Here is a 144,179-nt window from a genome sequence, read left to right as displayed (position 1 = left end):
CGAATATGAAGATTTGGTCAAACATAATAATTTAGCAGTGATAGAAGGGTTGCAAACGATAAAATACATTAAAATTAGCATTAACGCACTAAATGACAGGCAACACAATTTGATGAAAGTGACATCCGAACTCCGTCTAGAACTTCATTCTCTAAAACTACAATACAAGCGTTTAAATCAGCAACAATATAAAGAAGATCTTGTCATAAACAGTCTTCCTGAAACTGCATCCATAGAAAACCTCAGAGACATAGTTTTAAAATTAGGCCATGCAATTGATATCCCCCTACAACTTAACGACATTCAGACCGTAAATCGGATTCCTAGGAAGAGCAAAAAACAATGCTTGCCACGACCTGCACCAGTCATAGTCCGTTTTACAAACAAGTCCACAAGAGGCAATCTCATAAAAGCCAGCAGACAGAAAAAACCAGTTGGCAAGAACTTAAACTCATTGCAAGACACCAATCTTCCTACCCAAATATTTAACACCATTCAACCAGAATCTGTTGTACCAAGCAAGAAAAGCAAAAGCAGAAAAAAAATTACCAATTTTTGTGGATCAAAGATGCCAAGATATTCTTGAGGAAGTCACAAACTTCCAAGCCGATTCAAATTAAAAGCTCAGAAGACATAGACAGGCTGCCACAGTGAAAAAAAAAAAACAAGTCTCCTAATTAGTTCAAAAAGAAGACCACAATAAAAAAAGAATGTGAACCATCAAGACAGATGCAATAACACCAGAATATACTGGCAACTTCACTTTGATCAGACCTTTCAGATCATTCATTTGACCTCCCAAACATCAGCCTACTTCCAACACAGCGATCAAATCAATCAATAATAATAAAAACATCTAACCAGTGTCATCCTCAGATAACCTCATTAAAAAGGTTCGATGATGCAAAAATTGTAAATTATATATAAATTACTGTTATACTATAAATGCTGTTAAAAAAATGTAATCTTATACAATTGCAAAACTATAAATGACCATCTATAGTAACTATATTAACACATTATACAAAAAATGGAAAACTTTGTATGAAATTCACTGTAAAAAAATTAAAAAAAACTAGAACAACATATTTTGTAAATGCATAATATGCAATCATAACTTTAATTTAAAAAAAAAATAATACTATTATCATATGTATGTAATTTTTAAATTCTGTAATTTCTATAATTTTATAATGTAACTATTATATGTATGCAAGACATAATAATGAAAAAAAAGAAAATTATTTCTTGATCTCCATGAAATCACAAATCACAGGACTCGTTGTAGAAGGTCAGTGCTAGTCAATACAAAGTCTATCATGGCACTCCTTCAATTCATCAACCAGTTACACTTTCACCATCCTCTTAGGATGATGAAAGTGTAATTTGTTCCATGCAAAGATAAATAAATACTACTTATTCTTTTACTCACTAGTTCCTTCTTGGGGGGGGGGGGGGGTGGGGGGGGGGGGGGGTGGGGGGGGGGGGGGGTGGGGGGGGGGGGGGGTGGGGGGGGGGGGGGGTGGGGGGGGGGGGGGGTGGGGGGGGGGGGGGGTGGGGGGGGGGGGGGGTGGGGGGGGGGGGGGGTGGGGGGGGGGGGGGGTGGGGGGGGGGGGGGGTGGGGGGGGGGGGGGGTGGGGGGGGGGGGGGGTGGGGGGGGGGGGGGGTGGGGGGGGGGGGGGGTGGGGGGGGGGGGGGGTGGGGGGGGGGGGGGGTGGGGGGGGGGGGGGGTGGGGGGGGGGGGGGGTGGGGGGGGGGGGGGGTGGGGGGGGGGGGGGGTGGGGGGGGGGGGGGGTGGGGGGGGGGGGGGGTGGGGGGGGGGGGGGGTGGGGGGGGGGGGGGGTGGGGGGGGGGGGGGGTGGGGGGGGGGGGGGGTGGGGGGGGGGGGGGGTGGGGGGGGGGGGGGGTGGGGGGGGGGGGGGGTGGGGGGGGGGGGGGGTGGGGAAACCAAGAATGTAATTTCTAGGCTTAATTTATTGCATAACCAAGTGGGAAAACTTTCAACATCTATCTCTTTTGTATAAGATGCTATTTTACACCAAACCCACTCTTAATGATATACAAATCCAAAATCCACCTATGGTTAGAATGCTGCTCACATGTTTAGAGTGGAGCACCTAAAACCTCTAAGAATTCTTGGCACTGTCCAAAGAAGAGCGATTTGGCACACAAACAATCCCTCTTTTACTGATTCTCTTCATCCTCTATCTCACAGTGTTTCTATCTATTCTACAGGTATTTCAATAGTTGTTACTCCACTGAACTGGCAACCATCATTTCTCCACTTTCTGTTGCATCTGATCATACAGGAGCAACAGTGCACCCTTGTACTGGGCAACTGTAAACACAGTGAATATACTTTTCTTCTTCCTCTTTTATTCCATCTAATTCTGTCCTTTGGAATAGCTTACCACATGAAGAAAAATGTCAACTTTTATTTGACTAATTAGTTGCACCTCAGACATAGCACTGATGTTCTTATTGGTCCTTTGTCCTCTCATGTATGGGATCAATATTTGAAAAAAAAAAAAAACTTTCTAAATCTACAAAGCTTAAATGTAGATCGTTCTTTGTTTAATTGCCACAATTTCTCAACTATTTCTATTAAAGTAGAAATCTTTTCATGCAATATGTACTCATACTACATCCTTCTGGATATTTCAAGAAGTCCGTTAATTTTTGTCATCTTTATGATCTCTGATTGCTTATAAACTAGTTTTCTCTATTTTTAAGCTATGTCAGTATCTTCAGAACATTTTGCCATCTTCATCATATTTATCTTCCATATTGTACTTAATATCTTCTATGACTTTGGCATAGCTACTTTTTATACACGACTTTATTAAATTTCATTTTTAACTGTATTTTCTATGAACACATGCTGACTTCTTGATAAGCACATTTGATACATTCTTCTCTTTCAAAACTTTTTCTTCAATGTCTTGAATTAACCGTGAATTTCTGATCGTTTTTTTTTCTATGAATAAGTCACCATGCACTAACCTAGCTCAGTTGTGTGTGTTTTTTTTTTTTTTCCAAATGTTTCAACTGGGTCTTTAAGGATCTATTCTTGTTTTTGAACTCCTTCATTTCTCCAAATGCTATTTGTATATTGATTCCGTATTTCACGTTGCTGATAACTACTATGAGTTGATTTAACTTTCGCACCTTTTGGTTTTCAATGTGACATCCAGTTTTACCCTGCTGAAAACTCAATAATAAACATTTCCTATATGGACTTCTATCTTTTGCCAATCTGAAGACAAAAACATAATCAATAGAATTTTTCATATGTTGATGTGTTTTTATCCAAGGTCGATTTCTTACCCATTTTCATGTTAGAATAGACTGCAAGTGATGACTAGTCTGTTTTGCTCAGAAAGCCAGCAGATGCTTACCATTATTATTAGACCTGCCATTTTTTTTTCCAAATTTTCCAGAAATATTTTTGTATGCTTGTAATACTTTTCATGTAAGGTGCTTCCACCCATACAAAGATAACAATTTTTCCATTTCTTGGGAATGGATTTAGGATCCTTCAACACACTGATGTAAGATATCAATTTGGTTTACTTTACTTTTAAAATCAAATGGGAGTTTACTTTAACTCCTATTTGATTTTAACTCCTCCGAACCCTGTGTACAGTCTAATAATGCATCCTCAATCAATCCCTTACTACTGCCCATGTGCTATTAATATTCTTCTATTGTAGTTTCTTGAATCATGAATGATACAAAATACAATCATGATGAATGAGCACATGATAAGTAAAATTAAATCAGATTATCAGAAGAAATTAGCTTTGTCAACCAAAAGAAATACTAAAGAGTTTTTTATTTTTGATGGTGTGAAAGTTGCAGAAGCAGAATTTTTTCTGTTTCTATCAGGTAATAGATGAGTTAGTAAGTGATCACTTTTCAAGAATATGTCATGAAGTTGGAGATATTTCCAGATGCTGATGCTCAGCATATTTCAAATATCAGTGTGGATACAGTAATGGGATTGGATAGCATATCAGCCCATGTGTTATAAGAAAGATCAAGAGAACTGACAGAACAAGTGCTTTTAACCAAGTTGTTATTATCCTAAGATCCCATGGAGTTTCTCTAGGTTCCGTTATCATATACTTAGCTCATCATACCTTGCCTTAAACACATTCAAATTCTTTGCAGACACCACACTCTCAGGCAATGCATTCCAATCATTTACAACTCCCCATGCAAAAAAAACCTGCTTCTCACTCCCTTGCTTGTACTCTCTCCTTATACAGCTTCCAGGGATGAACCCTTGTTCTGCTCTGATCTGCCACCATTTTATGAAAAACCTCTTCAATGTTAATCCTACAACAACCCCTTACCAACGTGTATTATGTCATATCACCCCCTCTTCCTCCTATCCACCAGACTCTGTGAATTTTATCTTTTCAGCCTCTCTTCATATTCAACATTCCTGAAATCAGAAACTACCTTAGTCAATAACATTTGGACCCTTTCCAACATCTCTTCATCCTTTTGAAAACCTTTTGCCAGCTTATTTAAATCATCTTGCAAACTCTCAACATCAGCTTGATTTTTTATTGCACTACCCAACTTTGCATCATCAGCAAACAACTGAATATCTTCCTTTAAGTCATTTCCTATATCATTTATGTACAAAATAAAAAACAGAGGCCCAAGCACAGAGCCTTGAGGCACACACACCACTGGTCACCCCCTCATCCTTTACTCTGCTCCTCCATACACCACCTCCTGGTATCTCTCCCTGAGCCATTCTCCTATCCATATCACCAGTTTAGTATCCATCCTCCATCTGCTCCAATTTGCGCAACAGTATTCCATGGGGTATCCTGTCAAAAGCATTAGCAAAATCCAGAAGTACCACTGTGTGGCGATTTCCTTTATCCAACTCAGATATCATTCTATTATAAAAAGTTAATAAATTGCTAAGGCAGGATCGACCTTTAAACAAAACCATGTTGGCCCCTATATATAGAGTATCATATCCTGATCCGCCCGTTCTTGAATTTTGTCTTTAACCAACTTTTCCAATACTTTTACCACCACACCTGAGATGGTGATTGGTCTGTAATTAACTACCACAGTTTGTCTGTATATGGAACTGTCAAATAGTATGTGGAGAAGGTATGGGCTGATTTAGCAGCTGCATCTGCTGCCTCATTTACTATGATTCCAATGTGGCTGGGAATCCAGCAGAACTGAACATCGAAATTAAGGATTTTCATTTTGTGAAGCAGGTGTAGCACTTCATAAAGTACTGGATGTGGGTTATACATATGAGAGGAGATAGCCTATAAAGAGCTCAATGAGTCTGTATAAATTATACACTTTTGGTAGCAGTTTTCTTTTATATGCACAAGTGCATGCCGAATGGCATGTAACTCTGCTGTATAATTACTGCAGTCTGGTGTGATATCTGATTTGAGATAATAATGTCAGAAAGCACAGCCAACAGAGGTGTTAGTTCTTGAACCATCAGTATAGATAGGTAAGAAATCAGCATGAGCTGCTCTGTATGCATTAAACAATTGCAGGTAAATGGATGATGGGGTATAAGATTTCTGTAGCTGACAAAGTGAAAGGTTGCAGGATGGTGTGCAAACCTGCCATGGAGGAATGCTGTTATGTTTAGTGTAGCTAATGTTGTCAACATTTATACTAACAGCTTGCACAGTTTCTTTAATATGCATACCAAAAGGACGTATAGCAGTTTGCTGTGTGTGATATGAAGTTTCCCAATGCAGAGAGAAGATACTATTCCATGTAGGGTGGTCTGGGAGATATTTTATTTTTAGGGCGTAATTAAGAGACAACTGTTTCCGTCGAGGTGATAGAGCCGGTTCATTTGCTTCTACATAGAGACTTGGAGTGGGTGAGGTGCGAAAGGCACCAGTGGCTATCCGTATACCCTGATGATGGATGGAATCTAACCATTGTAGGTTACTCTGTCTTGCCGAACCATAGACTTGGGACTCATAATCAGGCTTTGAACGTATAAGTGCACGATAAAGATGAAGCAATGAAGCTCGATCAGCACCCCACCCAGTAGAGGATAGAGTGCGAAGGAGGTTCAAAGTTCTTTTGCACTTTTCTCTTAGTTCACAAATGTGTGCTAGAAATGCGAGTTTTCTGTCAAAGATGAGTCCCAAGAACTTGGTTTTTGTAGTTACTGGAATAACAGTAGGTCCCATTCTTAGTTCAGGATCTGGGTGATGAGTGCATTTTCGACAGAATTATACACAGACAATTTTTTTTTTTGAAAACCTAAGCCCATTACTAAGAGCCCACAGAGAGACATGATCAATTGCTTGCTGAAGTTGTCTTTCAATTACCCTCATGTTACATGAGTGACAGTAAATTGTGAAGTCATCAACATATAGAGCATTGTCTACAGTGGGAAGAAGGTGTTCAATGGTCGAGTTGATTTTAATAGCAAAAAGGGTTACACTTAAGACCAGGAGAGAGACAGTCAACTAGCAGTGTACTGCAGGACTCAATACTTGGTTCTCTGCTTGTAATTTGTGCATCAGTGATCTAGGAAATGGTTAATGGGGAAATATTCAGTTTTTGCTGATCTTGAAAAGATTGGAAAGAAATCAATGATGATTATATAAAAATCCTCCAGGATGAATTAAATAGACTGGGTACATGCTAAGGTAAATGGCTGCCAATTTTGCATGGCCATGTATAGGGTTTCACTTTGGGTGTTGAAGCTAATAGAGCATATTACAAAAGTGACCAAAACAGTAGACTGTGTGGTTCTGGAAGAACACATATTGACAAATAGGGATAAGGAGGTTACTGTTTCTCTTCATAAGGCTTTAATAAGGCCACTTTTTTTTTTTTTTAATAATATTGATCCCATATGACACAATAGGTCAAAGAACCTATAATAAGCACATTGGTGCTGTGTGTGTGGGGGGGGGGGTGCAGATGAGGACTAAGATAGAAGTGTATTGATGTTTTTTTTTTTTTTTTGAAGAGTTGCTGGTTGTAGTTGTTTAGGAAGAGCAGGTGATTCAGTGTGTTTTGCAATCATGCGGTAAAGGTATGCTGGACAGCTGTTGCTCATGTATTAACAGGTACAGCAAAAAAAGTAAAGGAATGATGGTTGCCAGTTCCATGAAGCACTGTCCATTGAAGTACCTGTAGTTAGATACAATGTTGAAACACTGCATCTGAGATAGGGGTTGAATTGAATCTCTAAGAGAGGACTTATCTATTAGCCTAACTGCTCACCTCTGGACAGCATCATTTTAACTCTAGCTAAGTGCTGAAGCATTTTGCCTGTAGTAATCCTGTACAATCCTTTAAGTAACGTAAATGTTTTTACCATATCCCTTCTTTTTTTGTCTTTCAACTAACTTATACAACCCATAAGCCATCAGAAGCAGCATCCCACTCACTATCTTGTCACTTGCCTCTCCACTACTTCCTCATCACAAAAGTCCAGACCTGCACTCTATAATCTAGATAGAAATGTATCAAGGTCTTAAACAGAAAAATAGTAATTTTTTTTTTTTTTTTTTTTTAAATCTCTACCTTGTTATTGTGTTCTTCTTCAAATAGACAAGTAACCCTGTGTGCCATCTTATCAACCTTAGCAGCATGCCATCTAACCTTCATCTCTCTACCACCATCATCCAAATCACTAGCTTCATCTATTTCTTGGAGTACAGTTTTCTCAGTGAGGTACATAAATTGTAATTTTTGTATCCTAAAATGTGTAACTTTACATTATTCCACATTAAACTGAAAACCATTATCTTTTGCTCATACTGACATCATCGTGCAAGCTCTCCCACATTTATTTATGTTTATTATTATTATGTGATACCTCCAGGGAGTCCAAAGATTCATCGAGGGAGGGCACCTACTCTACAACTCTGTCTCCACCACTCAATCCACCAACTACAATGAACCACAACCACATCAATGCCATCTACTGTCCACCATCACACTAGTATTTCCAGAGACAATCACAAACATCCATGCCCATGGGAGGATTCGAACCCACAGCCTTTTGGCTGGAGAGCGGATATGCTAACTGCTCAGCCAACCTGACCAACCATTGCCTTGATTAACCATCACTCTACCAGATTTGCATCATTCATAAACATTTTGAATATTTCCCTTCAGATTATTTTCTATGGTATATCATTTATGTACAGATTAAACAGAAGTGGTCCTAGCACAGAACCTTGTGGCACACCACTAGTCACCCTCCCCCATCTGGATTCTGTTCCTCATATACCACTTTTTGGTATCTGTCCATCAGCCACCCTCATATGTAACCAGTGTCATATCAATTGCAATTTTCTCTAATTCGCATGACACAGTTCCACGTGGTATTCTGTCAAACGCCCTTACAAAATGCAGCAGAATCATTGTGTAGCCATTTTGTTTATATAATTCAGCTGTTACTTACTCTTATAAAAAGTCAGTAAATTACTTGGGCATAACTGACCCTTCAGAAAGCCATGTTGCACCCTCATACAGTATCATATTCTTATCTACCTATTTTTTAATTCTCTTTTTGACCAATTCTTCCAGTACTACTTTCACCATGCTTGAGATATTGATTGAGTTATAATTTGCTACTGTAGTCTTAAAACCTCCCTATGCAAGGGAATTATTTTGTCCTCTTTCCACTCCCTTGGAATTCTACCAGAGATGAGACTTGAATTAAAGAGACAAGTCAGAAGCATTGCCATTTCCATTACATATTCCTGTAAAATGTGGCTAATATCCAATCTAATCACACGTCCTCATTTACATTGAGATTCTGCGATATCCTAAGAATCTAATAATAAATTTATCCAAGTGTAAGAAAACAAAGCTTGGTCCACCTTTACCACGAGTTGCCAATTTCTCAATCATACCCCTCTTTGTTTTTCCCTCTCACAGAGTCTGCATTCTCTCAGTCTATCCTCATAATCAATACTGTACAGCAGGAGTTGGCAACACAGCACTTGCAGGCACCCAAGTGCCCGCCACTGTGCCAGATATCGAAGCGTCAAACAACCTTCAAACATTTTAGTGTGCATGTGAACCACACATCACTAGTTATGCACTTCTGTCACACTAGGCTGGTAGCCTGAATTCTTTTCTAGAGTGACAAAGTGACAATCAGTTGTTTATTTGATGTGTTTCTAATAATTTTATATATTTATATTATATTTGTTTTTACAACCCATGATGGATAACATAAATAAAAATATTTGTAACTTTAACATAGTGGGAAGAACAATTTGGTTCTATTTATTTTAAGGGAAAATGTGTGTGCTTGTTATGCAATGTAAGAGTCGCAATTCCTAAAAAGTCTAATGTAGACTTTTTAGGAAGAGTCTAATGTGGTGTGCCACAAGGTTCTGTGCTAGGACCACTTCTGTTTAATCTGTACATAAATGATATACCATAGAAAATAATCTGAAGGGAAATATTCAAAATGTTTATGAATGATGCAAATCTGGTAGAGTGATGGTTAATCAAGGCAATGGTTGGTCAGGTTGGCTGAGCAGTTAGCATATCCGCTCTCCAGCCATTTCACCACTGTTCATGAAGATTTTAATAAGAACTTTCTTATAAATTCTATAATTAGAAAAAAGATTTGTGAGCTGAAACTGAACTTAGCTAAACACCAAAGCATTTTTAGCAAGCCAACTTCACAGTCAAAGAAAGCAACACTTGCCTCTTTTAAAATTGTCCATTTGTTAGCAAAGGCCTACTAGGCAAACTACCATCATTCGGCCTGACCCAGGGCTTCTGTAGGTGAATCGCCAGTTTTCTGTCTGGATGCACACTCTGTGTGATGGTGGATGGCTCCCTATCCTCTCACCACTCAATTAATGCTGGGGTCACACAAGGTTCTGTCCTCTCACCAACCCTCTTCCTGCTATATATCAATGACCTACTGAATTTGACCATCAACCCAATACACAGTTTTGCAGATGACAGCACACTACATTCTTTGCTTGCATTTGATAAGCCTTACCCTACACAACTCACCTCCACCTACAGAACATCAACCACCGCGACCCTCAACTCCGATCTCCAAGCCATCCTCCAATGGGGTTCAGATAACCTCATAAATTTCAATGCCAATAAAACCCAGTTCTGTACTATTTCCCATAAAAAAAGAACCATTTTTCCCAATATCCTTTTTAATGATACCCAAATCTCCAGATAGTTTGAGATCTCACTCCTTGGAATCACCCTCACATCAAACCTCTCCTGGCATAAACATATCTCAAACATTGCGTCCTCACCCTCAAAAAAACTAGGATTTCTCTTTCGCTCAAGACATTACTTCACCCCCAAACAGCTATTAACATTACACAAGTCACAAATCTACCCTACTATTTAATACTGCTCTCACATATGGAGTGGGGCCCCAAAAAGCTCTCTCAAAATGCTCAACTCAATACAGAGGAGAGCAATTAGACTTATCAATGATCCATTCCTTACCAACTCCCTCCCCTCCTCTTTCACATAGACGTATGGTCTCTGCAGTATGTATATTCTACAAATATTTCCATGGGAAATGCTCATCGGAAATATCATCAATAATTCCTCCGCTCAGTACTAAACTCATTGGAACACATACGGCTGCTGCACAACAACCCTTCATAGTTCACCTAGAAACTAACAGAACAAGTTTCTTTTCCTCTTCCTTCATCCCTGCAACTGCTGCACTGTGGAACAGTCTCCCACCTGCTGTGTTTCCCATGGAATACAATTTAAAGTCATTCAAATCAAATGTAAACAAATTCGTCCTTTCCCAACCAACCACCCATACACGGTACTAATGTATTATAGGTTAACCAACCAACCTCCTGTGTGTAGGCTCAACATAAAAAAAATACTGCTATACAGTATTGCTAATCATTTTTGTTATCCATCTTCATACCTTCTCCAAGGTTACTTCATCCCTTCCAAATCAGAACTCCAGATCTGAGCACATAAATCGAGATGTGATCTCATCAAAGCATTATACGATGGAACCATCACCCTTTTTATCTCTTGTGGTCAATATCCTTTTCAGCATTGCAGCAATTCTCTATGATGTCTTCATAACCTTTGCAATATGTCCTGTGAACTTCACATTTATATCTACAATCATCCCACGATCCCTTGCTTCCTCTCCTTCTTCCAGTATAATTCCACCAAATGAGAATGAAGCATCCCATCTGTGGTTCCTAAATTTTAAAACCTTACATTTTGTCTCTCTTCCTCATTCATTTGCCCACATTTCCAGCTTATTCAAATCTTCAAAAAGCCAAACATCAGCACTGTTATTAATAAAATTCCCAAGTTTCACATCACATACAAACAACTGAATATCTCCCTTTAGTCCCATGACATTATCATTGACAAAGAATGAATGGTAATTGTCCCATTACTTAAACCTGTGGAACTCCATTTATAACCTTTCTACTACTTGATACTAATCCCTTATAATCAACTCTGTCTTTCAGAAAACCAGTTACCAATCAAATCCAGTAACCCGAATATCCAAACCCATATGCTGCAAACTAAAAACCAATTTGTCAATATGGCACCCTGTCAAATGCCTTTGCAAAATTCAAAAACATGACAGCGTATGCCTTACCCTCATCCACTGCTCCTGTTACTCTATTGTGAAATGTAAACAGATTACTAAAACAATGAGCATCCCAGGTGGACTACATACTCTGTAGAAGAGAACACACGAAGGAAGTAAATGATTGTAAGGTAATACCAGGAGATGCAGTGGCAGAGCAGCACAATCCTCTACCAAGTGGAAATAAAAGGAGTAAAAAACAGAAGTTACTGAACGGGATTATCAAAACAACATGGAGCTGCTGATGTGGTGATTCGCACAAAGTGCGAGCAGGAAGCTAAACAAAGACTGAAAATACTTGCTTGAGGTTCAGTAGAACTAAGTGTATGTCTTGTGGTGAAGCAGTATAACATTACATGACAGAGGCAGTCACATGTGGTTTGATCAAATACCTAGGATAATGTGTTTAAAGTGATGGACACATGGAAATCAACAAGAAAATCCATTCAGAGGGAGGGTAATCTGACAGATGTTTAAGGTATCTTGTGTGATTACAAAAGTGTCTAACAAATTAAACGGAAAGATCTACAGAAACAATAGATAAAAAAAGATAAAAAACACTCACTGATCCAGAGTGGTAACTCAAGTATCTGGAAAGATTAAGGAATCATATACCCTTGTTAGGCCAAGGTGGTTTTGGTCACATTATGTGGCAAATGAATGCTATGTGGGAAGAAGTATGCTGGCATTGAATCCGTCAAGCAAAAGTAGTAAGAGGAAATGTAAACAGTGATGAGAGGACAGCTTTGGAGGGGGATTTCCAATATCCTCGGACTGGAGGAAAACATGGCCTTAGACAAGACTGACTGGAGGCAGTTGAACTGCTGCAGTGATCCCACTTTAGTAGGAAAGAAGTTGAAGAAATCCTACACCAATCCTATTTTAGGATTGGTGTTAGCATAATAATCCTACACCAGTCCGTAAAAGGACTGGTCAGTACACCAGTCCGTAAAAGGACTGGTGTTAGCATTGTCATAATCGTGTATATTTTGTCTACAAATATGGTCATTTCGTCAAGAGCATGTAGGAGATGACAGACCTACATGGTTATTATAAAACTGAGTTTTTTTTTTTTGTGGTAGAGTCATTTCTAGTATGTATAAACCAGTGTGGTCTCACTTTTTTTTCCCACAATACTCTGAGATAGTTGTGACAAATTTCTTTCCTCTGGAATAATTCTGAAACTCATTTGATGGGATAGCCTTGTTATCTAGATACTACTTCCAATTAAATTTCATAGCTTCATAATGAGACTATGAAATAATTTCATTTTTGGAGGTAGTTGTGGCCACTATATGTTAGTATGCATATATAACAGTTATACATAATCAGATCTTTATTTCTATTTGACATTTCCTGTGCCTAATTATTCATCATCAATAATTCACAACATATGGTTAGCTCATTTTTATATTAAAACTAATAAAAACAATATTCCCACAGTTATAGAAGATAGCAATATTATCTAATCAAAGAAGGTTAAAAATTTGTTAACAAATGATCACGATTACACTAAAACATATATCTTGAGAATGTAATTGTTTTATTGTATTCATACCTTTTTAATTTTCTGATAAATTAAAAAGGTATGAATTACAATAAAGGTATGAAAACACAAATCATGAAATGTAATTTTATATGAATTTAAAATTGTTATATATGAAAGAGCATCCTTCATTATATCATTTGAACCTATATTTCTATATTTTCTCACTTCATGGTAGAAAGTTTTTTTGACTTGGTTACAAATTAAATTTACCAAGAAATTTTATTCTTGTTTAATCCTTTATCCAAGTGTAAGCAAAGAAAGTCTGCACATGAAGTATCTTAATAACTAGACTACTTGTATATAAAAAGGCATAACTTCGCATCAACTGCATTATGCATTCACTTGGATAAAGGATTATATAAGAATATAATTGCTTGGCAAGTTTAATTTTTATGTCTGACTGCAGGCTGAAAGTTAAATTATGTGTTGTTTTATGGTGCCAGTCAAGCAAATATAGTGTGCGTGACTGTACGACAGAAGAAATTCAGAAAAAAAAAAAATAGTATTTTGCATCTGATCTAAGTTAGAATGTATTTGAACAAGCCCACACCCTTCTGTAATATAGGTAGTAGACAAACATCATTGCCTAGTGGAACACTATTATTTTCTTATGAAGAAACCTCATCACTAAGATTGGCTTTCCTGCATGCACCTGGCAATGTGCAAGTCTCGAGTGACATCCTTTCTTTGAGCTGCACATGGCATTTTCCAAAATTATCCGTTTGTAGTTTCATTCAGTAGTGTAATGTTGTATAAGAATAATAAAATATTCTGAGTGATTTTCAAAATGAAAATGCAGCAGGTTCTAATAGAAATATTAAAGATCTGATTATATATTGAAGACTGGTTACCTCGTTTTCAATTAAATCGCTAAATACAGATGATTTAAAAAATAAATTAATATTACACACATATATGGAACAATTAATTTAATTTAAAATATTTGCTTTTTACTTAAAAGGAAGTAATTTCCCCTTCTTCGTACACCTTCTCTACAGGTCCTGAGACGTGATAACTTGTTCATTTAGTGTAGCACTGAATTCTGAGTGAGAAGTGTTGGCCTAGTTAACTAAGTGATAGTCCTTTGGTGGTGATATCACTCAGCATGAAACTCACCCTGCTTATTATTGTTCTGGCTCAATGGAGTCACAAGACTCATTGTGGGAGGTCTATATTGACAACAGAATGAAGTTTAACATACCACTCCTTAAGCTCATTTACTGTTTGCGCTCATCACCCTCCCAGACTATGCATTCCATGTGTCTAACACTCACTTTGCAAAACGTTTCTTACAGTCTTACTCTCTACTTCCTCTTGCAACTTTCAGGCAGCAGAAGCCTGAAGTTCCATAATTGGTTTCTAGAGCATGATATTTCGATTATCTAACACTTAGCACACTTATTCTGGTGGTATCTAATATACCATAGGTTAATAACCTTTTGTTGATGGGACTCGCATAAAATAAAGAATTGATGTGATTGTGTTACACCTGATATCTTAGGAATATAGTATTCTCAGCTATCATGGTGTAATATGAAGAATAAATATCATAAATTAAAACCCCTGCATGAAAAAATGAATTATTTAATGGAAAATTTCTTGCATCCAGTAAAATGTATAAAACGTAAGGGTTGTTGTTAAAGTAGCTTATAAAGGAAGGAATGTATTAATATTGTAATATGACTTAAAATAAGGAATTCTAACTAAATAAGCAGCTAACAAAGGAAAGTATAGATTAATATTGTAATACGATTAAAAATGAGAGAGTTAAGTAAATAAGTAGAAAGGGGTGAGTCATAAAATACGTTATGTGAGAGATTAAGTTATTAAGTAGAATTCATAGAAAAAGTTTGAAAGGGGATTAAGTCAAGCTAGCACAAGAAAAGCAAAGCTATCGCTTAGGGCCGATCCCCGGATTGAAACATTGAGAACGGGCTTGCCGATCAAATGACGTTTGGCGGGAAAACGCCACCCTAATTGGTCGATGAAAAAAAAAAAACAAGTAGAAGGAGGAGAAAGGAAGTAAGAAAAGGTGCCGTTAGGGAGGCAGCTATAAAAGGGTTGGTAACCCCCTGGAGTGGAACTCTTTTTGGATAGTCGCTTTTGGCCTTGGAGTTTGGTTTTGGTTCCGGTGGAGTTCACGGGGTTTTCCTGAGTGGCGACAGGGGTGATATCTCCTCGTCACAACAAGGAAACGAAAGTGAGCGGGATTCCGATTCCCGTTTTCCCGAGTAGGAAGCAAAGAAAAAATTGCCATAGAGTCCTAGAAAAGGAGGGATCTTCTTCGTTTCGACGCTAGTGATAACTACACATAGCAGAAAGCTGTAAAGAGATCGATGTCCTCGTTGCTGATAGTAGAGCAAATATATGTGTGTTAAAGTATTCCAGAGTTACGAGAAGTTATACCAGAGGTTCGTTTGGAAAAGAATAAAGGCCCATACGAAAAGCTCAAGAAAGGTACTGTAAATCATAACCTATGTCAGCTAGAAATTTGTCTGTGAAAAGTATCGTGATTCCAATACAGAACTGCTGAAGTTATACTAGGACTTTAGTATATGATAGAATGTGTTATGTGCAGATTGACTAGTGTTAAAGATTTGTGAATGATTAAGAGTCCTAAGGTATTTTTGCATGTCTATTATATTGCACAAGATATTTAAATGACAAAATTGTGTGTTAGTGCATATAACGGAATAGTGTGAATTAAGTAATTACGTATCCTAAGAATTGAATGCCTAATGTAATGTATAAAATAATTGAAATGTCACAAGTATGTGTTAGCAGTGAATGATTTGTTAATCTACTTCAGTATGAATAATCAGATAGTGTGAATTGATCTAATTTGTTCACATCAGGTGAATTTATGAATTAATGTGTATGGCGGCATAATCACAAATAGCCATATTGCTTGTAATAATTTAATGTTAGTCTATAAGTATTTTATTTTAATATTTGAATTGTACCATGTTTAGAAACTTAATAAACCTTTTGTTCAATGATAAAAGAGTTGTCTGATGTTGCTAATCCAATGCACCACTTAAAATCATCGTACCTAATCACGCGGGAAAATTTAATGTTGAGGATAGAGATTAAGAGTCACGAATGCAATAATATTTAAATTCTAAGAGATATATTCGAGATTGACTTTCTCCCTATTTATGACAACATAAATGGTGCTGTTGATAACTACTTGAAAATATTGTACTTAGTCATGCGGAAAATTTAAGTTGAGAATCGAGTTAAGTGTCACAACTGCAATAGTTACACTTTCAGATATATTTGAGTTCTCTCCTTGTTTATGTATGTAATATCCTAAACTAAATATCCCAAAAGGCGCAGTATAAATACAAATATTAGGGGTACTACAGGGAGCAATAACTTAGATATTGGTTTAAGTTTTGGTAAAATCTCGGGCATAGAAGTTAGAAGAATATAGATAAAAGGAATTTGTAAGATTAGAGTAGAAATCGTAAATTGGGACACAACAATTGACAAGAAGGATGGAAGCAATAGTTCTAAAGGAAATGTACAACACAATATTCCTTCTGCATATTTTATTAGACTGTATTTTGTCAAGACTACTACTGTAAATGAACCATGCTACTTGTGCAAGCCCCTGTCATTTGCCATATGTCAAACCATTGCTTCTATGTGTCAGCAGATGTTGTTTCCACATGTCATGTGTATTGAGATTAATGTAATGCAGGTCAAGAGAGCAGAAATGCCATATTCATATTAGGTGGTAGATAATGTTCATTTCCCAGTATCAGATTACCACCCTACTTAGAAGTCTGAAGTGACTAGGAAAAAATTTCCATTTAGTACAGGGTTCCCATATTATTTTAACTCTTATTCCACTCAGGGTGGTAATGCAGTAGGTTAGCAACTTTCATAGGTGAGATTTTCATTAAAAATAGGTAATTTAATTGCATTTATAATATTAAAATCATTGTTCCATATTAGTATTTATTTATTTTTCTCATCTTGTATTTACATGATTATTTGTTTTAAATATTATATTAGATGGTAAATAGTATCTGATTTGTCAAAATTATCACAAGATGATTCCATGAGACATAAACACCATAACAATTTTCATAAAAATATAAACAGAACTTTGAGTGCGTATACATATCAAGATATCGACTATATAAAGCCTGCTATACCATTTTATTAAAAATTTTCATCTTATTTACTTATTTTTTATATACTTTTAAAATAAGTGAATGCTTAATGAACTGTGTGTTATATACTTAATTTGCTGTTCTTATTCCAAAAACATGTGCATTGAGTGGAGTAGACAGAGAACTGTAGAGTAAGTGCCCTCCCTTGATGAGTCTTTTGGCTCTCTGGAGGTGCAAGTAATAATAATAATAATTATTATCATACTGTGAAGTAACAATGTCAGAAAATAATGTTTTCAGTTTTATTTTCCTATCTTTCTAATTTTATATATTTTCTGCTACCTAAAAATGAGTACCAGCACCTATTGTTTTACAAAAAAAAAAAAAAAAAAACAGACAGCCTAGTGAATTACTTAAGCGAGACATTCAATGTCTGATAAATCATGTGTCACAGGATGCATGTCTGTTACTTATGAATACATGGGCTAATACAGCTCTTGTAATTGCTTATGCATGTTTACATTGAACCATCTTCAAATGTACATATACAATGCAGCTACTAATAACAGTAATATTTTATTGTAAAAAAAGTTCAGAGGTCTCAACAACTGTAAAGACAGAGAACAGCTTGGGTGGTTTGGCAATGCAGAGCTGAAGGAAAGAACATTGGAAATAATTCAGCTAATAACTGTAGAAACTTTAGCTATCTATCTAAATTTCCTTAGTTTGATTTTCTTTCTTTCAATTTATTTTTAAATGCATCTCTTTATATAGTTGTATATGTCTTCTAATATGGGCATGTATCTGTTAGAAACTGTATGTTCTGCATTTATCTAGTATGAAGCATAAGATATTTCCATGTAAGTTTTCTAAATAATATATATGTATTTGTATAATCTTATATACACAGTCAAAGTTCTATTCTATTCTGTGAGAAGGTTTATGCATCTCACTGTAAGGTTTGGTTTTTAAGTCTCAAGTCTACATCCTGAGCATCCAAAATATCCAAGTAAAAGCAATAAAAGATAAAAATAAAAAGAAGTTCTCACAATTTGGGATGTTAACCCTGTGATCAACCTGCTCCTGAACAGCACAGTGCCGGAGATCACACTTTGCCTGTCTGATCCTCCACCAAGACTGCCGCTTGTGGATGTTCTCCTCCGATGCAATCCTATATGGAGAAGGGGAGGGAGAACAATTCCAGTTAATCATCTAAACAATATTTCTACAACTTTTGTATTTATGTATTAGGAAACAAACTTGGTCATTTAATGATAGAATGACATTTGATATCAAGAATTCTTAATATACATTGCATTCAACTGAAATGAAATATTATTATTAATAATATCTTGACATCTCAGAAGTCTTATACCTTGCTTCGAAAGGCCCTTGGCCAGCAGTTTGTCACACTATTATGCCCATCACACCTCTCCTTACACCCATTCACTAATGGTATATTCATGACACCCTTTGGCAACTCATTCGCTCATTCTCCAAGTAAAAACTTAGTTCTCACGTCCAAGCCATGCTCAAACTTAAGTTCCAAGGATTAATAATTTTTCTCTTCACTCCTCCCATTATTGAAATTTTGCTTTTAATTAATCCTATAAAGTCTTCATTGTCATGGTCTTAATGGCATGAATGATTCTTCCAAAATATACAAATATTTTTCATTTGTTCACATCATCTTTGATATGTATTAGCAGCTAAAGCTAAACGTTCTAACAAACATTAAATAGAGAATAATTTTCAGCTTGAGAATATTATATACACCACATTTCTTATTATTCAGGTATTATTTATATAAATCTCAATTCGGTTTCACTTATCAGCTTGTATATCTTTTTTTATAAATACTTTCCTTCAAAAATACTGGAAAGTTTCCTAAATAAATATCTAATTACACTTACCAGTAGTCTCGGATGGTAACTTTATCCAAGAAGGTGACTCTCCGGTTCCGTGAGTTGCTGGGAGGTGGTGATGATGCTCTTGCTGGAGCTACTCGATCAGAGAAGGTACCCCATCCGACTGCTCGTCTCTCCCTTCTCCTGGTACCTACAAGAGGAAATCATACTTCTGAGTTTATTTTAATGAGCAATGTTGCAGTAGCTATCAGTATCCTAAATTCATTCACTTACATGGCTCACTGACAGGAAACAAGTATGAGCTGAACATAATCAAATGGATCAGGGTAAAATATAAGACAAATTATATTATTCCTTTTTTGATGGAAAAAAAAAAAAAGAAAAGAAGACATCCTGGAATATTTGAACATATTTTGAAACACCTTAAAATATGCATAATGAAGGAAAAAAAAATTCTAATTTTTTTATATATAGGAGTATGCTCATTTAAGATCAGAATGCAAATGACTAACCATATGAATGGGAAGATTTTTTTTATATAACATGAAACACATTAGCAAAAGTGGAAATTTTAATCGGTTTGGCCATGTCATTCAGAATTTAGGACCTGCTGCTTCTATCCTGATATAAATCTCAAAAAGTTCCCTCTTTAAAAACATTAAGTTTAAAAAAGGGTAATTTCATTTTAACATTTTATAATTTAAAGTTAAATTTAAGTTTATAAATTATTAAAAACATCAGAAAGATCCAACCTGAATCTTCTTTCGGTTATTATTATAATTATTATTGCTCCTTATTCAAGTTAGTTATATAAAGCAAAATGGACTTAGCTTGAGGATCTTTTAAAAAATATAGTTAACTATACAATACCTGACATTCTATTCTTGATGGAAGTCCAGTTCATCTTCGATGACTGATTCTACTCAAAACATTATGACCTTCAAAATTATATACTTGCTGCTAATAATGACAGAGAAAATCATGTTATTATGCAGAAAAGAAAATCTTTGTTATTTTACCTTGAGGATTTTTGCATAATCATATTACAAGAATAAAATACATCAATCAGATGAACAAAAGAACAATATCAAATGAGTCGGAAAACCTCATTGTAACTGTGTATGAACATGAAATTAAGGCAATATTGAGATACTAGTATGTTGATTATTAGAAGAGGGAGGCTAATGAAATGTAAACTGCAGAGTTTAGTGGATAGAGCAGAAAAGAGGTGGTAAGAATATATTTAAAATGTGAAGGGATTTTACCACATTAATATAGATTGAATTATAGAGTAGACCTTGAGGAATTTAAAACATTTCAAATTAATTTAAAATGCTATTTGCATATTATAATTATCACATCAGTCTGCTGACTCCATGGAGGGTGTCATGATAATAATAATAATGCACAGCCTTATGTCAATTAAAGCCATTTAAACATATGGTGAGGAGTACAATAGTCATGACAAAGTCAGTCTCATATGGATGCAATTTCTCTCTCTCCAGTACTTTTTCTCCCTGCATCCACCAGCTAAACAATCAAACCGACCAGAAGAGCATTTGTATTATGCCTAACTTAATTGTGTGTTTAGCTAAATTGGTGGGGGGGGTCCTAGAAAAAAAAACAAAAAAACAGCCACATCGTTATGAGACTATCTTATTCAGTTTCAGTTCAGTTAGCTGGTCTCGATCAGATTTAAACCCACGTCTTTCCTACCAAAGCTAGCATCGCTACCAGTGGAGTTAAAAACTTATTTCAAAATACGTAAACTGATTAAATCCTACTGACGTATGAGTGAACATAAACATGGCATCAATTGTTTCCGGAGTACGAATCCAACCATCCGTCCCACCTTTTTAACATATTTACGTTAATACTGCTTTAATCGTTTGTACAGTAATAGTTCATGTGATTTCGAATGACACGTACAGCAGGTTACATGCGATACATTTTCTAAAATGGAATAATTCGCATGTTTGCTATCATAATTCATTATTATTCCCAAGTTAATATATTATATGTACTATGTTGTTTATCGCTTGTTCTGAAGATCAGTCGGTCTCATGCAGAGGTAGAAGGATTTTTCATCCCGCTAAACAGACAAGGATTGTATTTTCACAGCGATGCTTATTGGTTAGTCAGCGTAAATAAAATAAAAGCTTTATTTTAGATAAAATTAAGAAGATTATGCTTAAAAGTCAATGTTGCGTCGGCACAGCAAGTTTTAAAATAGCCACAGTCTAATCCTCGGCGTTCGATTTTGCATAACGTATTATTTGTTTACATACAGAACAAATAGGCTGCGGCACGGAAAGACCAGAAATACATATTATAGGAAATGCGATTTTTTTTTTTTTTTACCTGAAAACAAGTGACATCAAGAGACTGAATATTATTAATTAGCATAAGTATAAATGTGCTGAAATGGATTTTGGAATTAATTTAAAATGTTGTTATAATGCGTAGCCTTATGTCGTTTATAACTTTTGAAATAAAGACAAACTTCGCATTCCACCGACATCTCCTGAGACTTGAAGAGAATATGTAATAGCAAGGGGGGGAGGGGGGGTATATATATATGCTTTGCTTTAAATTAGCTGAGGCAGCTAAGGCTCCGATTGCGATATTTTATCTGTTTATTGTGTGCGCGCTCTTTTGGTGAGTTGAATTGTTTTCAGGGATGAAAATCCAGTTTTCGATAACTATAGACACTGCGTGTAGTGTCTAAAATTGCCTTTTCCACATATGTTTTATTAGACATGTGTTAAAGTATTTTATTATTTGCACGCCTTTTTTTTTTATTTGAAGAAAAAAAAAGAGAGAGATTGAGAGGGAGAAAACTTATTGTAAACTAATATAAATTTGAGTATCTTCTTTCTTCCCTCGTTTTACAAACTGATAACCATACCATTCGCGAAAACGAAACCACAAGAGGCGCGTAATTTGAAAAACAAATGTCTCAAGAATAGTTTAATTTAAAATTCAACGGCATGGCACAACTATCTACTTTGAATGTTTTGAATGTCAATGACAATAATATATGGTTAGATAATATTCTAATTATATATATAAAAGATAGTAATCATTATCTGAAAAAAAAAAAAAAAGACTGCAAATGTTGATTGAAAAGGAAATGTGGTGTTATTTATAAACGGTCATTGAGTAGAAGACGTTGCATGCGACAACAAAATAAATTTTCTCTCTTTTTATTCCCGAAAAAGAGAGAGAACAGGAAGCTCCTCTGGCCTTTAATGGAAATCGGCTGACCTTAGCCATCAACGATAGCTAAGTTGATTAGCGATGATTTTGAATATATCAGGATTAGAGTACCTCGAATTGTCGGTTTTTCTGAGATGCGAGTTGCAAACTCGAGTTTTGCACAAAAGTGTCACTAACACGGGAACCGACTAAAAAAGTTTCTCTACTCGGTGATAAAGGTCAAAAATATAACGATCTTTCTTCCGGCAATGCAGTATTATGGAATCAGAACCGTTGCCACAAAGCTACGCTTCTGCTTGGAAAATACCACACTGTCACTTAACCTACTCATTGCAATAATTAAGCCTAAATACGCTCTTGAATTTAAAAACAACAAAAGTTTAATATCTATCTAAATATAGCAGTTTATAAATTTACTTACGTTGGCGACAATCCATTCGATTCTTCTTGTACTCTTATTCAGTAAAAGTCAAGTGAAATCAATTAAGTCAGGGCAGCAAAAGTAGCAGTGAATAAAAAGGCACTTTATCAAGCAGTAAAATCAATATATCAGCTTTATATTAGGCAATATAAAAACGCTTTGAGTCTCAAAGTAGAGTGAGTGAGATAATTGGAACATCAACAGGTATTTGAAATATGCAAATGATGTAACAAAGCATTGAATTGTTTATAAAGCAGCGTTTAATTGCTTTCTTTGTTTCCTGTATTAACATCAAATGTTTATTGTTTGAGTCGTGTAGTTTTTAATTTGACTAGACTACTGGTATATTCCTCAAACTACTGAATTTACGAATACTTGATTTCACAAAATTAAAAAATAAAATAAACAGAGAAAGGAATTAAGGAAGAGGAGATATAGGAGTAGCACAGAGACAATATGGAATATGAAGAAAGCCTAAAGTTGGATATCAAAAGCAACAGAAAATATAATCGAAGAACAATTTAAAGTATTAAAAATATCATTAAAAATGAATAAATGGGGATTACATGAAATGGAAAATAAGCAGAGGAATAATACAATACATAGAGAAAAATAAAAAATGTGCTGTGATTTTTATATCTAAAGCAGAGACATATACAGATCCTTCGCTAAATTTAAATGAAGTCGAAACAGAAACGCGAATCATAATAGAACATAATATACGATATAACATCAGGTCATCCCTGCAAAATATATTAGGAACTGTATATCTGAACTCAAGAGCCAGTATCAAATTAGAACATGAGAGAAATGAATTCTACATTGAGAGAAGAGCGAGGCAAGGAGATCCGTTATTATCCAAATTATTTTCTGCTACGATTACTTGAACATACTGGAAAACGATGTCCGTTTACTGTTTGTTACTTGGGGAATTTATCACAAAAAAATAATAATAAAATAGCATCAATAGAAGGGATCTAAATAGGCTGTCCATACGCAGGGGCGGCTCGTTCATAAGCACTGCGGAACTGCAGCACCCCCAATTTTTCTCGATACATAGATATATTTATATTTGCTTGTAATATCTAAGTTTATCTAATTAATATCTCGTCAACAATCCTATACAATTGTCTTATTTTATATAAAAAATAATAAAAATCCATCTTGTAACAGCAGGGCGAAGGACGCTAGCTATGGGTGAAGGGCATCTTCAATTGCTTGTAGTATCATCAGAGATTTTTAAAAAAAAACGTTGAGAAATATATATGTAAGATCGTCAATAATGAAACTATCAGGAATAATCTTTTGGAGGTTGCACGCAGAGCATTTTTAACCGAAAGTTTTGATGCTTGAGGATCATTCCACAACTGTTGATTGGCAAGTCAAAAATCGCACGTGTTTATTCAGATTTAGTTCAGTGCTTGGGAAGAACTTCTGAAGTATGCACAGTAGCAATGATACATTGCCAAATCAACATTATGGTGGTGATATCTTTTGTCGTTCATCATCATCATACGTGCGAAATATTTATTTCAAGAGAAGTAAACTGTCAACCAACGTTGGCGGTTTACTTATTCTATATCTATATGCTGAAGTGTTTATTGCTACAGCGAATCGAAAACATTACCATGACAACGCTATTGCACCCTTAAACCAGCTTATGCTGCATTTTAACCAAAACATACTATATTCTCTAGTCTTCCAATATACAGCTGTATTCGATGATGTATGAAGTAAAAAAAAAAAAAAATGAAATAAATGACGATAACAGTTACTAAATTGTTATTCTTTTCCCATTGAATTTCAGGTACCGAACTCCCGTTGTGAAGAGTAGTTTAGTGTACTAGGAGCTTTTTTTGGGAGTGATAAACATATCTTGATTTATTTCAGTAGTCGAGGACACTGATTACGACAGAACATTTACTTACTCTAAAGAAGCAGTGAAGCCCAAGTCCTAGGGTTGTAGCATTTGGAATATTTAACTCGTCCTGTTGGCTTTTGTGCGTCCCAATTTAAATAAATCAATGACTTTTTCCCTATTTTTTTTTTCCCCTTTGGTTCCTTATTCCGAACAAAAAAGTCAAACACATGTTAGGAAGTAAACTGATATTAATACAGTTTGATTCGAAATACAATGATGGATATTTGGAGAATCGTCTAAATGCTGGTTATAACGTCACTGTTCACAAAACTGGAATTATTCAACGTAATCTAAAATTTATGAATAACTAACTACTTGCTTCAGAACTCATGCCGGTATTTGTTGCCAATAATCGTAAATTGTCTTGATGATTAAATTTTGAGTTTCTGAAGATAAATTAAGACCTGCAGTATTCATTTTTGGCTTTGAATTACCGATATCCATTTTCTCTTAGATTTGTTCCCTGTCAGTAGACACGGAACAAATGTAACGTTCATCACTCCAGAAGGCTCTTAAAGAGAAAGAATACATTGAAGTTTTCTATTTGAAAAAAAATAAATTCGCCATTATATTTACTAGCAGTGTAGCGTGAATTTATTTGATTTTTTGCTTTGTCTAAACGAAGTCACCGATGCTTCTTATCTGGGTTTCAAGCCATCTCTGATTAATTGCGGTCACCTGCATTCGAAGAGAATCACTAAATTGAAAAGGTATGCCAACGAATATTTGGATGATAATATGAGGAAATACATCGCTGCTTAATTATTCATCAGATAGAAAAATTTTGTATCGTCTTGCGGTCTCCTATGCATGATCTACAGTAATATAGCCGGAAGCACTTCTATTACTGTAGATCTAGTTACTGATGAGAAGAAAGAGTCGCCCTTCAACATCGTCACTTTTTATGTCATTATGGGCGAATGCACTGCTTCACATACGGAGAAAGATCCGTCGATTTTGTACCGGCTGTCCACCTCTCCCAGAAGAGTTAATTCGACCTTATCACAACCGAGCCCTCTCTTGTGGTTTCTGTTACGTTTTCTTCGTACAAGGAAAGAAATTTGAAGTCGCGTGCAACCTAAGAGAGCTTGGCTAATCTTGATTAATATTCTTCCTATCAGGATATTTCCAAGCGGTTGGCGCATCTGTAGCGAACGCCATTACTCAAATCGCTGGGGCTTCACAACGAAATGCTGTTTTTTTTTTCCCCCATCCAATAACGAATTTTTAGACTTGCTAATTATTGTAGTAACGAAGCCCTATTTCGATTTTTAGTAGTTCATTTCGAGATCATTTTAAATTATTCGTTCATTCATTAGCTTTCAAGTTTAATCCGGATATGACATTGGCTGCTCAATTAGTCAGATCCTGTTATTTAAAGTGAACCATCTTTGATTGTGGAACGAATTAAAGTAGTTTTTGCGTGCGGGAAAAACAAGGATGCGTGGCCAGTATATTATGCCTGTTCATTTGGTGTCTTCTACCGCCGATTTGAGGATGAAAAGCCATTGCCACCTTTGTAATGATATCAACTAATTCGCCATCAATCAAAACTAGGACGCAAAGGACCTCATAAACATCATTTGCGTTGTAGACGAGATCGAACCTAGGTCTTTCCCAAAAAGCGAATGGTGAGGCTTCTTCCCAGCTGCGCTACGAAGAAGACGTTTATGCTGTTTTTATTGTAAAAGATATTTTAAAGAGTTGCTAGCTTCACCATAGCTTGTTTTCCTTTTGTTGTGAGTTTCACTCACAACAAGCTATAGGGGCCACTTGGAATGGAAACTTTCATTAGACTCCCTAAGCTTAATCCCCTCCTCCCCCCACGGGCAAGGGGGTTTTGGCGCGGTACTCACACCACCTTGTTAAATGATCTAAATAATTTCACTCTGAGTGTTGGTAGGATTAAATTCGCCTGAAACCGGAAAATACTGACATTATCAGAAAGAGAGGATAAGTGGACGGGGGAACGAGAAGGGTACACCTCAAGTGACCCCTTAATATATCAGGAAAAGGGACTCGCCCGTCTGTTTCCATGTTTTTTGTCCATCCTTGTAGTAGCTGATGGCATCCCCTTTCTCCGCTGCTTCTCATGCAGTCATCCTAACACCGTCACCCACTGTGTCTTCGGAAGGGGAATGCACGATCTCGTACAGTCTCGCACGTGACTCCTCCCGCGTGTGCTCTTGTGTAAGCATGAACAGTGAAGACCGCAAAGGTGAAGGGAGTATTTCAGGTAAATGTAGACATCTCAAATCGAAGAATCGGCTTCCTTATGTGCACGTGGACTTAGAACTGCCCATCGCTAGCAGGAAATGAGATTAATCCTTGCTCTTACCTCCACGGGACTGGCTCGTGCTGAGCGGGGCCATCCAATGGGAAAGCAGAACTGAGCGAATGATTGGCCCTCGCGAGTAAACAAAGTAAAGCCCCGCTGTTCGTTGCGGTCCCCAGCGTGTGTCGCGCGCGATCAAGGCACGTGCAGTCGCGTTCCTGTAGACCAGCGTTTCCCAAACTGTGGGCCGCGGTCCCCTTGGGGGTCGTAGGTTTTGTTGAGGGGGGCCGTGAAATAATGAAAACAAATTTAAAATATTTTAAGACTAAGTAGTTTTTTATTTTAAAAGAAACGTATTTAACTTTTATTATTTATTATTTCTTTTTTGCTATTTTTTAAAATTTTAATGGAAAAATTCACACATTAGTGTTGGTTCACAAACTGCTTCCTGCGTATTTCGGCGCTTAATGAATATTAGTAAATATTGCTTATTCATATGTTTTATTTCAAAGCAGTGGTTAATTGTATTTACTTCGAATGCTCTCCAGGGAAGCTCCAAATCTTCCTGTCCCGTTCATCATGCGTTCGTAATCAGGGACTTTTGATATTGGCTTTATATACATATCAAAACTTGTTTTTTATTATCACTGTCATCCGAGCTAGTTTTCTGTTACCAATAAAAGTTTCGCATATACTTCATACATGAAAAAAAGCTTAAACAAGTTCAAGTGGGGAGATAGTAACTCCTTGCAGTGGTAAACAACACACCCTCCTTAACAGCCACTATACTGCAGAGGCAATAAAGACAAGTGCTTTTATTATGCCAGTGAATAAGGTATGAGGAGTCTGTATAATATATTTCTCAACAAATAGTGCAATTAGAGACAACTGGGATAAAAACACACTAATTAATGAATCACATGTACCCTCATACAGAAACTATGCTGTATATAGACTGAAACAAAACCATATGTTGCATGGGCAAACACAGTATCTAACTAAAAACTATTGTTATTAATTAGATGTGTGAGTTCGATTTCCCAAGGCAGCAATAAAATTCAACCGAACGTGTTAAAATTCCTAAAAGTGTTAAAACTAAGTAATATATATATATAATGAATGTTATGGCAGTTTCACGTATGGAATTCGGTTGAAGAGAATTAGCATTTCAACTCAATTGTCAGCTATGCTTTTATCTTTCGGGTGCGCGATCTTTTGTTAATACCGCACCAATCATATGCACGTTTTAATAACCCTGCCTTTGCTGTCTGTTTCGCGTTAGACTTAATTACCGTAAAGGGAGAAAAGTCACAAAAGAGAAAAATGTTCCTGGTCCGGGGATTCCTTTATTCAGGTAATATTCATTAATTTCATGTTGTTAGTCTGTGGTGTGCCAATATCAGTAAGTGGTGATATTATTTGATCTATTCTACGTTAAAAAAATTAACCCTGAGATGGATAAGTGGCTGATAAAACATAAAAAAAATTCCCGCGAACAATCAGAAGCAGAAACAGACTCAAAAAAAAAAAAATAATAATAATAAAATAAAATAAAAATAAAAGGACAGTATTTCATATTTTACCAGAACAGCCCGCATCGTCTTCAGAACAACGGTAAGAGGCAAAAAATGTAATATATGCATTTGGTTTTTGCAATATTCGCTGTGTACGTTTTGTATTGAATATAAATACAATAAATATTATAATAATATATCTCTCTATTACGATTTTTTTTCGAGGGGGGCCGTGAAATATTTTAATTTTTGCAAAGGAGGCCCTGACATTCAGAAGTTTGGAAAGCACTGCTGTAGACAAGCTACCTCCCACAGAGACCGTAGTGGGTGAACGGTCTCCTACCATCCCTGCTCCAGGGTACGTCCTGCAGAGAATTGCCGAAAACAGCAGCCGTCACATTCCGGCGGTTATGGCGAATTTGGAAGTTGACGGTATAGGACACATTTGTAAAATCGAAGAATGCGAGGCCCACTCGAGGTAAACCGTGGTGCAGGTAAAACTGGCGTGTCTAAAGGGAATGTGCTGACATCTAGCATACGTGACAAAACCACTGCACGAATATTAACAAAGCGCTAAGCACAGCAAGAAGCCAGTCACCAAATTAAGCAGAACAGTGGAGCTCTGGAATTTCCAGTCATCGCCAAACGCACGCTTAAAATGGGGATAAATGTGTAGCTTCAGTTTGTTAACAATGGAACGTTTGCTTAAAACATTCACACACTCCTTTTTTCTCTTTCGCTGTATTTTTTTAAGCAATAACTTTTACATGAAAGCTTAAAAACAAATTCGAGGTGTGTGGGATTACCACACATGAAGCGATTTTTCACATTATTATTTTTTTTTTTTAAAGACTAAATTAAAGGTCACAGTACCTCCTTAAAGGCATTGCTTGACATGATTTAATGCTCCTCTAAATCATACAGCTTCTATAGCTGAAAGTGTCTGCAGCAGTGATTCCCAATTGACAACTCTTGCGCACCGTCAGTATGGATAAACACGAAACGTTTTTTTTTTTTTTTTTTTTTTTTTTTTTTTTTTTTTTTTTTTGAGATGGAGAAAAATTATTATGGTAAATTGACATTGAGCTTTCTTTACCATAAAGTAAGGGCTTCTCTAGTTATTTTTTAAACCTTCTTTAATAATTTTTGATGGATAGTAGCTGTCCTATCGTCATAACTTGGATATATATATACAGTTCATATTAAGACTTTGTTGAGCGTGTGAAAGAATATCATTGTTATGAAGAGTCGTGGCTGAGGTTAATTGAGCCACTGACCTCTCTTATTATAAAAGTCATCCGCGCCAAAATTCAACGTGCTCTAAGTTGAACATTAGCAGTCTGCTCTTTTGGTAGACCGTGGATGAACACACAGCTTACCAAATGCGAGTCTTAATGGTTCCAATCAAAGAGATTTAAACACTACATTTGTTCATCATGAAGGTTATTTTCTTGATCATAAATTAATAAATAATAATATTTTTTGGTTTACCGATCAAGTGTTGATCAATTTTATTAAAATTGATCAACACTTGATCGGTAAACCAAAAAATATTATTATTTACTACATTTGTTCGTTGTCGTCGGGAAGTTCCTCCAGTCGAACTAAATGAAGGAACAGTTTTTTTTTTTTTTTTTTTATGTCTGTTGGAGTGAGGGTGGGAAATAGTAGCTTTTTTTTTTTTCCCCCAAACATATGGTTTAATCATGTTCGGCCAAATTTGGAATCTAGTTGTTTTCCACGTTGTTTGTGATCCTCGGACAATTTCCGCGCAATCGTAGTAAAATGAAGGGAGAGAGAGAGAAAAAAAGGAAAATTCCAATGAACTCCACTGTAATTCGTATTGTTCACCCGATTACGATCAATTGTTCTTTGACCATTTTACCTTCTTAGTTGAATAGGAATAAATAACATTTAATTAAAAAAAAAAAAAAGAACCAGTTTGAGAAAGTACGATGCTAGCTGTAACGTAAAAAGTCGCACATATGTGACTCTTTTTTATGATATTATACATTACTACACCAGCAGTACACGTGTAATGCTTGTGATTAAATATTTTTTGCCTATTATGTACCATATGCAGTGATTTTCATCTCCTGGTGTGATGCTCGTACAACTATTCAAGCTTGAAAATTTTCATGTTTGGATATTGGGAAACTGCTCTAGAAATCAATCTGGATAATATGCTAAAAGAAAACCTTTGTTGGGCAGAAGAAGAAGAAGAACAAAAAATAGTAACTAAAATTTGAAACGGCGATGAAATCTAACAGTATTTTGTCATGCTCATCTTTCGACAATTACTATACAACCTGCTTAAGGGAAGAGTGCTAACAACTTTAAATTCTCTCCATCCATGTGACCCGGTATATTTTCAGGTGATAAATTTTGAATTGTATACGAGTGCTTGGGAATAAGTAAAAGATCCTGTATCAGATTTCTTTCTCCACGATCTGTATTAATATTGTAAATTTAGTATGGTTTTAAGCTTTGAATTCAACCTCGAAGAGATTCCTTTACTTTAGGAGTGGGGGCGAGGTACAGTAGCTGGAAAATATTTTGTCATCAATGAGTCAACTAAATGATTTGGTTACGTGTTCCCATTATATTTTAAATTAAACAAATCGGCAAAATGCAGTTTAGTGGCAATTTCTCTGTACATGATCATATGTGTGTATGGGGAATGAGTATCAGATTTGTGCACTGCTTTTGACGTTGAACTACACCGTGGTAGTTGAACGATATTGGCAGGAGGCATCCCGGACTAGAGAATTTAAAGATTTTCAAAATGAAAATCTTCGGAAGGCGTCAAAATATTAAGGCCAAATCCATTAACTCTTTTGCTCGAGTTACAACAGAATGGCTTTGAGGTTGAGAAGAGTATTGTGGGGAAGAAGAAAAAAAAATCTGTCAAGGCATGATCTCAGTGCCACCTAATATAGCTGGGAAGATGTACATAGAATAAAAGTCTGTATGACTATTTTCTCTTTATGAACTAGGATAAAATTTATTTACATAAAGCTTCCGAGATTTATATATAAAATTTTTGTTGCATACATCCTTCTAGAAACAATGCTGCTTTAGCCGCACATGAAACTGTTTTTCTCTGGCATGAAAAAAAAAAAAAAACTGTGTTGTGCGTAAACTGCTTCCAGAGTATTGTGACACAAAGTTGCATAATTCTGTACAATATAGGCCCTAAGAGACAGGCAGATTGACGATAAATATTTTTCAACTTGCTTCAGTAATACGTATTACTTCGGAGTTATATCGTGCATTTTTTTTTAAAATCCAAACTAGGCCACACATAATATTGATTGGACATCTGGTTCGTTTCTTTCTATATTCAAAGAGTGTTAATCTCAGTTATTGCTGAATTTGGGAAGTTCAAACAGTCTGCAGTGACGCTCCCAAAGCTGTTGGTTATATCCGTGATGTATCTTTGCACAACTTCGTAGCTGCTCCTTCATTACATGAGCATGACTAGCCTGTACTGTTATGTATTTTTAGATGTTTGAACATTGGTAGCCGTGGACAGAAAAAAAATAATAATAATAATAATAATGGCCGTCCTTTTCGTTTTTTTTTTTTTTTTTTTTAACCCCATCTGTCCACTCTGCCTTCTCATTGTTATAGAAATACACACCATACAATTTTAAGTAAAAGAAAAGCTATTTTCTGATTCGTTTTCTCCACATCATAAAGCTGACACACACATGCAAATCTAGTTTGATTAATTTTTATGATAAAGCCATCAACGCGTTTATGGGATTATCTTAGCTGCCAAATAAGTCGTGCTAAAAGTTGTACAAATAAATATATAATTTAAAATTTTCGTGTCCTATTTGTACATTTATTACTGTGCGTGAGTTAAGCTTTAGATAATCCAGGATACCCTACTAGAGTACAGAACAAATGTATTTATTTTTTCTCCGTCCAAGCCACGTCTTCCTTAAGAAATTCAGATTTTCAAAACTAAGTCTGGTGCTAACATTTCATACTACCTGATGAAGTAGAATTTCCATTCTACTTCACACAATTTCTTCTCCTTCAATTGACTAACTCTCAGTGCACTTACCAAGAGAAATATCTACTCCTTACTGACCACAGTCTTTCTCAAATTCATAGTCTAGAAATCCTCTTAGCTCCCTGTTTCTTTTATCACATCCTGTGATACTGGGATCTCGACTATTGTGCTGTCGTATCAAAGCCTTAAGGAGAAGGACCTTGTTATCGGTGTCCATTTAAAGCACAGATATTAGCGTATTTTTCAAAGATGATAAAGACAATACACTAATGTTGAAATAATGGGCAAGCATATTTTCAGAGAAATCTGTAATATGAGTCGTGTTCAAAATAGGTTTTTTCCTTCATCACGCCTAGCGATTCATATTCGTTTTTGGACGCACTGATCTGGCCCACACCCGACGTTCTGTTTTACTATGATCGGGAATCTGTGCAGGCCAGATGGCACCTTCAGCAAGATATTGTCGTGCTGAAAGAGACATTCGTCTATTCCGAAAAATTGCTGGCATGTGGAGAGTACTGCATTATCCAGAGATGAAGTTGCATATCCGCCAACCAAACTTGCATTTGGACATAAGGTATCCCCTCCAGACATTTCCCACTTGCTCATCCGATTGGAAAAAAGGATGAAGTGTGATTCGTCACTTTTTATCACACTTGTAAGGCTCTACGGACCAGTCGTGATGTTCTTTACACCAATTTCGTCCGAGCTCTTGACTGATGTTTGGCTTTTGTGGAGTTTCCCTTGTATAAGCACTGACAGTGTATTGCTCTTTACATAGTGATACTCTGACCATTGAACATTTCCACATCGAACTTTATGTACCACTCTTTGGCTACTAAGGTCTTCCTCCACTGCGTTTCTTCGCTGATATTTTTGCCTACAAGCCTACAGTTGATTTTAGGTTGCAGTGTTTAAAAGGGAAAAAAGAAGGACAAAAAAAACTAATGGTCACGTACTGTGCATTTTGCGAAAGCAGCTTGCGGTCCGATTGCTATGACAATAAATGGTGCTTTCATTATAAAAGACTGCTGCAAACGAAACACATATTTATGACTCTCTTTCTCCCCGATCATTTCGTACGATGTTATTTGCGAGGATAGCTGAAAAAAAAAGCCCATTGTTGGGATTGCTAAGAGAAAAGCTATTCGAAACACTACATGGTATAAATGAGACATTACACCGCGCGAACACAGTCAGCAGTTGGAGGAAAGAGGAAAGAAAAGTTGGAGGAAGGGAGGGAAAAAAAGATGGTGTGAAGTAAAATCAGATAAGAGACAAAGATGCAGTTTACTCTCCTGTTATTCATCTTCTATATGGATCATATTATGAAGAAAACTAGCATGAGGCTTGATATCAGTTCTTTACTTTATTGAAGTACGTTATACTCCTAAATGAATCCTGTACACGTCTTCAGGACTCAGGAAATTGAATAAATAAACGCTGTGTAACAAATTTTGCATAAAATAAGCCTTTCAAATATAACTATTTGAATATAAACTATGAAAAATAGTTTAGTGAAGATGGAGATAGACAACAAAATACGAAACAGTGGTATGGGGTGAAGTCAGCTGAATAAATTTATATGAAATAAGAGAGAAATTAGTCAAACACTGAACTATATACAAGGCAGTGTTCAAAGAAGAGAATACAAATACGAAAATTCTTAGAAAAATTAGGGGAGTGGACAGATGGCGTCAGTATTATATTAAAAATGAACATATTGGGAATGAGACCTGACATTTTTGAATACCTGTAATGTGTGAACAGAGCTAATCTAAGGCAGTATGGGATAAAAGGTTAGCAAAACAGGTGGCTGATATCAAGAAAATTACCAGAATCTAGGTGGATTGTGCAGTTATTAGTGTCTCGGAAGGTTAATTGGGAGGAAAGTTGTCGATGGATGTATTATCACTATCATAGTATGCACAATTCCCTGATGTGCATACTATGATAGTATTTGATTATGTTAATAACCACAAAACCTATATGTTTTTTTTTTAAATCGAAGCGAATTATATTAAGTTTCGATCCGCCCTTCCATGCACTTTCTCTTCTCATGATGCCATATTGAGAGCAAGTAAATAGCTCTCCCTAAACGATGTCACCTTAACAAGATTTATTCAAAAAAGTTTACCGACAGACCAAGATTTTGAAATTTTTCAAGTACCAAAGTACTTTAGTTGTAATAACTGTTGCGCTTAGTTCATTTGTAAATAATTTTCCAACCTGAATTAATATGAAACAAAAAAAAAAAAAAAACTTTGTGTATATATATATATATATATATATATATATAAAAAGAACTTTGTATTCTATCAATTGTTAACATCACCCGTAAGACCATTTCATCATCGATATTTTTCATGCACAATATCATGAAATAGAAGATACAAGCTTTAGCCAACTGAAATCACTGGACGAAAATAATTCTGCTGCAGTTTGTTTATTTTTAACAGTAGACGATAAGAACAAGTCATTTGCACAAAATAATCTCTAAGCCTCTAAATTCGAGGCATTTCAACATTTTTTTCTTAGAAATAGACCGTTCCACTTAACAGTAGGCTTTATCTCATTTTTTTAAAAAATTATAAGATCCACTTCGAAATGGACACGGGCTCTATTTTGTTACTTTACAGATATCGTGGCTTTTAACTGATTTGAATTGTCAAAAGTGGCATGGAATTATCTGTTATCAGGTAGATTGATAATTAAACATATTATATTATTAAATATGGTTTTATTACAACTTCAGACACAATTTCGACTGAAGCAGAGACTGCTATAAATGAACTAAAAGAGTTAGTTTTCGAACAGAACAGTTTTTCCCGTAAGCATTTTGACAACTTCCATTCTAGGTGTTTCCTAAAGCCTTTGAAAAATTTCTTCTTTGACCTTGAAATAAACTTACGTGTGATGTTCAATGGCAAAACTCTGTAGGGCAAAGACATAAATCCACAATTACCGATAGGTCATAACAAAGCTCAGTCCAGTTTGAACGGACCCTTACTAAAAGATTTGGAAAGGGAAAGAGCACGTTATCTCTTCTTTGTTCACTACAAAAAGACAAGATTATCTTCAGACGAATGGGGTAAGGAGATGTTCGCTACTAGCAAACACTAAGTCATGAAAACACAGACACGTTATTTTTAGACCGATGGAAACCATACCCCAGTGTTGTCTGGAAAACTCACAGAGACAAGTAAAGAAGCCGAAAGGGAGAGTGTAATCTAGTCTAGGGTTAAAGGTCACGAACTGACAAATGTTATAGAACAGAGAAAGTAAATTGATTGTATTCTTTAACTGCAGTTGGTAGAAAAGGGATCAGCTGCTACGAAAACAAATATTTTGCAAAGATGGCTGGCATTGCTTATGTAGCATGTCTCGTTGGATACAACACAAAAATCATCAGAACAGTGTGGAAATGGCGATAGAAATAATAAGAAAGAAGTTAATTATTTTAAGACTAACTATTTTAATATTAGATAACAATATTTCGTGTTGTTCTTAAGGAGGAGGAAGTAGATTATCCTCGAAATACTTGCCTTGTATCTTTCCTTGAAATTATTTGCATTGTTCATATTGACACTGGCAATTTAATCGAAAGAATGACATGAATCATTTGGTGAAATGCTAATATTGCCAATTTTCTTTTTTTAACTGAAGGTATATTGAAGTTCAGTTTCGCTGCTTATTTCTAGTACATCTTTACTTGGAAACTATTGAGCAAGGGGGAGGTTGTCAGCAGTTTAGAAGTGGCTTTTTTATTGACATTATTTTGAATTATTAGGGGATCAGCGTTGATTGTATTTTAGAAGAGAATCTCAGCACTTTGATGTAAAGTAGCCGCTTCTAAATTGCAGTCAACCTTCTGTTGACTCAGTACTACGAGACATTTCATTTGGTGGAAAACGGCTAAGAGATGTGCTTGCGAAGGCTGACCCCCCTCCCCAAAAAAAGTGTCCCTCAGATTTTTAGTCCGACTGGGCTGAATTTCTCAAGAAGACCTAAGCAATGCAAGAAACGACTATATTCCAAATTTCGTCCAAAATAGTATAAGGTTGCGAAATGTAGAGGTGGCTGTGAGTGAGCAGACTAAAGAAAATAATTCTGAGAAATGCTTAATATGTTTTAAGTGCCGTAATATTTTGCTTGCCAAGATGAATACCATTGACTGAAATCAGAACATGATCTTGCAGTTCCAGGCGTTTCATTTTCTTCTTTCAGGTAATTCGGCCATTTTTTTAAAATTCATCTTTTTTTTTATTTTTTTTTAATAATAATAATAAACATCGAGCTGTGATTTTGGACTGGCTACCAGACCTCCATCTCCCCTTACCTTTTGATAATATGCAGGCTTCTGAGATTTCTCTTCTTGAGTTGACTTTCTGAAGAAGAGAAATTTGTGGTATAGATACATTATATAATCAAAAAAAAAAAAAAAAAAATATATATATATATATATATATATATATATATATCAGCTAACGCCTTTTTATTCCTGTATAAAGGAAGTAGGCGAGGCCGTTTTAGCCCTATCTAACTTTTGGACACTGAGTGGGCAGTTCAGTCTCCACTGGTAGCCAATCAGAGATAGCTGGCCCAAGGCTATCACTAATTAAGCGGCATGCAGTGAGAGATGGCTTAAGAAATGCAGCCATCTCGTGGTCCCTAACACTCGTATTTAATGTCTGAAATAATGTGGGTTCTACGGTCGATTTTCTTGAGTTTCCGGGAGGAAAAACCCGCTTGGCCGTGCCAGAGATCGACTAACTAGGGAACCGGTCGAAAAATGACTTAGAAAAATTTCTTCTAGTCGCCGAGATGATTCCGACTAGATTCGAAACCAAGAAGTCTTCCTTTGTGCGGTCAAGCGCCGTGGTGTGCGAACGCCATATCCACTGAACTACACAATCTTCTCTCTCCCCCCCCCCAAAAAAAACTTCCTTTCAGAGTATTACTTCTCACCTCCGCTTCTACTAACTATACAATTCCCAGATGGGACAGTACATCAAAAATATTGATGCTTTCCAAAGAGAATTCTTCTCTGACAGTCTTGCTCCAAATGCTATTTCACAGATGGTCAGCTTGTGCCTTTAGGCTTTTTCCTATATAGCTCTTACGGATGAGCCGCCACTGCATACATTACTTCCAGTGGCGCTGCTGTACACGGCTAGCTTAATTAATTCCTCCTCTTTATAAAGTTCCAAGAAAAGCTCGACGTACAACTAGACAATAACTGTTAACCCCATTCTCTTTTGTACTGCAGAACTGAGGGAAAAAACAGTCTTCTTCGCTTAGTATTCCTCAAAGCCTCTCTAAGGTAAACATCGTCGAAGCACAAGCTGGGGTCAGGCCAATTAAGGATTGTTGAGATCGACTTGTAGACAAACTGTCGAGAAATCATAGGATATAACAAGTATCTATATCTATTTAAGTTTTCAAGAGAAAAACTGTTGAACTAGTACTTAGTTGTGAGTCAGTTGGAATTGGAGATGTCAGAATATATTATGTGCAGTAACTTGATGTTACAACAAACCCAAACCATCGCCGATGTTATTCATTATCTCTATGGATCACATGATGAAGAAAAGTGGTATTAAACCTGATAGCAATCTCAGTTCTTTACTTCATGCAAATGATGCGATGCTTTCTACTCCTAACTGAATAACTACTGTAAAATGTTAAGGACGCATGCTACCACAGATTAATGTACTTGTATTTATAGGTTCTGTTTTGCTTTGCATAAAAATAATTAATCATCCTCATCATTGCCTATGAGTTCAATGCCCGTTGGTGTCTGATGTTTGTTTCACCATTCCTCTCCGCCCATTGCAGGCGACTGACTCAAATCCTTCAAACTCTTTCACATAATCTACCTACTCTCGTCTTGGCTGCCCTCTTCTATTTATACCGTCTGCTGCATCAAAGTTTTGAGCATTATACACATTTCAGTAGAAATGTGTATAATGCTCAAATGTGTATAATTTTCGTTAGACCTTCCTTCCATCCCAGGCATAAAATCTCCCAGTTTGTGAGGGGGTCAGGTATCTTGGATAAAAAAAAAAAAGTAATTCTTTTATTTATAAATCCATTGTATGTCATTGCAGAAAATAAATAAAAGGAAGCTAAAGTATTTTAGACATATCTGCAGAATTGTATCTCTGCTGCACAATCCAACTCTGTACTAGTTCAGCTAACTTGCACTACGCATCTGTTATTCGTGTTTTGTCACATTGCAGGACAAAAATCCCTCCCATCTCAGTATTAGACAGGCTAATTCACCTTCAACTGAAAGGCCTACCAAAATTTTTCTCGTCATGACGAAAACTGCGCCAAGGGGGTTTCTATCGATTTTGAAAAAAGTTCTTTAAAATTAACGGTGTAATTAATATTAACCTTTATTATTTTTGTATAATTATTCACTTATTTCTGTTTATCATATATGTCTTTAAATTAATAAACATTTGTATTCAGGATACAACCGAAACGTTTTAGAGATGACTGACGTCTTACGTTTTTCTGAGATAGTACGATTGAAATCGGTGGATCTCGCACTGCATCGAGTGCTTAAGACAGTGGTGTTCAAACTTTATTACTACGCGAGCTACTTTTCTATAAAAAGTTATTCGGCGATCTACTCTCTTATATAGATCACGTTCACCCAACCTGATATCTAATTACGCACAAATACACAACTAAAAACTTAGTGTATTTAAAAATTATTTATCACTTTTAATTATTTTAAAACAAAAAAAAATATTGGAATAAATATTTATTTCTCTATTTTGGAAAACCAAAGTTAGAAAAAACAACAGATTGATTACAAACTCACAAGTTTCAGGAAATGCTGGTTGATTAAAAAAAAAAAAAGTTAATGTGAAATTTGGCATTGTTTGGACCACGAAATATTTTCATAGTCAAGTTGATATGAAGAAGTGGCCAATCGCAGACAGTCATCCAAATCATCATTTGTAATTTGGTTTCTTAATTGATTTTTTTTTTTTTTTTTTTTTTTTTTTTTTTAATGACGGTCATATTTGAAAAAGCGGATTCTGACAAGTATGTCGATCCGAAACACGACAGAATTTTTCACGTGCATACTTCCAAATGACTTCATTGTTTATTGATTTTAAGTGAAAACTATTCTGAATGTTTATTATCTCAAGTTCTACTTCAGCTTGGTTTATATTAAACAGCCCACTAATTTTATTTGAAATTTCTTTCATGTTCAAGTTTTCTTGAAATGGATTATTGATAAAAGATACAATCATTTCAGTTTTATTAAAATCTTTAAATCATTTCTTCCTCAACTAATTCTATTTCACGAATAAATTCTTTTAAATCATAGCGAAGCATTTCTTGATTTTGTTCAAAATTTTTAATAAATACGGGAGATATCTAAATTCGCGGTCATTTATATTTTTCTTTAATAAAAGTAAGTATTGTTGGAAAGTTTTTATTGAACTTAATGTCAATTAAATTTTTATCTTTACCTTGTAACTCTAGATTTCTGTACGAAATTAAGCAATTTAATTTCGTACAGAAATCTACAAAAAATGATAAGTGTAACAACCATCTTTTATCACTCAATTGTGGATAAATATCTCCTTTTTCATCAAGAAAAATTTTTATATCGTTAATTAATACAAGAAATCTTTCTAAAAATTGACTTCTGCTGAGTCAGCGAACATCATTGTACAAGAGAAGTTCCCTATCATCATCTACCTGTAATTTAAATAACCGCGGTTGCAGGGCTTTTCCTCCAACAGAATTTACAATTTTAAATATAATATTCAAAACATCTTTTGTGTTTAATCTTTTACTACACAGTACTTGTTGGTGAATAATACAGCGGTACGTTAAAAAAAAAAATCTGGATATTTGTCATCGTTTTTACATAATGAAATAAAGCCTGATTTATTAACTATCATTGCAGGAGCACCATCAGTAGTAATAGACACAAGTTTAAAGAGCGGAAGTTTGTGTTGTTTTACAAATTCATCAAATACCGAAAAATGTCTTCCTTAGTCCTTCCCAATAATGGTATAATTTTCAAAAATTCTTCTTTACTTGAATAATCTTGAAATACCATGCGAATAAATACCATTAACTGAACAATATATCAGTGAAGTCGTTTGATTCATCAAATTGTAATGAAAACGCAACACACTGGTGAATGTCTGACATTAACCTGGCCTGGAAACTTTTCTCCGGCAATTCGAAACCTTGTCTGCGGCCTAGAAGTAGTCTCTCTCTCTCTCTGGCGACGTCTCGAACTGAGAAGCTCCTCTCTCTCAAGCAACGTGGATCCGGGCAGTCTCTGGACCGGGGGCGGCCTCCTCTCTGACAGCAATTCTGGAACCGGGACCCCTTCTGCTTGCTTCAGTCCCTTTTTATTAGGTCTCCTCTGAGACCTCGCATGAAGTTTGGCAACCCCCAAAGAACCGGTATGAGTCTTTCATCTTAAGTTTCAACTTCGGCATGCCTTTTGTTCTACTCCGCTTTCGTTTGATTGTAAGTTGCCGGCCATCGGAAAGTTGTTTGAACTCTTTCTGACTGACTTAGGAGATGTTTACACTTAGAGCCTGCAAGCCTTTCTCATACATACAAGTTTCAATAACAATCTTTCTGATGCCGCCATGTACAGCTTCGGCGACAAAAACATTGCCTTTGTTTTTAACACTCTAACATATTCATATTAAAGCAGTATATACAGTTAGCTTCAAAAGAGTTATTTACAAAAACATCTAATACAAACTATACCGTGACAAACAAAGTTTATTTTTTTTACAATATTCACATGGGACTTAACTGTCCGCGCGGTTAGCCTAGTGGCTATGCGCTTCGCAACCATATGCCTGGGGAAGGAGTATCCTAGGTTCGATTCCCGTCAACGACGTGAGGAGCTCAAGCATCTTCCTCAGCCATAGCCAAGTTAGCCGGTCTTGGGCGTGGACAGTAGGGTTTTTCCGCCAGATCTGGTGTTTTTCATCCCGCAAGCAAGCAAACCGGTCCGAGACATACGGATTACAGTCAGGAATACTAACCCAGACCATAGGTCTGATTCGTCAGCCTATTCCGATTCCAGAGCCCGGATAAAATTTGGGGGGACTAGATGGTACTGTGAACTCCCGTATAAAGGGGAAACGCTGTATCATCACACGGAATTTATTTATTTATGGGACTTAACCTAAGTAAAAAATCGATGTAATATGCTTTGGAATATTTAAGCTACAATCGAGTTTTTACACTTTGCTTATAATCGTATTCACTGGGCTCGCTGTTAACTTCCACTAATCCAAAGTAATTCATTTATCCGGACTTATAAGAAAATGACCGATTTGACAATTTTAACGAAAAATAAATAAACAATAGCAATACACTTAAAGCGAATTAAAAATAAAATAAAATATTATGTTTTCAATTTTAATTAAATTGGTAAGTAAGGAGGAATACACAAGAGATCTACCAAAAATCGCTCCGCGATCGACGGGTTGAACACCCCTGGCTTAAGCTCTCATACACATACTGAAAGCAATAGTTTTATTTATTTTGATAATTAACAGTGAATGCGTTGAATTTCACCAACACCTTGAAGATACACAAATAACATGTAAGCAGAGCCATTCATCTGGTGTGAAAATTCTGAATTATTCGTCATGCAATAATTGTTGCGGCTTGGAAGAAAAACATGAGCCTATAAGAATTTCACCATGTTCTTTTCTTAAACTGATCTGCGCTATTTTCAAAGAGAAAGAAAGTCTTTGAAAATAGCGCAGTTCTTACGTTTCTCATAGATTTAAATGAAAATGGGGGGGGGATTATGGATGCCGATTTGCCCATGGACACCTATGAAAAAAATGCCGTTGTCATCTTCCTGTCCAGGTTCTAAGCCAAGTGGCTTGTTCCGGACCCAGTCCATCTTCTTGGTCATCCCCTATTCCTTGTTCCTCCAGGATTATATGTTAAAATCTTTTTTTTTGGTAATCCTTCTCTCTGCATTCTTGCTATGTGGTCTAGTCAGTTTATCCTATATCCAATCATCGAGTCTGTTATGGGATTGATTTTAATATTTTTAATTATTTCATCTAATAGGGCAAGTTTTTCTGTTTTTCTGATGCTTGAATTCTCTGTATATCCCTATCTCCGAAGGTCCATATAATAGCATAGGTTTGGCTATTGTTTGGTAGACTCTAAGGCTTGTGTGTTTCTGTACATCAAAATTTTACCATGTCAAAATTAGCGATAGTCTTAGTTAAAGTGGCATCCAGTAAGCAGACTGGCAAATAAGTGCTGCCATCTTGTGACCTCTAACACGATGTTATTTTCTGAAACTAACAGTTTCAGACAATATTGACTATTGGCCTACTGCTCTTATCTCAGTGTTGTCTAAAGTAATGGAGTTGATCAACAATTAACTTCAACACATGGAGAACTGTGAACTAAATTAGTGACCACCAGTATTGATTTTGCCAATCAAGAACCACATCAGATCGCCTGCCTACACTACCCACTTATAGACAGGTTTGGAGAAACCTCTACTGTTGCACTTGACAGGGTTTGGCACTAAGGGCTTTTCTCATGTCGTTTACTGCATGTAATGATGCAAGGTGTTCTCTTTACAATATTACTCACAGCTGTGTTATTTTATCCTCTTCCTCATATACACAAATGACCATCTTTCACTGACCTCAGGCTCTATTTGCAGGTTTTTCAATGTTGGTACTCTCAATCCATCACACACCTATGACAAACCTTACAGTACTCAAACATATCAAACTTCAAGATCATCTACAATAAGGTTCTGAACACATATCTCCACCCATCCTTCAGTGGGGTGATAGCAATCTAGTTTCCTTCAATTCTGTCAAATTAAAATTTTATATTTGTTGCGAGAGGAGGAAAAAAAACTTAGTTCTTCTCCCATTACTTTTAAGTATTATCAATAGTCAAGATCAGATCTCACTTTTTGGACTAACTCTTACTCCTAGCATAATCATATTCCTTCTAATATCCTCCACTTCTAAAGAATTTGGTTTTCTTTTTTGCTCAAGACATTACTTTTCATCTGTCCATAGTCTATATAAATCCCAAATCTGCCAACCTTGAAATATTGGTCTCACATCTGAGGTGGACCTAAAACCTCTGTAAAAGTTATTGTTGTTGTTCAGAACTGGAAGTAGCAAGGGTTCAGTTGATTAATGGTCCCTTTCTCGTATAATTCACTGACTCAAAGATGATCAGTTTCTTATTGTGACTCTTCTACAGATATTTCCATAGGAGCTATTTGCCAGACCTAGCATCTGTTATGCCTCCCCCTTCCATTTCTGCTAAACCAGCAGCTTCCTATCCTTGGTAGTTGAACTGCTTCACTGAACCTGCTACTCCAGTCATTTTTCATTCCATCTATCTCAGTTCTGTGAAACAGCCTTTCCCATGAAGTACTCCTCCATTGACAAACTCTAGCTTTTCAAGAGGAATATGAACGGATTACTTTGCTCTCAATTTGAGCCCACATACAGCATTTATAGGCCTAGCAGCCTCTGGTATGTGAGAGTGATACATATGAGTTACTTTTGGAACAGTGCTACAATACATTGCCAGATGCATTGTTTCCATAGAGCAAAACTAGACTATATGGAGCACCAAAAATTCTCATTATCTACCTAAAAAAACTCTTAGTTACACTGTTGGTCATTAAAGTAAATGGATTCCCACAGTAAATGTGTAAGCCAAGTTTGACGGCTAGATATTATCAACAAAATTTAGCCAAATTAAACTTAGTTTAATCATAAGGCCTTTTTGATTTTTTTATACAGGCTGAAAATCTAATTTTAACTCCTATTAAATATATTTGGTTTATTATTTATTGATATGTATTGTTCAAATTTATAATCTTTAATTTCAGGCTCTGTCGACCTTTTCTCATCTGATCAAACATGGCAGTGCTCTAAATCCAATTATTGTATATCTGCTTGGTTATGTTGGATCACATTCTCCATCATCTGTAGGCATAGAGAATGGTGAAGAGCAAACTTCAAAAGATGGAATACTTACAAATACTGAAGATATCATGATGTCTCAAGGAATACCACCTCCTGTTTCTTTTTATCCTATACACTGGCAGACTGTAACTAGTACTTCAGCTGCTATACCATGTAGTGTTATCAGTGCAAATGCTATAACTACCACTTCGACTGATGAAATAGTAGTAAAGAAGGAAAATTTTTATGCTTCTCCTCAGGTAGATTTCTCAACCTCATACGAGGAAGGAGTATCAGTAAAGTTATTAGACCACAAACGATCACAGGAAGATAGAACAGAAAACAAAAAAACTAAACTTATAAGTTTAAGAATCCTGAAAGATGAACCTGTTCCAGAAGGCTATGTGCGGTACTGATTTAATGAAGATTGTAGATATCATGTGCATCAAGCACACTTTCATTGCATGAAGAGGGACTGTGGGTATAATTTTTGTGACAAAACTCAGTTTGTGCTGTGTGTTAACTCTTTCCCTCCTGTCCATGAAATTTTGCAATATTCCTTCAGTTTACTAACATTATATTCTGAATGTCCCAAAAATCAGGGGACAAAATCTGCATACAAATTAACACATCTTGGCTGTAACTAGTTGTTTTTTAATTAATAAGTTTTACATTGGACTCTTATCTTTAGTTGCTTTGATCATAATTCCAAATAACAACATGTACTTGTGACCTTCCATGTGCTAGAGAATCAGGACATTCAAGTGCAGTGTAAATCAAAGAACACAAAAGTGACTCCACCAATTTTAGTTTATGGCAAACGTCAGGCCATATAATGTTCTGTGTTATTTAATACAGAGTTTTCCTTTCAGGCATTTATATAACATTACCAATGAAGTCTGTAAGCTATATCATTGTGATAATAAACTGATTTCTTTTCTAGAATGTTTTAATGCCAAAGATCATGACAATGAAGGTCCATATACTTTATCAATAGTAACATACAAATAGTTACTGGTCTATAAGATCTGTGACCTACCAAGTATCTTTCACTTCCAAAACCTTACTTGAAAATAGAATAAGCCCATTGGAATATTTCATCTGTACATCTCGTGTATTCTTTTAGAGGCCAATTTATAGGGATGAAAACCCCTTCTACCTAAAACAGGCTAGCTGACTGATCTTCAGTTGAAAAGTCATTATAAAGGTTATTCACAACTATGAATGAAAGTCTTTCTAAACAAAGGACAGCATCATTACTGACTATGCTATGGAGATTCATTAGATGTTTCTAATTACTGCAAAAAGAGAATATTTTAAATATATTTTTATAAGCGCCTAGTGTTCATATTTTGTGCCATAATATATCTCTTAAGGAAAGATTGAAACTTGAGTAAATGTGCATGTGGTACAAAACACTCCTGAATGTATTTAATAATAAAAAAAACGTAAAGACCACAGTAATAACTTTTAATTAATAAAGGTACAAATATTTCATACTGAAATTAACAGAACATCTTCAGTGTCATACAAACAGTTAAAAGAATGGAATACAAAGTACAGAACAGTTGGTGGATCACCAATTAACATTGTTGCTGCGTGCAAATGGATTAATTACTAAATAATCCTTTAAAGATAATTAATTTTTATTGATGGTTGCATAAAATAAGTCTCCCAGATTTTTGAGAAAGAGAGACAGTCATTTCAATTTAGATTTGGCCGATGTAAAATAGCTTGACAACTTTCTTTAAAAAGGCATTCATATTTGAACCTGCATCTATGGAGGGGAAGAGCTTTATTCCATTGGATATTATGAGTAGTGTCAATGCTGTGTTGTGCTAGACCAGACTTATGAGGTTTCATGCATTCAATATAATATCGATGTTCTTCAATTCTTTTTTTCCACAGAATGGCCTGTTTGTCCAAAATAAGATACATTGCATTCACATGGTATTTGGTAAACACTGGCCAAAGATAGAGGTGACAGTTTATCTTTTGTAGATGGCCAAAATAAGAAATTTTGTTCATAGGAATATACATGGGAATCAGATGCTGCGTCTTCAAAATTCTGCCTACCGGTTCTGAGATGCCTGGAATGTAAGGGATTGGAACTTTGAGTTATTGGATCATAGGACTCAATTATCTGCTGGATTTGACTGGGATTGCATTATTTGATTCTATTAGCTTTTTTATAGCGGAAAGTTCTTGTTGTAAGATTACTGGAGAGGTGCACACTTTATGTGCTCTATTAATTAAGGATTTGATAATGCCAACTTTTTGAGATCTGTGATGAGCAGACTTTTGATGAATATATCTGCCAGTAAATGTAGATTTTCGATAGACACTTGTAGACAAAGTACCAGAAGATTTACGTGTAAGGAGGATATCCAAGAATGGATATCCTTAATATGAAACCAGCTTCAGACAACTAAAAAAGAATTAACTTCTAATATTGTCTATTTCGGATCTTGAAGAAAAAAATTTCAGCTGTTCTTGATGACAAATTACTTGATATTGTTCTTCGATTGTCAAAACAATCTCTAGCCCGTTCCTATGAAAGATATTTTTACAAACTTATGCAAATATGTAATTCTTTATATCATAAACAAAAGAAAAAAGTTACTTCTGACAACACATCTACGAATAAATGGATTGTTAATATTTCTGGACGCCGAAACTAATGCTTTAGCTAAAGGCCTTGATTTTGCAGTTACACCTAAAACGCATTCCGTATCTTGATTTTTTGCATAACATAGAATGTAATCTGTCAGGACTTTCTAGCGAAGACGCTAACAAACTATGATTTGAAGTTGCGACGTCTCTTTTTAAAAGCAAATTACCTCCATGTAACTTATCTAATGCTGAAATCAATGGGCTAACTTCTTTAAGAAAAAATAAATCTTTATCTATTTCAAAAGCAGATAAGGGAAAAGCTGTTGTGATCATGGATAAGACTAACTATGAGAGAAAAGTAACCAGCCTTTGGAAGATACCTCCACTTACCAAGAAATCACTCATAATCCTACAAATTCACAAATTAAACAAGTTGCTTGATGAAGTTATCAGTTGGGATCCAAATTACGTGGATAAACTATGTACTTATTTTGGAAGAACTCCTTGTTTATATGGGCTCCCAAAAACACATAAAGAAGGCTATCTATCCAGTAAGACCTATTGTGAATTGTATTGATTCTCCTGCTTATCGTATTGTAAAAGTCTTGTCACACTCCTTAACTACTCTTACTGGACACTCCAGATCGTACATAAAAAATTCGACAGATTTTCTTGAAAAAATCAAGGATATTCAAATCAAAGAGTCTGAGTTATTAGTCAGTTCTTATATGTTTCTCTTTTTACCAATTTCCCACTGCCGGACACTGTCAAATTACTATATGAGGATTACCCTCCAGATATTGCAAAGATTTTCGAATTCGTTATCCACTCAGGTTATTTCAGTTGGAAAAACAAGATCTACAAACAAGTTGAAAGTGCTGTCATGGGTAGCCCTCTGTTTCTGCCTTTGGCAAATTATTTTTTGAAACACTTTGAAGATAATATGTTTTCATCCATTCATCCTCAACCCTCTCTTTGGTTTCGTTATGTCAATGATATTTTTGCTATTTGGCCACATGCTGAAAAAAAAACTGTTCACATTTCTATAACAGACAAACAGCCTTCACCCACGTATTTAATTCACCACAGAAAAAGAAAATTCTGGTAGTTTACCATTTTGGATATCCTCCTTACACGTACATCTTCTGTAACTTTGTCTACAAGTGTCTATCGAAAATCTACATTTGCTGGCAGATATATTCATCAAAACGTCTGCTCATCACACATCTCAAAAAGGTGGCATTATCAAATCCTTAATTAATAGAGCACATAGAATCAAATGGTTACAATCCCAATCAAATTCAGCAGATAAACGAGTCCTATGATCCAATACCTCAGAGTTCCAATCCTTTACATTCCAAGCATCTCAGAACCGATAGGCAGAATTTTGAAAAAGTATCATCTGATTCCCATTATATTCCTATCAACAAAATTTCTTATTTATTGCCATCTACAAAAGGCAATTATTTTGGACAAACAGGCCGTTCTGTGGAAAAAAGAATTAAAGGACATCAGTATTATATTGAATATATGAAACCTCATAAGTCTGGTCTAGCACAACACAGCATTGACACTACTCATAATATCCAATGGGATAAAGCTCTTCTCCTCCATAGATGCAGGTTCAAATATGAATGCCTTTTTAAAGAAAGTTGTCAAGCTATTTTACATCGGCCGAATCTAAATTGAAATGACTGTCTCTCTTTCTCAAAAATCTGGGAGACTTTTATTTTATGCAACCATCAATAAAAATTAATTATCTTTAAAGGATTATTTAGTAATTAATCCATTTGCACGCAGCAACAATGTTAATTGGTGATCCACCAACTGTTCTGTACTTTGTATTCCATTCTTTTAACTGTTTGTATGACACTGAAGATGTTCTGTTAATTTCAGTACAAAATATTTGTACCTTTATTAATTAAAAGTTATTACTGTGGTCTTTGTGTGTTTTATTATCAAATATACTATGCCACAGGTACCTCTAAAGATTACTCCTAAGTATATGTATGTTACACAGAAGCAGTCAGTAGGTTGCATACATACATTTTTTTTTTTATAAAGAAAAGGCTTAGAATTATTTATTTTTAAGAGATTTCCTTTCTTTAATCATGTATTGCTACATTCTATTTTTGATCTTACTGTTCAGTTATATATCATTTGACAATATGTTCTGATTGTTTTTATATCAGAACATATTGTCAAATCATCACTTCCTTTATATACAGCCTGTGTGTGTGTGTGTGTGTGTGTGTGTGTGTGTGTGTGTGTGTGTGTGTGTAGACATATTACATGTGATATGGGAAAAGTTATATTTAAAAAAAAAAATAAAGTGCTTCAGCAGATTAGGCCACTTTCTCTGCTAGTCACATATTGTAAATTAATTGTTATTGTATCCAAAGTTTACATACAGAACTTCCATTATACTGTAATTCATTTTTAACACTGCGAAAAAAGTTCAGTTATACTTTTTTGTGGAATGCAGCAGTAAAGTAGATTACAAATTCAAAAGATTTAACACAATAAAATTTCACTTCATGAAATTAGCGAGTTTACCAAATGCTTCTTGACATGTTTGCAGTCTTATGTGACACCTATTTTTGTATATGAATTTGCATTTTCAAATGACTTCTTAAGCTCAAAAATGGTGTATGTAATTGTAAGAAGGAATATTCATTATTAAAATTATTTCACCACTAACCTTATAGTTCTAATTTTTTTTTAGAATTGTATTCCTTCTACTTCATAAAAATAAATGCTGTTTCATATATATATTAATTATCTTTGAAGTTCTGGAAAATGCAACAAACATGACAGAATTCTGTAGTTTCAATTATGTGTCACAACGGCAATTGTAGTGTTAACTCTCTTAAATGGAAGGCCACAAGTGTGAAATTGAATGAGAAAAGGCATAATAATCAGCTTATGCTAAATGTGGCACCATTTGCTAGCCTAGTTGGCTGAGTTAGCATCTGCTCTCCATCAAACATGCTGGAAAATGGATGTTTCTCTACCACCTGAAGATTTTCACAATCTTCATTGCCTAGTAAGAAACTACTACCAACCTGCATACTAGAGACCTGGGGGGGGGGGTTCTAGAAAGATCACCATAAGCAGTCTAAGCACTCTTAGCCTGCTCATGGTGATAAATGTACGATAGGTTTAAAACCATTCATGGGTGGAATTAGCATAAAAAAAAACAGATACCAAACAAGAAAGTGGTGTGTAGGTGTTATCTCAAAAGACTGAGATATCACCCAAGCTGTGAGGATGGTAAAAGAGGTAAAGAAGAGTTTAAAATAAAATAAAAAATAGTGCCAATTCTATCAGCATAAGAGGTTTCCCATCTCTTTCCAAGGCATGTGTAGGAAAGAGATGGAAAACAGTCTGAATGACATCATGTGTAAGTTATGTAATAAGAACGGTGTTCAATATGTGGAATAATCTGAGGTTAATTTGAATGTGCAGACAGACACTGTTGTGATGAGTAACTATGAATAATCTTAAAAGGTAATGCATCTTGTATAAGAAGAATTACATCAACACTGCTTATTTTATCTGGATAGACTTTCATGGATGTATTGATATGCATAATCCTTGGAGGTGATTGATTGGTATATTATACTCGTTCACTAATTAAAAAAAAAAAAAACAGAAACAAAGATAAGATCTTAGTTTGTTATTTTTGGTATGTGTAAACTGACTAGAAACATTTTCTCTAGATTTTAATATTCGTGAAGCTGCTTCTGTTAGGCTAACAGTATTAACAAACATTGCAAAGGAGCATGTGATGTGAAAATCATACCTATAATTAGAGAGATAAGGAAATGTCCGCGCAGTTAGCCTAGTGGCTTTGCAACCATATGCCTGGGGAAGGAGTGTCCCAGGTTCGATTTCTGTCGAAGACGTGGGGAACTTGAGGATCTTCCTCAGGCACAGCCAAGATAGCTGGTCTTGGGTGCAGTAGGGTTTTTTCCGCCAGTTTATCTGGCGTTTTTCATCCTGCAAGCAGGCAAACCGGTCCCGTGAACATACGCTCCTACAGCCAAAAAATATATCCCCCCCCCCTCAGCGGCAGACTGAGCAACGGGTCGGTTGGGAGTGGTACTAACAAGTAGTCGCATCTAAGTAACACGCGGACTCTGCATAGGAAGCAGGAATAACGCGTAGTGAAAGAAGAATAATTAGAGATAAGAAACTCATTGTTCACCTATATAAGGCATAGATGTAACCACGTTTTATCTAATGTGGAGAGTTTTGAGAGTTGCAAAGTTAGTAAATAATTAAGAGTAGAAAAATAATAGGTCATTCCTAAAGACTCAAAAAGAGTCCTTTAGGCTCCATGTACGTGGGCTGTTCAATAAGTAATAAGATTAATTTTACTGTGGCGAAACCACTCCTCACAATATTAATTTCTGTGGAATAAAGAAAGGTTGCTGTCTGTATTAACAAAAGAGGTTGATAGATGGCGTATACAGGCTGATGTGTCAGAGTGTCACGTGACTAAATGCAAGCTTGTTTCGGAGAGGCTACAAGACATGACCAGTCTTCGAAATGGAAGCGTCCTTGGAACAGCGTTATGTGATTAAATTTTGTGTGCGTTTGCAAAAATCGGCATCTGACACTTTTAACATGATATGCAAAGCTTTCCACAATGAAGCAATGTCGAGGGCAAGTGTTTTTCGCTGGCATAAAACTTTTAAGGAAGGAAGGCAAACTTTGGAAGATCTTGAACTTGAGGGAAGACCTTCAACGTCCATTACAGAGACAATGATCAACACAGCAGCGATTATCATGAAGCACGTCAAAAGGAAGCATCCATTGCTGAAGAATGGCTTCTTATTGCGCCACGATAATGCAAGGCCACATATTGCAGGTTGTGTAGTGGACGTTTTGCAGAAGAACAACACATATCCTACTACACCCTCCATACAGTCCTGATCTCGCACCATGCGATTTCTGGCTGTTTCCTCAGCTCAAGAAACCACTAAGAGGCTGCCATTTCGAAAGCAACAAAGCATGTATAAAAGCTGTAGAGGCTGTTTTGAAAGAACTCTCAAAAAACGGACTTTCACATGTGTTTAAGAAGTGGGCACAACGTTGGGACAAATGCATCGCATCTCATGATAGTTGCTTCAAAAAAGACCATGTAAATTATGACGATTAAAGGTAATCTGTTTTCAGTATAAATATAGTCTTATTACTTATTGAACAGCCTATGTAGATGGGCAAATAACTGAATGCTCCAACGAATTTCATATATGTCGAATGCGAAACTTCAAGTTAAAGAAAAAACATTGCTTCAGAAAGGGATTATGAAGTTAGATGTAATACTGTTATAATCTGTTTTATGGAAGTCACTTTTATAAAAGATAGAGGAAAGATATGAAAATGGACTAAACTGTGTAGCATTTCTGATTTTGTCGATGATTACTTGATCGGGAATGCCAATCAATAAGGTTGTTTTTGTTTTTTTTTAATTTTGTCAGCAAGAAAACTAAAACTGGAGGGATTTCAACCTAGTATATAGAGAGAGATGAAAAACATAAGACTCAAGCCACAAAAGCAGAAGTGCTGGTATAGTAAGGATGAAAAAGCTGGAATATGAGAAGAGACTGGCTCTGCAAGCCAAGGACTTCTTTTGTTATGTAGTCAATAGGAGGACATATGATTGTAGAAGAATGACATTGTTAACCGAGCATTAGTAAGATAGGGTGTCACAGACCCCAAAGATTTTAAATTGACTATAACTTTTTAACAGTGCGTGGCAGTGAGTCATACCTCAGTATAGCTTCCCTTCTCATAACCCACTATCATAGACGACAGGCTGTTGTGCAGAGGTGTAAAGCGTGCTAGGGTCACACCTTACCAAAAGTATGACTATATTTACTTCCGAAACATAAGTTGTTTTCATATATATTCTACTAAAATATTATCTTTACTGCTGTGTCTTCTATATTTTTACATACCAACTATAAGCAAATACGTTTTCATAAATATATTTAGAGGGTATTTTGAGAATAATATCTTTTTTTTTACCAGATGAGTTATGAGCAGGAAGAACAGACGTTACGTCAACTTATAGATGATACTTTGACAGACGAGGAGCCATTTAGTGGAGACGATGATAGTGAAACTGATTTAGAATTAATCATTAACCATGAGTCTGTGAGGAAGAATTCAGAGCAAGAGCCTTTTACTTGGGTGGGTCTGTGGGATCCCACCTTACCACTTTTGTTACATTTTCCCACCTCACCAGTGCTGGGTTAAATGGAAATCGAGTGACCAATGAAGATGACATAGGAGAATTGATTACTAGAGGGATGAGGAAGGTTTCAAAGTGCATATTTTCAATACTCTAGAAGTTAATACGGCTATGGGACTGGATGGAATTTCATCACATGTTTTAAGAGAATGTGCTCATGAACTGAGCACTGACCAGCCTTCTCACTTAAAATGTCTATAGGAAAGGTGCCCAAGGAGTGTAAGATGTCATGTTGGAGGCTTAATGCAAACACAACTATGGCCATTCAGGCTTGGCTGACCATGTTTTGGATACCACCCACAGGGTATCTTGGAAGAAAACCACCATGCTCCACCACAGCAAATTCAAGAAAGAGAGACTTTTCTTGGAAGCAGCAGCAGCTCTCAAAAACCAACCAAATCTGAATAAATACGGCTGTATTAAGCTTCCGAAGATTTGGGAAGCACTCATTACCAGAGGTCCCACCTTACATTCCAGGCCACCTACTACTGCCCTTAGAGGGCACTCCAACTAGATAGGACTTTAGTGTCACCCACGTGGTTGGGCTCAGTATTGTTTATTATTTGTGTGTATGTTACATTAACTGTTTTTGTAATCCCCGTAGATGTCCTAGTGACTAGGACGAAATATAGGAAGTATTAAATTCTATTTTAATTCTTTTTGAGTGTTGTAAAAAATCCATTAAGCCTCCAACATGATGTCCTCACAGCACTTAAGCCTCTACACACAGAAGGAGTGTAAGATGGTGTCACTGCATAAAGTAGATATCAAGATTTTGGAGCAATTAGTGAGAGATCATATGCAGATTGGGCAGGTAGGGGTAATGTCATCTGTGAGAACGAGCATGGATTTGGTAAAAAGTATTATTGTTTCAGTAATCTGGTTGCCTTTTGTAATAAAATAATGACTGCAGTGCATACTGCCATTTTTTTTTAAAGGCATTTGAAAGGGTGCCACGTGAAACCATATGTTATGACCAGTGGTGGTGCTGCCTATACAAAATTTAAAAAAAAAATCATTATTTTTTTCCTAATTAGTAACCAATTTATTAATAAACAAATCTGTAGATTTATTTATTAATAAATTGGTTACTGATTAGGAAAAAAAGAATTTTTTTTAAAAATTATTTTAAAATAATTGTATAGGCAGCACCCCCACTTAAAACTTCATGGGCTGCCACTGGTTATGACTTAAATATTAGCTTAACAGAGAGTTGTGAATGATATTGCAGGGGATACTTGGTTGTTTACATCTTGCAAAGTGATGATGTCCAAAGCTAAAAGCCTGATGATAGTTCACAAGTTTTAATAACTGCCTAGATATAAGCATATTGGTAGGAATGTGCTTTAGGAGGTGGACAAAATTTGAGATTTGGTGGTGATCATTGATAAGGACTGAAGTTCAGAAGGCATTACAATTGCTGCAAAGGCTAAACAGCACTTGCTTTTATAATAAGGGTGTGGCTGTGCTACTATATCAAGACCATTATTGTGTAGAAACTCCAGAGATGAGTGAATCAGGACTAGGAAATTTCTATTTCTCAACTTCTCCCCAAATCAGCATTCCAAAGTTTAGCAGATAGGCAGAAAAGAAGTAATATGATAGAAATGTTTAAGTTGTAAGGGATTTTACTGGATTAACACAGAAGAGACGACACATATAGTGGAAAGTGAGAATGAATGGGGACAGATTGAGAGAATGCAAATTACATTAGGAAGAGGGGAGACATAAGTTGGTAAGGGGTAATTATCAGATTAGTGTGGATGAGATTTTTCATAATATATCTGGAGATGGAGGGGGAGGAGGAAAATGAGAGCCCATCCCTGGAAACTGTATAAGGTGGGTGTGGAGTAGATTTTTTGCATGCAGGGTGAATGCATTTAAGTAGAGATATGATGAGCTGTGCATGTGAGAGTGAGACCTTCCATGATGAGTCTCTTAATAATAATAATGAAAGATCATCCCTTTAGAGGTTGTGAAAAGTAATTTCTCTGCTATGGAATGTAGAATGAGTTTAAGGTTCAATATGATTGATATATGTTGCTTGTAGAGAGAGACCTCCAATGACTACTCTCTGGAGGTCTGTTATAATAATAAATGTTTAGAAAGCACTCAAGAAAATATAAAGATTGTCTTTCGTATAAATTGGAGCGAGTCTGAAATACAAAGATCATAATTAGCTGAATTATTCAGTTGTGAACAACAGTATACATCAAACTGTGTTGTTGGGTACAGTCTGATGAGAAACTGCATCTTGTATGGAAAGAAAGGACATTGAGGAAGCTAAACATGAAAAGAGTTTGTGCTTGGAAAACGAAATTGTAGAAGTCATTTTTGTGATTGTTAGTATTATCTTTGAGCTAAGGTTTTTTTGCAAAGGCTAAAACTACTTAGGCTGCATTGAATAATGACATGGAAATCAGTTTTTATTTCAGATATTAGTCGTAGAATGTTAGTGAAATGAGAAATCTGGTGTACCATTATCAATAAAATTATGAATAGGTTTCAGGTCAGTGAGAGAAGATCATAAATAACATGAGAAGAGACTAGCTACCCAATCATAGCGAGGATGATGACGGCAAGATTGACAGAATTAATGTTGATTAATTAGTGAGGACATTAACTGTTAATGGCCTTGATTAATTCAGAACTGAGATGATGAGAAATCTCAGGTTACTTCCATGCTGTTGTATAGATGCTGACTGAGTGTGAGTATAAAGACCACAAGATTGGAGGCTGCGATAATACTGTTGTGATCAACAGACCTTCAGGATTTTACATAGTTTAACAAAGATGTCTTTTTGTCAAAAGATAAAAGGAAGCATTCACTGTGTTTTTCTTTTTTTGAAGCAGAAAATTATGACCAAATGAGGAGTATACTGAGTTAAACAGAATGGGAAGAATTTAAAAAATACTTAAATGATGCAATATCAGAATGTGTCTCAAGTGTTCGAAAAATAAACAGGGTAGGAGTTAAATGGATGTGTAATCTTATTAAGCAAAAGATTCATAAGAAATAGATGATGTGAAACAAATACCATCTGCATAACAATGATGTTATGCAGATGGTATTTCTTCCGCATCATCCGTTTCTTATGAATCTTTTGCTTTCTAAGATTACACATCCATTTGAAAATTATAAACAGAAGGCCAGAAGAGTCACAACTGTTATACAGAAAGCTAAGTCTGAGTATGAAAGGAATCATACTCAGACTTATCAGCTGTCATTAGCTTGCTTTGCAAGCTAATGACAGCTGATGAGAATTTTATCAATATGCTGCAAGTAAAAGAAAGAATAACTCTTCTTAATGCAGATGAGGTTCAACTAATGAGTGCCCATTTTGCTAAAACCTATCAATCTGGTGTATACAATATTGAGTTCATTGCTAACAGATTGATAGCTTTTAGCAAAACTTTTTCATAATGCAGATGTATGAAGAGGAAGTATTAGAACTGTTGCCCAAACTGAATAAGAATTCAGTGCAGGTGGTAAAAGAGTGTTCAGCTGAACTGGCTATATATATAATTTGAGTCTCAGAAAAGAAAGATTCTACAGGAATGGAAAGAATGTATGGTAATCCCATTGCAGAAAGGTGGTGCAAAGACTGCTGTATCCAACTATCAACCGTCAATATCTCAGGAGTGGTGGTGAAGATTTTGGAAAAATTAGTTATAGCTCACATTCAGAAATGGGTTGATAGAGAATCTCTACTTTGCAATGAACAGCATGGGTTTACTAAGTGAAGGTCATGTTTTAGCAACTTGCTCACATTCTATAATGTTACCATTGAACTAGACAAGGAGAATGGATACACCATGATACTTTTGGATTTTGCTAAGACAGAATACATCATAGAAGACTGTTGCATAAACTGGATAATATGGGTTTGAATTATAAACTATTAGTGTGGTTAAGAAGATGTCTGACTGACAGATATCAAAAGTAACTTCCCAATATGATTAATGCACATCTGTGTATTAATCATATTGGGAAGGATTTGACAGATAAGATACAGCTATTTGCTGATGATGCAAAGATAGGTAGGGTAATCAGGAATGCTGCTGCCATGAAGAATGATTTGAATAGGCTGAAATTGTGGGCATGGGAAAGTAGATGTCAGTAAAATGTAAGTAAAGTCAAGCACTTTGGCGTGATTAGATATCCTCCAATGTCATGTTATACTGGTGGGATTATGCTAGAAGAAACTGACCAAGCTACGGATCTTGGAGTGTTAGTAGACAGGAAGTTGAACTTCAGGGTCCATGTAGCAAAGATTGTAAATACAACTCAAAAGATAATTGCAATGATGAAAGCAACTTTAACATGTAAAGATAAGGATGTCATCTTGTCTCTTTACAAGGCCTTAATAAGACCTCAATTGGACGAGTGTACACAGATCTGGTCTCCGCTGTGATTCTGATACAGTGGATTGAGAGAGTGCAAAGGAAAGTGTTGTTAAAAATGAATGATATCAGGATTGTGGAATACTGATTATGAAGACAGACTGAGAAAGACAGGTGATATGACTGAAAGGATTGTACAGGATCTCAGTTCATGAAATTTTTCATTTTATGGGGGATTGGGAAAGGACAAGAGGGCATCTTCGGAAACTGAGAATGAATTCCACTAAGAAGGAGGGGGGGGGGCTTGATTTTTCTCTCATAGGGTGGTTGCCTTTGGATGTGGTATGTGCAAGCGGTGTGAATGAATTCAAGAATAGGTATGATAGCTGGTACATGTAGTATGTGGCATACCTTGATGAGTCTCTGACTCCCTGAAAGTTGCTCTTAGTAATAATAATTTTAAGTTTACAACATTTCATGGGTTGGATTAATACACACAAAAACCAATGATAATTTCAGAATATGACAGTTGCCATATTCTCATGGAAGTGCCACTAAGAGAAAAAAAGCATTCGTGGATATTATACCATGTTTATTTCAGACAAAAATATCAATATGTTAGTTGGAATCAAGTGTCCACAAAAACAAGAAAGCAATTACGTGCTTCTTTCATTGGAAGGAAACAATTTTATAAGGGGATGTTCTGAAATTATTGCTTGTTCATGGAGCATAGGTGGACTTAAAACTTGTCTAGTCTTGTTTCCTTTATTATCCACCACAGTTTAGTATACAGTGGTGTGTGATCAAAGTTATATTTGTCATATTACTGCTCACACAATGGATGAGTCTTCAAGTTTATCAAAGCATCTAAAAGGTGTACAAAATCAATTTTTTGATGCACAAAAACTTAAGTTCTATTGAAAATAACTGCTAATTATAAGGATTTGTATGATAACGCAAAAGTAGATATGAGTACTGCACATCATGGGTATGAAGAACAATAAAGAGCAACGTGCATTTCATATTAATGAATTCACAAGTAGGCAGCAACCATCATTGATTTCCATAATTCAGAAATCACTAGTACTGGATTAACATGAATTAACCACACTGTTACAGAATTGGCAACAATAAAGTGTACAACTTCAGTTATTATTATTATATTGGAACCTCCATGGAGTCCATTTATCATACCTATCCTTGAACCCATTTACAGACAAAGCACTCGCAACTCTCCAAACAAAAAAATCTATTCCTCACATCCATACTAACCACATCTTTATTCAGCTTAAAGGGATAACACCCTTGTTCTGAAAATATTTTACCACTAGCCAAGTGCTAAAATATTTCCCCTGCATCTATCCTCTATTTCCTCCTATCAACCAACTTCTGCAATCCACACACTCTCAATTTATCCTCATCACGATCCACAGGTCACTCACCTCTGAATCCTCTTCACTGCTTCCTCATCCCCAAGAAACCAGATTTGAGCACAGTAATCCAGATGTGGGAGTATGAAGGCCTTATAACGAGGAATAATGACTTCCTTATCTCTACTTGTTAATGAGCTGATATAGCCACTTTTACAATGTGTCCCTAAACTTCAACTCCCTATCTACCAACACTCCCAAATCCCTGGCCTCATCAATCTCCTGGAGTACGGTTCCACCAATGTGGTATACTGCTGCTAATCTTTTCACCCCAAAATGCATAACCTTACATTTTGCCACATTAAATTGACATCCATTCTCCTTAGCCCAGTCCTCCAATCTATCCGAATCATCCTACAAAATTTTGACATCATGTGCATTCACTATTGCTCTACCCAACTTTGCATCATCAGCAAACAAATGAACAGTTCCTCTCAGATCATTTCTTATAATGTGTTCTTCAATACTTAAATAATCTTATGAGCTATTATAGCAATATGTAATACTCCTGGAGTACAGTGCCATCAATGTGATACACAGCTTGTATTCCAAAATGCATAACTTAACATTTTTCAACATTAAAATTACACCCATTATCTTTTGAACATGCTGACAAACTATTTAAGTTGTCTTGCAAATTCTCCACATTACCTATTACTCTACCTAATTTATTATCATCAGCGAACAACTGAATATTTCCTTTCAGCTTATTTCCTATATCATTTATGCACAAATTAAACAGCAATGATCCCAGCAATAAACCTTGCGGCACACCACTAGTCATTGTTTTCAGGTCTATTCTGCCCCTCCATACAGTACTTTTTGATATCTGTCCAGTAGCCACCCTCTTATCCACTTAATCAGTGTCATATCCATCCTTATTTGTTCTAATTTGCATAACAGAGTTCCACTTGATATCCTGTCAAATCCCAGCAAAATTATTGTGTAGCCATTTCCTTTATCCAACTCATATGTTACTCTATTATAAAAAATTAGTAAATTACTAAAGGCATGACATACAGTATCATATTTTTATCTACCCATTCTTGAATTCTCTTTCCTACCACTACATCTGAGATACTAATTGGTCTATGATTTACTACAACAGTCTTCGAACCTCCCTCATGCAAGGGAATTATTTTGTCCTCTTTCCGCTTCCGTGGAACACCACCAGCACTGAGACTTTTAAATTAAAGAGCCTTAGCTAATATCCCATAGCTGTATTTACAATGAAATTCTACAATATCCTAAGAATCTCTAATTCATCCCATTTTTCCCACATAAGTTAAAGCAGTAACCTCACTCGGATGATATACCCTTGCAAAGCGGTCACTCAGTAACTCAACTATTTTATCCACTTCTGTCACCTTGTGACCATCATAACTCATTAAGGTTAATCTTATATAGTAATTCTTCCTCTTTGGATTTCCTTTGGACTCTATGATTAGATTCTTCTCATAGTCCTGTTCATGAGTTTGATATTCACCTTTCTCTTTATATACCCTCCACATGATATTACTCATCCATCTAACTCCTACCTGATTAAACCTCTTTGCCCTAGGTATACAATTTTATACTGCTTCCTCTAGATGATCCTTAACTATATCTCATGCATTACTAACATCCTTATCTTGCAATGTTTTATGCCATGGTAGAGATTTAAGCTTCTCATAATCACCTAATATGTGATTATGTAGTTCCACATATACTTCTTAACAGAGTATTCTTCATGTTTTACAATCTCCCAATCAAGACTGTGTAATCACTTTCACCAATTGGAAGCAATGTTGCCACCTTGGTTATGGATAGCTCTTCCGATTCTATGACCAGGTCCACAACTCTCCTGCTCCTAGTCCCTGCCATCACATGCTGCATTAAGTAATTATCTCTCAGCAGGTGTATAAGTTCTATTTCCTTCCAGTCTATATCTGTATAGTTGAAGTCCCCCATAATTATCACTTGACCTGTACTAATTTGGCAATGCATGTCTTCTAGGTCATCTGTGGAACTCTGTGACCTACAACAACAACCAACTGTATATATTTTGTCTTACTGGCCTTAATCTCACACTAGATTGCTTGAAACGAACCTTCAAACTTCTTTCCCCCATCCTGTCTTCTCTATCTTCCATGAAAATACTAAACCCTTCATATTCAATCCCTGTAACTACATCATCTGAGGTTAGCCAAGTCTCACTAATGCCTATAGCTTTTGGCGAGATGGCACTAACTAATGCCAAAAATTCCTCCCTCTTGTTCCTGATACTTCTGGCATTAGCATATAGCAACAGCAAGATCTCTTTATTCCCCCACCCACCTTTACTTTCTGAAGTAAAGGTGGGTGGGGGAAATAAAGGCTCATGAGTGCCTTCACACAAACTCACTTGCTTTCACCCTAATTGCTTAAGTTTCCCTGAATTTGCACTTCAGCATGCTGAGTGAATAAAGCTCTCTCTCTCTTTAGCCACCTAAAACCAATACCATTTAGAAGCAGTCCATCATCATCATCATCATTGTACAAATCCTTCTTTCTGTCAAACAGTGACAACAGATCTACAAATTCTACATCATTCCTTTTTGCACTCATTGTCTATCAATTTCTTCCTCCTCAGTTCACCTCGATCATAGTGTGGTAGGAGACTTACAATCTTCACCTTCTCGCTCTTTAGTTTTCTCTCTCTTCTAACTCCTCCTTTACATCCTCTCTAATAGAATACTTCATGCATTTTCTTCAGAAACAAAACAGAAAAAGACCACAAATTTGCAAGCGATTCTTTCAACTCTTTTCTACACAAAATCATGAATGGAGATGAAATATATATCACCGTCCTATCTCACTAAGAACCAAAAAGTTCAAAACCCAATCTTCTAGAAGAAAGTGGTGCACATTGACAATCTTTTGGGACAGTAAAAGTCTCATTCAATAGGATTACATTGTGAATGGGGAGACAATAAATTTACAAAAGCTATGTGAAGGAATGCAAAAGTTGAAACAATGAGTTAATGGTGTTCATGCCAAGGAATAGTTTTTGCATTTGCAGTATAGCAGAGGCTGCACAAAAACATGTTCATTTTAATGACTACTGGAGAAACTGGATTTGAATCTGTGGAACATTCCTCCTTCTGGACTCGACTATTGTGAACCTCTCTTTTTTATGGAAATAACCAGAGGTTATTTCCTAAACCGAAAACATATCTTAAGAATATTTATCCTTGAAAGAAAACGGTTTCAAATACAACCTGAAAAGTTTCACTTTGACAGCTTGAAAGACCTGTTACACAGTGCAGAAAATGCACTGAAAGGGAGAGAGATTATTTTCAACATAAGGAAGAGACAAAACCATTTTTTTAAAATTTCATTGGAATATATCATTTGGGTGGAGAGTGATCACAATGCAAAGATTATTTTCATAAATACCCTCACAATATTAAAATCACACCTTCAGTATAATTATATCTTGAATTCCATTTTCTTGGCTCAGAGGTACCAAGTTGGTCTGAATTATCTACTGTATCATAATGCAATTTTACTATAGTAAAATTGCATTATGATACAGTAGATAATTCAGTAGAATTCAAATTAAAATCATGGTAAAATTGCATTATGACTAAACTACATATGTTTCTGTTCTTTATGTATATACTCTGCATGAAAGCTTTGATTCCACTGTCAAAGCCCCCAAGGTAGTTACTTTTAATCCAAAAGACAGTTGTATCCATAAATCTACTACATTCAAAGGAAGCGATCAGCTAGCAAATGCCACTTTCAAGAACACAAAGATTGTCAACAAACTAAACAAAGCTATTTAATAATATTTATTATTATATTCCACTATGTAATGATAAGAAATAAGAGAAATGAACAATAAATTGGAATGTACATCATTGCCACCTAATATTAGGTATCCTTTTTTAATGACCAAACTATACAAGTTTGGAAACATGGGTAGGCCAAGTGTTCATAATCAAAGTACCATACCAGGGAGACATTACATGTCTGTTTTCTTTAATAATAAAAAAAAAATAGACAAGTGCTATAAACTCAAGCAGCTATATAAGCGCTTCCACAGTAGGCTTTTATAGCCATCTATGTCCACAGTGGGATTTGAACCCATGACCTGTTGTTTGGAGAGCAAGTATGCTAACCACTCAGCCACTTCATGCCTCGGTCAAGTTATAAACATGCAATATTACACTCCTCTGTGAATATCACTATAGAACTTGGGAAACAAACCTGTTTGGAAACTATTGATTATAATGTCTTTCCATAATTTGTAGACTGTACCACATCATGCAAAAATTGTCACTTCAAGACAAAGAAAATTTATAATGTTTTCGTGTGTTATCAAAAACTTAAATCAATTATGCATACAATTTCACTTATCTTATTCAAAAAACTTGTGATAATCAATATTTATGTAAAGCACAGTATCATGTATATTCCAAAATAGCACCTCCAGACAGCAGTTCAAAGAGTAAAACCCAAGTATTTTCCATTCAAATATTAATCTCTCAGTTTACAAGGAGCAAAACTATGTCCCTACCTCATTCATACAAAAGAAACCAATTGGCCACAAAATACATGCAAATAACAGAATAAAGTAATTATGGAAATAAGATTAACTGCCTTATTTAGATGAAGAATACCAAATTACTTATCAAAAATGGGCTATTAAATCTAATATATGAATCGAAAAACGAAATACAATGTAGATTATGGTGGGAAGTCACTACCCAGACCGGTTATATCTGGGTAGTGACCTCCCACCATAATGTATAACATCATATATCTCCTAGGAGATGTGTTTTACATTATGGGAAATACTAAGAATAGTGATCAGAGCTTTACCCACCTTTTCTACGAGTTGCCCTAGTTTGTACTACGTACTTGAACTACGTGCTTTAGCTTACGCTAGTAGTCGCCGATACTTTTATTATTATTATTCCTGACACCTCCAAGGACTCATCACGCGAGGATACCTACAACTGTCTCAATCACTACATCAAATGTCTACTACAAATCATCTCCATCAACACCATCTATCGCCCACCACAACTAGTATTTTTTGTCTGTAAATTGCGTGTGTTCTGAAGGGCCGATTTGTCTATATGCGGGATGAAAAACCCGAGTTTCCTTTTATAGTTACTATATTCAGCATGAAACTCTTTGATTACGATCTTTGAGTTTCTTATTCGCTTTTAAAACAATGTGGGATTTAATATCCCCTTAATTTAAGTAACAGACTAGGTTTTAACTGATGGTTCTAATTCATACAAAATTAGTACTGTGCGTGAGACAATATGCGTGTCGCAGGTACATCATTGATTTGTTGAGAGACATAATGTAACTGGCATGAAAGTTCATTTCTTTAATGTTTAGTGATCTAATTAAAGTTTTCAAAATATCCGGTAGGATTAGACCTTGATTCTTATTTAGGTTTCCTGTTGAACGGGCGACTATAGCAGCTTCCTTGATGGAGCTAACTTGCAAGGTTCTGGAATGGTAGTTCTCTTCTATATAGGGCATATGACTCTAATCCCACTCAATAAAATAATTGGTAGTGGCGAAGTGAGAAGAAAGGCCTGAAATATCTTGTCTGTTGTTTCTAACATAGTTTATGTGCTCCTTCTGTCTCGTTTCGAAGCTTCTAGATGTCTGATCAATGTAACTATATAGGAGAGAATTACAATTCCAGAACTATCAAGAAAGCTGCTATAGTCGCCCATTCAACAGGAAACCTAAGTAAGAATCAGGGTCTAATCCTACAGGATATTTGGAAAACTTTAATTATATCACTAAACATTAAAGAAATGAACTTTCACACCAATTACATTATGTCTCTCAACAAATAAGTCATGTACCCGTGACACGCGTATTGTCTCATGCACAGTACTAATTTTGTATGAATTGGAACTTAACGCCCTAGATCTTATCTAGAATTGGAAGAAAGACGAAAACGACTCTTATCTATAAAGAGTACCTTGCCCGCTGTCTTGTCCAAATTTTATGGATGCAACACTGAAAAACCTGCTCTACAATGAACTGTGAATAAAGGGACGCCAGTCGTCACCGTTTGTCGAGATATTCGCGTACCTGTGCTTGAATGGAGCTAACTTGCAAGGCGCGTCAATTACGTTTTGCTGTTATAGCCCAAAAATCCGTTTTCACGATCAGTGGTAAAGCGAGGGCGACAACACACAACGTAAAAGTTCAAACTGTATTTCCAGGGACATAATTCTATGTAATAAAGTTATACATTACCTTTATAGAGTTTACTGTTATTAATGCTTTTTATGGTACACATTAAGAAGAAAATATTACGCTGATTCTTTATGCAAATGACATTATCCTCTTAAATAAATCTTCCTATCCTACTCTTGTGAAAAATTTGATATGATAATCACGGCACCGAGAATGTATTTAGGAACTTACTGGTTCTCTATGGCAGAAGCAACTAAGGTTATGTCTGCATGTTAGGTCTGTTGATTGTGCGTTCTAGTGGCCGATTTCGCTATTCGGGATGAAAAAAAAAAAAACAGTTTCTGGAAAGAAAACTCCGACCCCACAATGTATAAAACTGGTTAACTCACTCACAGCTGCTCATCTATGGAGTCCAAGGATTCCAATCAAGATGCACACTTTTTCACTTCACAACACTGTATCATCCACTACTATCTCTGCTGCACAATCCAACTCTGTTTTCTCTGTTAATTCCGATTTGCCTTTTTGCAGGACAAAAAAATTCACATCTCCGTATTCACCTTCGACTGAAAAGCGTACAAGATTTCTCTCGTCGTGACGAGAACTGAACTAAAGGGAATTTTTATCGATTTCTAAAAAGTGCTTTAAAATGGAGGGTTAAAAATTATTTGTATTCAGGATACAATCGAAACGTTTTAAAGATGAGTGATGTTTTTCTGAGAGCGCGCGATTCGTATCGGTGGATCTCGAGTGCTTAAGCGCTCTCACACATACTGAACACAACAGTTTTATTTCTTTTGATGAACTGCGAATGCATTGAATTTCACCCAAAATATTTTGCCGACACCTTGTAGATATACAAATAATTTGTAAGCCTTATAGCAGTTTCTCAACCTATCATATGAAGAAATTTCATTCAGTCAGCGTATAGTATGAGAATTCAGAATTATTCGTCATGGTTTATTTCGAGTCAAACTGTTCATAATGTGATAATAAAAAAATCTAGTTAAAGATAAATGAACAACATACTCAGGAAAATAAAGCAGTCACACAGTTCAATCTAAAATCACAAGACAATCTCCCCGCTTACTGGAGGCTTGAAGTGGCTTGAAAAAATTTCCACATATATATTTAGTCTCTAGAGCAGGATTTCCTGATTAGTTAAAATTAAGTAAAAATACAAATTGATATTGGGTGGTCTGAAAAGTTCTCGGCATCGACCATAAATGGTAAAACTATCGGTAAAATTTATTTTCTAAGTTGGTACATCAGTCATAAGCATCCATGTGAAATTGCAAGTCATTCTACGAAGTATTTTGTTCTATACAGCTGTCTGTATCCCTTGAAATGGATAAATTTGAGTATCGTGCTGTTATTAAATGCTTTGTAAAAGAAGTTTAGCGCCAAAAGAAATTCATTCGAAGTTCGTAAAAGTTTATGGGCACTCTTCTCCTTCGTTTTCGCTAATTAAGAAATGGGTTGCCGAGTTTAAACGCGGCTGTAGCAGACTTGAAGATTATCCTTGAAGATTATCAAAAAAGTGTAACAACACCAGAAAGCATTGATCAAGTGCACGGTATGGTAGTGAATTACCGGCGAATCAAAGTGCGTGAAATTGCTGAGAATGGAGGCATTTCAAAAGCTTTGCGCAAGACGGGTGCCACGCAGATCAAAAATGCACTCGCAGGAAAATCTCTGAACAGTGCTTGGGGCATTTTAACAAGAATAAAACTGATTTTGTGCGTCGATTTATTACTATGAGACTTGGATTCACCATTACATACCAGAATCCAAACCAGTCAAAACACAGAAGCCGGCTGTTCAGCGCCAAAGAAGATAAGAGCATGGCATCGGTGTTTTGGGGGATGCTAAAGGCATTTTGTTTATTAATTACCTTGAAGGGTAAAACAGTAACTACGGAATATTATTCCGATCTTTTAATCAGACTAACGAAAAAAACACATGAGAAAAGACCCGGTTTGCAGAAGAAAAAAATCATCTTTCATCAAAACAATGCACCTTCCCACAAAAGGTGTTTTGGCAATAGGAAAAGTAGGAACTGCACTATGAACTGTTGGAACCAGGGCTACGCCAACCCGAAAGTGCACCGCACCCGAGCAAAATTTTATGTAGCTAATATCTAATTTGAATTATACAATGCAGTATTAGGGGCGACCGATAAAAGTTTGCACCCGGGCGGCAAATACATGGCGTGCCCCTGGTTGGAACAGCCACCCTTTTTTCCAGATTTGGCTCCCTCTGACTTCTATCTTCCCAAAACTGAAAAATAAAAATAATTTGGAAATTATATACTGTATTCGTTTTTTCACTGTTAGGCCGAAATATTTTCAGACCACCCACGTATATATATGGCATCGGTACGAATGTAGTATAGGCTTTTGTGGGTGGAACCACATATAAAAAAAAAAAAATACAAATAAAAAAGTTTCACTTAATGAGTAAAATGCTATTTGAAAAATGCATTTCAATTTCTTTTAAAACTGTCATTTTCACGTAGAATGAGAAAGTCTAGAGTTTCTAGATTTCGTATGGATGAAGTGTTGGTCTTTTATTCATTCATATACTTGGAAATCACATTTTGAGTTCTGGCCTCGTTTGATAATCATATATGATTTTTTTTTTAAATTGTTCTTCAATTACATTTTCTGATTATCTGATATCTAACATTAGCATTTCTACAAATTCCATACTGTCTCTGTGCTACTCCTACATCTCATCTAACTTAATTCTTCTCTCTCTGTTTATTTTATTTTTATTTTATGAAATCAAGTATTCATAAAGTAACTAAGGACTATGGCAATGGTTTAGTGAAGTTAAAATTTACACCACTCAAACAATTAAAATTTGATGTTAATACAGGAAACAAAGAAAGCAATTAAATGCTGCTTCATCAACAATTCAATGCTTTGTTACATTATTTGCATATTTCAAATACCTGTTGCTGTTCCAATTATCTCACTCACTCTACTCAGAGACTCAAAGCTGTCACAAAGCGTTTTTCTATTGCTAATATTGAAAGCTGATATATTTATTTTATTGCCTGATACCGTGCCTTTTCTTTATTGACACTTTTCAGATCAGACTTTTACTAGATTTGACTTAACATTTACTGATTGAGACAAAGATTCAGCGGATGGCCTGTTTTCAAGGTAAGTAAATTTAAAAACTGTTCTGTTTAGATGGATATGAAACTTTTGTTATCTTTAAGTTCAAGTGCGTATTTAGGCTTAATTATTGCAATGAGTAGGTTAAGTGACAGTGTAGTATTTCAGAACCAGAAACGTAGCTTTGTGGCAACGGTTTCGAGTCCATAATCCTACACTGCCAGAAAAAAAAGATCGTTATATGTTTGATTTTTATCACCGCGTGCAGGCCCTTCTTTTCGCCATTTCCCCTGTTAGTGAAGCTTTTGTGCAGAACTCGAGTTTGCAACTCGCATCTCAGAAAAACCGACTATTTTGAGGTACTCTAATCCCGAAATATTCAACACATCGATAACCAACTAAGATATCGCTAACGGCTAAGATCAACCGATTTCTAATAAGGGCTAAAGGAGCTTCCTGTTCTCTTTTTCAGGAATAAAAAAGCAATAGAAAATTTATTTGGTTGTCGCATACAATGTCTATTCACTGTCCGTTTAAATTATATAACATTTGCAGTCTATTCTACACGAGATGTGGTAACCGAACTGATCTGGAGATGCATTTGTACTACCATCATGAAATGCTTACTGTTTTTTCAGATAATGATTACTATCGTAATATATAATTAGAATATTATCTATTCACATTATTGTCATCGATATTCAAAACATCCTAAGTAGATAGTTAGTTGAATTTTGAATTAAAAAAGAACGCCTATTTTTAAGACATTCGTTTATCAAATAACGAGAAAATACTCGTAAGAGGCGCGTATACGCGAATGGTATGGCTATCAGTTTGTAAAAGGAGGGAAGAAAGAACATATCCAATTTAATGTTAGTTTATCAATAGGTTTTCTTTTTCTCCTCTTTTAAAAAAGAGGCGTGCAAATAATGCATTACTTTATTAAATTAAACACATATGTTTAATAAAACATACGGAAAAAAACAATAGACGCTACACGCGGTGTCTATAGTTCTGGAAACTCAGGATTTTCATCGAGGAAAATAAGCAAACTGGCCAAAAGTGCGCACAATAAACAGTGATGAAATGTCTCTTTCGAAGTCTTAGCTGCTTCAGCTAATTTAAAGCAAACCAATCAGGAAAGCATGTATCTCCCCACCCCCCATTTCTCTCCCATAGTTCCCTTCATGTCTCACGAGATGCCAGTGGAATGCTAAGTTTATCTTTACAAATACCAAAACTTAATTTCATAAATTTATAAATGATATACGGCTGTGCATTATAACATTTTTATATTAATTACAAAATCCATTCCAGCATTTATACTTATGCAAATTAATAATATTCAGTCTCTTGTTTTCAGAAAAAAAAAATCACGTTTATTTCCTGTAATATCTATTTCTGGTCTTTCCGCACTTAAGCCTATTTGTTCTGTATATGAACAAATGATACGTTATGCAAAATCGAACGCCGCGGGTTAGACATTTGCGGCAATTTTAAAAATTGCTGTGCTCACAAAAGCATTGACTTTTAAACGTAAGCATCTTAATTTTTATCCAACATATTTACTTTATTTGCGTGGTAATTAACCAACAAGTATAGCTGTGAAAATACAATCCTCGTGTCTGATTTGTCTGTTTAGCGGGATGAAAAACCCTGATATGAACCGACTGAACTTCAGAATAAGCGATAAACAACACAGTACATATAATATATTACCTTGGGAATAATAATGAGTTATGATAGCAAACAAATGAATTATTCCATTTATTGCAGCAAATAAATATCGCATTTAACTTGCTGTACGTGGCATTCGAAATCTCATTAACTGTTACTGTAAAAACGATTAAAACAGTATTATTGTACATATCTTAAAAAAAAAAAGGGGGGGGGAAGGTTAGGATTCGCGCTTTAGAAACAATTGATGCCGTGTTTCTATTCACTGAAACGTCAGTAGGATTTAATCAGTTTACGGTTTTTGAAATAAGTTTTTAACTCCATTGGTAATGATGGTAGCATTTGAAAGGAAACACCTGGGTTTAAATCTGATCGAGGGATGGGATGCAAATAACCTCTGTAAGAGCCCTGCTAACTGAACTGAAATTGAATAAGGCAGTATCAAAACGAAGTGGCTGCCCCCCCCCCTCCAGGCACGCGTCCCAATCTAGCCAAACATGCAATTAAACATAATACATAATACAAATTAAACATAATATTCTTCACATGTTTGACAGTTTGTCTGGTGGGTGGGGATGTAAAAATAAAAAAAAAAATAAATAAATAAATAAAAAAAAAAAAGCTGCATTCATATGAGACTGTCTTTCTCAAGACTATTGTACTCCTCACCATACGTTTAGATGGCTATAATTGGCATAAGGCTGTGCATTATTATTATTATTATTATTAATATCACACCATCCTGGAGTCAGCAGACTGATGTGATAATGACAAATAACATTTTAAATTAATTCGAAATGTTTTAAATTACTCAAGATCTACTCTATAATTCCTTCTCTATTAATGTGGTAAAATCCCTTCACATTTTAAACATATTCTTACCACCTCTTTTCTGCTTGATCCACTAAACTCTACAGTCTACATTTCCTTGGCCTCCCTCTTCCAATAAACAATTTTGTGTCTCGACATCGCCTAAATCAATTTAATGTTCATCCACAGTTACGAAGAGGTTGTCTGGCTCATTTGATATTATTGTTTTGCTTAAATGTTTGATATAATTAATTCTTGTGATATGATATCATGCAAAAGTCCTCAAGGTAAAATAATTGAGATTTTCTTTTTCTGCATAATAACATGATTTTCTATATCATTCTTAGAAACAAGGGCATTATATAATTTTAAAATGAGGATCAGAATAGTGTGAGCAGAAGTAGTCATACGAGGAGTCATATCAGGTATTGTATTGGTTACCATATTTTTTTAAAAGATCCTCAAGGTAAGTCCATTTTTCTTTATATAATTCACTTGAATAAGGAATAATAATAATTGAAAGATATCCAGGTTGGATCTCTGTAATTTTTTTCTAATTTTTAAACTTGCATCTAAAACTTTAAAATTAAATTAACCTTTTTAAACTTAGTGTTTCTAAAGAGAGAACTGTTTACGATTTATATTAGGATAGAAGCAGCAAGTCCTAAATTCTGAATGACATGGCCAAACTGATTAAAATTTCCAATTCTGCTAATGTGTTTCGTGTTATATATAAAAATTTTCCCATTCACATGGTTAGTCATTTGCATGCTGATCTTAAATGAGCATATTCCTATATATATAAAGAAACTGATAATTTTTTTTCCTTCGTGAATGCATATATTCAAGTATTTCAGAGTATGTTTAAATATTTCCAGTATTATCCATGTCTTTTTTTTTTTTCATCAAAAAAAGGAATAATATAATTTGTCTTAAATTTTACCCTGGTCCATTGGATTATGTTCAGTTCTTGCTTGTTTCCGTGAGCCATGTAAGTGATTGAATCTAGGATACAGACAGCTGCTGCAACATTGTTAAAATAAACTCAAATGCATTATTTCTTCTTGTAGGTACCAGGCGAAGGGAGAGACGAGCAGTTGGATGGGGAACCTTCCGGGATCGAGTAGAACCAGCCAGAGCATCATCACCACCCCTCAGCTCCTCACGGGACCGGACAGTCACCTTCTCCGACAAAGTCATTGTTCGGGACTACTGGCAAGTGTAATTAAATATTTATTTAAGAAAGTTTTCAGTTTTTTAAAGAGAGGTATTTATAAAAAGGTTCTGATAAGTGAAACTGAATTGAGATTAATATAAATAATATCTTAGTAATTATAAGAAATGTGGTGTATGTAATATTCTCAAGCTAATAATTATTTACTGTCATTAATGTTTGTTAAAACATTTAGCTTTAATTACTACTAATACATATCAAAGATAATGCAAGAAATTAAAAATATTTGTATATTTTGGAAGAATCACTCATGCCACTAAGAGAATGGCAATTTTATTTGATCTGATCAGTGGATATGTACATACCATATTTGAATGTAATGAAATGACACTTTCATTACACTTCCCATTGCCGTCAGCAGGTGTAGCATACGCTAACAATTCCTGTTAGTGTAGCAAGTGCGGAAAGAAGTTCTTCCAAGCTTAAACTGATTAAAAATTATTTGCAAACAGCAATGACCCAAGAAAGATTGGTTGGTCTAGCAACTATATTGATACAAGCAGACATAGCTTATAATTTAAATTTAGAAGAGCCTATAAATAGTTTCATTGTGTGATATCCCATAGAGCAAAAATTTAATTAATATTATTATGTAACTGTTTTGCATTAATGTTCCTCTTCTAATAAAAACAAAACAGCAATTGGAGATTTTCTTATAATCCATCAGGGGTGATATTTAATTGTTTGCCTAAGGGCACGATCTAATCTGGCAATGGCCCTAACAACTCCTCTTGCTTATTAATAGTTGTTGTAGCTCAAAGTTTAAATGTCCAGTTGTTTGTTTCATGTGATAGTAGTGATTATATTTCCCAACCAGTCATCCATATCTAAAGCACTTTTTTTTTGGATTTCTTTGTGATGACACTATATCTTGAACTAGAAACACTTTTTTTTGGAGATGGTTAATAGTAGAAGAGGTCAATTTGCATATGTAATAAATTCTGTTTGACAAATTATATTTTATTTATTCTGTACAGCTCCTGCTGATGCATGTATATATACACACACACACACACACACATCAGCAGGAGCTGTACAGAATACTGAAGTTCATACATGTGCAATAAACCACAAAGATATGCTGTTCAAAATCTGAGAGTTTTGAATGATATGAAGCATTGTCAGATGTAATGCAAAAACAAAACCTAATTCACACGAGTTCATTCTTTGATATTTTCAGTCACATATTAAAAGAAAATGACTATATTATGATACTGCTATACTTTTAAAAGCATTTGACAGGCTCAGATTTCATCATCCAGGTTTTATGGAGTGAGAAAGTGAAGAGGATGCAGAGATGAGTTACTAGGATGGTAATAGATTTGTGGAATTCTTCGCATGAGGGGAGATTATATACATCAGCACTTCATACTTGCAAGTTGCAAGTGGCAAGCTTTCATTGCTTGACTGATAAAAAAAGAGGGCATGTGAGAGAAAGATATTAGTTTTTGGATATTTTATAAGATTAAGGAAAAGTAAAATTTCAATAATGTCAGGAACGAAGAGAATCCCTGAGTAATCCCTGGAACTTAAGTTTGAGCACAGCTATGACATGAGGACTAAGTTTTTACTTGGAGAATGGCAAATGAGTATACTGCTAGTGGATGCATTTAAGAAGAGGTGTGATGGGCATAATGATGTGAATAACTGCTAGCCAAGGGCCTTTCGGAGCGAGGTATAGGACTTCAGAGATGTCAAGATATAATAATAATAATATTTCAATTGAGTGTAATATATATTGTGAATTCTTGAAATGAAATGTTCTTCTATCATTAAATGACCAAGTTTGTTCCCTAATACATAATTTATAGAAATATTATTTTGATGAGTAACTGGATTTTTTTTTTTTTTTCATATAGGATTTCGCATGAGGAGACCATACACAAGCGGCTGTGCTGGTGGAGGATCAGACAGGAGAAGCGTGACCCCGGACGCCGTGCTGTTCAGGAGCATGTTGATCGCAGGGTCAACATCCGAGAAAGTGAGAACATCTTTTTCTTTTTAGTTTTCATCGTTTTTATTTGGATCTGCTGGATGCTCAAGATGTAGACATGAGACTTAAAAATCTTTTAGTGCGATATATAAATCTTCTCACAGAATAGAACTTTGACTGTGTATATATATATATATATATATATATATATATTATTAAGATAGCTTACATTGAAATATCTTATGCTTCATACTAGTTAAATGTAGAACATACAGTTTATAACAGATAATTGCATGCCCATAGTACAAGACATACACAACTCTATAAAGAGATGCATTTAAAAAAGCAAAATCAAAGTAAACTATTACTGTTTTAAGTAGTTCCATTATATATAGGCATATGTACATTTGAAGATAGTTCAATATAAACATGATTATGGCAATTACAGGAGCTGTATTGGCCAATGAATTCATAATGAGTAGCAGACATGCATCATGTGACATGATTTATCAGACATTGAATGTCTTGCTTAAGTAATTCAGTACACTGTTGGTTAAACCCAGTTTTCTTTTTTTTTTTTCTTGTAAAAAAATAGGTGACACACTCTTTGCCAGTAGGGAAAATATCAAATTAAAAAGATATGAAAAGAAAACCTAAAAAAAATTATTAGTCATATTATTACTTCACAATATTATATTCCAAATTCACAATATTCTTATTCCAAAAACATTAGGTACTGTTTTTGGAATAAGAATAGCCAATTAAGTATATAACACAGTTCATTAAGCACACAATTATTCTACAGTATATAAAAGTAAATAAATAAGATGATAAGTTTTAATAAAATGATATAGCAAATATCTTCATGTGTATACACACTCAAAGTTCTATTTATATTTGTATGAAAATTGTTATAGTTTTTAAGTCTCATGAATCATCTTGTGATAATTTCGATAAAATCAGACATTACTACCATCCAGTACAGTATTTAAAAAAAAATAATCATGTGAATACAAGATGAGTAAAAATAAATAAATACTAATATGGAACAATGATTTTAATATCATAAATGTAATTAAATTACCTATTTTTAAGGAAAAGCTCAATGATGAAAGTTAACACTGCATATTAACATGAGCTGACTAAGAGTTAAAATAATATGGGAATCCTGCACTAAATACTAAATGGAAATTTTCTTCACGTTACTTCAGGCTTCTAACTGCTCTCAAGACCTGCACTACATTAATCTCAATACCCAAAATAGATGGAGACAGCATTTGCTGACACATAGAAGTAATGGTGTCATATAGTAAATGACAGGGGCTTGCACAAGTAACATTTACAGTAGCAGTTTTGCCAAAATACAGTCTAAGAACATATGCAGGAGGAACATTGTGTTGTATATTTCCTTTAGAGCTTCCATCGTCTTGTCAATGACATCATTTTTTTTCTTTTATTTATTTCATGTGAGTCCAACCAATAAAGTACATTAGGTACTAGTAGAATGAGTGTGCTAAGGGTTAGATAATCCAAGTATCATGCTCTAAAAACCAAACATGGAATTTCAAGCCACTTCAGGCTTCTGCTGCCTGAAAGTTGCAAGAGGAAGTAGTGAGTAAAAGGGTAAGAAATGTTTTTTGGAAAGTGAGTGGTAGAAACATGGAGTGCATGGTCTGGGAGGGTGATGAGAGTGAAAATAGCAAATGAGCTCAAGGAGTGGTATGTTAGACTTCATTGTGTTGTCAGGATAGACCTCCCACAATGAGTCTTGGGACTCCATTGGGCCAGAACAATAATAAGCAGAGTGGGTTTGATCCTGAGTGATGTCACCACCACCGCCAAAGGACTATCACTTAGCTAACTAGGTCAACAGTTGTCATTCACAATTCAGTGCTACACTAAATGAACAAGTTATCACATCTCAGGGCCTGTAGAAAAATTGTACAAAGAGGGGGGGGGGATTACTTTCTTTTAAGTAAAAAAAGCAAATATTTTAAATTAAATTAATTGTTCCATATATATATATATATATATATATATAGTACTAATTTATTTTTTGAATCATCTGTATTTAGTGATTTAACTGAAAATACGTAAACAGTCTTCAATATATAATCAGATCTTTAATATTTCTATTAGAGCCTGCTGTGTTATCATTTTGGAAATCATTCACATACTGATTATTATACAAAATTACACTACTGAATAAAACTACAAACTGATGTGCCATGTGCACATCAGAGAAAGGAAGTCACTCAAGACTCGCTCTTTGCCAGGTACACAAAGGAAAGCCAAGCTGTCTTAGTGATGAGGTTTCTTCATAAGCAAAATAACAGCGTTCTACTAGGCAATGATGTTTGTCTACTACCTATATTGCAGAAGGATGTGGGCTTGTCCATATACATTCTAACTTAGATATGCAAAATGCAGTTTTTTTTTTTTAAATTTCTTCTGTCACAGATCACACTACACTTGCTTGACTGGCATCATAAAACAACACATAATTTAGCTTTTAGTTTTCCTTGTGAGGATGTCTTTCATGCTTTCTATGAAAGAAAAGTGATATTTCGAGAATCAAGATTTTGTCATTAAACTTTTGTTTTTTTTTAAAAAAAAGGGTTATTCCACACCTTCATGGACTGCAGTCAGAAATTAAATTAAACTTGCCAAGTAATTATATTTTTGTTTAATCCTTTATCCAAGTGTATGAGTAACATTTGATGTGAAGTCATGCCTTTATGTACAAGTAGCCTAGTTATTAAGATACTTCATGTGCAAACTTTCTTTGCTTATGCTTGGATAAAGGATTAAACAAGAATATAATTTCTTGGAAAATTTAATTTAATTTGTAACCAAGTGAGAAAACTGCTTACCGTGAAGTGAGACATAATTTTACAGAGAGGATAGTTTCAAATGAAACATGTTCTTTCCTATATAACAATTTTAAATTCATGTAAAAATTACATTTCATGATTTGTGTTTCTGATATTAAAAAAAAAGTATCAGTACAAATAAAACAATTAGATTCTCAAGATTTAAGTTTTAGTGTAATCATCATTTCTTAACAAATTTTTAACCTTCTTTAATTAGGTAATATTGCTATCTTCTATAACATGGGTATATTGTTTTTATTAGTTTTAATATTTAATATAAAAATGAGAAACATATGTTGTGAATAATTAATGGGGAATAATTATGCACAGGAAACTTCCTAATAAAAATAAAGATCTGATTATGTATAAATATTATATATGCATACCATATATATAGTGGCTGCAGATAGCTCCAAAAATGAAATTATTTCATAGTCTCATTATGAATTTATGAAATTTATCTTGAGAACAAGACTATCCCATCAAATGAGTTTCAGAATTACTCAATCCAGAGAAAAGAAATTTGTCATAACTCTCTCAGAGTAAAGCAGAAAAAAAAAAGACCACTGCTTTATACATACTAGACATGACTTTACCAAAAAAAAAAAAAACTCAGTTTTATAACCATGTAGGTCTGTCACCTCCTACATGCTTTTGAAGAAATGACCACATTTGTTGATAAAATACAAGATTATGACAATGCTAACACCAGTCTGCAAAAATACTGGTGTAGGATTATTTTAAGTGATACTACTCAAGTGGTATCACTTTTTTTTTTTTTTTTTTTTTTTTTATGTTGGGCTCATATACAGGAGGTTGGCTGGTCAACCTATAGTACGTTAGTACCGTATATGGGTGATGGGTTGTGAAAGGAGAAACTTGTTTATATTTGATTTGAACGCCTGTATATTGTTTTCCTTGGGAAATATGTCAGGGGAAGACTGTTCCACAGTACTGCAGTAGCAGGGATGAATGAGGAGGAGAAGAAACTTGTTCTGTGGGTTTTGAGGTGTTATTGTAAAAGGATGTTGGGCGGCAGCTGTACATATTCCAATGGGCTTGGTACAGGGTGGGGGAATTATTGATGCTGTTTCAGATGAACCTTTTCTGTGAAAGTATTTATAGAATATACAGATTGCAGAGACCAAGCATCTATGTGAAAGTGGGGGGAGTGAGTTGGTGAGGGATGGGTCATTTATTAGTCTAATTGTTTTCCTCTGTATTGAGTCAAGCATTTTGAGGGAGCTTTTTGGAGCCCCACTCCAGATGTGAGAACAGTATTCGAGAGCTGGGCGGATTTGTGACTTGTATAGTGTTAACAGCTGTTTAGAGGTGAAGTAGCATCTTGAGCGAAAGAGAAAACCTAGTTTTTTGGAAGCTGAGGATGCAATGGTTGTGATGTGTTTATGCCAGGAGAGGCTTGATGTCAAGGTAATTCCGAGAAGAGAAATTTCGTCTTGTCTGTGAATTTGAGTGTTATCAAAAACAATGCTGGGGAAAAATGGTTCTTTTTTGTGAGAAATAAGACAGAACTGGGTTTTATTGGCATTGAAATTGACAAGGTTGTCTGAACCCCATCGGAAGATGGCTTGGAGGTCGGAATTAAGGGCAGTGGTGGTTGATGTTCTGTGGGTTGAAGTGAGTTGTGAAGGGTAGGGTTTGTCAAATGAAAGGGAGGAATGTAGTGTGCTGTCAGCTGCAAAACTGTGTATTGAGTTAGAGGTCAACTGAAGTAGGTCATTGATATATAGAAGGAAGAGGGTCACTGAGAGAACTGAGCCTTGAGGGACCCTGGCATTAGTTGGATGGTGAGAGGATAGGGAGCTGTCTACCATCACACATAGTGTGCGTCCAGACAGGAAGCTGGCAATCCATCTGCAGAAGTCCTGAAGCAGTCCAAATGATGGGAGTTTGCTTAGTAAGCCTTTGTGCTAGACTTGGTCAAAGGCTTTGGAGATATCAAGTGCAACTACTTGGGATTCGCCGAATTTCTCCATAGCGCTTGTCCAGTGATGGGTGATGTATGAGAGTAGATCTCCTGTTGAACGGCTTTGGTGGAATCCATACTGGTGGTCGCTTAATAGCAAGGTACCTTCAAGGTAGATTACGATTTAAGAGTTGATGATTTTCTCCATTACTTTAGATAGGACTGAAGTGAGTGAGATAGGGCAGTAGTTAGATGGCAGTGATTTGTCACCCTTTTTAGGAATGGGTTGAATATAGGCCAGTTTCCAGGTTTTGGGATATATATACCAGTGGAGTAAGAGAGTGTGTACAGGTAACATAGAATAGGAGTTAGTTCAGATGCACAGACCTTCAGAATAATTGGAGGAATTCCGTCTGGGCCAGGAGACTTTTTTGTGTGTGTCTAATTTAGACAGCAGGTTTGTGATGTCTTTTTGGCAAAAGGATATAGGGGATATTGTATGTTGGGCAGTTGGAATGACTGGAGGGCATTTGCCATTGTCAGTTATGTGTGCATTGGAGGCAAAGTGTGATGCCAGGAGTTAGCTTTTTCTATGGGTGATGTTGCAAATGAGCCATCTGGGTATGATAGAGGTGGGAATAGTGTAGGGCAAAAGTTACGACCAACTGCCTTGGCAAGGGACCAAAGGCACGGCTTCCGTTTGGACAGGCTGCAAGTTTCCTGCTTTTTGCCTGTTCAAAATCTGTTTTGGAAGTATTTAGAAGTTTTCTTGCATTTGTTTCGGGCTTCAGTGTAGGCATTGAATGAGGATGGGGTTCTTGATTTGAGCCAGTTGTGGTATGCCTGATTTTTCATTTGTACTACCTTGGCACATTTTTTGGAGAACAAGGGTTTAGTTAGGGGGATGGCAGGTCTGAGTAGTGTGGGGAATATATGCTTTCATGCCAGCGAGGATCACTTTGGTGATGCGTTCGGTGCATATGTCTGGACTGGAAGATCGGAAACAATAGTCTAACCATGGGAATGAAGCATAGTGGTCTCGGAGACTGTCCCATTTGGCACTATTATAATGCCAAACTACTCTTTGGTGGGAGTAACTGTCTAGGCGTTGTTGCATGGGGGAGGAGATAAGCACTAAGTTGTGGTCAGAATTACCCAGGGGACTTACTACATTCACTGCATATTTGGAGGGGTCATTAGTAAGGAAGAGGGAAATGGTTTGGGTTATCTGGTATTCTTGGTCGGTTTTTGAACAATTTGCGCAAGGTCATCAGTGACTGCAAATGTTTCAGCATCTCTGCCTGCAGGATCTGTATGACTGGAAGAAGAAAGCCAATTGGTGTTATGGACGTTGAAATCACCCAGGAGGATGATTTCACTGTTTGGGGAGTGGGAGCGGAGAAAATCAACTTTTAAGGAGAGGAAATGAAAGAGCTCTGAGTGATTGGTGGTGTTAGGAGAGCGATAGAGACAGCAGATAAATTTGACTGAGTGGGGGAGGGATATCTTCAGCCAAAGAAGGTCGAAGTCAGGCGATTCCAAGCTAGTTGTTCTCTGGCAGGGTATGTCAGAGCGGATATATGCACAGACGCCACCCTTGAGTCGAAAGGAGTTAAATAGTGTATGGTTAGGAAGGTTGAGATGAATAAGGGGAAGTGAGATTTGAGTTTCGGTTAAAAAGAGTAGGTGGGGTTTGGTGGACTGCAGGTGGTAGTGGATGCTGTTGAGGCCACAGATGTTGGTGAAGTGGATATGCAAGGTTCTGTAAGGCATGGATTTGACCCCAAGGGTCCTGCACGTTTCCTATGCATTGCCTGCATGCTGGTGTTCTTGGTGGCTACTGGCGTCACTTGGTTTTTGTACTAGTTTGGATTGTTTGTAGTCTATTACCCAACCGTTGTCTCCATTTTGGCATTTTTCTTCTAGTTGTTTTTGGAGTTGGCATCTTTGTTCTCTCTGGACAAAGGTTAAATCAGGTCGAGCACGTATGAGCGACTGGGGACAAGTGTCCTTTAGCTTGTTGTTTATTGGTGAGTCACAGGTCACTTTCACGAGACATGGACAGTTCATTCCATCCTTTCTTTTGTTTATGGGTCCAATACGATGGCATGTGATGATGTTTCTGGGATCGAAATTGCATTCTCCTGCAAGTTTGCTGATGTCTTCTTTTAGGGATTTACCATTTTCTGTCAGAAAGTTCAGGATAACAGCATTGAGTTTCCTATTTTCAGCCTCGAGCGACTCATGTACCGATGATGTGATTAGTTCACGAAGTTCGTTAGCAGGCATGGGTGCACTTGCAGTCGGGCGCTGATCGTTGAGCATCTCGAGCTTAGTTTCCAACTTTCCGATTTTGGAGGAGAAGGTATCGATCACAATATTAAGCTGCTGCTCAAGGTTTGTGACTCATTTGCCTAGGTTTAGTATTTTATGGAAGTAGTTTAGTGTTTTACGGAAGGGAGGCACATCATACAGAAGTAGGGCTGGTTTTGATCGGTGAAAAGCTTGTGCGCTGATTCATTTATTTTCATGCATGAAATACGTATCCAGTTGCAGCAGAAATTGCACAATATACCTTTTTTCCCTTCTTTGACTTCTGTTTCACAGCTGCAGCACTTTTAATGTCATTCGGTTTGTCACTGATCGGTGACGGTATGCTGACGGGACTCGAGGTAGTCTTCCGTTGTTGGCTTTTGTTGCCGCCATCTTTATTTTGGACGGTAGGCATAGCGCTTTCACGTGGCTGTTTTTTAGTTGTAAAATATAGCAGATTTAATGGCTTATGGGTACTTACGAGTTGTACTGTAGTAGTCAGCTGCTTATTTTGTACAAAAAACACTTGCAGTTACGATAAAATGCGGGAGCACAAATTTAATGTTGATTATTTGCTGGCACCACCTGTGCTTTTGCACGGTTGGTGCCAGCAAATAATCACTGCAGCAGTTCAACTGCCTCCAGCCAGTCCTGTCTAAGGCCATGTTTTCCTCTAGTCCAAGATATTGGAAGTCCTCTGTGAAGCTGTCCAGTCATCACTGTTTACATCTTTTCTTACTTCTTTTGCCTGGCAGATTCGATGCCAGCACTCTTCTTCCCAAATAGCATTCGTCACATATTGTGACCAAACCACCTTAGCCTATCAAGGACATATGATTCCTTAATCTTCAAGATACTTGAGTTACAACTCTGGTTCAGTGAGTTTTTGATCTTACCAAATCTTATTATACCAATTGAAAGTCAAGACATTCTCATTTCAGCTACATTCGTTCTCTTCACCCTTCCCTTGGTCATTTGCCAGATCTCACTGGTATTACTACTGTTTTTGTAGATCCTTCCTTTTAACTTGCTAGACACTTTTATATCACACAACATCATGTGTCCATCACTTTGGACACATGATCCTAGGTATGTGAACTAAGACACACACATGGCTGTCTGTGCTCTGTAATGTTACACTCCTTACTGCTTCACCACAAGGCACGTACTCTTAGTTCTACTGAACCTCAAGCAAGTATCTTCAGTCTTTGTTCAGCTTCCTGCTCAGATTTTGTGCAAATCACCACATCAGCAGCTCTATGTTTTGATAATTCCTTTCACTCACTTCGGTTTTATCCCTTTTATTTCCACTTGGCAGAGAAGAGTAGAGTATTGTGTTGCTCTGCCACTGCATCTCCTGGTACTACCTTACAATCATTTACCTTCTTCGTGTGTTCTCTTCTGCAGAGTATGTAGTCCACCTGGGGTGCTCATGTTTCAGTCATCTGTTTACTCTTCACAACAGAGTAACAAGAGCAGTGGATGAGGGTAAGGCATACACTGTCGTTTTTTTTTTTTTAATTTTGCAAAGGCATTTGACATGGTGCCACATGACAAATTGGTTTTTGGGTTGCAGTATATGGATTTGGATATTCGGGTTAGTGGATTTGATTGGTAACTGATTTTCTGAAAAATATTAGAGTTGTATATGAGGGATAAGAATCAAGTAGTAGGAAGGTTATAAATGGAATTTCACAGGACTAATTACTGGGACCATTACTGTTCATTCTTTATGTCAATGATAATGTCATAGGACTACAGGGAGATATTCAGTTGTTTGCAGATAATGTGAAACTTGGTAGGATTATTAATAACAGTGCTGATGTTTGGCCTTTTCAAGATTTGAATAAGCTGGAAATGTGGGCAAATGAATGAGGCAGACAGACTAAATGTAAGATTTTAAAATTTAGGATCCACAGATGGGATGCTTCATTCTCATTTGGTGGAATTATACTGGAAGAAAGGGATCTTATATGATTGTAGATAGAAATTTCCATTGCAGCAATTCACATCACAGTGAATTGCTGCAATGTTGAGCAGGATATTTACCACAAGAGATAAAAAATGGTAATGGTTCCATCATATAAAACTGTGATGGGATCACATCTCGATTAACAGGACATCCATCTCTGTCCTGGATTTGAAGGGAATGTAGCAACCTTTGGAGAGGGTATGGAGAAGGATAACAAAAATGATATCAATAGTGTACAGCAGAGGTCGGCAACCTTTCACTAAAAAGGGCACCTCGAATGGCTGGCTTATGACAAAATGCACTTTACCTTAATGTCCTTGCTGATAGTTGGATTGTATCAATATTTATTGTTGTTGTTATTTCATTTTTATATTCATCAAAAAGTGACTCAGAAGCCAACAATGTGACTTCTTTTACTAACTCACCCTCTAGAAATGGTTTCTTTTTCTTTGCTAACAAATGAACAATTTTAAAAGAGGCAACCATAGCTTTCTTTGACTGTGAAGTTGGCTTGGTAAAAATACTTTGTTTATTTAAGTTCAGCATCAGCTTACAAATCCTTTCTTTTTTTTTTTTCTAATTATAGAATTTATAGGAAAGTTTGTATTAAAATTTTTACGAACAATGTTGAAATATCTCTCTACATTAGATTTTTTAGGAACCACAATTCTTGCATTGCATAACAAGCGTACACATTTTCTCTTAAAATAAATAAAACCTAATTGTTCTTCCCACTCGATGTTCAAGTTATAAATCTTTTTATTTATGTTATTCATCATGGGTTGTAAAAAATTATTAGAAACACGTCAAATAAAACTGAATGTTACTTTGGGGGTGGGGGGGGGGGGGGGTGGGGGGGGGGGGGGGTGGGGGGGGGGGGGGGTGGGGGGGGGGGGGGGTGGGGGGGGGGGGGGGTGGGGGGGGGGGGGGGTGGGGGGGGGGGGGGGTGGGGGGGGGGGGGGGTGGGGGGGGGGGGGGGTGGGGGGGGGGGGGGGTGGGGGGGGGGGGGGGTGGGGGGGGGGGGGGGTGGGGGGGGGGGGGGGTGGGGGGGGGGGGGGGTGGGGGGGGGGGGGGGTGGGGGGGGGGGGGGGTGGGGGGGGGGGGGGGTGGGGGGGGGGGGGGGTGGGGGGGGGGGGGGGTGGGGGGGGGGGGGGGTGGGGGGGGGGGGGGGTGGGGGGGGGGGGGGGTGGGGGGGGGGGGGGGTGGGGGGGGGGGGGGGTGGGGGGGGGGGGGGGTGGGGGGGGGGGGGGGTGGGGGGGGGGGGGGGTGGGGGGGGGGGGGGGTGGGGGGGGGGGGGGGTGGGGGGGGGGGGGGGTGGGGGGGGGGGGGAAAGAATATCTTGGCATCTTTGATCCACAAAAATTGGTAATTTTTTTCTGTTTTTGCTTTTCTTGCTTGGTACAACAGATTCTGGTTGAATGGTGTTAAATATTTGGGTAGGAAGATTGGTGTCTTGAAATGAGTTTAAGTCCTTGCCAACTGGTTTTTTCTGTCTACTGGCTTTTATGAGATTGCCTCTTGTGGACTTGTTTGTAAGACGGACTATGATTGGTGCAGGTCGTGGCAAGCCTTGTTTTTTGCTCTTCCTAGGAATCCGATTTACAGTCTGAATGTCATTAAGTTGTAGGAGGATATCAATTGCATGGCCTAATTTTAAAACTATGTCTCAGAGGTTTTCTATGGGTGCAGTTTCAGGAAGACTGTTTATGACAAGTTCTTCTTTATATTGTAGCTGATTTAAATGTTTGTATTGTAGTTTTATAGAATGAAGTTCTAGACGGAGTTCGGATGTCACTTTCATCAAATTGTGTTGCCTGTCATTTAGTGCATTAATGCTAATTTTAATGTATTTTACCATTTGTAACCCTTCTATCACTGCTAAATTATCATGTTTGACCAAATCTTCATATTCGCTAGTTTTTTGTTATTTGTTCGTTCTGTTTGTCAAAGAGTTCTTGCACAAGATCTACTAAGCTCACTTTTATAGTTTCTAGACCATTTTCTATTACTATATTTAAAGAGTTGAAATTATAGGACTTACCTGCATTTTTTTGTCTGTTCAGTTCATCGTCTGATTTTGCCTCCGGTATAATCAGCTGCATCGTAGTTGGATTTCTTTGTTCTTCCTGCAGAGTACGCACTTCCATTCCTCGCATGTTGCATTGGATTTATGTTGCCAGGTTGTTTCTGAAAAGCCAGCACATTTTAAGCGTAGAATCCTACTGCATTTCGTACAGATTATATGATTTCTGTCGGACGATAAATCCTCCAGGCATTTGACACACTTCATGACTCACCTTTCTTCCCTTGAATGACTGTTACCTATATTATAATAACTATTATAAATATATAATAAAGAAATAATAATAATTATTATTATTTCTTAGGCATCATCATGAAGTCAGAGACTTAATGTGGCAGATCAGTCTATTACTCACACAATACTTATCATTTGGGTTGGCTATGGGGGTGGGAACATTGTATAAGTTGTCTGCGATTAGTAAGCACTGGTGAAGGATATCTTTTTTATAATTTAATTAATAATTCATTCTATTTTTTATTTTATAGGGGTGTATAATAGATTGTGTTACTTAGTTTTAAGTAAACCTTGTATTTTAATTTATATTTGATATTATCAGTATGGCATCATTGCAGGGTAGAACAATGTCAGCCAAGATGTAGTTGGATGAAATGAATTTGCATGATTTTGTTCAGTGCAGTGTGTGTGTGTGTGAGATATAGTCATTGCTGAAGGATTTATGGAAGAAGAGCAAAACTAGTGAGTGATAGTATTTAGTAAGTGTTTTGTGAATGACTGAGTTGGGTAGAGAGAATGAAGCAAGTGTTAGTACAGTAGACTCTGAAATGTTAATGTTTAGAATTGAATTGATGTTTGAATGTATGGTAGTGGAAGTTTGGGAGAACAAAGCATACCTCAGTAAGGAAATATGATGCTTGTGTGTAAGGATGTGAATAGTAACACTGCAGAAACATGACGAGATTAGCAGGGCTAAAAAGAAGAAGAAAAAAATTGTATGGAAATTCTATGCTCAAAGAAGTATGTAATGAAAGTAGAATAAAATCTTGTTTCCCTAGGCTCAGAAACGAATACTATTAGTAATGCTATCAAGGTGCAAAAAGATAAGGAATGAAAGAATTAACTGTCTTGGTTGGCACTAATGACCTAGAGGTGAGAAGTATTCAATGGGGAGGGGGGGATGCAAAGGAGCTGACAACAAATGAATTAATATCAATGTTGTGAAGAGGAAATACTGTAGGGTTTGTGGATTTATGGTGCGAGTTTAACAAATGGAAAGATTTGTATAATTCTGATGGACTGTACTTAAATGGCTTTGATGTTTGTATTGACCTGGTAATAGATCAGAAGAACTATTCATAACCAAGATGGCCACATTGCCTCTGACTGGGGAGAGTACCCACATGGTCCTGACTTGGGAGATTGCAACATGCAGGTAAAAGTCTGTTCAAGAAGAGCTATATGTGGAACTACAAGGCAAGTGATCATGACAAGATTAAGGGGAAGCTTCAAGCTGTACTGTGGAAGAAAAACTTACAAGTCAACGATTTTAACAGTGCATGGGAGGTGCTTAATAGGTATCTGGAGGAAACAATATCAAGCAATACCCAAATTCATGGGGGTTAATCAGGTAGGAGTTATATGGATCAATAGCATTGCTAAGTAGAAGTGATAAAAAAAAAGAAAGAAAGAAAAAGGAAATTGTTGTGGGGGTATATAAGGAGAAGGCTGACTAACAAGCTCAAGTGAAGTTAAAGGTCAGGAAAGAAAGGTGAACAGCATAGTAAGGAACACAAAATCAGATTATAATAAGGGGGTGATAGTGGATAGAGATCAGAAATTTAGGGGACACAGCCAAAATTGTGAAGACAACACAAAGGCTTCTGGGAATGATGCGGAGGATACAGACTTGTAGAAGTAGGGAGTTTCTTGTTCCATTGTATAAGGCTTTGATTAGGCCCCACATGGGCTATTGTGCCCAGATTTAGTCACCTAGTTTTCAGAAGGATGAACAGATGTTGGAAAGGGTAAAGAGGGAATGTCGAGTATAAGGAAAGATTGAAAAGATGCAATTTGCAGAGTCTGGTGGACAAGAGGAAGAGGGAAGATATGATAATGACCTACAAGTTAGTAAGGGGTTGTTATAGGATCAATGCTGGAGAGGTTCTACAGAAAACAGTGGGAGAACCAGAGGTCATCCCTGGAAACTGTATAAAGAAGGTATGAGTAGAGGAGTGAGAAGCAGGTTTTTTTTCATGCAGAGTTGTGAATGATTGTAATGCCTTGCCTGAGAGTGTGGTGTCTGCAGAGAATTTGATTGTGTTTAAAGCACGGCATGATGAGCTGTGTATCATAAAAGAACCTCCCAGATGAATCTTTGACTCCATGGGGTGTGTTGGGTAATAATAAGAATAATAACTATTCAAGTAGGTCAAAGAAAATACCAGAGTTCTTTTGTTATGTGGCTATGGAAGGATAACTTTAATGCATGTGCTGATGGCAGCAAGTTGACAGAAGCAGATAAAATTGTTGAATTACTGAGTGACAACTTTGTAATGGTATATTATGAGGTTAATGCTGTAACATGTAATTGGGACTAAGTGAGTATGTAAATGGATGGATGAATTGGAGATGCTTAAAATATTGAATAATCTCATTGTAAATATGCTGTAGGATTACATCGGATATTAGCTTGCATTTTACAGGATTGTGCAAAAGAACTAGCAATGCCACTGAACTAGACTAAGTCTCACCTCTGGCACAGTTCCAAGGGAGTAAAAAAAAGGGAAAATAATTCCTTTGCATAAGGGAGGTTCTAACACTGCAGTAGCAAATCATAGCCCAATCCATATCTCAGGTATGGTGACTGAAAAATTAGTGTAAAAAAGAATTCAAGAATGGATGGATAAGAATATGACACTGTGTGAGGGGGCAACATGGCTTTGTGAATGGTCAGTCATGCCTTAGTAATTTACTGACTTTTTATAATAGAGTAACGGCTGAGTTGGAAAGGAAATGGCTACATGATGATTCTGCAAAGGCAATTTCACAGAATGCCACATGGAACTCTGTAAATTAGAGAAACTGGGATGAATACAAGGGTTTGCTGATGGACAGTTACCAAAAAGTGGTATATGGAGGAGCAGAATTCCTGATGAATGAGGATGACTAATGATGTGAAGGTTCTGTGCTAGAACCACTTCTGTTTAATCAGTACATTAATGATATACTGAAGAGAAATATTTTTTTTTCTTATGTTTGCCAATAATGCAAAATGGGTAAAGTGATGGTTAATCAAGGCAATGTGGAGAGCTTATGGGATGATATCAGTATGAGCAAAAGATAACGATTATCATTTTAATCTGGAGATATGTAAAGTTACACATTTTAGGATACAAAAATTACAATCCGTGGTAGCTCATTGAGAACTGTACTCCAAGAAATAGATGGAACTAGTGATTTCGATGATGGTGATAGAGAGTGGAATTTCGATGGCATGCTGCTAAGGCTGTGAAAGTAGCCTACAGGATTACTTGTCTATTTCAAGAACACAATAACAAGTAGAGATAAGAAAATTGCTATTCGTCTTTATAATATCTTGATACATCTTCATCTGAATTACTGCGTGTAGGTCTGGGATTCTTGGGAATGAGGAAGTAGTAGAGAGGATACAGAGGCAAGTGAGTAAGATAGTAAGTGGTTTGTGGGATTCTCCTTATGAGGGTTTGTAGGTTGTATAAGTTGATAAAAAAAAAGGGAGATATGATAAAAACATTTAAGTTACTTAAAGGATTACAAGGATTAATACAGGCAAAATGCTTCAGCACTGAGCTAGTGGAGAGAGGGGAGGACAGAACTAGAGGTCATCCCTGAAAGTAGACTAAGAGTATGGTTAGTAGAGTGTAACAACTAGATTTTTTTTGCTTGGAGAGTGATAAATGAATGGAATGGATTGCCTGTTAATGTGTTCAAGGAAAAGTATGACTGATATTGTGTGGAGGATTTGACTTTCCTGTGATGAGTCTTTGTACTCCATGCAGGTGCCTGTACAATAACAATAATATCTCTTACTGAACTCATTCACCAAGCAGAAACCAAAAAGTCTACTCCACACACCTGCTAACCACACTCTCATAAAATTTCATAGAGTGATCCTCTTGTTCTCTCCCTGCCTGAGATGTACTAAAAAGTTTTCAGTGTCAATCCTTTTAATAACTTATATGCTTCTATCATGTCTACCCTATTTTTGCTTATCAGCTAGCTGTCCACAGAGGTTCTAACTTTCTCACATGGAGCATTCCATTAACCTACCATAATCTTGGTTACAACTCTGGATCGTCATCAATTCTTCACTCCCATGAAATATAGCCAACCTGATCAGCATGCAGCAGTCCAGATTTCCTACTACCATCTATTGTTGGACATCTGGTTTTCTCTGTGGTTATTCTCTGTGAGTCATGGTAGATCGCACTCTTTTTGAGCATCCCCCACCAATGTTGGAGTGTTTGAAGGCTCTGTGCTATCACCTCCTCTCCTGCTCCTAAATGTACATAAATGAGTTACTCACAGTTACCACTAATCCTATCACAGATGATATTACTTTTCATTCATCATCCTCATTTGACAAACAATACAGTACTCTGGATCCAGTCTATGAAATAACTGGTAATTAATTTACGGAATTGACAACGCATATAAAGTAAATTAATTAAAGATAACTTTAATGAATCACTTCTAATAAAGACTACACCAAGTCTATCACTATCCCCTACATCCAGGGCACCTCTGAAAAAATAACTAATATCCTCAAAAAATATGACCTTACTTCCTGTTACAGACCATATAAAAAGTTGGCATCCCTTATCTGCTCTACCAAAGACCAACCACTTCCCCTAGACCTACCTGGTGTATACCAGGTCCCTTGCAGCTGCAAATTGTCCTACTTTGGCCAAACAGGCAGAACAACAAATATCAGGATTTCAGAACACCAAGACTACATCCGGTTTCACCAGTACAGCCGCTCTGGGCTGGCAGACCATGCCTTAGATACCCACCATAAAATTCGTTGGAAGAAGACAAAAATAATCCATCGCAGCAAGTTTAAATACGAAAGACTATTCAAAGAATCTTCAGCAGCTCTAAAAAACATTCCTAACCTCAACAAATTTGGGTGCATGAAACTGCCCCAAATTTGGGAGACTTTCATTTTGAGAACTTCAGCCCAACTGCCAAGACTACCAAATTAGCCCGCAAGAGGGCACCATTAGGACTTTAGGAACAAAATTAGTTCTTATTTTCTTCCTTATTTGCTTTGTTAGTTCCTTAGTGCACATACCATATCTTTATGTTCCCGAAGATGGCAATGTGACATTGCCGAAATATAGAAGTGATTCATTAAAGTTATCTTTAATTAATTTACTTTATATGCGTTGTCAATTCCGTAAATTAATTACCAGTTATGTCTAACCAACGTATAAGTCTTACTACTAGAGTCTATGAAATATTCTACAACTAGTGCTTTAAACACCGACCTACTTAGTATCTTTCAGGGGTGCAAAGATAATCTTGTCCTGTTCAACTGCCACTAAAACACAGTCTTGCCTTTTCTCTAACAAAAGAGAACTCAGCTCATACCCTTATCCTCAATAATAAACAGATCACAAGACAAGATCAGATCTCTCTGCTTGAACTAACGTTTATCATCGGTCTTCTCTGGTGTAATCACATCCAAATCCTCCTCAGCACCCTTTCATTGAAGATGCTATTTAACACCCAACAAGTTTTAAGGATATACAAATTCCAAATCTGCCCATGCTTAGAATTCCAATCACATGTATATGGTGGTGAACACCCTTAACATGATGTTGTCCAGAGGCAAGTAATTACGCTCATAGATGAGTCCTCTCTTACAAATTCAATTCAACCCCTATCTCACAGCTTTAGTGTTTCAGCATTGTTCCTATTCTGTGGGTACTCAATGGTCACTGCTCCACAGAACTGGCAGCTGTTGCTCTTGTATTGACAGGTACAGCAGAAACAGCTGCTAGTTCTGTGGAGCAGTGACCATTGAGTACCCACAGACTAGACACAATGCTGAAGCACTGAAGCTGTGAGATAGGGGTTGAATTGAATTTGTAAGAGAGGACTCATCTATTAGCATAATTACTTGCCTCTGTACAACATCATGTTAAGGGTGTTCACCACCCTAAACATGTGATTGGAATTCTAAGCATGGGCAGATTTGGGATTTGTATATACTTAAAACTTGTTGGGTGTTAAATAGCATCTTCGATATGGCCACAATATTGATCCCATACACAAGAGTTCAAAGATCCTATAATAAGCACGTTGGTGCCATGTGTGGCATGCAGATAAGGACTGAGATAGAAGTTTATTGATATTTTTGAAGAGTTGTTGGATGTTAGTTTTTTTTTTTTTTCCAATACTAATTGAGGAAGGCTGTTTCAGAGGACAGAGCTGGAAGAAATAAAAGATGAAGAAAAGAAGGTGATTTGGTCCCTTTACTGCACAACTGCAAACACACTGAATCACCTTCTCTTCTTCATCTTTTATTTCTTACAGCTGGGTCCATCTGGAACAGCCTTCCTCAATTAGTATTGAAAAAAAAAAAAAAACTAACCTCCAACTCTTCAAAAATATCAATAAACTTCTATCTCAGTCTTTATCTGCACACAACGCATGGCACTAATGTGCTTATTATAGGATCTTTGAACTCTTGTGTATCGAATATTGTGGCCTTATTAAAGACTTATGAAGAGAAACAAAAACCTCCCTATCCCTGCTTGCCAATGGGCATTCTTGAAGAACCACATAATCTGCTGTTTTGGTCACCTTTGTAATGTGTCCTATTAATTTCGTTACCCAGACTGCTACAACCTGTAATTCCCTCGAAAACTGATGAGGGAAGAATGAGTTTTCTCAAATTACCAAGTACTGAGCCCTACTACACTGCTAGTTAACTGGATTCCTCCTGAACTCAACTATCCCAAACATCACTCTTTGATATCTGTTCATCAACCACCATTTTAACCAAATTACCAGCTTCATAATCGCTATTTGTTTGAATTTATGCAAGAAAGGTTCAGTGCATAATCTTGTGAGGGGACTTTGCAAAAGTCCAACAGTATCACTATGTAGTCATTTCCTTTGTCCAACTGAACTGTCACTTTATTATAAAAAGTAGGCATATGAATAAAGTAAAACCTAGCCTGCACAAAACCATACTGCACCTTTAAAGTATCATCTTTTGCTTCATTAGTTAGCTTCCTTTCTTAATTATCTTTGGTCTTCCTTACTATACTCCTGCTTTTTGCCTGTGATTGCGCTGCTTGTGGACTTGCTGGTCACTTATATATACAAGTTGTGTTCAAAAAAAAAAAAAAGACCAAACCTTTGCTATAATGACTTCATTACCCAATATTTTAAGCACTGTTCGCTGTACTGGCAATACACTGTTCCCAACATTTCTTCCATTGTTGGAATGCTTCTTGTAACGCACTTTCTGTGGCACGCAGTTCTCATCACATTTTCTTGAATATCTTCTATGTTTTGGAATGACATCCTTTCAAAGTGGTTTTAAGTTTGGAAAACAAGAAAAAGTCTGCTTGAGGTAGTCCGGAGAATAGGGTGGATGGGGCACAATGGATGTCCGATGTTTTGCCACATAACTGTAGATGAGAGAGAAGTGTGAGCAGGCACATTATGGTGCAACATCCAAGTCTGGTTTTCCCACAATTTCTGTGCAGAGCATCCCTGAAACACACTAAATCTTATTGGCACAACTCTTTGTTTACCATCTGACCACATGGTACAAATTCATAATGGATAGTGAGTGCCTTTCCAATCAAAAAACACAACCAACATCACCTTAATCTTTGACTGATTCGTCCATGCTTTTTGTGGTCAAGGAGACCCTTTCCCCACCCACTACTATGATTGTATCTTGATTTCAACATCATAGCCATCAATCCATGTCTCAATTTTTAATAAGTTTGCTGCAAAACTGCAAACTTGTTAAAAATTGAGAAGTGGGTTTATGACTATGATCAACCTAAAAAAAGCACAGATGAGTCGGTCAAAGATAAAGTTGATGGTGGTTGTGTTTTTGAAGTTTGAGGAACATATGTCATTCTTCAAGCTCTTTCATTGTCACTTTGTTACTAATCCAATGAACAGCTTGTGCACATGCTAACTTCAGCAAATGTAACTTGAAGACTAATGGCAGTTTGTTGTCAAAATCTGCTGCTATGTGCACTCAGTAGCTGCAGCATGCTCTTTGTGCTGTTGGCATGCTATTTAAAAAGTTTGGTCTTTTTTTTTTTTGAACATTTTTTGTATAGATTATCCACAATTTTTTTTTTTTTTTTTTTTTTTTTGTTCTGCACCTGCTGCTTATTGATTCTGTTCATCCACGTAACTCCTACCTGATTTATCCTCTTGACTCTGGGTATACAGTCTGATGATGCTTTCTTGAACCCTTGACACTCTCCTATGCACTGCTGACAGACCTTCCTTTCCAAACTCTTATGACATGGAACTGCTCTTATCACTCAGATTAGCATAATTACTTGATTTGCAATTCCACATATATCCTTTCTTATAAAATCACCTACATATGTGATGATATCCCATGTCAAGATTACATGAGTGCTTTCCTCAAGCACAGGCAATGTGACTGCAGTGGTTACCTCTCAATTCTCTGATGCTATGCCCTGATCTAGCATTCTCGAACCTTAACTCCACTCGATTATATGTTGTCTCTCAGGTAATTATCTCTTAGTAGCTGTATAAATTGCATTTCCTTCTCTTCAGATGATCATTCCTTCTCCTGATCTACGTTTCCATACCTGACCCCCACCCCATAATAATTACTCATCATGCACTCACTGTGCCAATTTATATGCTATCTAAATTTTCTCTTGTATCTCCTGTCCTATAGCAGAAAAAGCTATATATTCCAAACTGCTGAATTTATATCTGACATCAGATAGCCTCAACAAAGTACAGATGCCAATAAATTATATTTTTGGTTTAATCCTCTATCCCATAAGCAAACAAGGTATACGCATGAAGTAACTTCACGATTGGTGTTCCTGTATATAGAGGCTAATGATCCAACAAATTGCCTTACAGACACATATACTGTATAATGCTATGCATTATAAAATGCCACCATCCAGACTGATTTCGACCTTTATTGAGGTCGAATCATTGGAATCCACACCCAGAAGAGATACCAAGGTTGAAGCAATGCAGAAGTCATATTTCCCATGTACAAGTAGTCAAAAGGTGTCACACCTTATCACTAAAATATTCTGGCCTACAGATAAATGTTGAATGTTTCTTCACTTGATTTGAACTGATGAGACCTCAATAAAGGTCTGAATCTTTCTCGGTAGTGACCCTTACCATAATGCATAGCATCATAGCATTATACATGTCTGTAGGGATATGTGCCCTGCATTATGGGATACTAAGGCAATTGATGAAGTCATTAGCCTCTATATATAAGTAGGCCAGTCATGAAGTTACTTCATGCACAAACCTTGTTTGCTTACAGTTGGATAAAGGATGAAACCAAGAGTATAACTTCTTGGCATCAGTAATTTATAGTATAACCAAGTGTTAAAACTTTTGACACCTCTCTCTAATCCAGAGGATTTTAGTAATAAGTAGACCCCTTTTGACTACTTGTATATGGAAATATGCTGCATTACTTCAACCTTGATATCACTTCTCACTCTGGCAACAACTGATGAGACCTCAATAAAGGTCGAAACCAGTCTGGATAGTGTCCTTCCATTAATGCATGACATTATACATGTCTGTAGGGATATGTGAATTGCATTATGGGATACTAAGCCAACTGATGTGAATATTAGTCTCCATACATAAGTAGACCAGTCGTGAAGTTACTTCACCAGCAAACTTTGTTTGCTTACACTTGGATAAAGAATGAAACCAAGAATATCATTTCTTGGAATCTTTACTATATAAGGTGTGTCCATGGGATCAAAAGACTCATTGCGGGAGACCAAACATTGACATACTAACCGTTAATAACTGTCATCCTTCTCCTCAAACTCATTAAAGATGAAGCATTCACAACTACTTCTGGTAACGCATTCCACCCATTTACAACACTCCAAGCAAAAAATCTAGTCCTAACACCCTTGTTAACCACACTCTTACACAATCTCCAGGAACCCCTCGTTCTCTCCCTTCCTGCACTGGTCTTATAAAAATTATCAGTATCAATCCTATAAAACCCTTTTAATAATTTGTACGTCTCTATCATATCTCCTCTCCTATGTCTCTCAACTAGTTTTTGAAGCTCGTTCTTCAAGATCTTTCACTATCACTTTGTCACAGACCTTCAATCTATCCTCATAGGAGACATCTCACAGGCCTGCAACAATTTTTGTAACATGCCTCTGAATCCTCTCCACCATTTCCACATCACGAAGAAATGCAGGTGACCAGATATGTGTACACTAGTCCAAATGAGGTCTTATTAATGCCTTATAAAGTGGGTCAATTGCTTCCTTATCCCTGCTTGTCAGCAAGTTCTTCAATAACCATGTAATCTGATGCAAAGTTTTGGTAACTTTTGCAATATGCCCTTGAAACATAAGTTCTCTGTCCACAATAACTGCCAAGTTCCTAGCCTCATCAACTTTTTACAGTCCCATTCCATTAATATAGTAAACAGCATGTGATCTCATCCTTCCGAAGTGAATCACCTTACACTTGGCCACGTTAAACTGGCAGCCATTTAGTTTGGTCCAAATCGTCAGCCTATTTAAGTCATTCTGCAAGATATCCACATCATCTGAATTAACTATCGCTCTTCCCAGTTTTGCATCATGCAAACAAGTGGATATCCCCCTTCAAAGTATTCCCAATATTATTGATGTACAAATTAAATAATACAGGACCAAGCATTGAGCCCTGAGGCACACCACTAGTCACATGCCTTCTACTGGACTCCGTGTCACCATAAACCACTCTTTAATATCTATCCACTAGCCACCCTCTAATCCAAATCACTAGCCTCGGATCCATACCCATATGCTCCAATTTATGCAACAGAATTACATGCTGAACCTTGTGAAATGCCTTTGCAAAGTCGAGCAGAATCACTGAAAAAGGATTTCCTTTATCCAACTCCATTGTTACTTCATTATAGAAAGTAAGCAAATTAATAAGGCAAGAATCCTTCACAAAACCATGTTGACCCTTATAAAGTATCATACTGCTGTCCACCCAGTCCTCAATTCTAATTTTTATCAATTTCTCCAGAACCTTAACCTCCACTCCTGATATACTGAGTGGTCTATAATTTGCTACCTCAGTCCTGGAGTCCCCCTTATATAGTGGAATAATTTTCCCATCAACTGGGACTTCACCAGAACTGAGGTAAAGTCCCAATAGAGTGGAATATACTAAGCACCTCAAATTCTTCTATCACTAGACTCTCATCAGTCAATGACATATTCGGCACTGCAATATCACAACCAAGATGGTACACTTTTGCAAAGTGATCACTAAGCAACTCAACTATTTGATTAGCTTCTGTAATTTCCTTACCATCAACAATTTTTAAAGTCATGCTTCCAAAGTTACTCCTCCTTTTACTTGCCACACAGTGAAAGAACTCCTTAGGATTTTTTTTGGACTTATCAGCTAGCTTCCTCTCATTATTATTATTACCCCAAGACCTCATGGAGTCAAAGACTCATCTGGGAGGTCCTTTTATGATACATGCAGCTCATCATACTGTGCCTTGAACACATTCAAACTCCTTGCATACACCACACTCTCAGGCAAGGAATTCCAATCATTTACAATTCTGCACGAGAAAAACCTGCCTCTCACTTCCCTACTCGCACCTACTTTATACAGTTTCCAGGGATGACCTCTGGTTCTCCTGCGATCTCCCACTATTTTCTGTAGAACTTCTCCAGCATTGATCCTATAACAACCCCCTTACCAACTTGTCCACCAAACTCTGCAAATTGCATCTTCTCAATCTTTCCTCATACTTGTCATTCCAGAGGTCAGACACTATTAGTGAGTTGCCTTTGGACCCTTTCCAACATCGCTTCATCCTTCTGAAAACCCGGTGACCAAATCACAATAATCCACGTGTGGCCTAATCAAAGCCTTCTACAAGGGAACAAGAATCTCCCTACTTTTACATGTCAGTGTCCTCTGCATCAGTCCCAGAAGCCTTTGTGTTGTCTTCACAATTTTGGCTATGTGTCCCCTAAATTTCAGATCCTTATCCACTATCACCCCCAGATCTCTTATTTCTTCCACCTCCAACAATATCCTCACCAAGCATAAATTCTGCATCCCATCTTTGTTTTCCAAATTTTAAAACCTTACATTTTGCAACACTGAACTGACATCCCCATTTCTGTGCCCAATCACTCAATTTATTCAAGTCTTCTTGCAAAGCCACAACATCTTCACTACTCTTTATGGTTCGTCCCAACTTTGCATCATCTGCAACAACTGAATATCTTCATCCAAATCTTCACCTATATCAATAATATACAAGTTAACCCCATAATGCACCAAATAAAATCAGAAAGCGGTCGATTTTACGCCAATTTCCTTTGAGCAAGTTTTGGGCGAGGGCGATTTAAATCAAATTTATCATTATTTGAAAAATGTAGAATTTGTTTTATGGCCTCAAAGCGTTTTTTCCTGCTTTCATCTTCTGAACTAAATAACCAGTCTTGATCACTATCCATGATAGGGTAATAAATATAATGTAAAAATTGTCTAGCGTGTATATTTGGTTGTATTTATATGTGAAACCAAAATTCACGGTCACATATATTAACTCGGGTGCGTGGAAAAAATTCAGTTTCTTGGACCCGAGTTAACTCGGTTGAGTGCGTTAAGGGGTTAAACAGTAATGGCCCTAAAACAGACCCCTGAGGCACTTCACTAGTGACTTTCCTTTTCCTGGATATCGCTCTCTATACACAACTTGTTGATACCTATCAGCCAGTCTCCAATCGAATGCGATAATCTAATATCCAACCCCATCTGCTCTAGTTTGACTATCAATTTATCATAATGTACTCAATCAAAAGCCTTTGCGAAATCTAAGTATATCACTGTGTATCCCTCTCCTCTGTCCAAGGAAGCGGTCACTTTATTGTAATAAGTAAGTAGATTACTAAAACATGACCTCCCTTTAGCAAATCCATGCAGTCCATCAAAGATTGTTGTCAACTCAACTTTGGATCCTAGTTCTCACAAGGTTCTCCAACAACTTAACCACAACACCTGACACACATATAGGCCTATAACTTGATTTTTTGAGTTCGATCATCTCCTTTATGAAGTGGCATAATCTTGCCCTCCTTAGGAACTTGAACGAGTGCAAGACTCATATTAAAAAAATATGTCAAGGCCTGGGTCAACTCCCTGGCACATTCCTTCAGAATATGTGGTGATATATTATCAAGTCCCACAGCCTTATTAACATTTAGTTTACTCAACTCCCCATGCACCTCTTGCTCACTTACAGTCAGTCTCTCCTCCCAATCATTAACTGCTCTCAATCTCTCCATGAAGTCATATTCACAAGATTAAAAGACCTCTATGAACTGCTCATTAACTATCTCCGCCACACATTCCGCAACAGCTGTCTTTATACCATTTTCTCCAATCAGTGTCATCCTTCCATAATCATTCTTTCTTTTGCTGGCTACATATCGAAAGAACTTGGGATTCTTTTTGGTTTCATTAGCTAACTGCTGTTCATACCTCTCTTTAGCTACTCTCACCAACCAAGTCACCCTTCTTGCCTGGTCTTTGTAGACTTCATGGAATTGGTTATTTCCACTTCTTTTATGCTATCTCCACAATGCCCTCTTTCTCTGTATTGCATGCTTAATATCTTTATTCATCTATCTCACACCTACCTTATTTAACCTTCTCACCCTTGGAATACATTTAGACATTGCATCTACTAGATAGTTTTTGAAAAAACCCCAAGCTGCATTGATCTCTTTTCCTGCTAACTCCTCATTCCATGTTACACCTGCAAGCTGTCTCCTGAGCTCTTCATAATCACCCCCCACCCCTTGTAGTTTCACATATACCCTTTTCTCACAGGGGGTCCTCACACTGCTGGCAACCACCCAGGTAATCACCTCATGGACACTCTCACCAATTGGTGGATGATTTGACGCCTCATTTATAATTACATCCTCTGATGAGATGACCAAATCCAAGACCCTCAATCCTCATGTGCCCTTTGTTACATACTGTCTGAGGTAGTATCAAAAACTCAAGAAACTCATTTTCTTTACTTCCAGTTGCTATCTCATCATTCCAATCTATATTGCCATAATTAAAATCGCCCATAATGATCACCCTTTTCTTATTTGCTTGGCTAATTTGATTATACATTTCATTATCACCACCATCCACATTGCCTAGTCTATAACAACATCCAACCAAGTATTTGATTCCATCGACCTCTGTCTCACATCATACTGCCTCAAAACCACTGGCACTATTTCCCCTCTTGCATCTCTACTTTGTATGGACATAACTCTTTCTCTATATCAATAGCACCCTCCCTCCCTTTTTACCCCTTCTGTCCTCACAAAACACATCATATCCTTCCATCTCTATTCCTGTCATGTTGTCGTCCTCTTCAAACCATGTCTCACTTATTCTGACAATCTTTGGGTGAACAGACGCAATTAATGCAACCATTTCATCTGCCTTGTTTCTTATACTTCTAGCATTTGTATACAAAAACACAACAGTTCATTTCTGGATCTACAGCTAGTTCCACTGATACCACCCACTTGGTGTGATCTCTCCATGCTTGACTGAGGCCATTTCCCTTTCTGTTTATTCATTTTAGAACCCTTTTCAATTCCAACTGTTTCCTCTTGATCCCATTTCATTCCATTCCTTTTCTCTCTACACATGCTCTCACCTCCTCTCGGAGCATCCACCTTTATCACGCTGTTATTATTAGCTTTGGCCTTTTTTACCATGCAGGTTACCCTTCTTGCTTGTATCTTGTACTGCTCATGGGAATGCTCATCTTTTTCTTTATATTTATACCAGAATTTTCTCTTTATCTGCAACTCTCACTTAATAACATTATTCATCCATCTTACTTCTACCTGATTCCTCCTCCTGACTGTGGGAATACAGTCAGTTTCAGCTTTCATTAAATACTCCTTGATAATCTCCCATGCAGCATCAACATCTCTCCCCTTTAAATTCTCATGCCATAACACTTTTGAAAGCTAACTTCTCAGCTTGTCATGATCACCAGCTTTGTAATTCCACATTTAACCCTTCTTAAGAATATTCAGCACATAATACAATCTCCCGAGTCAAGACCACATGATCACTTTCCCCCAAGGGGAGACGGTGTATCTAAATTACTTATTGATATGTTCTCCGATGCTATGACCAGATCTAACACTCTAAAATCTCTTCTCCCTTCCATTACATGTTGTCTCAGGTAGTTATCTCTTAACAATTGTATACGAGACCATTCCCTCTCCCAATCTATGTCTCCATAGCTGAAATCGCCCATAATAATTACACGTCCTCCACTCATCTTACTAATTTGCCAATGCATACAATCTACATTCTCCTTTATATCCCTTGGATTATAGCAGCAGCCAATTACATATTTCATCCTGTTGATTTCTATCTCACACCAAACAGATTAAAATGAACTACCCTCTACATGCCTGTCACCTTGAGGCACTTCTACCATATTTGGCTTTAACACTTTGTCTATCATTAGTAAAACTCCTCCCCACATTCTGTCCTCACTATCCTTTCAGGAGATACTATATCCCTTACATTCAATCCCTATGACTAAATCATTCTTAGTTAACTAAGTGTCACTAATTCCTATAATTTTTAGCAAAGCAGAACTAAGTAACGATAAAAATTCATCACACTTATGTCGAATACTTCAGGCATTAGTATACATAAACTGCAATACTCCTTTCCCCCAATAATCACATGGTGTGTAAATTAGCCCGCTCTGAATGCGGTTAAAATTCTGAGTACAATGATTCCCCATATCACAGTTATTATTGACCTTAGTACTATTTACAGCTAACTCTACTTTCCTGTCATTATTTCTGACAACCATTCTCGCACCTCCCCTTATGATAACTCTCGTTTCCCTGGTCAAAAACCCCCATATGTTCATTAAACAGTAACTTCTGTAAAAGCTTATTCCCATGCTTATTCAAATTCAGGCCATCGTCAGCATATAATTCTTTTCTCCCATAAAACTCGTCCCATATATTCCACCCCTCTTTTCCTACACATATTGGCTAACATTTCATTCATCATCAATGCCCTCCTTCCATTTCTCGACTATCATATCTGGGCAGAAGACTGACAATCCAAACACTCTTATTCTTAAACCTAGCAATCTCTAACATCTCCATTAAATCACTTGCCGCACGATTTACACTGTTTCCCAAATCATTCTTCCCAACCATTAAAATCATTTCATCTACACTATCACCTCTCTTTACAGCTCTAGTTACACACTCCCAGCCAACATTCTTTAAAGGCATCTCTGGTTTTTATTCTACGAATCATTGAATCCCCTGTTATTATTTTCTTAACCTTACCCATCACACTAACCTTTCTTTGTCTATTCATCTCTAACAATTTCATCCTTTCCATTCTCTTATCCAACACTCCTACCTCACTCTCTGCCATCTGCAGTGAGCTCCAGAGCACCCTAAATCTCTCTAAAATCTCATTACCACACTTCCCGTTCTTCACTCATCACAGATACATTCACATTTACATGCACATTCTGGCTTATGTTTTCACATATTCATTTCTTCAATTGATTTACATTTCCCACATAAATATAAATCCTCCTTAACTTCATACCACATGTTTTTCTGAAAGCCTAAGGCATACATTAAACAAACATAGCATTTAACATTGTTTCTAAACACCATACCCTTGAGTACTGGTGGAAGAGAAAAAACAGATGCACTAACAGTTACTCCATTTGTCAAATTTTGTTTACATTTGCTACAGCCCTTTTTTAATTTTTCATATGACCAAGAGGGGAAAAACCTTAAAACATCCATATCTAGTACAGAGTATTTAGTAATAAGGTGTGATACCTTTTGACTACTTGTTAATGGGAAATATATGACTCCTGCATTACTTCACCTTTGGCATATCTTCTGGGTCTAGCTCCCACTGATGAGACCTCAACAAAGGTCGAAACTGGTGTGGGTAGCAGCCTTTCTCATAATGCATAGCATTATGAGATACTAAGGCAATTAATACGAAGTCATTATTATCTACATAAAAGTAGCTCGGTCGTGAAGTTACTCATGCACGAACATATGGTTAAAGGATGAAACCAAGAATGAAATTTCTTGGCATCTTTAATATACACTATAACCAAATGAAAAAACTTTCAATATCTATGATTATTCAAGAGTATTTTGGTAATAAGGTGTGACACCTTTTGACTGACTGTATATGGGAAATTATGACTTTTGCATTACTTCAACCTTGGTGTCTCTGGGTCTGGCTCCCACTGATGAGACCTCAATAAAGGTCGAAACCGTCTGGGTAGTGATGCATAGCATTATACATGTCTATACATACCTTCCTATAATGCTATGCATAGCCAGGTGTTGAGGTCTGATCAGAACTTAATATCTATACACGTCTGTAAAGATATTGTGGTCTGATGAGACCTCAATAAAAGTCTAAACCGGTCTGGGTAGTGGTCCATCTCATAATGCATAGCTTTATACGTTTCTGTAAGGATATGTGTCTTGCATTATGAGAAACTAAGGCAACTGATGCGAAGTCATTAGCTTCTATATACAAGTAGCCCAGTCGTGAAGTTACTTGATGAATAAACTTTGTTTGCTTAAACTTGAATAAAGGATGAAACCAAGAATATAATTTCTTGGTATCTTTAATTTATAGTATAGCAGTGTAAAAACTTTCAACACATAGCTTCAAATGACCTATCCTCTGCATCCCTGTTGTCCCAGTGTATGTCAACTCTTTATTATTATTATTTTTTTTTTTTTTGCTTCAGTTCTTGCTGCACATCTGACAAACATTCTCATTAGTTTCACTATGTTTCCACATATCTTTCACCATACGAAGCAAATCATATTGCATGTGCTGTAGCGAACAAAATAACAGGCATGCATTGGTGCCATAACAAAAATAACATCTTTTAAAACCAGAAAAAAAAAACCAAAAAAACAGCACTTTACCCTAACAAGCAAACAAACTCTCATATAAATAATAATCCAGAAAAAATGAATTAATTATCCCTAGTTATTTTCAAAAACAATTTATCTTTTATCTCTTAAAATTTCAACATCAAACTCACTGTAATCATCATCTTCATTCCTCCTCCCACTATAAGCTTATTTACCGTCACACTGACAACCAGTGGTCCAGATATGCACTTGCCACATGTAATATAATTTTCAGCCATGTTCTAACTAAATCTATTCAAAATATATTATTTTCTTTGCATAATTATTATTTTTTTTTTTCATTTTAAAACATCATCTTATTCACTGTCAAGTTATTTAATCATGAGTGCCAATGAATTTATTGTAGAGATTTTATTTCAAGCATTCACATTTTTAAATTATCACAAAAACACTTGCAATTTTTGTTGCTAGATTCTCTAAAAGTCATACCATAAACTAGTCATCCTATGTTTATTCCATCCTTATCTGTTAAAGGAGATCTTATTTTTCTTTCTGCATGAAAGACTATGAAAATGAACAATCATTATTATACTGGCATCTCCATGGATTCTGAAGACTCATCATGGGAGACCTCATCCAATCTATCACACCTGTGCTTGAACCTATTAACAGACAAAGTAATCACAACTGACTGTGGCAGATGTGATTAACCACACTCCAAGCAAAAAATCTAGTCTTCACACACCTACTGACCACACCTTTATTCAACTTCCAGGGATGACCCTGTGTTCTGGACCCTCTAGCTAAATGTCGAAATATTTCCCCTGCATCTATAGCGCCTCTGTAGCGCAATTGGAAGAATGATGGTATGTTGCACCCTTCAATTAGAAAAGGCCTAAGTTCGATTCTTGTCATGAGTTAGCTGATCTCATACAGAGGTAGCAGGGTTTTTTCCTCCTGGAAACTCGGGTTTTTCATTCCCGCATACAGACAAATCGGCTCTTCAGAACACACGCAATTTAAAGACAAAAACTAGCTGTGGTGGTGGTTGTTGTGGGAAGTAGATGGCATTGATGTAGGTGATTGGTAGTAGATATTCTGTGTAGTAGCGGAGACGGAGAGTTGTACAGTAGGTGTCCTCCCACGATGAGTCTTCAGACTCCTTGGAGGTGTCACGAATAATAATAATAATCTATACTATATATCAACAATTACAAAATCTGCGTATCATCAACGCACAACAATAAGAGAACAGTTGAAAACTTCTAAACATTTATCTTTTTTAATATTCATAAATATCTGCTATTGAGCTCCAAAACAATGAACCACTATTATATGTTACTGTTATAGTATTACATTTCAACAAAAACAATATGCTTCTCATATCATGAGTGCATTTAAATTAAATTACAGTAATCAATAAATAATCATAATCAAATCAGTGTTTTTATTTTAGTTAATATATGTCTGTTAGTATTTAAAAAAAAATGCTTTTCACACAGTATAATTTCATTAACAAAAGAAACCTGTAATTATAAATGAAAACATTAAATAAAAATCAAGTGGATATTAGATCTAGCATTATTTCAAAGCCAAATGTAGAAACTATGAAAGTTTCATACAAATTACTTGAGCAGAGAGTTTACCGGAATACTCCTGCTGGCATTTATGAGTTCGCCCTAGTGTGTACCACTTTAGAAAACATGCACGCTGTCCAGGCTTTTGTACATACACTTTCCAATTTAGCCCATTTTTTGAAAGGTTCACTGGACTGACAGCTGTTTCGCACTGGTTGGTTCTCCTCAAAGAGGCAGAAATCTTAAGAAAGCAAAAACTCTTTTTCAATACTAAGGGACTTGAAAAGCCAGAGATTTTAGGATAATAATAATAACTTGGTCAATAGAACTGTCAATTCTTTTGATCATTCTCATAACATGGACTGATATGCTATTCAATCCCACTGCTGTATTCACATTGATATTTTTAAATATGCTTAGCACTTCCTGTTCATTTATATCAATTCTTCCATCAACAATTGTAAATAACTACAACTTTGATACATCCTTGAAAAGTGATCACTTTCTAACTCTATTACCTGATAGAAACAGAAGAAATACTGCATCTGTGACTTTCACACCTGTGAAAGTTAAAATCAGCAATTTTTTAAGTGATCCTTTTATAATTATTCTTCCTCATTACGAAGCAAAAAACTCTTTAGTATTTCCTTTGACTTATTTAGCTAATTTCCTCTCATAATCCAATTTAATTCTCCTTATCATGTGATCACTCATTCCTTTCAGTTAACTGATATGGGATAAGTTGCAGCAATGGAACAGCACATGAGCAATAGTCAAGGGTTGAGGGATACAGTATGTTACTGTATACCCAGTGTTAGGAGGAGGAGTGAAAATAAAATGGGAGTCAAAGTATGAGATATAATCATCTAAATTGATGATAATATCATACATTAATCTGTTGAAGGACCATAAATCCATTCTCAAGAAACAGAAAAATTGTTATCTTTATATGGGCAGAAGCACCTACAAGAAAGTATTATAGGCAAAGAAAAATATTTCCAGAAAATTTGAAAAAAATGGTAGAGCAATTAATAATGGCAAGCACCTACTGGATTTATGAGCTAAACAGACTAGTCATCACTTGCAGCATATTCCAACATGAAAATGAGAAATAAACTGATGTGGAGTAAAACACATATGAAACTCTATTGATTATGTTTATGTTGAAAGTGATGTCTTCAGACTAGAACAGATATAAGAGCATATTACAGGAAGTATTTAGCACAGAGTTTTGAGCAGGATAAAACTGGATGTCACATTGGAGGAAAAAAAAGTATGAAAGTTAAAATCGATGCAGCAGTTATCAGTAACATGAACTGCAGAATCAGATATATAAATATTGTTGAAGAGGCGAAGGAGTTCAAAAACCAGAACCAACCCTTAAAGAACCAGTGGAAACATTTGAAAAGAAAAAAAAAACAGTGACTGAGCTAGAACAGTATATGGTGATAATGTATTCAAAGACAAAAACAATCAGAACCTCATGGTTAATTCAAGATATGAAAGAAAAAGTTTGAAAGAGGAGAATGCATTATCAAATGTTCTTATCAATAAGTCAGCATGTTCTTAGAAAACAAAGATAAAAAATTGTAAAATCTTGAATGAAGAGATTTCACTAAGAAATATTTCATTCGGGATTTAACAAGCTTTAACACACCAACAAGGATATACTTGTATATAAGTAGAATTGTAAATTACTGGAAAGCCTTGAAGATATTGTATCTGGACATTGAGTGATTCTATGTAATGGAATATTACCTATCTTTATATGTTTAACAAGCGAAGAATAATTTGTGAAATATATGTTAGCATGTAAAGTTATGAGTTCAAGGTACGCGAGCGAGACACTTGGATTAGTAGCAGAGCCTATGGCAGTCACGTACGCATGGAGTGCGCACGAGCTTTCCGGAAGATGCTACGAGAGAAGATCAGAACTGCGTGCAGAAGAATGGTGACGAGTGAAAAGATGTGATGCAGAATGGGTGCCGCTAAAGGTGTAATATAAAAAGGCTTGGCTCCCCCAGTTCAAGACTTTTTTCCCTCTTGGATTCCAGTTCTTCCTCGTGCTCTCCTGTTCAGAATCGGTGCCCGTCACTCGAGGTCACATGAAAGACGGTAGGTCATAGAACAGAGCCTTGAGGTCCTCATGCACTGGTAGTGAAACTCGAAGAGAGGAAGTCATCAACCATGTCACAGTGAATGACCAGAGAGGAAGCTATAAACCCAGTTACATAGGGTGGTGGATAGACCAAAGGATGACAGTTTATTTATCATGCCAGGATGCAGATACAATCAAAAACACTGCAGATGTCAAGAGCAACAGCACAAGTGTTGACAAACCTTTCCATTGCACATGTTCAGTGGTTTGTGATTTAAGCAAAGAAGTCAGCAGTGGGTTTAGTAAAAGAGATTAAAAAATGGACCCATATATTAAAAATTTCTACAGTATCCTAATGAAAAGTATAATAAGGAATGCTGAAAACTTATGTGAGAATTCATAAAGGAAACTAAAGACCTAATATAAAAAAGAAGAAAGATGAAACTATTAACAACCATAAACTTTGCAAAACAGTAAGGAAACATATAATATGATATAAGACATTTCCATACAAGAACCACACTGAAAATAACAGTAGTATAAAGAAAATTTCATCTGTTGACATCTGTCTTGACATATTAGCTTAATGAGTCTTACATTGGGTCAAGTTCCAAAGGAGTGGAAGGAAGGCAAGATTGTACTGCTTCACAAGAGCAACAGAACTCAGGCATCAAATTATAGGCCAATCTGTGTCAGGTGTTGTGGTTCAAGTGGAGAAGCAGATGATCACCAGAATCAGGTTGACAACAGTGGTATTATCTTTAAGCATTGCATGGATTTGATAAAGAAATGTCATATTTTAGTAATCTACTTATTACAATTAAGGTGCTGCATTGAACAAGGAAGATGAATATACTGTAGTATACTTAGATTTTGCTCCCGATAGATTACCACATCATAAGTTGATAGTCAAACTAGAGCAAATGGGTTGGATATTAAATTAGTGCATTGGATCAGAGATTGGCTATCTGATAGATATCAGCAAGTTGTGTATGGGGGAGCAATATCCCAGAAGAGGAAAGTCACTAGTGGTGTGCCTCAGGGGTCTGTTTTAGGGCCATTGCTATTAACCTGTATGTCAATGATATTGGGAATATGCAGATGTTTGCAGATGATGCAAAGTGGGGATGAACTATGAGGAGTAGAGCATATGTTGTGGCCTTACAAGGCTTGAATAGACTGGGTGAATGGGCACTGGAGTGGGGACATCATTTCAATATTGCAAAATGTACAGTTTTAAAATTTGCAAAACAAACATGGGATGTAGAATTTACAGTTAGTGAGGATATGTTGTTGGAGGCAGAGGAAATAAGAGATCTTGGGGTGATGGTGGATAAGGATTTAAAATTTAGGGAACACATTGCAAAATTGTGAGGGAAAGACAATGAATTCTGGGAATGTTGTGGAGGACACTAACTTGTAGAAGGAAGGAGATTCTGGTTCCATTGTATAAGATCTTGATTAGTACACATATGGACTGCTGTGCACAGATTTGGTCACCTAGTTTTGAAAAGGATGAAGAAATGTTGGAAAGGCTCCAGAGATGATTGACTAAGGTAGTTTCTGATCTCTGGAATGTCGGATATGAAGAAAGGTTGAGAAGATGCGATTTACAGTCTAGTGGACAGGAGGAAGAGGAGTGATATGACAGAAGCAAGTTTGTTAGGGGTTGTTAGGATTAACATTGAAGATTTTTTCAAAAAATGGTGGGCAGTCAGAAAAGAACGAGAGTTCATCCCTGGAAGCTGCATCAGGAGGAGAGCGAGGAGTAGGTATTTTTTTTGCATGGAGAATTGTGAATGACTGGAATGCATTGCCAAAGAGTACTGTGTCTGCAGAGAATTTGAATGTGTTTAAAGCATGGCATGATTAGCTGTTTGTATGACAAAGGGACCTCCTAGATGAGTCTTTGACTCCATGGAATCTTAGGATAATAATAATAATAACTTGGTCAGAAGCACTGCCAGTTTTCTTAATCATTCTTGTAACACATGGGCTGATATGGTATCCAATCCCACTGCTATATTCACATTGATATTTTTAACTATGCTGAGCACTTCCTGTTCATCTATATCAATTCTCACATCAGCAACTGCAAATATCTCCAACCTGATGATATATCCTTGAAAAGTGATCACTTACTGACTCCTCTATTACTTGATAGAAGTAGAAGAAATTTTGCTTCTTTGACTTTCAAACCATTATCAATTCTTCCTTTTTGCATTATAAAGCAAAGAACTCTTTAGTTCTTTTGGCTTATTTAGCTCATTCTTTGAAGTAGTTTTTTTTTTTTTTTTTTGTATGGAGAGTTGTGAATGCATTGCCTGAGAGTGTGGGTGTTTGTAGTGAATTTCAATGTGTTTCAAGCACAGTACAAAGAGCTATGTGTATGACAAAGGACCTCCTAGATGAGTCTCTGACTCCATGGGGTCTTAAGATAACAATAATAATAACCAAATACCATGGAAATATCAACAATGATATTCCCACTGCCCTCATGTTAATACTTTTGAGAATGATAGGCGAGGTCATCAACAACCGGCTTCTTCACTACCTAGAGACCCATCAGTTAATTAGAGAAGAAGCCGGTTGTTGATGACCTCGCCTATCATTCTAAAGAGTATTAACATGAGGGCAGTGGGAGAATAGTTTGATGGCTCACTTTTATTTTCATTTTTAGAAACAGGCTGGATAAAAGCTTTCATCCTTTTTTGGATATGTGTCAGATAAGTAGGAAAGCTTGGGTGTTAATTTTGGAGCACTACTCTTCCAGTTGTATTAAGAGCTTCTGCTCCAAAATTAACATACAACCTGTATTACTTTTACAAACTGTCCTATTCATCTGGAATCTATCCAGTAGCAAGGATGCAATTTTATTCATCCTACTCCTAAAAAGAAGATAAAAGTGAGCCAATAAACCATCATTACACTGCCCGCATAACGACAAAAGTCCTCCAGCTTAGATGGAGGACTTATTTGCATCAAAACTATCGAGTGTTTTTTTTTTTGATATTGAAAAATTAGAAGAGGAATATCAAAATTATTTTATGGAATTATTATTCCTGCCTCCTTGGAATCACACGACTCATTGTGGGAGGACAGTAAGGAGAGATTTGCTTTGGCTTTCAAAACAAAAGTTACAGGAAGACTGATGCCAAGAGATCTGCCTTATCTTTTAATGAAGATGAGGAAGAAGTGGACATATAGTAGAGTAGAAGTTTTGCTCAACAGCCTTCACAAGGCTCAACTGCTGTTTGAGAAGAAAGCAAGCTTAATGCATTTGTCCCTTATCACATAAGCTTTAGATTTACTGATTTTTTTTTCAGTTATTATGGACTGCAGTCTTTGGCTTAGAATCTTTTAACACAGTTGTGTTTGGAACCTTCAAAGGCTTCACTCATCACCTCAAGTGAGAAAATACAGGGTGATCAAAATTAATGTATTCCTGTTTAAGGCCTCGTAGAACACCACCTAGTGATCCAAATGCTGCAAAACTTTGCAGGAATACACTGTGCATCATGGGGAACTGATATCTGAGAAAAAAAAGGTTCCAAAATTCACCACTAGGATGTGATATTAGCATAAATAACATATTTTTATTCACTTCCATTTTGTTCACAGGATGTAGTGTTCAATGTGCTGCCCTTCCCAGTGTGCCACAAACTGAGACCTTTGCACAGTGTGTTGAACGGCTGAATGCAGCTGGTGAGGACTGTTATCGCATAGATGCTGCCTTTCAGCACTAGCAGGTTATGATCTTGATATTTATGATCTCGATAAACTATGTCTTTGAGAAATCCCCAGAGCCAGAAGTCGCAGGGGGTCAGATCAGGTGAATGAGGCAGCCATGCAGTGGGAAACACACGGCTGATCTTCTGGCTTCCATGAAATGTTCTTGAAGAACCTCCTGAATGAATCAACCGATGTAGAGAGGGGCACAATCCTGCATGAAAATAACTAAAACCATGCACAGGCACTGCTGGCTGTGGCATGACAAAATTGTATATCATATCTCGATACCTCTCGGCAGCAACTGGGCAGGCTACATGGGAAATGCCCTCATTCTTTGAGGGCATTTCCCAGTACCTGACTGGGAAATGCCCTCAAAGAATAGTTCAATGATAAATGAAACTGTAAACCCGCACCTGACAGTAATTTTGGGTGAATGCAAAGGAATTTGTTGCATTGCATGTGGGTTTTGCATATCCCATGCCTAGAAATTGTGGGTATTCAGGGTTCAGAGATGAAAGTGAGCCTCATCTCCCCACAAAATCATTCACGGCCATGCAGCATCAACTCCACTCAAGCAAGGAATGTTAAAGTGAATGTCAATTGAGTTAAAAGTCCAGTGGACACAATGCCAGGGTTATCTTGAATAGGAAGAAATGCCGAATTGTGCATAGAATTTTCCAGACAGTTGTGTAAGGCACACCCATATGCCTTGATACTGCATGTGTACTGCAGGAACCAACACCATTATTCACGGCATGCTCCACAATGGTAGTAGAAACTTCATTCATCATTGTAAACTGATTGGTTTGCAACCTCTGCCAGGTCTAACTCTGAATGATCCTATTTGTCTAATCATTCATCACAGAGTATATGGAGATATTGGACTTCATCGACATTTGTTCAGGCAACAACATTCATGGAGCGTAGCAAGAGCATTGCAATTGTTTAGGTAGTAGAGCTTCACGAGCAAAACACATTGTGGTAAGGATGTTAGTGCCATCATTGTGGACAGTATTAACAACTAGAATTAAGGGAAAATTCGTGTCCATCTTTTTAAACCTTCCTGGCACCTGCCAAGTTGCATGATATGCAAATTCCATACACTTAGTGTTTAAAATCCTTATTGGTGAACATAGGAACAAACATTTTGCCCCTCTCAAATATCAATTCTATATGACACACAATGTATTCCTGCAAAGTTTCACGGCATTTGGATCACTGGATAGCACTCAACAAGGCCTTTGAAGTATCTCATGTTTATGTGCACAGTATTCAAGATTGTCTTCTTATTGCAGTGGAACAATAATGTTCTTGCTTCTGTCACTGTTTTTTCATTATTGCAATAATTCCTTATTTTGTTTTCTCATTATTTTTTACTTTCTCCATCCCTGCCCCTCTTTCTCCCCCAAAAAATTGAATAACAGTTTCTTGTAAAAGGAAGTGTTATTCAGGTTGAAAATTGTAAAATTCTGCATATCAACACTGAAACACTATCCTCACTCATCTAGTTATACTGGTAGTATTTTTTTTTTTAGAATGATGCTCTGGTTTTCCTTGACAAATATTTTGTTCTTTCATCTCCCCTTTTTCTCCTGTTCAACAATAATTTCCTCTTACTGACTGCAACCCCTCCCCAATCTATTTTATTGATAACACATGCTCTACTCTTCTTGGTTGACAAATATTCACTCCTGCAGTGCAAGAATGAAAACTTAAAGAATCTACAAATAGTGCTTAAAGGGTAACAACATGACTTAGTAACTTGTGAATGAATTGCAGTTATATTTTTTTCCTTGTTACTTATAAGACCTCCTACAAGGTGAGGTATCTCTTCTTAGAATAACAGCTTGCACTTGTTCATATAAAAGAAAACTGCTACCAAAAGTGTATAATTTATACAGACTCATTGAGCTCTTCTCTCCTGTCTCCTCTAATATGTATAATCCACATCCAGTACTTCATGAGGTGTTATGCTTGTTTCACAAAATGAAAATTCTTAATTTTGATGTTTAGTTGTGTTGGATTCCCAGCCACATTGAAATTAAGGGAAATGAGGCTGCGGCTGCAGATGCTAAATCAGCTCATACTTTCTCCACGTACTGTTTGACAGTACCATATACAGACTACAGACAGTTTATAAGATCAAAGCTAATTTCTCAATGGCAGTCATCATGACAGTAAGCATTAACAAACAAATTATATGACATTAAACCTACAATTAAGCATTGGCATTCTAGTTAACGTATAAGGAGAAAAGAGGAAGTTGTTCTCGCTAGGCTCCGTATAGGTCACAGTCATCTTACACATTCTTATTTACTGAGGGCTGATGACCCTCCGATGCATGAAAAATGCAATACACATCTCACAATTTGTCATGTTCTGGTGGAGTGCTAGTGCTTTGCACGCGAGAGGAATTAAAAATTTTTGCCTATCTGGCAAGGCCATATACATATACTCAGGCAGATTGCATGATGTTTTTAATTTTTTACAAAGAATTAATTTATACAAGCAGATTTGACTATGATTTTGTTTATATGTAAATACTGTATTGCTTCACTTAGCTTTTGTATGTATATATTACAAAATATGTAATATTTTGTGATGTATTATGTGCAGGGAGTTGAGTACTAATGTATATATTATTCATTACTTTAAATTTTGACCGATTATGTATTTTTGCAGCTTTTAATCTTGTATGTTTGTGTAACCTTGATGTAATTTTGTTAATATGTAAATACCACATCACTAAACTTAATTTTTATGCATGCATATTGTATAATAATAATTCCTTTTTCACTCTATGTATTATTGTAATAACATTCATTGTAATCTTATCTATATTTAGATACTGCATTCCTTCACTTGGTTTTGTACATGCATTTTGTTTATTAACTTGAATTGTTGTCTATTTATGTACTGCCATAAATGCTGCACTTTTGTTTATATGTAGATACTGCACTGCTAATTTAACTTTTGTGCATACATTATTTACTAATTTATTTTTTCACTAATTATGTATTGCTATAGGACACCTTGTATATTAGAGTAACCTTCTTGTAACTTTGTTTATATGGTGATAAAACATTGCTAAATTTTATTTTCATGCATGCATGTTGTATAATAATTCCTTTCTTCCTATTTACACCCTCTGTCCAAAAAGAAACCAAACTTTTGATAGAAAATAAAACAAGCCAATTATAATTATTCAAATAATTTATTTCAATCACTATACTCTCCCTCAGCTTCGATACAGTGTTTGGCATGGTCAATTAATTCGTTAAATGAGTTTTTTTATATCGGTTTTTGGGATAATGTTGAGGGTCATGATTACTGCCGCTTGAACGTTTACAATGGTGTCGCATCGCTTTCATCGGCAAATAAGGTGGGGGGAAGAGAAAGAAGTCACAGGGTGCTAAATAAGGTGAATATGGTGAGTAATCCAACATGCAAACTTGGTTTTTGCTCAAAAACTGTCTCACAATGAGACGGTGCATTATTGTACAAAAGTGACCAGCTACCTGCATCACGATATTCATGCCGTATACGACGAATTCTCGTATCAATCATTTCAAAACTTGGAGATAAAACTCACTATTGACAGTTTGGCCAGGTGGAACAAATTCTTCACGGATAATGCCCTTGGAATCGTAGAAACAAATCAGCATTGACTTTACTTTTGACTTCTCCAAGCGACTTTTATTCAGATCCCCCTCTTCTGGTGGTCTCCACTCAGCACTCTGGCGCTTTGTTTCAGGCTCATACTCAAAATACCATGTTTCGTCACCAATAACGATCGTTTCAAGGAAGTTTGAGTCCTTATGAGCGGTTTTAATGAGGTTCTTGCAGTGTTCAATTCGATACATTTTTTGGTCATCGGTCAACTTGTGGGGAACAAATCACGAATACAATTTACGAAGGCCCAAACTCTCAGTGAAAATGTTGTGCACGGTTGCTTTTGGAATCCCTAGTTCATCGTTAATCAATCTGATGGACGATTTTGGGTTTTTTTGATGAAACCAAGCACTTTTTGGAAGTTAACTTTGCTCAGTCCAGTTTTTGGACGGCTCTGCTTTTCTTCATCCTCAAGCGTCTCACGACCACTTTGAAATCGCTTAAACCATTCGTAAACTTGAGTATGGGATAAGTATTCATCACTGTATGCTTTTTGAAGCATTAGATGCGTTTCAGTAAAACTTTTACCAAGTTTAACACAAAAGTCAATCACAGCTCTCTGTTTGAAATTCATTTCCCGATCGTTCATCAAAACACACTGTCACTCTTGGCACTAGAACTCAGCTTCTAATGAAACAAATGTCATAAACAGTTGACACAACACTAATGAAGGCTGCCGCTTTTGACAATAAAAAGATACAACAGGTGGCTCCACTAGTTTCTTCTATTTTTGAAATGTTCGGTTTCTTTTTGGACAGAGGGTGTATGTACAGTTGTGAAAACATTTGTTATAATTTTATCTATATGTAGATACTGAATTCCTTGGCTTGGTGTCTTGTACATGCATTTTGTTTATTAACTTGTATTGTTAGTTTCTGTACTACTGTAACCTTTAACCTTGTGTGTTGCTGTGCCCTCTGCAGCAATTCTGTTTATATGTAGATGCTGCTTTGTAGAACCTAATTTTTGTACAGGCATATTGTTTACAATTTTCTTTAACTGATTATGTATAGTTGTAACCTTAGTATGGCCCAGTATGACCTTTATAGTTTTTGTGCCACATAAACTATAAACCAAACCAAACCCCAGCCATCACTGTCTCAGCTGCCAAAAAATCTGAAAAGCTGAGACAGTGACATTCTAACATCACTTGTTTTGTAAAATAAAACAAAGCAAAGTAAAATGTTTTGGAGAATGACAAAATGAGAAAGGAAAGGGAAATTATGGGAGTGACAGGAGAGAATAAGAACAATGTAAGAGAGGGAATGATAGAAGAGGAGAGAATGGAAACAGTAGAGTGAAGGATGCATGGGAGCAATTAACGAACAGGGTGGTAAGAGGTGTAATGTATGGGGACTCAGTGATCCGTGGTGTGCAAGATAGGATGCATGAGGAGTGTTTGCCTGGAGGAATGATAGAAAGTGTGGCTATGGCAATTAAGAGGGATAAAAGGGTGGATGAGATGATTGTGATGGTAGGAACAAATGACTTGAGAGGTAATGTAAATTGGGCAGCGAAAGATATGAGATTCTTGCTTGAGGCTGTACGAAAGAAGACACAGAGAGGAAAGATAGTGTGCATGTGTGTGTGTGTGTTGCCTAGGTTTGATAGTGACAAGCTGAGCAGAAGAGCAGTAATATTGAATAACATAATAGCTAGAATGTGTCAGAAGAGAGGATTTGAATATGTGGATACTTGGAGGGAATTTGAGGACAGAGAGGAATTGTATGCGAGAGACCGCTTGCATTTGAATTAGGAAGATGTAGGCATCTGGAGAGATTGCTGTTCTGAATGAGTCGATGTGTCCCAGGGTGGATGGTAGCAGGGGTGGAGAGAGGATTTGAATATGTGGATACTCTTGTGTCCTCTTGTGGGAATGGGTACTTGGGAGAAGGGGGGGCGACATCAGGTAATGCTGAGCCCAGTGGAGTGTAGAGGGGATAATGCTGGGTATAGAAACAATGGCATTTTTATGCTTTATACTAATGCCAGGAGTATTCGGAATAAAGGAGATGAATTGGTGGTGCTAATAGCGTCAGCTTGGTCAAAGATTATTGGGATCACTGAGATGTGGTTGACAGAAGAGGATATAATAACAGGAATAGAAGTAGCAGGGTACAGCATTTTTCGGCAGGATAGGAAGAGAAAGCGTGGTGGTGGAGTACTGCTTATGATAAGTGACAACTTATGTACTCTAAGAGTGGAGACTTTGGAAGGCAGTGACACTAATGATTTTGAAAGCATATGGTGTGAGATAGAGATAGGCAAGACAGGATATTTAGTGGGGTCTTGCTACAAACCAAGGAGCACAGAGGGTGGGGATCAGGAGATGTTTAGACAGTTAGGCTTGGCAAGTGCAAGAAGAATGATTGTTATGGGAAATTTTAACTACAGCAGTATAAATTGGGAAGGAAAATGCATGTAGCTATAAGGGAATGGAATTTCTGAATTCTTGAGACAAATGTCTTAGACAACATGTAATAGAGGGAACAAGAGGTTCAAGAGTTTTGCATTTGGTCATAGCATCACAAGAGTTGATAATAACTGAGATGACATCTCTCCCACCAGTTGGAGAGAGTGACCATATGGTTTTGACTTGGAAAATGAATAGACATGCATGAGTATCAAAGAGACGGGAACGTATGTGGAATTATAAAGCAGGTGATTATAACAGTCTTAGACATCAACTTGGAGAAGTTACATAGAGAGAGGAATTGGAAGGCCAGGATATCATTAGTGCTTTGGAAATTGCGAAGGAATATTTGTTAGCAGCAATAGTAACCTGTATTCCACAAGTAAAGAAGAGGAAACAATTTGGTGTAAAGTGGATGACAAACAATATTAAACAGGAACTGCATATGAAAAAGAGGCTATGGAAGAGATATAAGGAGACAGGTGCATGAAGAATATAAGTCACAGGCCAGGAGAGTGACTAACATGGTAAGGAAGGAGAAACCGAAATATGAGAAGAGATTGGTCCTAAGATCCAGAGAAAATCCCAGGGAATTTTTTTATCTATGTGACCAGTAGGAGAAGAAATGATTGTGGAAGAATGACATTGTGGGATAAAAATGGGAAAGTGCAGGAATTGTTCAATGAACACTTTATTGGTGTATATCATCCTGGAGGAGTAAATTTTAATAACGCAGGTTTGAGGTGCAGGAGGAGAGTGTGTTTCAAATACTGAGTACTCTGGATGTTGATAAAGCTGTGGGACTGGATGGTATTTCACCACGAGTTTTGAGAGAATGTGCTAAAGAACTGACAGCTCTTTGACCTGGCTTTTCAATGAAAGTCTGGCTATGGGAATGGTGCTAAGGGAATGGAAGGAAGGTAAGATAGTGCCATTGCATAAGGGCAGTAGCATACTGGAAGTGTCTAATTATAATCCAGTTTGTGTGTCATCAGTAATTGCTAAGATCTTGGAGAAATTAGTTAGGGACCGTATACAACATACATTGAGCAGATGAGGGTAATGTTATCTGTGAGAGTCAACATGGATTTGTGAAGGGGCGCTTTTGTTTTAGTAATATGCTATCCTTTTATAATAAAGTTATAAGAGCAGTAGATGAGGGAAAGGCATATACTGCCATTTTCTTGAATTTAGCGAAGGCACTTGACAGGGTTTCACATGATAAGCTGATATTAAGTTGCAGCACACGGGTTTGGATGTCAGGTTGGTCAACTGGATTCAGGATTGGCTGTCCAATAGGTATCAGAGTTGTGTATGGTGGGGCAGTTTCAAGAAGGCAGAGGGTTACAAGCGGGGTCCCACAGTGCTCAGTCCTGGGACCTATATTGTTTAATCTTTATATCAATGACATTGTCAGTGGAATTCAAGGAGATATTCAGTTGTTTGCAGATGATGTGAAGCTGGGAAGGGTTATAAGTAATTATGCAGATGTGGTAGTCCTGCAAGAGAATTTGAATATGCTAGACAGATGGGCAAATGAATGGGGTATCGGTTTAATGCAGCAAAATGTAAGGTCTTGAAGTTTCGGACACATCGATGGGATGCTGCATACTCTATTGGAGGAAGTAGGGGTGACAAGAGATCTCAGGTTGATGATTGATAGAAACCTGAAATTCAGGGGACATATTGCAAAGGTGGTGAATGTAACACAGAGGATTGCTGCAATAATGAGAAGGATGCTGACCCTCAGAGATAAAAGAGTTAACATTCCATTGTATAAGACCCTGATCAGACTACACTTAGACTATTGTTTTCAGATTTGGTCCCCAGGATTTGAAGGGGATAAATTAACTGTGGAAAGGGTACAAAGGCAGATGACAAAGACAGTTTCAGGACTGCACAATGTTAATTATGAGGATAGGCTGAGAGAATGTGGACTGCAGAGTTTGGTGGATAGAAGAAGGAGAGGTGATATGATTGAGACTTTTAAACTGTTGAGAGGTGGTTACAGGGTTCACACTGGGGAGTTCTTTCGCTTGGTTGAACAGCAGGAAGGAGAGATGACAAGGGGCCATCCCTGAAAGTTATGAAAGGAAACTGTGAGCAAGAGGTGAGGAGTGGTTTCTTTGCATGGAGGGTGGTTGAACCATGGAATGCATTGCCTGATAGAGCGGTGAGAGATCATCAATGAGTTTAAGGAGTGGTATGATAGACTTTGTGTTTCCTAGGAGGGAACCACTGATGATGAGTCTTGATAGATTTGTGTTTCTTAGTAAGGACCTCCCGCGATGAGTCTTTTGACTCTTGGAGGCCTAAATAATAATAATCAAGGCAAGCCGTTATGCTCATACACCAATGAAGGACTGTTAGGAATAAAATGACAGAATTTGTGGCATTGATAAAATTAGTTGGTCTTCAAATCAGTGGTGTAAATGAGACCTCATTGATAGAAGATGGATACAAGACTGGTAAATCACAGGCAGAGGATGATAATGAGTGACTAAAATGAAACAGGAAATAACATAGAAATGAATTCCATGATTTGCATTTGAATAACTATCTTATACAACAAATGAATGAAATGTGGATTTAATAATAATAGTCTTGTATAGTGATAACAGATTGAAGTCACTATGATGTCACCAGTTGGCAAGAGTGATCATGTGGTACAGAGAATATAAATGAAATTAGGTTATATGGGTGCAATCTTTGCAGACCAAAAGATATGCGTGGATTTGCAGAGCAGCAGACTCCGATGAATTAAGGAAACAGACTGCTGACCTGCCACAATATAACTAGTTGAGGGGGAGAATAACCACCCATGCCTGAGACTCTATTCAAGATCAGGTCACTGCATCTCTTTTGCATAATTCATGAAATTATGCAATAGCCCCAGAAAAAGACATTACCAGGAGTCTAAAACACAGGCTAGTAAGAAGAAATTAGTATATGGATAGAGATTGTCTGAGGATGCAAAATGAAATCTTGCAAAGAATACTACAGTTATATGGCCGGTAGAAGAAAGGGTAAATGTGTGAGTAGTATTGAATAACAGCAAGAAATAAGGGGATATTAGCAGTTCAGGAAAGCAAGAGTTTGAAATTTAAATACACTTGATATTAATAAGGCTAGAAATTACATATTTGGTTTAATCCTTTATCCAAGTGGAAGCAAAGAAAGTTTGTGCCTGAAGTAATTTCATTACTGGGGCAACTCGTGGCAAAGGTTCTTTGTATGCCTTCGTATCCCATAATGCAAAACATCTACTTGTGGACATGTATAGTGCTATGCATTAAGGGAAGGGCCACTACCCAGACCGGTTTTGACCTTTCTGCTTGCTTTTTAACTTTATACTTCTGTCAACTTCTTTATACTTCTGTGGAGAATGCGAAACACTATTCTAGGTACTGTTTAGTGCTTTCTTTTTAATATTTTTCCCCCAGTTCATTCTAAATAACTTTTGGAATACAGCCTGAGAATGTTGTTTTCATGTGCTCTTTAATTAAATCCCAAGCAGTGCTGATCTCCTTCCCTTCCAGTTCCTCATTGCATGTATTAGTTGAAGTTGCTTCTGAAGCCTTATGCAATCATCAACATCTGTACATGGGTGCTCAGATTTAGGGGGAGGTGAGAAAGTGGCAGATGACAGGTTTGTGGAAATTGTCATAGACTGAAGGTTAGTAACCTCTAAATTTGGTTGTAAGACAGAAAAGAAGGGATGTGATAGAAATGTTGTGGATCATATATTTTGGTCTGATAAAATGATTTTTAACTGCATGAATAATTGAATAGTCTAAATAGTTGCAATACTTTATTTGCTCTACAGGTTCTTGGGAAACCTGCAGAACATTTTTAGTTTTTTCCGTGTCCCTACACGTTTTAGTAATCTTTATATTTTTATTTTTTGTGCCCATTTTGGGTTACAAGAGAAATAAAAAAAGGAATTCTAGATGGAAAAAAATTACGGAAGACAGAGAGAGAGAGAGAGAGGGGTGGAGAAGAATTGCATGAGGAATATAAGGCTCAGGCTACGAAAGTGACTGGTACTGCAAGGAGAGAAAAATTAAAATATGAGAGAAGACTAGCACTGCAATTCCAAGGAGAATCCCAAGGAGTTTTTTCGCTACATGGTGAATAGGAGGAAAAAATGATAGTGGGTGAATAACCTTCCTGAACGGAGATGGGATTTGGATGACCAATGCAGATGACATAGTTGAGATATATAATGATCACTTTATTAGTGAGTTCCATCCTAGTACAGCAGACTTTATTCCTAGAAGAATAATGGTTGGTGAGGAGGCTGTATTCTGAATAACAAGTACACTAAGTGTTAGTAAGGTAGGGAGAGGGGACTATATGGAATTTCACCATGTTTCAAGGGAAGGTGCTGTGGAACTGATCATGCCATTCACTTGACTATTTAATGAAAGTGTTGCAATGGGACAGGTTCCTTGAGAGTGGAAGGAGAGTAAGATAGTGCCATTGGCTAAAAGTGGTAGTAGAATGGAGGGGAAGGGGTATTAAACTATAGATCTGTTTTTATTTCTTCTGTGGTTGTTCAGATTTGGAGAAATTGATAATTACTTACAGAATTGGGCAGATGAGGACAATATCATTTATGCAGGACAAGCATGAATTTGTTAACAGGCACTCTTGTTTTAGTAATCTGGTTGCCTTTTGCAATAGATTAACTAGAGTAGTGGATGAGGGCATGGCATTCACTGTTTTTTTTTTTTTTTTTTTTTGCAACATATAGGTTTGGATACTGAGTTAATGAAATGGATTGCTAACTGGCTTTTTGATAGATATCACAGTTGAGTATAGGAGTGAAGAAAGCAAGAGATCTGTGACAGTAGATAGAAATTTGAAGTACTGAGGGCATATTGCAAAAGTTGTGAAGATATCTCAGAGAATTACTGCAATGCTGAGGAGGCCACAAGAATGTGGTGGTCACATTTTATAAAGGTTTCATCAAACCACATCTGGATTCTGGTGTTCAGATCTGATAACCAGGATTTGAAGGGGATGAAATAATCTTGGAGAGGGAGCAGAGGTGGATAACAAAAATGATATCAGGACCCTGCAACAATTATGAGGGCATGCATAGAACATACTTCTTACCTTTTTACTCATTACTTCATTTTGGAAGTTAAAAAAGGAAATAGTGAGTAAAGTAAAATGGTAAAAAGTTTTTTTACATGGAATATATGAACTAAGAAGGTGGTGAAAGTGTAAACAGTGCATGAGTTTAAGGAGTGGTATGAAAGACTTTGTATTGGCCTCCCAAGATGAGTCATATGACTCCATAGAGGGCAAGTAGATCATCATCATCATCATCAAATTCCTGCCATGTACCCTCAAGTAATGTACAGGATATGATAGTACTACATGAAAAATGTACATTTTTCATGTAGTAATACTAACTTCCTATCTGCAATTTTCCTCCAAATCAGCCTGTTACTCTTCAAGACTCCAACATTATCATATCTTATATTTCTATTGGCACTTTGTACCGTATCAATCCACCTATATCTTGGTCTTCCTCCGATTCGTTTTCCTGCCAACCTGGTAGAGAATGCTTGTTTTGGTAATCTTTCCTCGCCCATTCTGTTTAAGTGACCATACCACCTGAGATTAGCTCTGCTAACACATTCCTGGATGCTGACAATGTCAAGTTGTTTCCTAATATTCTCATTTTTAATATGATATTGCCATTGATGCCATCTATTCATTCCCCTAATCTTTCTCAGGACTCTCATATCTGCAGTCTCTAGTCTTTCGTCAGATGTTTTACTTCTTACCCAGCTTTCAGATCCGTAAGTTAAAACTGGTTTGAACACTGTTTTGTATACAGCTAATTCAGTATACATGTCTGCAAGAAGATGTGCTTTGCACATCTTCTTGTGGACATGTATACTGCTATTTATCAAGGGAAGGGCCACTACTCAGACTGGTTTCGACCTTTATTGAGATCTCGTCAGTGGGAGGCAGACCTTTGCTCCGAGTTGCCAGGGGATGTACCACCTTACCTCAGTCCTGAAGATATTTTCAGGCACAAACTTTGTTTGCTCACACTTGGATAAAGGATTAAACTAAATTTATTACATAGCTGAGATTAATATTTGAATTTTGATGTCAAGTTAAATGCTACTTTTCCTCATGATGCTATATGTATGTATAGTTCTCACACTCACACACACACACACAAAAAACCTAAGGACAAACAGTATTTATAAAGATTACAGCTGCAAATTCAGATGAATCAGCTTGTGGCAATTTGTATAACTGATGATTTCGAAGTAGAAAGCAGGTACACATTCAAAGTTTCAAATCGCATGCAAAGCAATCACATGGTAGCACTCAACAGGATAAAAGGCTGCACTAAGCAAAATGTGTTTGAAGGAAGCTGTTTTTGTGATGGAATAAAGTTGCAAACTTGGATGTCTTGTAATATCTCAAAGACATCAGCTAGATGATTTCACGTGGGGAAGAATTATTCAAAAGTTTGAAGGCTGCAGAATTATTGATCTTTCCAGGTTTGGAATCTCATATAACATTGTATCTAGGCTCTAAACTGCATCTCAAACCAATGGAATATGTTCCAGACATTTGATAAGAGGTTATTTTTCTTCTACCACAGAGCATGAAAACAGATTTTTCGTTACAACAGCAAAACGCAATTGATGCACCACAGCAGTTTAGCTTGAAAGTTGGCTTGATTCAAGCACAAGTATCTAGATATCTGAACAAACTGTGACAAGCATATGAATGAAGGCCTGCAGTCTAAGACCCTTTAGCTCATCATAGAACACATTTTCAGTGTTGTATTTATAAAAATTTAAAAAGACACCAATTACAGATGAGTTGCTTTGTCTTTCCTCTGATTCCAGAGGACACTTGGTAAGCAGTACCACTTTAATGCCAGATCATTGCAAGAATGTTCTTGAAAAGGAATAGATATGGCAGTACTGGGGTCATGGTGCAGGGAGGCATTCCTGAACCCCCTAAGTTCATCTGTATGCGGGTGCAATAGGGGAGATTTTATCCTACAAAATGATAATGCTTGCAGACCAATATCTTCAAGAAGAGACTATCATATGTATAGAATGGCCAGCCAGGTGTCCTGACCTTAATCTTATTTAGCATGACTGAGATGATCTAGGTAGACAAGATGATGCTCTCATTATCCCCCCCACACACACACGGAAATCTTGGGAACTTAGGAGAGCTTTCAAGGAGAAATGGTTGTATGAGATCTCATATACTGCTTTTTACCGAACTGCATAAAAATTAATGATACAGTTTTTGAATTATTGCGATTTTTCTCGTTGTTCCTTAATTTATGGAAACCAATATATTTGAGTCTCCACTTCCCTTCATAAAGTGTTTTACTTTGATTCTTTTGAAACTTTCTTAATTACTGATTCTCTGTATGAACATAGTCAATAATACTTGTCTTAATTTTTGTGTCTTTTCTCCATGTGAATTTGTGCATATATATATATATTTATCTTCAAACATGATATTGATAACAATCAGTCTTTGTCATGAACAGAAATATAGCAGATACTGTCCAACCACAGATGTAAGACCCCTCGACACTTCTGCACATGGCAAAAGAAGGCGAATCGATTCCAATAACAGGGTAATCGGTGATGAGTATTTATTATTATACGTCAGAAAATTAGCTTTTCATTTATGAAAATTTGCTTGTACAATAGTTGAAAAATTGTAAGTATAAAATATGTGATTTCGCATTTTGGTGATGAATTTGTACGTCGTTTTATTCCTTTCTCCCCTACAATGTGAATTGACTCTTCTTGGCACTGTGCCAGCCAGGATTCTTGCATGTGTGGTCAGATAGTACTTAACCGTTACTAATAGATTTTCATTTCTCTTTTCTCCGAATTTTCCCAAAACGTTATATAAGTTTGGTATTTATTTCGTACTTTTGCTGTTCAGATCTTCAACTAGCACCCACTTTTCCTCCATGTCAGCTGTCTTCTCTAGTGACTCAAAAAATTTCTCCTTCACTTCTCCTTTAGTCAAATGCCAAAATAAATCTCACTGTCTAATTCCCTATTTCTGTATTTGCCCACATCACTTGAAAATAATATTCTTGAAGGGAGGGGCAATTCATAAAGCATCGAATGCTATAGCTTCTCTTTCCTGATCATTATTGCCTGAAAATAATATGTTGTTGTTATTTACAAGACTTCTGTCTGTTTTCATATTTGCCCACATCACTTCAAGATAATTTTCTTGAAGGGTGGGCAACTCATAAAGCATTGAATGTTATAGCTACTCTTTTTTGTTTCTCTAACACCAATTATATTGGCATGATATTTCTCTAATAAATCCAGACTATTTTCTCTAATCTCCTTCTCTCTAATCCAGAATATTTTAATAATAAGGTGCGACACCTTTTGGCAACTCGTATATGAAAATATGACTTCGGCATTACTTCAACTTTAGTATCACCTTTGGGCCTGGCTTCCATTGACAAGACCTCAATAGAGGATGAAACCAGTCTGGGTAGTGGCCCTTCCTAGAATGCATAGCATTATACATACCTGTAAGGATATGTGCTCTGCATTAAGGGACACTAAGGCAAGTGATGTGAAGTCATTAGCTTCTATATACAAATTACCCCAGTCCGGAAAATACTTCAGGCGCAAACTTGTTTGCTTACACTTGGATAAATTGGAGGCAATAGTTGACTGTATACCAAGAGTCCGAATAATAAATCAAGTAGGGGTTAAATGGATGAATAACACTATTAAACTTGAGCTGCAAAAAAAGAAACAATTGTGGAGGGAATTTAAGGAGAAAGGTGACCAGCAGGTGCAGGAACAGTATAAAGCTCAGGCCAGGATGGTAACAAGGGTGGTAAGAAAAGCAAAAGCGGATTATGAAAGAAAATTGGCCATGCAGGCTAAAGAGAATCCCAAACAGTTTTTTCAATATGTTGCAAGTAAAAGGAAAAATGTTCATGGCAGAATGATTTTAAAAAATGCTGAGGGTAGGGAGGTAACCGAATCAGTCGATAGTGCGGAATTACTGAGTGAGCACTTTGCAAGAGTATATCATCCAGGTGGTGACATTGCAGGAATGGAAGAACCAATAGCTTATATGGGAATTGTGGTGCATGAAGTAGAGGTAACTAGTCTATTACAGAACCTCAATGTCAATACATCTGTGGGATTGGATGGTATACCAGCTCGTGTCGTATGTGAAGCGGCTAAAGAATTGTCAGTGCCCTTGACCATTTTGTTTAATTTGAGCCTTGGGTCTGGGTCAGTCCCAAGGGGGTGGAAAGAGGGGAAAATAGTTCCGCTGCATAAAGGTGGTTCCAGGGCTGCTGTTGAAAATTACCGGCCAATCAGCATAACAGGAATCATTATCAAGGTCTTGGAGAAAATAGTCAAGAGGAAAATACAAGATTGGATAGATGAAAATGGGATACTGTATCAGGGACAGCATGGTTTTGTGAAGGGTAGGTCATGCCTCAGTAACTTGCTCACGTATTATAACAAAGTGATGGCTGAAATGGATAAGGGTAATGGGTTTACAGTGATTCTACTGGACCTTGCTAAGGCCTTTGACAGGATACCACATGGAATTCTAATCAGTAAATTGGAGCATATGGGGATGGATATACGTTTGGTGAGATGGATAGGAGGGTGGTTGACGGAGAGATATCAGAGAGTGGTTTATTCAGGAGTAGAGTCCACAAGACGGCCTGTGACTAGTGGTGTGCCACAAGGATCTGTTCTTGGACCACTGCTGTTTAATTTGTTCCTTAATGATATAGGAAAGGATCCGAGAGGAACGGGTCATTTGTTTGCGGATGATGCAAAGTTGGGTAGGGCAATAGTGAATGCAGATGATGTCAAAACTTTGCAAAATGATTTGGATAGATTGGAGGTCTGGGCTAAGGAGAATGGATGTCAATTTAATGTGGCAAAATGTAAGGTTATACATTTTGGGGTGAAAAGATTAGCAGCAGTTTACTACATTGGTGGAACTGTACTCCAGGAAATTAATGAGGCACGAGATTTAGGAGTGTTGGTGGATAAGGAGTTGAAATTTAGGGGGCATATTGCAAAAGTGACCAAATCAGCTCATCAAATCACTTGGTTGCTGAAGAATATGTTGACAAGCAGAGACAAGCAGGTTATTGTTCCTCTGTATCGAGCCTTGATAAGACCTCATCTCGACTACTGTGCCCAGATTTGGTCACCTCGGTTCCTTCTTGATGGGGAGGAGGTGGAGAGGATCCAGAGGCGAGTGACTAAGATGATAGCAGGTCTGTGGAATGAACCTTATGAGAACAGGTTGAGGATTTGTGGGTTGCAAAAATTGGTTGATAGGCGGAGGAGGGGTGATATGATTGGGACATTCAAATTACTGAAGGGTTTCTATAAAATTAATTCAGAAGATATTTTTGAGAACAGGGCTGGCTGTGGGAGGACTAGGAGACATCCATGGAAACTGGGCAAAAGTGTGGTTAGTAAGGGTGTTATAGCCTGATTCTTTACTTTTAGAGTGGTGAATGAGTGGAATGGGCTGCCAAAGTCTGCGGTTGATGCTGTGACAGTGAATGAGTTTAAGGCGAGGTATGATAGATACTGTATGAATGTCGAATAGTTGTGATGAATATGATTTGGGGCCTCCCTAGAGTTGCCCGTAATAATAATAATAAAAGATTAAACCATGTATATAATTTCTTGGTATCTTTAATTTATAGTATAACCAAGTGGAAAAACTTCCAACAACAGTTTAAGGCACAGCTGGATGAGCTGTGCCTTAAACTGTTGTGAAATAGTGTTAACCTCTCAGGATGAGTCTCTGATTCCATAGAGGTCAGATGTTGATAATAATAATAATAATAATAATATTTTATATATATGTATAACACAGTTAATATATCATTACTCATTTACAGCTGGTTTCAGAAAAGTGCTCGTAAAATGCTTATACTTTTTTATGCAAACTGTAAAAAAGACTCGTTTAGACTTTTCAAATAAGGTTTGCTGATATATTCTGTTTCAGTCTTGATTTTAGTTATGTTTCTTAAGCATTACTATATAATAACCAAAATACCTGAACGGGGATTGAAAGATTTGTCACTTTGTTTTATTTGTATAAAATAAAATATTAAAACCAGTCTTGGTCACATGAACAAATAACAGTAGTCAGATATACAGTGGTTTAATAATATAATACTATTACTTTATGATACAACTATTTACTGTATATTTCAAAGATACCTTTGTAATACGGAGTCAACTACTGTTTGAGATTATTCAAGTTTTTATCACAAATTGAATATAATGACAAGCAAAAATTCTTATAAATTAGAACATTCGAGGATTTTTTTTTTTCAAATATGAGAATATATTTTATTTTCAACCAACACCTGGAACTCCGTTAATGAATAGAATGTTCTCAATTCACTTCAAGATGTGCTTTATTAACATATCTATCTATATATATATATGCATAATTTTAAAATTGATATAGAATTTCATCATTCTGTTATGAACTACCTATTTTCTAAATGTTGCAAGTTTTACCAATTGGTTATACTATAAATTAAAGATGCCAAGAAATTATATTCTTGGTTTAATCTATTATATAAGTGTAAGCAAACAAAGTTTGCACCTGAAGTAAATTCAGGACTTCAGGTGCAAACCAGAAGGATATGTATAATGCATAGCATTATACATATCCTTATGGACATGTATAATGTTATGCATTATGGGAAGAGCCACTATCCAGACAAGTATCAATCTTTATTCATGTCTTCATTATCAGTAGGAGCCAGACCCCAAAGCAATACCAATGTTGAAGTAATATAGAAGTCATATTTCCATATACAAGCGGTCAAAAGGTGTCACACCTTATTATTAAAATACTCTGGATTAGACAAACATGTTTGAAAGTTTTTTCACTTGCTTAAGTTATAAATTAAGGATGCCACGAAATTATACTTTAGGTTTAATCCTTTATATTTAATAGGGTAATAGTGGATAAGGATCTAAAATTTAGGGGACACATTGCCAAAATTGTGAAGACAACACAAAGGCGTCTGGGAATGATGCGGAGGACACTGACGTGTAGAAGTAGGGAGATTCTTGTTCCGTTGTATAAGGATTTGATTAGGCCACACATGGACTATTGTGCCCAGATTTGGTCACCGGGTTTTCAAAAGGATGAAGAGATGTTGGAAAGGGTCCAAAGGCGACTGACTAAGGTAGTTTCTGACCTCTGGAATGTTGAGTATGAGGAAAGATTGAGAAAATGTAATTTGCAGAGTGTGATGGAGAGGAGGAAGAGGGGAGATATGATAGAGACCTACAAGTTAGTAAGGGGTTGTTATAAGATCAATGGTGGAGAAGTTCTACAGAGAATAGTGGGAGATCATGGGAGAACCAGAGGTCATCCCTGGAAACTGTATAATGAGGGTGTGAGTAGGGAAGTGAGAGGCAGGTTTTTTTCGTGCAGAGTTGTGAATGATTGGAATGCCTTGCCTGAGAATGTGGTGTCTGCAAGGTGTTTAAAGCACAGTATGATGAGCTGTGTGTGTGTGATAAAAGGACCTCCCAGATGAGTCTTTGACTCCATGAGGTCTTGAAGTAATAATAATAATAATATAACTGTAAGCAAAAAAAAGAAAAAATGTGTGTGTGCAGTAAGATCACAGCTGGGCTACTTGTATAAAGGCTACTGACTTGACATTAACCCAATAGTGATTTTACTTCACTAAAAATTTTTTATTTGTGCATAAAGGATTAAACCAAGACTATTACCATCACCAAGAATTTGATGATGGTAATGAACTTTTTTCATTACCATCATCAAATTCCTGACATTTACCCACAAGAGGTGCACAGGATATGATAGTACTACACTATCTACACTATGATAGTTAGAAAAATTTACTAACTTCCTATCTACAATTTTCCTCCAAATCAGTCTGTTAGCTGTCAAGATTCCAATATTGTCAGATTTCTACCTTCTAAGGCACTTTTTGCTGTATCAAACTACCTATATCTTGTTCTTCCTCTAGGTCGTTTTCCTGCTAACCTGGCAGAGAACACCTGTTTTGAAAATCTTTCCTTTCCCATCTTGTTTAAGTGACCATACCACCTGAGATTAGCTCTGCTAACACATTCCTGGATGTTAACAATGTCAAGTTCTTTTTAAATATGATATTGCCATTGATGCCATCTGTTCATTCCCCCTAATCTTTCTCAGGACTCTCATATCCATGGTCTCTCGTCTTTGGTCAAATGTTTTACTTCTTACCCAGCTCTCAGATCCGTAAGTTAAAATTACAGCTAATTTAGTGTTTTGACTAATTTCTCTCTTATTCCATATAAATTTATTCAGTTGACTTCTTACCATACCAGCTTTGTTGATCCTGTTGTCTATTTCCATATTTAATTTACCATCTTCACTACAATTCATGCCCAAGTAGCTGAAATGTTTTACTTGTTCTATAGGTTTTCCATTCACAATGCAGTTGATATTTTCAGTGCTTCTGCGTATTTTCATTGTCTTTGTATTGTTATTGCTGACCTTCATACCATATCTATTACAAACAGTTATTCAATTTAGTCAGGGAATCTTGCAGACTTGTAGCAGATTTATTTAAAAGTATAACATCATCTGCATAAAGCAAAGAACTGACATTAACATGTTCAATTTTGATATCAGGTTTAATACCCGTTTCCTTCATAATGTGATCCATATAGATAGTGAATAACACAGGAGATAATAAACATCCTTGTCTGACACCAGATTTAACATTAAACCATCTTCCTGTGTTTCCTTCAATTCTATCTACTGACATACAACTGAAATAAAGATTAAGTATCACTTGATATACTGCACCACTGACGCATACAAATGTAGCGTTTTGAAGGCACTTTTTAGCTTCTCTCTTTACACTCTCTCTCTCTCTCTCTCTCTCTCTAGCTTTATCCATATCTACAAAACATACATCTTTGTTATATTCCCATGATTTCTCAACTATTTCTCATGAAGTGAAAATCTGATCCTGACAGCCTATATTTGGCCTGAATCCAGCTTGTTCTTCACCAAGCTTCTCTTCCACATGCCGTCTCAACTTTTTCTAAAGTATACCGGCATAAATTTTACCAGGAACACTCAGTCGAGAAATATCTCTGTAATTCTCACATTCAGTTTTATTTCCCTTTTTATATATTGGTACTATGAGAGCTGTACTCCAATCATCTGAAAATCGTCCCTCTGTCCACACCTTCTGAACTATGTAGTGCAGCCACTGTCAGACTTTAATACCTCCATACTTGAGCATTTCTGGTCGATTATCATCTACTCCATCTGCCTTTTGACATTTCAGACATTGGATGGCTTTTTCTACTTCAAGTATGGATATGTATTCCTGACTGTATGCCTGTTGAGTGTTTTTTACCACGGTGCTATCACTGCCTGTTTCATTTGGCAATTTTTTTGAGTAATTACTCCATACTTCAAGGATATCTTTTTCTCCAGTTTTCTTATCACCTTTATGTTCACACGGTTAGCCTAGTGGCTTTGCGCTTTGCAACCATATGCCTGGGGAAGGAGTGTCCTAGGTTCGAATCCCATCAACGACGTGACAAGCTCAGGGATCTTCCTCGGCCATAGCCAAGTTAGACGGTCTTGGGCATGGACAGCAGGGTTTTTTCCGCTAGTTTATCTGGTGTTTTTCATCCCGCAAGCAAGCAAACTGGTCCGAGGACACACATGGATTACAGTCAGGAACACTGACCCAGCCATAGGTCTGATTCTTCAGCCTATGACCGGATATAATTTGGGGGGACCAGATGGTACCGTGAACTCCCGTAAAAAGGGGGACGCTGTATCATCACATGGAAAGAAGAAGATTATCACCTTTATCATCTCTAATTCCTTTTACAGCACTCTTTCGTCCATTTCTGAGCTTCTTCAACAACCTCCAGAATATCTTGCTGCCTTCTTGATATTTATTTTCTATGTTGTGATCAAAGTCTTCCCATGACTTTTGTTTATTTGAGATTAGAAGATTAGCTAGTTTTACACAGTGTTTAGCTTTCTTACATTTGTCTCTGTATTCTCTAAGAGCACAAGCTGACTTATTAGCCATGAACTTTTAATATGCTTGATTTTTTTTCATTCACTGCCTGTTTAACTTCTAATGTCCACCAAGGAGTCTGATTTTTCTATACTTGCAGACAACCACACCACATGCCTCTCTGGCTGAATCGATCAATGTTTTCTTCAGAGCTTGCCACTGAATCTTCAAAGTTTGATTCCTGTTCTCAAACTCTTTCATTTTTTCATTAATGATGTTTGTATATTTCAGTCTACAGTTTCCATCTGAGAGCTGCTCAACTTTTATTCACTTTAAAACTTTCCCATATGTTCTTCTTTTCGATATTATTATCACGTGATTCCTCCAGGGAGTCCAAAGACTAATCGAAGGAGGGCACCTACTCTACAACTCTGTATCCACCATTCAATCCAACTACAATGAACCGCCACTACCATCATCATTTACATCAACAGCATCTACCGCCCACCACCACCACCACTAGTATTTTCACAGAAAATCACAAACATCCATGCCAACAGCGGGATTCAAACCCGCAGCCTTTTGACTGGAGAGTGGATACACTAACCACTTGGCCAACCCGACCAGCAATATGAAAATAAGAAATTCAATTTTATCCTCTCAAGACTAAATGGAGATCACTTCCAATTTCAAATCCTCTGTATGCTCTAGTGTCCTGCTCCAGAGAGTCCTGCATCATTATCAACAATAATATAGTCAATGAGACTTTTCTTATTCCTTGCCTCTTCTCTCCATGTGAATTTGTGCATATTTTTATGTTGGAACCATGGTGTTAGTAATAACCAGTCCATGACCCAAACAGAAATCCAACAGGTATTTGCCATTATTATTAGCTTTGTTCTTTTCTCCAAATTTTCCCAAAATATTTTTTGTATATCTGACAACCATTTTCTACTTTGCTATTTAGATCCCCAACAAGGACCAACTTTTCATTTTTCATTGTGTCAGTTGCTTTCTCTAAAGCCTCAAAAAATTCCTCCACTTTTACCTTAGCAGAATCTTCTGTGGGACCATAGGCACATATAAGTCTTATTGTCCACTTCCCCATTCTGATATTATTATTTTTATTATTATTATTCAGGCCTCCATGGAGTCAAAAGACTCATCGTGGGAGGTCCTTCCTAAGAAACAAAGTCTATCAAGACTCATCGAGGGGAGGTCCCCCCCTAAGAAACACAAAGTCTACCATACCACTCCTTGACCTTTCTCGCTCTCACCACTCCATCAGGCAATGCATTCCATGGTTCAACCACCCTCCCTGCAAAGAAACCACTCCTCACCCTCTTGCTCACAGTTTCTTTCGTATCTTCCAGAGATGGCCTCTTGTCATCACTCCTTCCCGCTATTCAACCAAGCAAAAGAACTCCCCAGTGTCAACCCTGTAACCACCTCTCAACAGTTTAAAAGTCTCAATCATATCACCTCTCCTTCTTCTATCCACCAAACTCTGCGGTCCACCTTCCCTCAGTCGATCCTCGTAACTATCATTGTACAGTCCTGAAACCACCTTTGTTATCCGCCTTTGTACCCTTTCCACAGTTCATTTATCCCCTTCAAATCCTGGGGATCAAATCTGAGAACAATAGTCCAAGTGTTGTCTGATCAGGGTCTTATACAACGGAATGATAACTGTTTTATGTCTGCAGGTTAGTGTCCTTCTCATTATTACAGCAATCCTCTATGTTACCTTCGCCACCTTTGCAATATGTCCCCTAAATTTCAGGTTTCTATCAATGATCAACCACAGATATCCTGTCTCCCCCCTACTTCCTCCAGTATAACTCCTCCCATAGAGTATGCAGTGTCCCATCGATGTTTCCCAAACCTCAAGACCTTACATTTTGCTGCATTAAACAATTGATATTTGCCCACATCACTCTACTAGAAATTGCCTGCCATTCAAGAAAATTAGCCTTGTATTAGTTTTGAATACTATTGCTATTCCTTCTTTTCCTTGATTGTCATTGAGCCAAACTATATATATAAAGTATGTATATAAAATAATGGATGAACATATATAAATATGTTCGTCTATTATAATGGTACACAATGAAGGCAAGCAGGAGGAATTTTTATGTAACTGAAATTATTTTCAATTTTGGAAAAAATGTATCCAAAAAGATAAAGGGTATTTGTTGCATTAAAGTAGTGCAAAAGATTAGTACACCTCATTACCTGTTCAAGGGAGTCAATATCTGATGAAAATATGTAATGCTTATTAAAAAATAAAGCAGCAATAATAATTACTGAGTATTGTTAAATTTTTCATCACAAGATGATAAATGACTTCCAAATGAGTTTTGTAATATATTAGGATCTATTTAGGCTCAAAAAAGCAAAGTGTATCAAAAATACTGGGATATTATTGCCTTCTGTTAATATATTTTGGGCTGTGCATATCCCCCCCCCCCCAAAAAAAAAATACTGCCAGTTATACACACAGTACTGATTACGACAATCTGCAAAATTATTTATCAACCAGAAAAATACAGGAATAAATGTCTGCTGCTAATAGAAAAATAATTTATCTAATATGCATAGTGAACAGCTGAGTCACAAACTCTTTAAGGAATCGTGGAATTAAATTAATAGATTTCAGTGGAATAATATTAAAGTTCTACACAAAAGTTAATTTCTTCTGGAAAGCTGCAAAGCACACATCATAATCCTTACCTCAACAAAAACAACTGCTTTAAACTTTCTCAATTTTGAGAAGTTATCCTAAATAATACTCATTACCCATGTGTTTCACAAAAAATTGTAATTAATTATTTAAATTTGAAATCTTATTTATTTTATTGTTATTCTAATGTCTTCTACTTACAGCTTGATTGTCAAATCTTTTCTTTTACACATTTCTGGCCAGTGTATGGTGACTGAATAGCTGGAGTTTTTGACTTGAGCCATTCAACATATTCTGAATTTTTATCTTGGACTGCAATGGCACATTTCTTAGAGAAATGGGGCTTGAATATAAAGGTCAGGGTTTGCAGTGAAGTGGGAATTGAAGACTCATTTCTATTCCCAAAGGTGTGGAAAGAGGGGGAAAACAGTTCCACTGCATAAAGGAGGATCCAAGACTACGGTTGCATATTATCGACTGATCAGCATATCAGGAGTCGTTGTCAAGGTCTTGGAGAAAGTAGTCAAGGGAAAAATACAGGAATGGATTGATGAAAATGAGATACTGTATGGAGGACAGCATGGCTTTGTGAAGGGTAGATCATGCCTCAGTAACTTGCTCAAGTTTTATAACACGGTGACGGCAGAACTGCATAAGGATAATGGGTTTACAGTGATACTGCTGGACCTGGCAAAGACATTTGACAGGATACCACATGGAATTCTAATCCGTAAACTACAACATATGGGAATGGATATAGGGTTGGTGAGATGGATAGGTGGGTGGTTGATGGAGAGATATCAAAGAGTAGTTTATTCAGGAGTAGAGTCAAAAAGACAGCCTGTGACTAGTGGTGTGCTGCAGGGTTCTGTTCTAGGACCACTGCTGTTTAATTTGTTCATTAATGATATAGGGAAGGATCTAAGAGGAACAGTTCATTTGTTCGCTGATGATGCAAAGTTGGGTAGGGCAATAGTGAATGCAGAAGATGTCAAAATCTTGCAGGACGACTTGGATAGATTGGAGTTCTGGGCTAAGGAGAATGGATGTCAATTTAATGTGACAAAACATAAGGTTATGCATTTTGGCGTGAAAAGATTAGCAGCAGTATACCACATTGGTGGAACTGCACTCCAGGAGATTGATGAGGCCAGGGTCTTGGGAGTGTTGGAGGATAGGGAGATGAAGTTTAGGGGGCACATTGCAAAAGTAGATAAACCATCTCATCAACTCACTTGGTTGTTGAAAAATACCTTGACGAGTAGAGACAAGCAAGTTATTGTACCTCTGTACCGAGCCTCGATAAGACCTCATCTCGACTACTGTGCCCAGATTTGGTCACCTAGGTTCCTTTTGACGGGGAGGAGGTGGAGAGGATCCAGAGACCAGTGACCAAGATGATAGCAGGTCTATGGAATGAACCATATAAGAACAGGTTGAAGATTTATGGGTTGCAGAAATTAGTTGATAGGCAGAAAAGGGGAGATATGATTGAGACATTCAAATTGCTAAAGGGATTCTATAGGATTAATTCAGAGGATATTTTTGAGATCAGGACTGGTGGTGGGAGAACTAGGGGACACCTATGGAAGCTGGGCAAGAGTGTGGTTAGCAGGGGTGTTAGAGCTGGGTTCTTTACTTTTAGAGTGGTAAATGAGTGGAATAAGCTGCCAGAGTCTGTTGTGGGTGCTATGAGAGTGAGTGAGTTCAAGGCAAGGTATGATAGATACTGTGAGAATGTCGTATAGTTTTGTGGACATGATGTTTAGGGCCTCCCTCGATGAGTCTAAGGACTCCCTGGAGTCACCCGTAATAATAATATATAAATAAAGAGTTTGAAATAGTCATCAGAATTTGGAGAGAGATAACAATAGCAAATGAATTCAGCAAAATGTGGCAATGAACCAGCAGGTTAGATTATAAAGGTGACCATGAAAGTTTGGTATTCTCTTGTACAGCACATCTGATGTACTCTCCTTTGTGGAGAAAGAATAATGTGAAATGTAGATTACACTTGCTGAAGTTGATAATAGTTGTTGAGATCTTGTTACAAATATGTTTAAATGCAAATAATTGCTAGTGAACGTTATTTATACTGTTATACGAAACCTCCAGGGCCGGCGGAAACGGGCATTCAGAGCATGCGGGCGCTTCTACGAAGCAGACAGCGCCGCCGGGGCACAGTTCATAAGTTCATTTTTAAGAAACAAAATTTTTATCATAAAAACAAAAAATTCTTAGAATGATCAATATTAAAATAAACAAGGCCGGATACACCGAATAAAAATTAAAAAAAAATTGTATATAATCCTTTTCAAGTTCGTAAAAAATTTAACATTGAAACAGGCATCAGAAACGTGATGGGAAAGTAAAATTAATGCACTCTGCCCTCTACGATATCAGTTAGGAGAAATTTGCACTTTTTGAAATATTAAATAATGAAAATTTTAATAAAGAAACACTGCATGAAGCACAAACATTATGTGCTAAAATAAAGGACTACAAATTTATTTGCTCTCTTATAACTTAACAGAATAAATCTTGTGAGTAAAATGCTTCAAGACAAAAATATGAACATTACACTTGCTTTAGAATCTATTGAAAACTTAAAAATATTCTTACAAGGCACCTGCTCTACAACTGTCTCCACAACTCAATCCATCAACTGATCACAACGCCATCTACCACTGACCATCACTAGTATTTTCAAAGACAATCACAAAATCCGGGATTCAAGCCTGCAGCCTTTTGGATGGAGACAGCATATGCTAACCACTCGGGCAGCCAGCAAGTTTGTTGCAGTGAGAGAAAAATCCAAACTTCATAAAAAGTTATGGATTTGAAAAGTTAAAGGGAATTCTGTAAATAGAAATCACATAAAATGTTTCTAGCAATTCAGAGATGCTCTGAGAAATACAGAGAAAAATTTAACAAAACTATCTGTAAAAGATATTAAGTCATTGGAAGACTTGGGTGGTGATATAAAGGATAAAAAACCTGTAGTCAGCAAAATGTTCTGTAGGTAGTCAAAAAACTTAGAAATAGAGTTTACTTGAAAGAACACTTTACAAGGAATCAGAGATGATAAAGGTGACAAGAATTGAAGATATTCTATGTCTGGAGTAATCAAGAGTATTTGCATAAGCTGGAAAGATGAGAACATGAATCAGATTCACCAATGAGATGCTTCATACTCACTTGATGGTGTTATATTGGAGCAAGTAGAAGTAAGAAATCTTGGAGTGATTGTAAATACAATTTTGAAGTTTAGAGGGCATACCGCAAGGTTGTGAAGATATCTCAGAGAACTGCTGCAATATTGAGAAGAATATTAACCAAAAATAAAAAAGGTGGTGGTCCCATTTTATAAAGTTTTGATCAGATCACATATGGATTTCTGTGCAGAGATCTATTCACTAGGATTTGAAGGGAATAAAATAACTCTGAAAACAGTACAGAGACAGGTAACAAAAATTATAGTAGGACTGTACAATGTTGGTTATGAGGATAGGCTGAGGTTATGCAGACTGCAGTGACAGAAGAAAAGGGGGCAGGGAGTATGACTGAGAAATTTAAGCTGTTAAAGGGTTATTATCAAATTACACTAGGGGGTATTTTTCATGTGACAGATGGGGAAGAAACAAAGACAAAGAGCCATCCCTGAAAGTTGCAAAAGAAAATACTGAGTAAAAGAATAAGAAGTTTTTCTGTATGGAGACTGTCATGAGAATGGAATGCATTGCCTGAGAGCATTTTCAAAATGCTAACAGTGGATGAGTTTAATGATTGTTACAATAGATTTTTTGTTAACCTCCTACAAGGAGTCTTGTGACTATAGGGGTCAAGAAAATAAGAATTACTATTTTTGAAAGAGAATAAAATGAGATAAGCACTGAGAAAAGTGTTAGAAAAAGAGTCAAGAGGGATGCCAGGAGTATATACATATTCTTGAGGTGGTAAAATCCAAAAGAAACCTGAAATATGGGAATGTAGCTTGAGGTAAATATTTGATCAGAAATTGGTCACACATGAGGCTATAAAAATTAACAGTGGCCACACGTGTGTAATTCAATAAGTTTCGTCAGACAGTCATATTCTGTATCACGGGAGTAAATCCCTCACAGCAAATATCTATACTAAGAGAAGTAAAATTGAATGAGAATAAGACTGGTATTTTCCTATTTGAGTGTACTAGGTAAGATTTATGCAAGCATGCTTGAGTAGTGCTCAAAAAATTTGTGAAAGAGACACTTGGAGAAGAACAGCTAAGTTAAAGGCAAACAAATGTGTCGAGATCAGATTTTTATTTGAAGACAAATATTAGTGCAAAAGTAGTAATATAACAAGGATCTGTATTTAAGCTTTGTAGATATGAAAAAGGCATGCAACTAAATGCTAAGAGGAAATGTTAGTTATATGGAAATGGAAAATTACAGAAAACAACATATACCCTGTAAGCAGTTAGAAATGAAGGAAGTACTGAAAGATAGTTTGATGTAAAATCAGCTGTAAGACAAGGATGCTATCTCTACTCATATTCATCATCAACACACATCACTTTATGAAGAAAAGTGGCAATGAACCTGGTATTGAAATCATAAAGATTAGTAATAACTACATTCTCATTCAAAACTATAGAACAAGTAAAATATTTCACCATTGTGCCTATAACAAATTTCAGTAAAATTTGTTTAGGCACAATTTTTACTGAAGATCTGAAACAGATAACAGAATAAGCAAAGCTGAAATGATGGGAGCCAGGTGAATAAATTTATATGAATAAGAGAAATTAGCCAGAATAAACTATCAGTATACATGACAGGATTGATTGCAGTATTAACTTAAATATGAGAATTGATTTAGAAATAAAGCTGTTGATCAAACACGAGACTACGAATATGAGATTTTGAGAAAAATGAAGCGAATGAATAGGTGGCATATGAAAAATGAAAATATAAGGAAAGAACATGACAATGTTTACATTCAAGAATGTATGAGCACAGCTAATTTAAGATGGTATGTTCACTTATATGGACCAGGAGAGGAAAGGGTATCAAAATAGGTGTTTTGTGCAATCTAACAGGAAAGAGACCTAGAGTCAGACTGATATCTAAGTGAACTGAGGCAGTGAGAAGTGTCATAGGTTTGACAATACCGACATCCTGACAAATAAGTAATTTCTTGATAGGAAACTAGAACAAACTTTATCATGTTACTATAATATAATAGTATGCTATACAATCCTTGAGGAACATATCAGAAATTTGATGATGAGAAACAGGGAAAGGCTCTAAGCAATAAATGCATGTACAATTTTACCTGACCATTTGGACTTTGCAAACTTTATAGTACTCCTTTTTTTTCCCTGTTTAAAAATTAGTAATGTTATTATTACACAGGCATCTCAATGAAGTGGGAAGACATCATAGAAGGCCAACACTAACTATTACTCACACAATACCTATAATTGGGTGAGTAACAGGTGTTCACACACGTGTGTGAACACATGTTACTCACATGAAAGAAAGTGTTGTGAAAGGTGAAGAATTTATGGATGAAGAGCAAAACTACAATGGTGTGTTTTTATTATTATTATTACGGGTATCTCCATGGAGTCAGTAGACTCATCGCGGGAGACCCAAGCTGGCAAAACAATACCTGTCATATCTCTTCTTGAATTCATTTACAGATGAAGAGCTCACAACAAAGTCAGGCAATGAATTCCACTCATTCACCACCCTCCAGGCAAAAAACCTTGTTCTGACACCTGTTAACCACACTCTTCTTTAATTTCCAGAGATGACCTCTTGTTCTTCCATCACTATCACACAGCTGAAACATTTCCCCTGCATCAATCCTATAAAAACCTTTTAGTAATTTGAATGTTTCTATCATATCCCCTCTTCTTCGCCTATCAACCAATCTCTGCAATCCACAAGCTCTCAATCTATCAATGTAGGGAGCAATTTTTATATCACTCACCAACTTGGTCACTCTTCTCTGAACCCTCTCCACAGCCTCCTGATCTCCAAGGAATCCAGGTGACCAGACCTGAGCACAGTAATCCAAATGTGGAAGTATCAATGCTTTATAAAGGGGAATAATAACCTCTTTATCTCTGGATGTCAGTGTGTTCCTCAACAACCAAGTAATCCTATGTGCAATCTTGGACACCTTAGCAATGTGTCCTCTGAACTTCATCTCCTTATCTACCAATACCCCTAAGTCCCTAGCCTCATCAATCTCTTGGAGTACCTTTCCATCGATGTAGTACACAGCTGGTAATCTTTTAATCCCAAAATGCAAGACTTTACACTTTTCCACATTGAACTGACATCCATTTTCTTTTGCCCATTTTACCAGCTTATTTAAATCCTCCTGCAAACTTTCAACATCAGCTTGATTTTTTATTGCACTACACAACTTTGCATCATCAGCAAACAACTGAATATCTCCCTTTAAGCCATTTCCTATATCATTTATATACAAATTAAACAACATTGGCCCAAGCACAGAGCCCTGAGGCACACCACTGGTCACCTGCCTCATTCTGGACTCGGCTCCTCCATACACCACCTTAATTCTACTAGTTTAAAACTAGTTTCAACCTTTATTGAGGTCTCTTCAGTGGGAGCCAGGCCCAAGTGGAGATACCAAGGCAGTCATTAGCAAGGTCATCTCCTCCTGCTTCTGCCTTGGTATCTCCACTTGGGCCTGGCTCCCACTGAAGAGACCTCAATAAAGATCGAAACTAGTCTGGGTAGTGGCCCTTCCCTTAATGCATAACATTATACATATCCACAAGGAGATGTGTTTTGCATTATGGGAGATACTGAGAAAGGAGTGTTGGTAGCTTACTTCACCTTTGCAAGGAATCGCCCGGTGTTGTACCACTTTACCCCAGTCCTGAAGATACTTTCAGGCGCAAACTTTGTTTGCACACACTTGGATAAAGGATTAAACTAAATTTATTATATAAATATATTATAGTCTGACCAAGTGAAAAATAAACTTTCAAAAGCTAATTATGTATATAGACCATATTGGCCTGTTTCAGTCTCGTTGTCCATTCGGCTTACATATTCTATTCAATTTTGTTGCAATTGCTTAGTTTTTCTTCTATTGATTTTATTTTAAATAATCTTCATTCCTTTTTTTGGTCTAATAATGTGTATTTTGCAGTTCATCTCACGAATTTCATTCCGCTTGTTTTTTTCCTTTATCTTGTTTATTGCCCATATGTTGCTGCCATATAATAGTGTGGACTCTGTTCAAGATATTATATATTTTGAAGCATGTTTCTTTTTTGTACAATATTTGGATTGAGTGTTCTATTTATTAGGCTTACAATTTGCAAAAATTTTGGAATTTTTAATTTTATGTCCTTTTCTCCTTCATATATTTCACTTCCAAGATAAAGTAATTACCTGTTCTATTATTTTAAATTAATAACTATTTTACTCTAACCAGTTTGTCTACAAAATGCATTGTTTATCTATGGTATTATTTTCATTCCAAATTGTCCTACTATAATGTTTAAATTATAAATTGCTCTTTGTACGTGTAGGAGTAGGGAGATTCTTGTTCCATTGTATAAGGCTTTGATTAGGCCACACATGGACTATTGTGCCCAGATTTGGTCACCTGGTTTTCAGAAGGATGAAGAGATGTTGGAAAGGGTCCAAAGGCGATTGACTAAGGTAGTTTCTGACCTCTGGAATGTCGAATATGAGGAAAGATTGAAAAGATGTAATTTGCAGAGTCTAGTGGAGAGAAGGAAGAGGGGAGATATGATAGAGACCTACAAGTTGGTGAGGGGTTGTTATAGAATCAATGGTGGAGAAGTTCTACAGAGAGTAGTGGGAGATCAAGGGAGAACCAGAGGTCATCCCTGGAAACTGTATAAAGAGGGTGTGAGTAGGGGAGTGAGAGGCAGGTTTTTTTCGTGCAGAGTTGTGAGTGATTGGAATGCCTTGCCTGAGAGTGTGGTGTCTGCAAGGAGTTTGAATGTGTTTAAGACACGGTATGATGAGATGTGTGTGAGATAAAAGGACCTCCTAGATGAGTCTTTGACTCCATGAGGTCTTGTTTAATAATAATAATAATAATAAATTGTCTTTCTTATCTGATCATTTGTAAATAGCATATTTATTTTGTTATTCTGGGAAATTTCTATACCTGGATTGTTTAAGGTGTTCCACTGTATTAATATTTCATTAATATAAACATTACTAATTGTTGGGATAGAGGGCATCCCTGTCTTACTCCTTGGATTATAGATTGTTTTTCAGACAACTTTTCATTTGCTTTTATTTCATTATCTTTCTATATATTTAATACTGCATGTAATATTAAATATATTTATTCTTTGTAATATATCAAAAAGTGTATATCTTTTTACTTTGTCAAATGATTTTTCATAATCTATAAGCAAAAGATGAGTTTCTAAATTATATTCTCTTCTTTTTTCTATAAGTAGTTTTAACAAGCTGCATCCATTGTAGAGCATCTTTTTCTAAATCCATTTTGACATTCTAATATTTTTTCACTGTATATTTTCAATTAAGTATTCTATTGTGTGTTTTGTAAGATGTATTCAATCAACTAATCCTTCTGTAATTAGCATGCTTTGTTTTATCTCCCTTTTTAAATATAAGTATTACTATACTTGTACTCCATTCTATTGGTATTTGTATATATTTTATTTAAAAATTTTAATAATCTCTGATGAAATTTTTTTCCAGCAAATTTATATAATTCAGAGTTTAACCCATCTTCTCCTGCTGATTAACAATTTTTTTTATTTTATTTAGGTTATTTTTTAATTCTTTCATTGTTATTATATCATTTAAAACATTTTGTAAGTTTTTGGTATAATTTTTATTATTAACATTTGACATCCATGGAGTCTGGGAGGTACACACTATTGCACACAATGCTCATCCAACCATGCTTTAAACTGATTCAATGTGTCTACACTTAAACCACACTCAGATAATGCATTCCGCTCACCCACCACTCTCCATGCAAAGAACACCTACTCCTCTGCTCACACCCTTATACAGTTACCAGTGATGGCCTCTTTCTCTACACCCCCTCCCACTCTAAGAAAAATCTCTTTTATGTCAACCTGATAACAACCCTGACTTCCTTATATGTCTCAATCATATCCCCCCCTCCCATTCACGAGGCTCTGCAACTTACCTTCTCTCAATTTGTCCTCGTACTTCACATTCAAAAGACCACTGACCAGCTTTGTGAATCTTCTCTGGACCTTTTCAACATATCCTTGTCACCATGAAAATCTGGTGGCCAAACCTGCACAATAATCCAATGAGGCCTGATCAAGGGCTCATATAGATTTTGAGATCTAGAC

Source organism: Typopeltis vanoorti, chromosome 6, assembly GCF_054136105.1.
Source record: "Typopeltis vanoorti isolate ZY-2024b chromosome 6, IOZ_Tvanoo_1.0, whole genome shotgun sequence".
Classification (NCBI taxonomy): Eukaryota; Metazoa; Arthropoda; class Arachnida; order Uropygi; family Thelyphonidae; genus Typopeltis; species Typopeltis vanoorti.
Note: the sequence above shows the minus strand (reverse complement) of the source record.